The sequence below is a fragment of the Rhipicephalus sanguineus genome, chromosome 1 (genome assembly GCF_013339695.2).
Source record: "Rhipicephalus sanguineus isolate Rsan-2018 chromosome 1, BIME_Rsan_1.4, whole genome shotgun sequence".
In the NCBI taxonomy this organism is placed as follows: domain Eukaryota; kingdom Metazoa; phylum Arthropoda; class Arachnida; order Ixodida; family Ixodidae; genus Rhipicephalus; species Rhipicephalus sanguineus.
In genome coordinates, this window is record NC_051176.1 from 132,687,200 (window position 1) to 132,831,378 (window position 144,179).

A 144,179-nucleotide genomic window follows, 5' to 3' on the forward strand; every position below is an offset into this window, starting at 1 on the left:
CATGCCTTTGCATGAAAAGAGGGCGCCGTAGAAAATAGAGTCTTTTAGCAAGTTACGGAAATACGGTACGCAAATACGGCAAGGCAGCACGGTACCGCTCCTCCTTTCCCGGTCGTTGAGCGGCCAAAGCACAACCAGCGGGAAAGGAGGAACGCTACCGTACTGCCTTACCGTATTTGCGTACCGTATTTCCGTAACTTGCTAAAACTCTCTAATGGCAACTTCGCGCTCTGCTTCGAAACTTTCGTTGCCGCACATGTGTGGCGGTTTGGGCGTGTTGGTATGACATGACCAATAAATTCTAATCGCACAAACAGGCGAGGACAGAGAACATGTATGACACACAGGTGCTACTGTGTGTCATACATGTTCTTTGTCCTCGTCTGTTTGTGCGCTTAGAACTTATTGGCCGCACAGGAGTGCTAGATTTGACTGGACTGTTCATAGAAATGTCTGCTTTCCGCAGGATGTGTTTTTAGATGCGAAGTATCTTATGGCGGAGCTCAATCCGGTGGTGGTGGTGGTGTGCGGCGTGACGACCCTTACTGCGCATGCGCATACCCTCCCCACTCACCCTCTCCCCCTCTCCACTTCCTCTCTCCACTTTTCCCCTCTACCATTCCCCTCTCCACTTCCCCTCTCGCCTCCCCCTTTCCACTCTTCCTCTGAAACGCGGGCTAGACATGCCGAAATTCTCTCCTGCGCAACGCCGCTATGAGCACCAGCGCATGCGCGTCCCCTCCCCCTCTCTCTCCTCTCCTACGCTGCCCCTCTCTCGCACGCCTGCCGATCGCGTTCCCCGCTCGTCTGTGAGAATTAACAGCCAGGCTAGAGGGAAGACAAGACTCGCGTAGCGTTCCTCTTCGCGTTCCACGACGCGAGGTCGGTAGCATGCCCAAAGAACGCCAACGGAACGCGATCGTGCAAGTGCTCCGGCTTCGCATCGCCTCATGGTCCCCTTTAGCGGGAAATGGTGTAATTTTTTTCACCAAGCCCGACGGGTGTTCATGACCCTTTTAAATGTCGTACCGTCGGGTCTATTGTTTGACCAGGACATAAGGCAGCACGACCTTGTAAAGTAAGCTGTGTTTGTATGTGTTCGAGTGTGTGTGTTTATGTGCACAAACATGGACAAGTTGTACGCAGCCTTACGGATGGCTTATGCTGAACGAAGTGATCGTGTCTGTAGTGGCCAGGCGGGTTGGCCTTGTTCTCGTTGGCTAAAGGATTGGATTTATCTTCGAACTATTTAAAATACTATATAAGATACTCTGAAATATATTTGATTTGCAGCAAGAATACTCCCCTTTCGGAATATTTTCAAAATACCAAGATACTCTGAAATGTAAATGTGAAATACCAGAGACTCTGAAATGTATAACACAGAAGCACAATAATGTGTTTGGGTGTTGAAATAACCTAACTATGGTATTTAAGATATACACAAGTCTATCCCCAACTGTATTAACCGAGCTAAGAACGCTGACGGATGCTATGAGCATTTACCTGCAAATCCTTATACAGTGAAACCTCGGTGATACGAATCTCACGGGACCACCAAAAATATTCGTATCATCCGAAATTCGTATCACCAGAAATCATGGAAAATTAGCATGCTACAAAAGAAAGCTGGCGTACATTTTCATTTATTGTTTTTCAGGGCCGCAGCAACGTCAGGAAGAACCCTGAATGATTGTCAGTTAAGTTTTTAGATGTCGGCAGTCATATCAGCACTCGTAAATATACGGCCCGTAAGCGCGTATTTAATTAATGAACCAGGTCCGTTGTGACCCGCGACAGCAGTAGCCTCTTCCAAATTTTAGTATGCTTTTTTGCATGACACCGGAGTACTGCAGCGAAAGTAACAAAAGAAGCGCCTTGACGCAATAGATCAAGGCCACAAAATTACAGAACCACGGTCCTGTGTTATGATTTTGTTATTGCGGAGGTGTTGGAGATGTTTTTTGGGAGTTTTACGGCCGTGCCCGCACAAGTGCGACCTCAACCGTCGCGCATGTTGACGTTGTGAGACCTGACTCCTTCGCCAGACCGTCCTCGCCTTCTTTCGGTCCTCGTCCACCTTTCATAGGATATCTGACGCGCGAGGCAGGCACGTGCAAACACAATACAACGACAGCAGTCCGTGTCGACGCGTTAGAAAAAAACAAACAAACAAAACGCATGGCGCTAATGTCCGGTGTAATCTAAACGCGAAGGCACATAAGAGCCTCAAAGATTCGCGCACACCATCTCGGAGGCCGTGACGCGTCTCTGAAGGTTCATTGTGATCGTAAGAAAAGTATTTTTTCTTACACCGTAATTCTGACGACTTGGCGGTGCGGCGCGCATGCCCACGCTTGCGTTCCCGCGCTCGCGCGTGCTTGGCGCGTCTTCCGCGACAGCGTGGCCAGCACCTGTTCGTACCTGGGCGGTAGTGTACGTTCGTATCAAACGCCGCTGGGTGAAAATCGATTCGCAACAACCGTACTCCATTACATTGCAGGCCAGTGGGCCTTGGCCGAGACCAACGAAAAATTCGTATCACCCCGAAATTCGTATGAGCTGTGATCGTATCACCGAGGTTTCACTGTAATTACATAGTAATTTAATTTAGTATCGGACTTCTTTGTACAATTGTATAGGTTGCATTTCCTGTCATAAATCATCAGCATAAAGGACACTTCCAAGCTAAATATTCGTTGTAGCCATTACATGAACGACAAAATATGTTATTTCGCCTGCACTGGCACGTTGACACGTTGAACATCCCGTGTGTATACTGTTGTACTCGGCAAAATAATTGAAATGTGCAGACAGATTGTGAGGAACTCGACGAAAGCTTGTTTGGGCAGGTCACATTCTGCAAATGAAAATTACGGTCACTGCCGAAGTTGATTGTCTTAGTTAATGTTTCGGAGACGATACGATTTCCTTGTTCAAAATGCATCAGACGTAGTGTCATTGTTCAGTTAAGTACACAGTGCGTGACGCAAATGAGCAGGTGTAAACATGATCACTGCTTCCGTCTGCTCTATTAGGGTAAGGCGGGGCAAAATGAGACGCGGGGCAAAACGCGACATTTTGACTTTGCCGCCCTCTACAGCTAATACAAAAAGTACCTTTTATTTGTTTCTCTATTTCCGCGATAGGGGCCGGTAGTTTTCGTCGTTTTTTGTGTAAAAGTTGATGATTGCTCACAGCGTTCGCGCGGGAAAGATTGCGGGGCTGATGTCAGTGTGTTTGTGACCCGCCGAAAAGAGCAAAAATCTGCTCGGCCAAATTTTCGGATCCGTGCATGAAGCTACTCCGGCGTCAGTACAGCAACGTAAGTATTTGTATTGTTACTTTATACTACTAGCTACATTCCGCCAAAAGTTTAGTTCATTTGGTGCCGTAGGCCAAAGGGCAAACTTTTTTGAATTCGGGCATGTGAGAGGGGGAAAATGCGACAAAAAGGCATTGAATTGCCTTAGAGAGTGTCTTATTAGGTGAACCATTTATTTACGCTCATTATATATAATATTTTTTGTTTAGGATGGTACGGACGTACAAGAGAATATCATCTAGAGTTTCCTGGGAGGAAAACGCCATGAAAAATGCGCTGAATGCTTTTCAGGAGTTTCGGAGCAACACAACGTCGGGTTCTGTTTGAATTCAATGCGTGGAGTGCAAAGACTGGGCTCATGAAGACTGCGTGGGGCCCGCGGAGTGAATTTGGAGAGCTTCTACTGCAAGAACTCACAGGATAAAATTTTTTTACACTGTCTCGTTTTGCCTCACGCAGAGTCTCGTTTTGCCCCGCGGGTTGGGGCAAAGTGAGACATCTGGTGCATTTTTTGTTTCTTTTTAAAATAAACTTTTGAACAGGGTGATTCCACGAGAGATCGAACATGCCTGTCCGGTCGCAATTTTTGTTTTGCCTGGGTTTTTTATATGTTATGTGGGCACATTAAAAGTGCACGGAACTGAAAATTTTATTTCCAAGAAACGCTCCCAGCGCGCCAAAAAAATATTTGAAGGTGGCGGCGCGGGCCTCCTGTTTTTGCTCACTGCAATGTTTTCGGATTTCACAGCCGAATTTAGCGCGAACTATAAATGATGTGTCGAAATTTTTTTTTGCTAGTTTTAATACGCATTACTGTAAATTACATCCATACTTTTTTATGCCGTCCTCAAAAAGAAGAAAATGTCAAAAAATGGCAAACACGGCCGAAATCAAAAAAGGGTCCTTGGTTTGAGGCGCCTTGGCGCCTTTGCTACTTCAAACAGAAACTTGAAAACAATGTCAACTATAGAAAAGGGCCTTTGCAACATTTTTACGGAAGATCATTTTCCTACGGGCAGCGCAAAAAAAGAAAAAAAAATAGTTAAAGAAGGAAGTTTTTTCAAAAAAGTACATTTTCAAAAAATAAAATAAAAAAAAACTCCGGTCTCAATTTTGACGACAATTTTTTATCGAAGAGCGCTTATGTTAGTGAACACACGGTTTTAATATCACATGTCCTCGTTTGCATTGTTTACGAGATATAACTGGCCAAAATGACCCTCGCTGTGTGTGCTCACTTCAGTGCGACTGATGGTTGTTATTAGCTTGCATTGTGCGTAAATCGCAGTTTTAATTATTCTGCTGCAGCAAAACCTTGCCCTGGTGGCTTTTCGTCGAGAAAAATGTGTTCTCAGATTTTATTTGTGTCTAGCGTGTGCTAAAGTGGGCTTCTGCCGCCCTCTAAATGGCTAACGTGTAAACAGTTTGCAGCCTATAACCTCGCCTACAATCATCAGAGTAAAGATGGGCGCGCCTGTTCAAGATATCAATCGTTTCTTCTTCCTGAAGGAATGCCTGATCTACCTCATCGCGGTTAGATGTAGACAGGTTTTCCTTGAGGAGCGTAAAGCAATGCAAGCAGACTTCGCAGGTGTCGCGAAGATCCTCAGCCTATGACAGTAGCTTCTGGAGGTAGGCAACAACAAAAAGAGCAAAGAAAAAAAATTGCGTCACGAAAACGTTTTCTTCAGCAATCTTCTTTTTGTGAACGCGTAAATAATCGGCACAGAACAATCGGACGTAGCCATGGGCCGCGCGCATCGCGTGTAGTGAACAGCTAGACCTAGAGCAAGTCGAAACGTTTATACGAAACGGCGCCGCACAAATTATCTCACATCTGCGCAGCTGTCATGAATGCCTTTCCAGAACTTCTCACGGTTTAACATTTTATGACTAAGGGTGCCTAACCGCTTTGGGCTGTAATAATTAATTTGTAGGCCACACTCATTGTCAAAACTAAGGGTAATGTCCGTCTGCATGGCGCCACCAATGACCCCTGCTGTCCTCGACATGCGAAAGCACTTTAGTAAAGTGGCAACAAAACATCATAAATTGGGCAGCTTCGGCCACTCATGGCTTAATCATGCCGCACCGCACGTTTTCTGGCTGTTGAAACGCTGAGGTAAAGGCCGAGATGATACAGGAAGACGTTATCTGCGACGCCGAAAACATGTGATAGCGGGAAGTGAAATAAACGGCTCGGAAATCATTGAGCTAACTTTTTATAAATGCTGTTTAGGCACAGTGTGCGTCGAATGGGGAAGATGGTTAGAGCGTACAATGCACGTAATGGAAGGGAAGCAAGCAGGCACTGAGAAAACAACTGCATAACAGCGCGCCTGCTGATTGTGGCATTTAGTTACAGATTAAGTTGGCCTTCGCTGCATACAGATGCTTTATTCTGTGTGCAAGGCGATTTTTTACATAGTGACCTAAACCATGTGTTCGCGGTGTCTCGCGTGCGAATAGCGAATACTGGCGGGGTAAGTTGAGGTTGTAAGCTGCAAACTGCGTTGGCGTTAGGCCTTTAGAGAGCGGCAGCAGCCCACCCCCACACACGCTAGACACATTTAAAGTTTGAGAATACATTTTTCTAGACGACAAGACACCAGAGCAAAGTTTTACTGCAGGAAAATAACTAAAACTAGATTTACGTGCAGTGCAAGCTGATGACAACTATCAATCGCACTGAAGTGAGCACACACAGCAAGGGTCATTTTGGCCAGTTATATCACGGAAACAAAGCAAATGAGGACATATGATATCAAAACCGTGTGTTCACTGATATAAGCGCTCTTCGATAAAAAATTGTCGTCAAAATTGAGACCGGAGTTTTTTTATTTTATTTTTTGAAAATGTACTTTATTGAAAAAACTCGCTTCTTTAACTATTTTTTTCTTTTTTTTGCACTGCCCGTAGGAAAATGATCTTCCGTATAAATGTTGCAAAGGCCCTTTTCTATAGTTGACGTTGTTTTCAAGTTTCTCTTTGAAATAGCAAAGGCGCCAAGGCGCCTCAAATTTAGGACCCTTTTTTGATTTCGGCCGTGTTTGCCATTTTTTCACATTTTCTTCTTTTTGAGGACGACATAAAAAAAGCATGGATGTAATTCACAGTAATGCGTATTAAAACCAGCAAAACAAATTTTCCACACATCATTTATAGTTCGCGTTAAATTCGGCCGTGAAATCCGAAAATATTACAGCGAGCAAAAACAGGAGGCCCGCGCCGCCACCTTCAAATATTTTTTTGGCGCGCTGGGAGCGTTTCTTGGAAATAAAATTTTCAGTTCCGTGCACTTTGAATGTGCCCACATTACATATAAAAAACCCAGGCAAAACAAAAATTGCGACCGGACAGGCATGTTCCATCTCTCGTGGAATCACCCAACAGTCGCAACATCGCCATGTTTATGTAGCACATACCTTGTACCCAAAAGAAAGTTCCTGCAATGATGTTTTATGGTAACGAGTGAAATAAAATAAAATATGCGCTATTTTCAAATGTTTGTCGCATTTTGCCCCGCCCTACCCTAATAGCATCTGCTGCCGTCTGTGTCAGTAATGATTTTAGCAGCGGTCTCGTTCTGACATTTCTTTCCGCAGCTGTGATCGCAGCATCATCCCAGCTGATGAAGGGATGACTATTGTACGCATGCGCCGCGAATGCATTGGATACGTTGAGATCTCTTTGCTCATCGCGTTTGTGTTGCGCCCGTCCTGTGTGTACCACTCTTCTCTGTTCACGACTTCTGGCGCTGCCTAGCTGAGTGTTCTTTGAGTCGTCGTGCGAAGTTTCTCGTTTCGCTAACGTAGCAGAAGTTGCAGACTTTGCACGGGATCTTATGGACGACCTCCTGTGAACTTATCTCTTTCTAGGCGATCCTTTACGTGTCGCTGACATCTTGTTGCAGATTTTATTGGATGGCACGTATGCAACGCCTAGGGCATAGTTCGAGGAAATTTGTGACAAATCTTCATTGGTACCGGGCACGTAAGGAATGATGGCTCGATTCCAATAAGCGCGTTTCCCTGCTATTTGAGGATTCAGCACCCGCTTTTCGATTCTGCGCACAAAAACAGCAGAATAGCACTTGTTTAACAGCTCTTGATGTACCGTGAGAACCTGTCCTTGGAAGTTTGTTTTCACTAGAGCATAAGCAAGTAACACAATGAATTAATCACGAAACGACACAAAAATTGTGCCCGATCGGGTTGCAGGACGCAAAGTCGAGGTAATGGCCGGTGTCGGTCATTTCCCGGTGAATGAAGGACAGGCCGCCGTTCTAACGACAAGCAGGTACGTGCGTCGAAGAAAGACAGCTTACTGTTTCATCTTAGTTCCATGGTGAATTCTATCACAAGCTCTATAGCTTTAAGGCTTGTAGCAACTGATCGACGTCGTCCTTGTGCAGCATGCAAAAACAGTCGTCCACATAAAGCATGCAAACTTTTGTTGTGGGTTCGAACTCTGCCAGAACTTTTTGCTTCGGCGCTCTAGTCGCAATGTATCTGGTGGTCGCTGATATCGATGTCTTCATGGCAGTCCCCCGTTATTGCCTGTATATTTGAGAATTGCAAGTAAAGTACCATTGGCCTAGCCAGAGGGAGGGTCGGGGTAGGGGGTTCAAACCCCGTCAAACCTTTTCTGTTTATGTGTGTACATATACAGACGCACATACAAACACACGCGTACATACATGTAAAGGAGTCGGACACACTCCCCCCTCCCTCCCCCCGTTCCACTTCCGGAAATAAACTACTGGCTACACCTCCGTAAAGTACGTATTACCAGAGTGCTTCAGGACTCCGGTATCAACGAAAAAGAACCGAGGCAGCGGACGTGGCTCAGAAGTGTCCAGCGGCGTCCGGTAGCCGAACGTGACGTCCTTGACAAGGGCTGGTTCCTGGTTATTTGGCGATGGACTAATACCCAGGAACGGTCATAAAATAACGAGGTTACATCAAATGATACCATCACATTCTCATCATTCAGACTCATCATTAAGATCGCTTGATAACGTGGGCAGGCCGCCACTTTGACCACTGGCCAATCGCGAAAAACGCAGTAGTGCGTTGACATCGGAAAGGCATCGAAATACTGGCCAATATTTTTAGTTTAACTGAAGTGTTGTGTATGTATTTTTAAGATTTATTTCCTTGCCATAAATGGACGGAAATGACAAGAACAAGTCCCATACACAAGTGTCGTCACCGTGGCTGAAGATAACCACTTTGTGTCACAAACGAGCACGTCAGTAAGGCGTGCGCGCGGCCGCTTTCAGACGACAGCGGGAAAGCACGGTGCCAGCCGTTCGTTCAACGAACGCGCGCAATGAAAACAAGTATCAAAAATGCCGATGCTCTTCCTCACCCACACGAAACAGCCGCACACAGCCAGATCAAAAGCCGGCAAAGTCTAGAAACATCTAAAAGGAACAGATGATGCAACGTCGAGCGACGCCACCGCGGTTGGAACCGGCGAGACGAATCTCGCTCCTTCAGCTTTGGCTGTGCTGCACGCCGAAGAACACTCCCGACGCTTCTGGAACCCGGGGGAGAGGAGATATAAGCGTTCACCGACGCCCAGCGAGCAGCCAGTCGGTCCGGAGATGGGGAAGTTATGTTGAGTGTGGTTCCGTCGGCCAAAGAAGACATGTTTATGATGTTGTGCGGTCCTTCGATCGTCGATCTGGAAGAATCGAATGATGACCCCGTGTGATCAGTAAAAAGTTACGGGAGTGTTTCCTGGAAGAGAAACATTCGGGACCGACGACGGAAGGGAACAATGACGATCAGCACTGGAGTTTGCGTGAGCGTTTCCTGGAAGAGAAGCATTCAAGTTACGTCCAAGAATTGTGGACTGGATACGTTGTTGAATATTCAGGACTGTAATTGTTCTTGAATAGGTTGTAATGCATGAGATTGCATTTGTAGCGCGTGATCTGTTTGCTTTGTTCCCGTGTGTTAACAGGATCTGTGTTATACAGGGAGCTGTAATTGATACCAGCCGAGTGTGCATGCTTGTTTAATGCTTGTACTGCCTTAACTGAGAATATATTTTGTTTGTGTTATCAACTCTTGGCTCTGACTCGGTCTTTGGACCACAACCGGCGCTCGCTGGCACACTAAAAGGACTAACTCTAAATTGTCCGGGCTTTCGTGGTGCGTTTCGGGGGGCCGATACGTCAGCCCTTGGAATCTGCCCGGCGATTGCCACCCGATTGACGGGACAAGTGACACTTTGACTCACCAGGCATTTTATTCATGGAGATGTCATAGGCTGTAAATGTCCATAAGAGAATATTCCAGTGAATGCTGATGCTGGAAATGTCATAAGTGAAGCCGGCCTGCCAATGGCAAAAACACCCAAGAAAGTGGAGCTTTTTTGATTCGGCCCGAGAAAACATTTGTTGCCATGTTAAACTATAAGGCGTGTATGTTGGAGCTGCAGCGTCATTTCGAAGCTTTCAGTTATACAGGCAGCCATACGAGCCTTTGTTCTTGCGTCCAGGTATATTTATTTGATCAGCCGAACAAACATTACGACGGCGTTTTTTTTTCTTTGTTCGTTTCTAAAACTTTGCGTACCTTTGACACAGTCTCACAAACTCTGCCTAGGTCAATTAGGCGCGTGTACAAGTCAATGATGTGTTTCTCTAGATACCTTCTTATGTCCGAGGATCGCATTTGTAATGGACATCTCAGGGGCAGATTGAAACTTCTGGAGGGTCCGGCACTTATTTCTCGTCCCCTCTTTTTGTTTGGCATCTATTCGAATGTCTTCATGGCGGACGATACAGACATCTTGCTGTCCTCGTGGCCCTGAATGTTGTTAAGTGGAGACAAGTATGTTTTCTCGAATCAGAAGTGTCAGTTATGGGAAAGGGGGGGGGGGAGGGGAGGCGTACTCCCTACAGCCCCCCCCCCCCTTTTCACACGGGCCCATACTTAATTTTGTCCAAGACAAAATATAGTATAATGCTGAAATGAACGTCGCGCAAACAAACGCGACAATTTCGATCACAACAGTGAAAGGCTTGTTTTGTCAGTTCGCCCTCTGCGTTTTTTCATCATCTCCACTGTGCCTACAAACGCCCTTACTGCATGTCGTGTAAGCCCTTCATTAGGCAATCCATTTCCTCCAAGTATGTATAACCCACTTACGCCCTCCTTACTGGCGCCAGCCTGATAGCTAAGCTCATCTGAGTCTCCTTTAGCGATGTTGTCGACGTATAGCTGCCTTGTCTCTTGTGCTTGTTGTTCTAGAAACCTCTTTTTCAGCCTGGGGCTATAGCTCCGCCTTTCGAGGCGTACACACAGTTAAAATGCATGACATGGCCCATATGCCAGCGTTACTGCCTTAATTCTTTCGTTATTTTGGTCAACTTCAACGACTTTCTGTTGAAACGCCAATGCAGATCAACCTGTATCCGTTCCTCATGCTGTCGCTAACAATTATACGCCGTTTAACTTGAGTCATTCTCCTAGTTGCCTTGCATTGTGTGCTTTAAATCTGGCTTCTTAAGAGGCTATGTGGTAGGGTAGATCGACTAAAAAATCGATTTTTTAATTTCATTACTAAAAAAAATACACACTGAGGAGCACAACCGCGCATTGGCGAGCGCGTAAGATTGATCCAAGCCATTTAAAAATGGTACCGAAAACCGCGACTTCTGATGGATGCGACTGTTCTTTTCCATCGTGATTTCCGCGTGTATGTATTTTTTATAAGAAATATGGCTAGATCGGTTAAATATATTCATTTCCTGCCATGTTAGTTTTGATTGCGAATTTTCCCACCAGGAATGCATTTGTAGCGTAGTCATTGGTGTATGTTGTGAGCGCTTTCCGCGCATGATTTTAAACATAAAAGCGCGTTTTTCTCACGATCGGTTTTTAAAAAATTTTCCAAACTTGACGTACCTTTCCTGGAAAGCTATCGGACAGGTAGCGCTGAAACGTTTTCAGGTAATACTTAAATCCCTTCATAATAGTCGGAACCTAAAACGCTGAAAAACTGTTTAAGTTATGATTAAGAAAAAAAAAAGACTAATGAGAATGTCTTTCTCATGGCACGTGACAGGTGAAGGCAATATATATATTTTAAATTTTGAGATAAATGCAGGAATCTGTTATTATAGCTAGAGGTTAATGCCATTATCATGCGGAATAATCGTGCCAAATTTCACTGTCATACTGTTTTTAATTTCTGAGAAAAGGTACACAGCGCTCAGCAACTGAAACGCTGCAGTCAGCCTGCTTGACGGCTGGTGCTTCTTTGAGCCATCGGTGAATGCTGGGTTTTTGCCCGGAAGTCAAATATTGTCAGAATGCGGGAGCAAGGGCTTTTCTTTCATTAGATACCATAATGAGTTGTATTGGTGTCCTCAGCGCACAAGGGTGGCGCAAGAAAGCGCCAGGTGCCATGCGGGCCGACTGTCGCGTTCCAATTACTGAGCACACTGTACATTTAATGCTACGCACCAGTCTAAAATTTGCTACTCATCTTCGAAAAAGTGTGGAAAGCTACAGGGTCAACATTACGCACAGTGAAGGTCAAAAACTTTTTTATTGAACACGCAAAATTTCACAGTAAAATACGGAACAGTTTCTGAAATATACAGCTGAAACCAAGACAACCCGTTTACCCTAACATACACCCTTAAACGCAAGGAACATGGATCCCGTTTCTTTTCACCATGTTGGCACTGCAGTACTTTTTTTCCTCGTTGACAAGGTTCAAAGATCGAGTAATCCTCAAAGCAACAACGAGCACTTTTGTCACATCTACTTCTTGCACAACATCTCTAGCACAAGTTTCGTAGCCTTCGCAGCCATGAATAGCAACTGGGGGAAAAAAAGTCTTTTAGAAAACCTTCTCGAATACTTGCTGCCCAGAAAGAAGAGAACGATAAGAAGCATGTCGCCGAGAAGGATTTTGCCAAAGGCTCCACTAACTTGAAACTCGTTGCCCCTTTTGAAGATCTCCCCTTTTCTCTACCGGGCCAATCTTACGCTCAGTAGCTTACACTCGGGGTGGAGGTCTGGTGAAGTTTTAAAATAGGTATGCGAGCTCATTACTCGTTTCATATACTGTAAGCGTCGTGAAATGTGCATATAACAGCAGCAGCAACAGCAGCAAAAAAAAAAAGTCACAGTTTCGCCGCAAGGGCGAAGCAATGAATGCGATAGCAAGGAACTAATGCTATACGAAGTGAGGCTCGCCAATGGATACTCTCAGTTTGAACAGCGCTTCTGTTGCAAAGGTGGCCGAAGCAGCGAAGGAAACTAGCGTGCTTCAAGTGTCGAGCTGTGACACTTGATAGTTCGCGCTCATCTTCTGTTTGTTCGTTTGGCGGCGTCCCTGAGCTCGAGTGACATTCGTACGCGCCGTAACATGAGCGCGGACATCACGGTGAAAGCGTGAAACATTCCTCTAACCCTCGCCACGAGAAAACCACGCGAGCAGACCGCGGAAGGGCAAGCTTCTCCCATGCGCAAATATAAGAAGAAGCGAGCGAGCTCGCCGACGACTTTTAAATGCGCCCGTCGGGCTCCTAACGCCATCTCGCTGGTAATGAAGAAACGCTTATTATCGCCTGCCGTCTCTAAGTCCGTCCAGCGCTAAATGGTGTGTATATAACGCTCGCCGTTAGCTACGTGGAGGATCTGCGTTTCGTGGCGTAGTGGATAGCGCCGCTCGCTGCGGAACAAGAGGTCCCTGGTTCGATTCCGCGCTTCGGAAGCATTTTTCTGAGTTATTTTTCTTTGGGGCCTTTATATATATATACATTCTTATACATATACGGTGCATGACGGCGGCGACGGCGACGGCAAAATCCAGCCGAGACTGTCCATATATAATTGCTATCGCAATAATTCCCCTTTTGTTCTGTTTGCAAGACTATGCGTACGCCGTCGTGGTTCGTTTCGAAAAGGAACGCGTATATATCCTCTCGTGCTCTCATTATGCAATCCATTGTTGCAACGCGCGCGCTTCTCGCGTACTTCCCCGGCGTGGCCACTTCTTCCACGTTTGATTTTCGTAGTATACCTTCTACAATCTATAGCAGGGGTCTCAGACTCACTTCAGCTAGCGGGTCGCAGTCACGAAATTTAGCCTCCCGCAAGGGCCGGGACAGTGAAGAAGGTTTGAGCGGGGAGGAGGAGGGGGGGGGGTTGTAGTTTGAACAAAATGTCACCTAACGTTACGCCTTTCCCATAAGTCATATATGGGTCATTTCTGAAGGGAATTTGGCTTCAGTACTCTAGAAACATATCGATGACGATCTCCAGAATGACTAACATCTGCACTCCGACTGTGAAATATAGAGTTTTCCATGGTTATGTTTCAACACATGGTGACCGCATGGGGTGCCCCACGAAAAAAGATGCTTGAGACCAATCCCACCACAGTAGCTTACCCGAACAAAGCGTCATTAATCGGAACAAGCGAGAAAATAATGCGAGTACCATTTAGAAAAGTTATAAAACTTTTTCCTTGTGAAGCCACGGGCCGCTGGCGAAAGGCCCACGTGCCGCGTGTTTGAGATCCCTGACATATAGGTACATGCTTCATGTGGTGCGCGCCCAAGAACATTGAGGCTTGTTCAGTTTAAAAACTACGCATTAACTTTGGCCGCAGTAAGCTATTTAGCGTGCACCGAAAATGTGGCTGCCGTGGCCGGGAATTGAACTCACGTCCTCATGCACATAGCCGATAAGCCACCACGGCGGTTCGTGCTCAGTTTTACGATGCGGTCACTATCAACGAGGCACTTCGTCGCGAGAAATTTATGGCACACGGAGGCGGGGTAAAAAAAAGCGGACCTATCTTTTGTCCTTCGTTATAGTGCTGAGCGGCGCCGGCTAGATTCGCTATTTCTCTAGCGCGTTTTTCAGGTGTGACATATTCTCGCCCAATTTTTATCAAAACAAGGCCTTCTGGCCCTTAGCCCAATTCTTCGCCACCCGAAGTGAGATGACCTTTTTTGGTGTGGTCAGTGTAACAGTGGTGGTATGATTACACTGCATAGGCTCACATATACACTGTGTCCCGCATACCACGTATGACACTGCGAGCCTACCGCAAGACTGTCCGCACTTGCTTACACCTAAACGCAGGCACGGTTTTGGGGCGTAAAACCCCAGCAGTTACTATAATTACTAAACGCAGGCAATCAACTTCGGATAGCCGCGCGAGACTCAAATTTGTCACAAGTTTATACTCGGAGATAGTTGTTAGTGTGGTGGCTCAAGATTTGACCTGCGTGATGTGGTTGGCCAGATCGAGACCGTTTTGTGCTTGGTACCTGCTGTGACAGTTTCTAAAGTGATAACATTATGGGCACACTTCATACATTTTCGTGGTATCTGACAGACAATACGAGCTGACATCGAACAATACTTGCCGATGGCAATGGCAGTGCCTCAAACAACGTCACAGGACGCCAGCTGCCACGAAGCAAAAATAAGTGTGATCGTAGCCTAATGATTACGGCATTGGGCTACTTCATGGAGCACACGTGCGATTCCAACATAAGTCACGTATTTTTTTATAGTATAGCATTATGGGTGGACTACATTGTTTCGGAGGTATTCATCAAATAAAACTCGAGGCGTGTTGAGTGTGCACGCCAGCAGGTCATAGTGTACACGTTAGTAAAAAATATGAGCAATAAAAACGCTACTGCGGTATTTTTACTGCTTTTATAACCTATGTGAAAGCTTAAAATAACAGAGAGCTGAGCTGGTTGGTAAGTATCCATGTTAAAGAGACATTGCATTACACTAAAGTGGAGTTGGGCGAAAGAAATGAAATTTAAATTAAAAAAAAATATCTATGTCCTGCCTACACCACGTAAGTATCGCAGGCCGAAATCGGTAAATTAGATAAAAGAACAAAATGTACTAAAATTTTGATTAAAAAGGGAAAATAAAAAAAATAACAAATTTGATCCCACCTAGAAAAACCACCTCCAAGGGAAATATTCTCTAGATTACATACTACGGTGCCTCTTCATCTTGACTTACAATTCTTTTTATACAATGGATCCCCGATGAGCTCGTCTTGACTAACAAGTCTTCCATTTTTTTCTTTTCCTCTTGACCCTCTTGTGTAGGCTTTCCATTTCTCTCTTTGTTGGGTCCCACTGTTGGAGAGACGGGTCCGTGTTGGGCTTGTCCTCCAGTCTGTCCTTTTGAGGCTTACTGTAAAACTCGTCAAATTGATTAGTGACTGAACAGGATATGATTGAATACAGGCTGGTTGTTATCGTTTTTTTTTTTCTTTTTGATGACTTTTATTTACTACCCCGGCTCCTCCCTGACTCCACCGGCTCTTACAAAGGTGTTGAGGGAAATATATTATCATAACGCAATAAAGGTGCACTGTATCGGCTTCAAATCACATCAATACAAGTACATGTAGTATAATTACACAAAGTCAATCATATATTAATATCATAACGCAATAAAGATGCACTATATCGATATTAAAGAGACAGGGCGTGCAAACACACCCGTTGTGCGACTGCTGGCAGCTGTCGAGATGGCTACAGAACGACCACTGCGCCTATAGGAAAAAGTGGGCCAGTCGCGGAAACAGGGTGATAATAAAATGAACCACGGTCATACTGTGCTGGGATAAGTCGTCGTCATGCTACGAAATGTGTTGGATGTGGCGAACAGTTATATAGCGTTTAAATATAACGGTATCAAGAAAGCATTTCACACCTGCAATGAGGGCTAGGATATCTGGAAACGATCTCATATTTTCTCTCCGTCAAAATTAAGCTCAGCGATTTCAATGTGCTTATCGATGCTGTTAGACTGCGCTCTAATCGACGCATAAATAGCGCAAGCTGGTGTGGTTGCTCACGCAAGCTTCAACCGACGGGCGCCTACGACTTACACGGCCAAGGCCGCTATTTCGTAACGATGCCTATACGGCTCGATTTTATGCTGCTCTTGTCATCCACTGTTTTACGGCGGGCTGACCACGTTAATAACGATTGGCTCACCGCCGCTCTAAGCACTAACGAAGTGCGATAAAGCTTTAGTGTCGGAAAAGGCATCGCTACGACATAGCGGACCACAGTTCACGTCTAGCTTTCGCATTATATATATAGAATGAAGGAAAGAAGATTACTTTTAAGGGCACGTTTTTCTTTGTTCGACACAATATTAATGAGAACTAACAGACAATAATGCCAAGGAAAGTATAGGGGATGTTATTTGTAATAATTGGGATATAAAGTGAAGAAAGTAAGGGACCGAACCGAAGAAGTAGGGACCGAACCTGCGACCTTCGAATAACGCGTCCGATCGGACGCATCGGACGCGTTATTCGAAGGTCGCAGGTTGGGTCCCCACCGGCGGCAAGTTATCTTTTCGTCCACTTTACTTTCTTCACATTTATATCCCAATTATTACAAATAACATCTCCTACACTTTCCTTGGCATTATTGTCTGTTAGTTCTCATTAATATACAGAGAAGCGATATAGCATAGGTATATTGTAAAGATGAAGGACACAGAGCAGCGCAAGGAATCGGGAACACGCCCAATATTTGGCCGATCTCTTACGGTGGGCGGAGGATAGAAGTAAAGCAGGTGACTGGAGGGACGGCCTCTTGTCTCTTCTTTGCAATGGCGCAGTCAACAAAAGCCCAGCATTATAGGACGTCACAGCATTAAGCTCAATCCTTGTCAGTCGTCGCCGTTCCCGGTCTCTCCTGTCAGGGAACACCGTTCACGCTTCCAATGTCATGGATAGCTTTCTTCGGACAACGTCAGCATCCGATTTGCCAAGAGAGGAGATGCCGTTCACGCCTTCTTGGTCATGAATGCCGCAGCGGTGAGGACCGCGACGGCCGCATTGTTTGCGGACGCCGCCCAATCTAGCTACCTCGGCAGCTTGACGGACATGATGCGAACAACCTCGCTGTTGCCACAGCACTGTAAGACTACATCGCCTCAGTGCCGCCCGACTTCCTACCCCCGGCACTATTATTACCGCACGTTTCGGAAGTGTCACACTCGCATGGTTTTGAAGAAGGTGCCTCTGTTTGGGTACAGAAAGTTACCACGCGTTGGGTGATCATCGTGCCTGGTTTTACTGGCATAGAGGCGACTTCGTGGAGCCGTCAAAGCTTGGGACCTATCCAACGAGAACCCAGCGAAGCTCGGGAGCATTACCGTCTCACCACTGCAGCTGTTCCTGACATGAACTCGGCAGATGGGCTCGCAGTCATGCGCCACTGTAGATCTCGGAATGAATCTGCATTTTCTACAGCGGGTCGCGCACTCGGCGTCAGTGCACCATCTTCGTTGCTGGGGTCCGAAATCCCCGCTCCACCACAACAGTCATTAACGCGGCCCTCGCGCTCGTCGTGTACATAAGGTCGTCGGCTCTTGTACTTTACGCGCTACCATTGCGGACTAGATCGCAGGAACGAAGTAGCTTTGAAGTATTCTGAGCCGCACTTACGGAGCTCACTGCAGTAATGTGCCGAGTGATTGGCTTTTCGCTCCACCCTGAGTGAGGTATGGCTGAAGGAAGCCAAGGCGACCAACACGGCTGAGGTCGTCATTGTCAAAAAGCTGCCCGCGCAGTCCAAGTCTTGCTATCAGACGCTCAAGAGACGGCATGCTTTGGCGCAGGCACAGCTATCCGCTGTATCAAGCCTGCAAAGCTCGCATCTCCACCTTACCAACCATGTGCGTAGGCAGAAATTTTTTTCGGTGGGGGGGAGGGGGGCACCTCCTTGATCTGAAGTGGCGGCCAGGCAAGCAGATGTGGTCGAGTGTCATTTTGGCCTCTGTGAGCGGTGTAAAAAAAAGTTTCCGGGGGGGAGGGGGGGGGGGGGAGGGGAGGCACGGGCCCGGTGTGCTACCCCCTGGCTACGCCACTGTTACCAATTGTTTCATAGCGGGCACTTCGTCTCAGTCTAGTGTCCCGGTTCCTGACCGGGTTTCGCCCTTTACTGCAGGTCCGGACGTCGACTACTCGGCTTTGGGCGGCATCTTGTCGAGCTCGGGTGATTGAATCGTATTGACCTGCATTGTTCTGTCAGGGGCAACGTTGCAAAGACGCGCCAGATAGCTGATTAAGAGGTTTCTTAAGTTACACGGTGTGTCATTCCTCTCAGGCGCTGTTCAGCGTCCAGGACCTCCTGCTACGACTTTCCTTTAGCGACGGGATAATTCTTTTCAAGACTTGCGACCCTCGCGAAACAACTCATTCTCCCCGTCAGAGCCACCTTCGGCGACTATGACTGGTCATAAGGTCGCGCCGAAAACTTGCAGCGTAGCCGAGTGTAAAAGTGAAAGCGCGGAATGGGAAAGAAAGAGCGCGAATGAATAAGGGTAAAATGTACACCGGGCTCTGGGAGGGATTAAAGTCCCTAGATTTTTCCCTCTCCTTTCTTAAGTACCGCCAACCATCGAAGCGCCGCCGACGAAGCTCATTCGTTCGTTTTCGGTAGCCATGTTCTTCCTAACTCTTTTCCAGCACCTGGTGAAACGCGTCCTTCGCTCACTAATGACGGGGGGTTGGCAGGAGGAGAAAGGCGCGTCGCGTTAGCTTATTGTCCTCTGAAAGATGCGTGGCTAATGTACTTATACGTACGTGGCTTTGTAGATCTTCCAAGTTAGGAAGAAAATGGCGGCAGACGCCGGCTGCGCGTGAGAAAGGGCCGGGAGAGGAGGCAGTTGTCGATACTTAGGTAAAAGGGAAAAATCTAGGGACTTTAGGAGGGATGACTCCCGTTTGTCTCTCCAACACAGCTCTCCCCCCCCCCTCCCCTCTCCCCCACCTCCATATGTACGTATTCTCAATATTTCTCCTCACTAAGGGAATGTTAAAGAAAGAAACGAAGCTAAAACAAAAGCAGCAAGCAGAATAAACGGCAAGAAAAGGTAAGCAGGAGTACTAACAGATCTAAACCAAGGGATTCATCTGGAGTAGCGAGCGGGGCCCTTTTTCGGGCGCTGACTGCCGTCCATCCTCACTTTCTCCGCCTTTACGTCAAAACGTACGCATTAGGCGACCCTTTCCTCTTGGCCTCCTCACGGGCAAACCGCGTGCGATGCGCTGACCCGCCCTCTCCCCTCTCCTCGCCCGCGCACTGCTGCCGCGTTTTGGAGAAAGCGCCGCGCGGCTGCTGCCGGCGCCGTATATACGGAAGGGACCGACCCCATTTCGACGGCAGGCCCAGTCGAATCTCAAGCCGTTCCACTATGCGAACGTCTCCGGCGGCGCTGCTCCGGCCTGCTCTGCCGCTGTTACTGCTTCTTCTGCTCGTCCCACCGCTGGTGCTGGTACCGGCGAGCGGGACGAAGCAGGATGCATCCTCGACGCCCGCCGCATCCGGCGCATCCGCTAACGACGCGCCCGTGACAGACCCACAGAAGCAGGTGAGCACCACGCTTGTCGGCCGTCGTCGTCTTCGTGTAGCGTCAGTGTGCACCGTCTGCCTGCTTTCGAGCGCTATTATTTTTTTGCCACGCTAGAGGAAGTGGGGCAAGAATGAACGCTGGAAAGTCGAGTCTTTTTTTTTATTTTGGTGAATTCGAGTGGCGGCCTGTTCTAAAGCTTTTAGAATCCAAGTTTAGCCCACCTCGCACGCTGGGCGGTGAAAGAAGGGCTGCACCACGTCCTTTCACTTGTCACCCATCGTGACCAGTAGGAAGCGAGTACAAAGGGTGGCCTTCTTTTTATCGTCTAACGTTTGGTTGTGAATTGCAGGCAACGGCATCTGTCGCTGCTTCATTTGCGAATATTTTCCAACACACTCGCTCTAGAGAAATGAAAAGTTATTTCTCAGTGACAGTGCTGCGGGTTGTTGCTCAGCGCGAAGCAGCGAGTGCCAACGTGTAAAGTTGCCAAGAGGTAGACTCCTGGGGCCAACAACTCCTTAGAACGCTTTCGTGACTGTCTCTTCCTCGTCTTTTCTTTCCGTGTCCTATTTGATGCTTTCTGTACTTATAAGAGAGAGCAAGTTCACGTGAACGGGGGCAGGCAGCACCTCTCACGAACGCGTCGAACTCTGCTCCAATATTTTTCTACTATTACGCGACTCTCACGCGGTTAGAAAGTCGCTACAGTTTTCGTGTACTCTTGTTTTCATTTTCCTTTCTTTTTTTTTTTTTTGCAATTTCAATCGACGCGTATCTAGATTGCCGGGTGGATATCTTGCGCGAGCTAGGGATTGCTGACATCCTGTGCTCGCGCTAGAGATCTCACTTTCCGGGAAAAGATCTGTGTCTCAATGACCTCATCTGGAAAAGAAGCGAATAAGCGAAGCCACGCATTTTGGGAATTTGCCAACACGCCGACTTCGGTTTTCATTCGCATCGAAAGCGCCAACTTGCTCACCCATCTGACATGAGGGTGACAGGATGGCGCGCCGCATTGGAAGCGATTCAGGGTTGTCTGCGAGTTTGCTGTCAAAAGCTTTCTTTCTGTGGTAGATTTCTCACATTTAGCGGAATTAGGCGCACTTCAACTGAAAAAGCTTTCGAAATATCTCTCTTGGTCAGTTTCTGAATGGGAGCTCGTGCTCAATGATAAAAAGAGAGGGGTTCCTCGCGTGCAGGCAAAAGGAATAGCACGAAAGCTGCCGTAATCTCATTGAGCAGTACGTGCAGTATTCCTCTTTCTTCTCCTGTTTCTATTTGCGTGTGCGTGTATTTCTTCAATTGCAGCGCTATGGCTGTTGCATACCCCAAAGGCCACCTAATAGCAAATTAAAGGTAGTGCCTTATATAACCCGCTTGTAGGTGTCAACAACGCGCAGTTGAATCTCAGTCGCTTGTTAGCTTCGTAAGAATTGGATACATTTCCATTGGTCTGGCTCTTTTGAATGAACCATCGTCGCTACGTTCCGACACACATGTTTGTTCTCCTGAATCCTCTCTCGGTTTTGCTCACGATGGCTGATAGCGATGGGGTAGGCAGAGAAAGCGCCCACGAAATTTCCGCGACCGCCTTTTGACTTTTGTGCGATTCTGAGGAAACCTGACCAGCCCTCGGCAATGCGGTGGTCGCAGAGACGACCCGCGCCTCGCTGCTGAACGCGGTAGTCGTCTGTGGAACTTTCCGGGCGCACTCTCTTCCGGCTCGTCGATCCGTGGCACGAATGCACTACAGCAATTAGCACTGCGCACCTTCAGAGTGCGCGTACGCTATGCGTTTTTTTTTTTTTTTATATACGCTGTGGATCTTTCGTACGGCGGGCTCGTATGACGTTATAACCTTGCCGTGTAGTGGGGCCAGACATCGACAGGCGGAAGTTTGCTGGTCGGCGCTGACCGATTACTGCAGGGGCGGAAGTATTGCGCCGTGAGACGCGCCGCAAAAGTAGAACAGATCGCGGCCGGAAAGCGATGTTTCCTCAAGCAAATGTGCACAGCCAAATGCGACAGCGCTGTTTCGCGCGACGCGAAGCGCGTTGCGTCGTTGTTGCGATGATTCATTGCACAACGCGGGCGCATACACGTGTGGCGATGAACCGACTATGCCAGCGCTTCGGAGTAAAGGAAGCTGAAGGAGCTGCACATTTGCAGCGCTAATCTTTTTTTTTCTGTTTAAGTAAATATGTACTTTGCTGACTCGAGTGAAGCACTAGTAAGAAGCTTAAGCGCGAGGGAAGCATCGCACGTAAAACGGATATTTTCAAGCTATATTACAGTCACAACCCGTAATTTCACGCTTTCGCTTATGGCGCTTTCACATTGACAAGTGCCCTGCAGACCTCCGCCGCGTTGTCGGAATGCCGAGGGACTTCGGAACGCCTTTATTCCGGTGCATATAACATATATGAAAAGCTTCCTACCGCGGGCGACCAGTAGAAAATTCCGGAGAAAATAAAGGGAAAAGATAGGTGCTCGATAAAAGGAAAAAAAAAAAACGGGAACGCTGCCGCGTCGTCACCATTGTAACAGGTTGTCCGGTTGTGTTCTGCTTGAAGCATTTGAGGAGCGCGCTAAACGTTACTGTATGTACTCTTATTCGCGACTAGCGTGACGTGACTTCACGTATCGGACAGAACGGTGTTTCTTGTGAAAGCTTACGTATTTAGGCTGTCGAGGCTTTCTTGAAGTCATATTTAGCACTTTTAAGCTCGCTTGTACAGGCGTACGTGTTACGGTGCCTGCCGCAGTATGGAACATCTTACGCATGGATGAGATATTCCTTGCAAAAACCCGCTTGCTTTGTAGAGATTTGTAGATCTTTTTCCTGGCACACTGCAGTAGTCACTTCAGTCTGATCGTGTGCCATTCTAATGTAAAAAAATTGCAACAGTGTCTGGGGGCGCGTCTCCACAAAACAATTCGTATGCTCTGAGCAGTTTGTAGGAATACGAGTCAACAATGATATGTGGGGTTTAACGTCCCAAAACCACGATATGATTATGAGAGACGCCGTAGTGGAGGGCTCCGTAAATTTCGACCAAAAGGGGTTCTTTACCGTGCACCTAAATCTAAGTACACGGGCCTCAAACATTTTCACCTCCATCGAAAATGCAGCCACCGCTGCCGGGATTCGACACCGCGCCCTTCAGGTCAGCAGTAAGGAAGAAAAGTAACGAGACCTTTATGTCAACGAGAGGCCTTGCTGAATTCCTCGGACAGCCTGACAGCCAAAATGTGGTCGGTGTCATCGGACCGAAGCTAATGTCTTCTGCAGCAATTACGTTGAATTTGTCTGCCAAAACATGCAATGAAACGCTACCTATGTCGTCTTAATTAAGTCTATGGCATCGTTGGGGCCTGTACGACCTCGAATGAACGATTACATCGGCACGGTCAAACACAGTGAGGTCTCATTTACATGAAGAAGACGGGAATTCAGACATTGGAAAAGCCGAATTGAACAATCTTTAAGGTTAGCTAATCATTCGATCACATAGGAGGATGCGTCAACTACGGCTGTGAACGCCGCCTTAGACATTACATAGTTGTCGGGCATGACATAGAGTGTGCCTCAGAAAGACTTTTTATAATGTGCTGTTCGTACGAGTGGCCACTTTCTTTGCGTGCTGTTTTCTTTTTTCTTTCTACAGCTCGACTTTGTAGAATGGTTGCACTTTCATGATAACGTTTCATATCTGTAGAAAGATTGCCTGATAGATTTGGACGTTTGCGCTCCTGAGCTGTGGCTTGTGCAAAGCCATGAGCCATTATAAGACAAGCGATCGACAGAAGCTCTTTTCTCAGCTCCGCAGATCAGCTTGGAAGCTTCCCTGTTTTTGTTTTTTTTGCTTTAGTTTCCTTTTACGCTGATCGGTCTGCTCCTTAAACGGGTGGCCTATACACTGGTGCGCGTCCGCTGGCCTTATACTGAGTTCTCTCTTATGGGTGCATGCGGTGCCGTACTCCGGTCCGTTTCACGTGTCGAGGAGCGTGCATACTGTATCGCTGCATACTGTATCAGTGCAGCGGTAGCGAAGCGCGCGAGTCTCCCACGCTTATGTTTCGCACTCGCATCGCACATGACATGTATGTATGTATACGTACGCATACGTGCATCTCGCCGTCCTGCTAGACCGCGCAACTCACACGTCGCACGAGGCCAGACCGAGTTACGAAGCCATTCGCGTGGTTACACTTTCGTCGGCTTCACCGAATTGCGCATGAAAATGCATGCAGGCCCTGTAGGAAATGGGTGCATGCAGATTCAAGGTTTTATTCAGGGACTCTGACCTCTGCTTCCTTTCTGAGAGAGGCAATCGATTCGAAAACCTGGCTGACGAGAACTCCATGTATGGACTCGGCGCACTGAGCGCGTCGTGTCGTCGCTAGAAAATCCCTGTCTTGTTCTAACACTCCGGGGCGCGCAGACAAACATGCACGAGTGCGAGGAACTCGCGCGATGGCCGTGAGACGCGTGAGTGTGTGTACAGATGGACGGCTCATCTGTAGCCAGCGTGTCAAGGTTGCGGGTCTCTTCTTGGAGCCCTAAACGACATATCGCGTTCCTCTTGTTGTCTTTCTTTTTTTTTATCTCTTGTGCCGCCCGTTTGAACGGAGGCACGCCGCTCTGCGGAAGCTGCCCCCCAAAGACCTGTGGAGCGTATCTTCGTGGACCGTCGTAGCCGCAATGAAAATCTCGCCGAGCGAAAACGATGTCCCGCTTCGCTGGTATACGCAAGGCTTGTAACCGTTACGACAGTGGCGGATGATGGATGAATGGCGCCGCTGGACGCGGGAGGCAGAACACCGCCAATGTGTCAGGTCGCGGCCTTGATTTTCTGGACGGATACGCCACTATTGCAGCAATTCCTCGCAAGCGTCTGCATTTCCAGTGAGCCGATCTTTTCATTCGCATATGACAAGGTTGCTCTCTTAACTGTGACCCACCCACTGCGCATCTCATCAATAACGCAATTGTTTACTTTGATTAACAGTCAATATTTAGCATGATTACATAGCTGCATTACGTCACTCACACTGTTGTGAACAAGATGGCATTCCTGTAAATATTTTATTGCATATATTTGTTCTGTTCACCTGTCTTATTCAGGGGTATTTATTTCCATGCTTCTCCGTACCATACACTCCTAAAAATGTGGTGGCATTTACTAACATTGAGGTAGTATACCCTTGTCGCAACATTCATTACCTATGTAGTAGCTGCAGGTACCGCAAACTTAGTCACTGTACTACCATGAAATTTACTACTTACAATGCAAAGTTAGCAGCCGTGCTACCATCACAGTCAGAACCTTGTTAGTTGACTCTATTACACAAGCATTAGGTAAAAAAAAAAGTGAAACGGTATGAAACTTTCTTGTTACACTAATTAATAATCGCTAATTATTTCATGCGATTACCCTGGTAAATACGCACCGCAATGACAACTTTAGATAGCAATCTGTATAAAGACGCATGAAAGAAGCGTAAACGAGAACACACACACACGCCCACAGACACGTAGAGAATATCGAGGCTTTTACGCGACATACGCTTTCAGCAAATGTAAGGCTACATATAGCCCTACTTTGGGCAGCACACGCTTCACCGATGATCAGCCATTAACTTAGAAGAAACTCCCAGTTTCGCCGCCAGAGTGAAGCAATGAATGCGGCAGCAACAAATTGCAATGTTCTACGAAGTAAGGCTATAGCAGCTAACTCTTTTAGGATCCCATCTCGCGTAGCTCTACAAAGCGCTGGCGTAAGGGAATGCGGCTGCTCCAGTAAGCGACGTAGTTTTCGTGCTGTCTGTCGCTCAAGCGCGAAGCGGTGAGAGCACGGCGTACGAAGGTATGAGCCGTCTATTGATCCTCTATAGAGATATACGGCGCGCACGGCCGCGGGCGACCACGCCCTATAAGTCAAAGTATGCATTTCATCGGATTGGACATTATACGGAATATGACGGCGACGGCAAAAACCTGCCGAGAGTGTCCATATGATTGAATAATATATAACCTTTGTTTTGTACCTAGATTCGTATACCTTACTATTTGCATATGAGCGCGTAATAATGAAGCAGAAAGCTCTTATTCCAACATAGGCAATCAAATTATATTTTTCTTAAAATTTTCATAACACTGTCACAATTGCAGCATAACATTGCACTGCCAGTAGAGCCGGTAACGTTGACGAACCCGTCACGTACACAAGTAGTAATCCTTACCAACCCTGATACGTTGAGTGGTAATTTACTACCTCTCATATTTTTGTACCTCTTACTACCTCTCATACATTTCTGTAGGAACAAATCGTTAACGACACGTAGTAAATTTGACATGTAGGCAGTAAATACTGCAGCTACAAACTCTTTACTGTTTTTTTTTAAAGAATGTAGATTAGCATGCAGGCGAATATACGTCGGGTTCAATAAAAAGCTTTCTCTTTTTATAGAGGACCCGAGATTAAGAACAAAGTTGTAAACCTCACAGCTCTATATCATTCCCCATTATTGATTGAGGCGACTGATGCGACACGGGAGGAATCACAGACTGCTGTTGCCACAGCAAATGGTTCAACCTTTTCCTTAAAGATGTCTTATCCTTCAGAGTCAGGTAGTTTGCGTTTTTTTCTGCAAGGAATTGAACGCTTCTGCCGATTGTATCCACGTATATGGAAAAGACTCGGTGATACGCAAAGCACTGGCTAACGTTGTAGTTGCTTGGCCTTATTTGAAGGTACTGGAAAAGCGTACGAATCCGTGAAAAGCACTCTTAGGTCTTTTAAAAGCTCTGCATCACGGTGTTCAGCTAAGCAGTAAGCACCGTTCTTAAAGCGCGGTCAGCGTTTGCCTTTTGAAATCTAGGGGTCAGGGCTGTCGAGTTCATCTCAGCCTTTCAGGAAGCATTTTTAAAGCTTTAAGTAGTGAAAGAGGAGCACAGGCGGATATTGCTTATTCTTACCTCAATTTCAAACACTGCTTTTTATCTCGGTTTCGAACGACAAGATTTTCGAGTGAGCGTCTCGACCTCATCGTCCGGCCGTACACCCCGACCGTACGCCAACAGCCGCACGCACGGGCTCCCATTCTCAAGGTCGACGTATGGATCAAGCACTCGCCCGGAATTTAAGCTGTCCTGAGCAGCACGAACGCGTCAGCACGCTTCCGTATAAATAGTCAGTCACTCATACTCGCCTGTCATCACTGGCAGTCAGTCTTCTCTGCCACATATTTGCTACATAGAATTGTGCACTCGGGCCAACTATTCTCAAGGGCGACCCAAACAGCGTGCAAAGAAGGACACTATGAATCCGCCGTCGTTGAGGCTGTAGCGAAAGAGATGGATACAGTAGCACTTACGCTCCCCTTTCGACCTTCGGTGAACAAAATCCTCGCTTCGGTTGGCTATATTGTATACGCTTGGTGGAAGAAAGCAGGAGACACAAGTTTTTGCTTAAATTGTAGCAGCGACCAAATAATATAGAACAGACTTCACCGTTACAAATACGCTTCAAGCTGTTGCAGACACCTGCGAAGCGTTAATTTTCCATGTTCTCGTTTTGCAGTAATTGGATGTTTTCGTATGGTATGGTATGGAAAAACTTTATTTAGGTCCGTCGGGGCGTGAACTAGCACGTAGCGGGCCGCTCCCACGTCGGGACAGATAGGCCTAACCTGTCCGCCACGTCGTGGGCCCGTTGGACTGCCCAGTTCGCAGGAAAATACTGCCCTTTCGGCTTGTGCATCCACATTCTGTATTGTATTCGCGAGGGAATTTCGTAAGTGAAGGCTCCATCCAATCGTGAAAGTGAGCATGCGAGCTATGATAGCAAAAACGACAGGTCACTGAGCAGCAGGAACATAGTAATCCTAAGAAGCTTTGCGAGAGCAATATTTTTGTGGTTCCTGCACCGGGCTTTGAAGAGTCCAGTAACTTCACTTTGTTTTATTCATTCTCTTTCACCCGTCTCCGTGCACACACTAATGAAGAGTAAACGCAGTTCTACGAGGCCTATGACAGCAACAACCTCCTTGCACAGTTCTCGTTATTTATCTGTTAGCTCGTGTCATTCCTGCAGCTCCTCGACACGATAGCTCTTTGTTTAGCGAAAACTTGTAGGGAATGGTTTGGGTGGCGCCTGTCGCGCACACACACTGTCGCGCGCACACACACACACACACACACACACACACACACACACACACACACACACACACACACACACACACACACACACACACACACACACACACACACACACACACACACATATATATATATATATATATATATATATATATATATATATATATATACATAAGCGCTGGCGCACGGATACACTCATAGCCAGAACGGTAGGGGACGTAAACAAAGCGGAGAAAGATTGTCGCTGCGGGGAGTGTGTCAACGATGCGACAGGCGTCTCTGGGTTAAACAAACCTCATAGTGTGATCGGCAATCTCACTTCCTTGTGCTTAGCTGTGTAAATATGCAGCAACCTTTCCTAGATAATGCGCCACGTTGAAAAAAAAAAAAAACGCTGATTGAAAAATAGTACGAGACGGGTCCGTGCACGTTTCGAGACAAAAGAAATTCTCGAACGTTTAGAACACGCAAGTACTGCTTACTACGTGCTATTTTGATCGCCCTGAATTTCCTGTGAGCAAAGAGCAAACGGGCAAATCTGCCAGCTCGCTTTCGAAATTACTGAACCTCATCTGTGGGAAAGATCGTCACGTTGATTGCCAGGTCGGGCGAGACGTATTACGAGCTGGACGAGGACGGCGGCGACTCGCCGCGCATGTTGATTCATATGGGTCTTGGGGCTGTCATAGAGCGCGTTGCCGTCCCTGGATAGAGCAGTGGACTAAGCTACCAGCTCGGCTTTCAAGCTAATGACCGTCAAGCTAATGACCGAATGTGGGAAAGCTCATCACTTCGATTACCAGTCGGGGCGACGCACGTTCCGAGGTCAGACGAAGCTTTAGCACGTGGCAGCGCCGGCTTATTCTTGGGGTCACCTTGTGTGGCCTCACTGAGGCGGACGGAGCGTTTCAGGCTCCAGAGATGGCACCTGCGCATACCACTGCAAGTTGGGAGGGAATCAACCGCCATCACGCCACCTGACGCTCGAGACGAGAAAGGCCATCATCGCTCCGATTGGGCGCAACACCGCCACCACCCATTCCCCGGGATGGTCCGACCAGAGAATACCAACAGGAAAGTGACATGGAAGATGCCCCTCTTTTCGTCTGTGTCAAGAACGCGCGCCGAATTCACAAAGATTCCACTTCGTAAGTGCGCTCTGCCATTGCGCTGCCGGTGTTATTAATGATATGCCGAGCATCACGATTGGCTGAAAGTTTATCTTACGAACAATTATAGCGTAAGACGCATTTGTGAATATGGTCCCACGACTTTACTTTAGGACCGCGAAGGTCCGAATGTCGGATCATATTCTCTCGGTACTCCAACAGCCTCACTGCCTGTAGATATACTGTATTCTTTCTGCGATGAAGCCCACCTGACCTCCACGTGGTCGCATCTTTTCTATACTATGTTCCAGGGGCCGGATTCACAAAACTTCTCTTTCGTAAGTGCGTTTTCCCATTGGTCAGTTGGCTTCACTAATGATATGTCCTGCATCATGATTGGCTGAAATATTCTCTTACAAAAATTTTTCGCGTAAGACGTTTTCGTGAATGCAGGCCTACAACTGTAGAGCAATCTTTCTTTCCGTCGCACGTATTTCATGCCATAAATGGTTTACCTATAATGTATACAACGCAACGATGACGCTGAGGCCGGAGTTTATAAGGCATGCTGCCCGTAGACAGCTATTGCGTGACGTGCTGCTACAATTCATGGTGCATTTGAATGCACGACGGCGCCTACGTGTCGGCGTCTCCTTTACTTCCTAGATGCATTCATTTAGCGCCGCTGGCAACGGCACGAGAACACGAGCACTTTTATCTCGCAATATAGAATGCGTTATTATTCCTGTTCATTTGAGGATTAATTTAATTGCAGCGAGCGTTGATATACCGGGCACCCGCAGGCTGATACCGGACAATGGTCAATGAATACGGAAGGCCTCAGTGCATCGCGCTGTCAACAACTCACCGGTGCCAATTTGAGTGCCGGCATTATACATTCTCACCGCTGCAGGTGTACAGTGAAAATGGCAAAAGAAGACGTGTGAAAGAAGTAAAGAGCGTAAGTGCCATTTTCGGTTAAGTTGTATTGTCATGCGTGTTTTTCCAACGCCGCCACTACCGACACCATCTACGATGACCGTATAGAGCCCTACTCGGCCCATCGCAAGGCGGCGCTTCAATCGTTTGTGCCTTCGCCGCTAAAACCATCGAGTATAATCACGTTTCCCCTCCTCTGCCATACTGGACTAGCTCGAAGTGTCATCCTTAATTAAGCGTTAACTCACCCACTCATTGCAACGCAGGCGGTTATATAGGTAGAGAACTATTGCTAAATCTAGAAGAGCGTAAATAAGAAGTAACATATAAAAGGGAGTAAAAAAAAAGGAAGATACAGTAGTTAACAACAACATATTATGAACATAATGACTGCTTGCCTTGCAGTAAAACTTAACGAAAAGCATAACGCTTGTGTGCGGTCCTTCTTTCAGTTCTCTTGTTTCACTACGCGCTGCGCCCAGCTATGCATTCGTACCAACTATCCCCCTCGCACTGCTCGCTAACACACGTTCCCACAGCGGGCCAAGTAGAGGCGCAATGCCCATCACTGTCGGCAAGCTCGAAAGGAAACAGGAACAGAAAGCGCGCTGACCGCGAGCACAGCTAACGAGCCGGCCGGGTTGTGGGATGCAGGTCACTGGGTCCTCCGCTGCTGCCGCCGCAGCAGTGGAGCCGGGGAAAGGACGAACGTCACTATAGTTTTCTTTTATTTTCCTTTCATCTCCATCCTCGCCGTTTTCCCAAGCGGTTCGAGTTTTGTGCCGTTCTCGTCTCGCGGAGAGGACGGATAGCCGCAGCTGAGCGCACGTGCCTCGTGCCTGCAGTTCGCGCCGCTACCGCGCCGGCTGAACGCCGGTCGAAAGAGATGCTGTCCCGTATAGGAGTCGTGGCGGTGGTCCGTGCGCTATACTTGTAGTCCAACAACAAGAGGCGACGTGGGAGAGCGTATATACGGGCTCGTCACGTTCCTGCATGCATGCATTGTCGCGTGAAATGCACCGCCTCCCTCCAACAATCTCTTCCACCCGCTAAAGTGATTTAGCCTACACGACTCGCACTGCAAAATGACAAAGTGTTCACTGCCTAAATCCTTGTTTTTTTTTTCTTCATCATTTCACCTTGGCAACAGTCGGAACCATACGGGAGGTTTATGCGAGTCGTGGACCTTTTCACGGTCGACGACAGTGGCGCACAACACGAGGAGACAGGGACGATGTTGAGTTGACGTAAACCTATGGGTTGAGTTTCCTTTTTTTTGACACGGAACGTGAGACTACAAAAATAAAATAAAAGTAAAAATAAATAAATAAACGAAACAAAGAAGCGTCGGTGGAAATTTTTTTTACCTTGTATACCAGGATACTCTTGAGGCATCGTCACTCGTAATTAACATAAGCCGGAAATTGTTCTGACGACGAAGAGGCGCGGACGCGTGTCATTCCGATCCTGTATATGTAATGTTTTGAAAGTTCGCTTCCGTTTCCTTTGCGTGGGACAAGCGCATATATAACAAAGGGCCACGTAAAGGAGCAATATAACAACTCTTTTTTTTTTTTTCATGATGGCAAATTATAGCACCTCTCATCGTTTTCGCAACAGATACGCTTTAGTCCCTCTTACAATTCCACAATTCCGTGTATATTTCTGCAGGTTTATGTATCACCGTCAGCGTTGTTTGGCTCCTCTCATGAATGACGCATTAGATAACTACATTGGCCAACTTCTTGTATTCATCTGTGCTGTTGGTCCATTTTATTTAAAGGAGAGTCAGCGAGCCTGCGAGGAGCAGAAACAACGTTCAGCGCGTTCAGAGCGACATGAAAAGCAAGAGCTCAATGAACTTAAAAAGAAGCACCCAACAATCAAAAGCATATAAGGGTCACATCACCACGATCACGCAGAAGGGCGAAAGGGAGCGCGAGCGCACGTAATCGAACGCGGCCGTGCTGTCACGAAAACCGTGCACTGAAGCAGTTGGCAGGGCGTTGAAGTGGCTCTTGACGCCCATTGCTACCACTCAACAAAATTAACATATAACACCCTTAAAGGAGTACTGAAATGACATTATACGTACTTATTTATCCTTTTCTTACGGGATGTAAACGTAAAAAAAAAGCCCTGTAAATTTACCTAGTAAAAAAATGAAACGAACTAATGGCAGGGCACCATCGAAGAATTACTGTTATGCCTCTTTTAAAAACCTGGGCCCGTACTCACGACAACGTCTTACGCTATAGAATTGTTCTTAAGAGGAACCACTGGTCAGCTGGCTTCGTAAATGTATGTCTAGCATAATGATTGGATGAAATTTCCTCTTAAGAACAATTCTATAGCATAAGACGTTTTTGTGAGCACGGGCCCAAGGGCCGATTTCACAATGCTCCTCGCTCGGAACTGTTGTCTGCCATTGGGCGGATACCAGCGCTGACAATATGTCCGGTGACACTATTGACATCGCTTGCGAATATTTCGAGCGTAAAAAGCTTTCTTGTGGATCCCCGCCTCGAAGCAGATCTTGCGCTATTATTTCCCTGAATATCAAACTCCAGCGAATTCTGATGCTGGACGAAAATCGATCGGCGAACAGGAAACAACGTATACATGTGCCCCTAGTTTGCCTCAGACAAAAAAGTGTTCATTCACTTTCCCTTTTATAGGATGTACATATGTATGTACGTATCCTTTCCATCATCATACGTATATCTAGCCCTATTATTGCACGACGTCAGCAAATGTTGCTTTGTGTAATGGTGCGTTTTCAATGTTAAAGTAACAGTAATTTAGTAAAAGCGCGATATTCATTACGCGAAATCTGCTTGCAAAGGTAGTTTATGCGCTCTGCCATACAGAATTTTCGCGAACGCATAGTAATCAAAGTGAAGTTGTTTTTAAACAAACCATTGTCTTCAAGTGTATGATGTAAAAATGCCAGAAAAGCCATCGAAATAAAGTTAATTGGGAAGGATTTGTTAATTATCTGTTGAGTGGCTTTAATAATTTGTCTCGAAAAGTATGTCCGCCAAAGGGCATAAACCGCCAGTGTATTCAGATCTTGCGAAACTAGTTTGCTTTTATTATTAAAATTGCTGTTAATTTAACATTGAAAACCCTGTATGCACTTGTGCCACAACACTTCGGTAAGCACTTCATCGCTGTTTTCGTCCAGTGAGCTCTAGGCTCACTGGGCGCTCCTGTTCCGCTGATGCACCACGTGTTTTCATGCTTTCCTGCTTGCTGGCGCTGTGTAGAAGTTAAATTAGCGTAATATACGTACATCTAACCCTGATGGTGGACGTATTAGTGAACGCGACCAGGCTGCGATCAGGCAGTGCCAAAGAGCATTTACAAACGAAAATCTTCGCGAATTCGGCTCCGGCATCTTGACCGCGTCGACCGAACAAGTTGAGCGCGAAAATGGCCGATTCACAAAGTTGAAAATGCGTAGAATCCGACGCTCCAACCAAAAAGTAACAATAAAAGAAGACTCTTTCACCCGCCTATCGGCTGGGTCTTCACTCCGTTCACATCCGGTCTGCGCTTGAAATGGCAACATATCTGCCCAGCGTACACAAAGATGCCGGCCCCGGGACCCCACGAAGCCACGTGCCGAATGCGTCAGCACCGGAAATCTCAGCGCCAGACGCCCCGGAACTTGAGTCTGTGGACTTTTAATGCGCTTCCGCAGTCGACGCGCCGCTACAGCTGGTATTCCTATCTTCCTTCCTTCCTTATTGTTCATCGCGTGACTTCTTTAAACCGCACAGGCCGACGAACCCGTGCTTTATTACGGCCGTCATAACATCCCGTTCCCAGTGCGTTTATGTTTTCCCCGTACATGCTTCTGCACTCCGCACGAAATCGCAACACTAAGTAAGGGAGAGGCTGGGAGTTCTTAGCGCGCGCGCTGTCTTTGGAATAGTGATGCCTCGCGTATATATCTATTATAAGTATACTATATATGTGGTCTGCGGCGCGCACACACGTGTAAGCGAAGTGGGCTTGTTGCGCAATTTCCATCACTGAGGAGGCAACGAATGTGCCCGAATCTGGTCGCGCGGGGCCGGGTTTGTTGCCCTATGTTTCGCGCTTCCGGCCGTCCACTTCCGACAGCGACCCTGCTTGCTGGAAATGACGACCACCCGGAAGTGTCAGAACGGAAGCGCCGCGCGCGCGAACCCGTAAGTTCGCTCTGACGCCCGGTTCGAATCGATTTCGAAGGTGGCGGTCGGGCGGAAAGAAAACGAGCGCGTACCTATAGAGGGCCGACGGTGCGGGTGGCGCACTCACCGGGACCTGGATGATTGTCGTGGAACGCTTAAGTCGCGCAGTGACGGCGTGCCACTTTCTCGTTTGGAGTTGTAATGCGGCATGCACGCGATGTACTCTACGAGAGCACGCAGATTGTTTCAATTGCGTTTGCCCGGAGGAGGACGGCTGAAGCAGAGAAAGCGGAAAGACGCCCGTTCCGGGTATCTCTATGGATGGCTGCTCGGCGACGCAATGCCGAGTAATGGGACGGTAAATTGGGTTGACCCTCGGCTTTTTCTGAGCGGGACAGCTGACGCTTAATGTTATAGGACGGCGGAGCGTGCGTGTTTGACGATGTATTGATAAGCATGCGGCGAGAACATTCCGCTGCGTGCTTCCTTGCACGATTTCTATTTTCGATGCTTCGTTTACCTCTCCCCCCCTCCCCCCTATAATTGCGTTAAAGCGTTTAGATTGAGCAAAAGAAAAATGCCACTAAGAGTACTGTGAGCTCACCAAAAGTCGTTTTAGTTGATTGTCGCCTTTAAAACTTAATAAACCTAGGTCGAACCTATACCCGCGTGTGATAACAGTCTGATCATTAAACATTTCCAAGCATTACAAAATATTTGATCCAAAGTGACACTTATCGCATCACATTGTCATTCGTAGACGCCGATGAGCCCGGTACTCGCTACGCGAAATTTCGCGAAAGTATCGCCAGGAGTGATCATGTTAGGGTACGGACTGTGCAGTAATTGCTGGGTAACGTCACTTTGCTATGCGGGATGGCTTCAACTTTATCAAGTTATTTGACCGCACACTCACGACGCAACGTGATACCACTATACCTTCACAATTTACCGAAGGAAACAAGAAAAATAGGATGAAATTTCCTTGTTTGATCACTTGGGTGAGTCTTGAGATGCTAATAGTTTTGTCCCGAAAGTGGTGGTTTTGATGAGAAAATATTGAGAATGGTCGTGCTCGTTCGCTCTTTCCTCGTTATCACTAGGAAGTCTGATCATTGGTATGATGCCCCTGCAGTCGCACTTCATTTTGCAGGGAACGCATCAATGCTCGGTACCATACGCGTAGCTGTGCCTGCTGGCCATTTACTCATCTTTTATTTATAGAAGTTGTTGTACATGCTACAGACGAGTAATTCTGGAAGAAAGAAAGTAACAGCATCCCCCCCCCCCAAAAAAAAAAGGATGTCAAAGAAAGAAAGAAGCTTAATTAAGGGTCAGCCTGTCGTGAATACGCGAAAGCTCAACGGCTAATGTTTCTCTTAGTGCCGTTTTTAAATGCGAAGCATTTCTTAGCGAACTTCGGCGAGTTTGAGCTATCTATCTATCTATCTATCTATCTATCTATCTATCTATCTATCTATCTATCTATCTATCTATCTATCTATCTATCTATCTATCTATCTATCTATCTATCTATCTATCTATCTATCTATCTATCTATCTATCTATCTATCTATCTATCTATCTAGCCGCCTACGACTTTGTGCTCTCCTGGCCGTTTCGTTAATCGGACGTATACCAAAATTGGTATGGAATAACATGACTATATTACGAACATAAATGACAGGTCATAACATGAAAATCATGACATGCATGTCATGAACAGCATGATTTACATTCCACGGCCTTGGGGCTCTTGCGACCACTCCGTTAATTTCATATATACCAAAACTGGTATGACGTGACAAGAGTTCATGGCGAACATAATGACAGGTCCTAACGTGCAAATCATGACACGCATGTCATGTGCGGCATGATTTACATTACATGGTCTCGGGGCACTCGCGGCCCTTTAAATGAATGGATATATACGAACACTGGTATGACGAGACATTTCGACATGACGAACATAACTGACACGTGGTAACATGAAAATCATGACACGCGTGTCATGCACGCCATGAATTACATGCTACGCTCATGACGCACTCGCGGCCGTTTCGCTAGGTTGATATACACCAAAATTGGTATTGCGTGATCTGACTGTATGAAGAACATGAATAACAGGTGGTAACATGAAAACCATGACATGCATGTCATGTATGTCATGATTTACATGCCACGCTCATGGTGCATTCGCAGCCGTTTCGCGGGCTTAATATACACCAAAATTGGTATTGCACGACGAGACTGTATGACGAACGTAAATTAGAGGTGGTAACATGAAAATCATGACATTCGTGTCACGTACGACATGATTTACATGGCGCGCTCATGGTGCGCTCGCGGCCGTTTCGCTAGATTGATATGCACCAAAATTGGTATTGCGCGATGGGACTGTATCAAGAACATCAATAACAGGTGGTAACATGAAAACCGTGACATGCATGTCATGATTTACATGCCACGCTCATGGTGCATTCGCGGACGTTTCACTAGCTTGATATACGCCAAAATTGGCATTGCGCGACGCGCCTGTATGACGAACGTAAATGAGAAGTGGTAACATGAAAATCGTGACAGGCAAGTCATGTGCGACATGATTTACATGCCACGCTCATGATGCGCTCGCGGCCGTTTCGCTCGCTTGATATACACCAAAATTTGTATTGCGCAACGTGACTGCATGACAAACATATATGACAGGTGGTAACTTGAAAATTATGATATGCATATCATTTACGGCATGATTTACATGCCACGCTCATTGTCCGATCGCGGCCGTTTCGCTAGCTTGATATACACCAAAATTGGCATTGCGTGACGCGAATGCATGACGAACGTAAATGACAGGTGGTAACGTGAAAACCATGACATGCATGTCATGTATGGCATGATTTACATGCCACACTCATGGTGGACTCGCGGCCATTTCGCTCGTTTGATATACACCAAAATTGGTATTCTGCGATGTGACTGTATGACGAACGTAAATGACATGTCCTAACATGCGAATTATGTTATGTATGTCATGTACGGTATGATTTGCATGACACTGTTATGGTGTGCTTCCGGCCGTTTAGATAACTGGATATATACCAAAATTGATATTGCATGACAGGAGTGCGTGATGAACATAAATGACCGGTCATGCAGTGTATATACCAGAATATACGTTTCATTGGCATGGTATATACTACATTGTGCATGCACGTGTGCATGACAAACATGCGATATATGGTGAACTAGATGCCATGGCATGAATGATTTCATTTGGCTCGAAAATAAGCAAAGCGATGTATGCAGCTCTTTGCTGGCTGCTTCGCATTACATCGATTCCCACAGTGCGTGGGATCTGCCGGATTTTTTGTTTTATTAATGCAGATCTTTGCCCCCCTTAATTTTGTAGCCAGACGATCAGCTGTATGGAGTTACCTCCACTCTATTACATCCTTGCACTAATGCAGCAATTTAAACCTGTTGAGAAGTTGCTAGCATCTTTGTTGCCAATAGTTCCGATGTCATAGAATAACGTAACCACAGGGTAAGCCACACGGGATGAGAATGCAGGAAAAAAAAAAGGAAAACCACGGATACAGTAAGATGACACAGGGGGCACAACAGATATAGACCACTAGCATCCGTCGCCTCCAAGAATCTCGTGCGTTGAGTCTTTTAGTCCTCACTTGGGTAGTGGTTTTTTTTTTTTTTTTTGGCGGTGCCGCATACAGAGTGAGAAACGTCTGGTCGCTGAATGCATCTACAGATGCAATAGACAAGTGGCTAAACTGGCTTTCGGGACATTTCTGCAGGTCAGAGCGATTTGACGCTGCGCCAAACGGAACGTCCCTTTGCCAACAAGCCCCCTTGTCTCTGTCTCTTCTCTGCAGATGAGAATATTGACCTCTGGGGCATAGTGACACGAAGTACGATTAATTCCTCGGAGCTAGTACTTTGCCTACACACTTCCCTACAACGCGAGTATTCCTTTTCCTGAAGTGATTAGTATCGTTTTGCGCGTGTGTGCAGGACTCCGAGTCAATAACCCGGGAATGGTCTTTGATGGAGGATGCCCTGCGCACGACGGCTGAACAGGTGGTGCAGAACGTGTTCCCGGCGCTGGTGAGAGTCAGCGGTGAGGCCGAGATCTCCGGGGACTGCCAGGCAGCGCTCCTCAAGGTCATTCTTGGAATCAGGCGCCTACGGGACTGGGCCATACGCCGTGAGTGTCATCATATACCATCCAATCGCTACACCGTCGTGAAGACGAATGTTTCAGTGTCATACTATTCTGCGAATCTATCCACAAACTTCTGCTTAGCAGGGGCAAGCAGCAATCTTTAGTAAATGCCGCTTCCCTCTTTTCTGTGAATGACTTTTACGGACGTTAACGTATCAGATGAAAGGTATTTAGCGCGGAGCTGGCGCATGTCGCCTTGAAGGCATGGACTGGAAGCCTAAAGGCCTAAACCATTAGTGTATGAGCATGTCAACGTATTGATACGACGCAAGCACGTTGTGCTACGATGTTTGTTAAGTTTACACCCACAATGCATCTAACCATAAGAGAACTTCGTTTCCCAACGTCAGAGGCCACTAGGAAACTTGGAACGCCGACACACAAAATCGCAAGTACTCCGTTTCGCATCGTTCAGCAGCAGTACGATGCACAGAAAGTTGCCGAATAAAACAAATATGTGCGCTACTTCTATTGTGAGTGCGCAGCTGCTGCCGTCTGGCTATAGCGCACGAAAGAAAGAAGACTGACGCACAGCCACAATTCGCGAAGGGGACTAGAACTGCCGTTCCCATCTGTTACCGCTAATTCCGAGTGCTGCTGTCGAGGTGAACACCCAGTAATTAATTCCACTCAAAGCCGTCAGTTTTTGTCGAGGCTAATCAGCTTATGACTGCGTCCATGCAGCAAGCAAGACTAAAGTCCTCCGAGTTAATCTTCCTGATGAACGTTTCAACCACCACTCACTCGTGAAGGCGAGGGCGTTCCACATAGGTGCACCACCATCAGACTCCGCAAATGTCATGGTGCACCGCGTCCACCCTGTGGGAGCCTCTGACGGGGACTCCTCTAGACCACTTGCTCTCGGCCAAGTAGCGGCTGCGTGCTCCCGAAAGCGTGCCGTTTGTCCTTTGGCAGCTTGAAGGTCGTATACGTGCACCCGCTCTGTGCGTCTTACGTAAGGAGAGAAGGACGCAAATACAGCTAAAAACGTTGAGCCGGACGGCGGCCGCGACCGTTGACCGGGAGCGTGGGGCTCCTGCGAAGGGTTTGCACTGGCAGGACTCCGGGAGGAGGAGTCCGTTCCTGTAGCGTTGGTCAGTCTGGGACTGGCTTACGTGACCGAGCCGGTGTATGCTGCCACGGTTGCCCCCTCGTGGCGCTGGCCGTCGTCCCCATGGCTCACCGAAACGACGTGTCGGCTCATGCGGACGTGCCCTATCAGGTGCATCGTCGCGCCGCCAGGGGGCTGCGCGGAATGTTGCGTGGTGGGCGCGCGCGCGTGCTCCCAAGATTGCGGAAGGCGGGGATCGTGCGCGTAGTACGATGGGTGGAGAAGGAGGCTCCTCGCTACCTGGCTTGTGTCACGAGAGGGCGGCGGTGTGGCGAAAGCAATCGCGTTTACGCTCGCCGTTTATAGTACGTCCACAATCGTACGCCTAGATCCACTCCACTCTCTCACTCCTTTTAATTTAAAACACTCCCGAGGCGCTCTCCCTCTTCTCACTTTTAGTGCTGCGAGCTATTTCGCATTGCTGCGACCTCTGATCAAGACTGTAAAGAGACATGTTCCGAAACTGCTGAATAATAGCAGCCGCAGGCAAGTGGAAAGAAAGCTTGAGAGAGGCAGTCTTCGTGAGACTATAGTGCGCTAAGCGGGCTCGTCAGTTACTACACGTACTCGAGGTCACCTTGGCTTGCTTCAGCCGCACCTTCTTCAGTCCTGCGTACAGAGGTATAGAACATGGCACAGGGAGTGAGCGTATGATGCGGGGTCACTGCACTAAACCGCCGAGGGCGTCCTTCTGAGCTGTTGTCCAATAAGTTAGTTCAATGCAAGCCACGAAAAGAAGAAAAAGAAAGCGCTTGTAATCGTAGATGCAATTCACTGAGGCGCGTTGTCTGGATATACGTCGTAGGTTTGAGCTGGTTGGTGGTGCATTATATTATAAGGAGTGCTAACCAGACAGGGAGAGAACTAAATAAAACAACAGGGCGTACTTCGTCGAGTCAGGGCTTGAATTGGTCACCTTCTTTATTTCCTGCTTCTATCATTCTGCGAAATGCGTTTCTTCAATCTAGCCCCTTATTCATATGCTGGACGCGGATGAGAAAGTAGCAGAAGTCGATTCCTAACTGCCCTCCATTGATTCAGATGTCCAAGTAAAATGGCGTACGTTTCCTAGGGGCGTAACCTTTGAGAAATAGACCACCGTATAGTGCGATCGGTCGAACGCTTGCTCGTTGTCTAAGCGAAGCGCTTTCGCCGTGATGTGTGCTCAGCGAATATAGAAATATGCTTAAGGCGCCCAGAAACACTGATGATCGAAAAACGATTTAGGGGCTGCTGTTCTAGAATTGATTTAATAGCCTATTGTTATTTGAGCAGTTCAGTCACTCGAAATAATGTTCAGGCATCATGATATGTGCATACGTACATTGACTTTCGTTTTTGTTCTATAGCTGTGGCATTTCAGGGTTCGGCACCGCGAGAAAGAACCGCTCATTTCCTTCCTACGTTGTCAGACCTGTGAGGTGGTTGAAGTTCGCATCGCGGCCGTGCTGAAAGCTGAGTAACTGATGGAATAATAGGGGCGAGAAGGTCGAGTTCCCTTTGAATAAGAACCCGTTATCAGAGCAACGATGTCGCACAACGCATGTGAGCAGTGTGGAATGCTCCGTGATGACCGCTTCAAAATTCAGTGATTTTGCGTAGAAAGCTGCTTCAAACCTGAAGCCATGCTGTGTTTGAGGCGGGTGTTGAACATGGGCTCATAAAAAAGATAACATAATTGTTGATTTGGAGCTCGCTCGAGAAACTTTGGGCCACATTTCACCGTATAGGAAAGTCGGCATTTAGGTACCTTAAAAAATAAGCTAAATGAAAGAAAATGAAGGTAAATTGAAGAAATTCTGTGTATTTTTTTCTTGAGTTTCGCAACGAGGTTGCACCGTATTCCCTCACGTCGCTCGACATAATGAATTTCTTGATTCCTGTTCTGGTCCATTTCTTCGCCACAACTTGCTTCTGATCACCAACTGTGCATATACCGGCGATTTGTTTTTCTTTTCCTGGGCAAATCAGGCGAATTAAGAAAATATTTCAGCTATATGCACCAATAGATTCAGTCTTGCTTCAAAGTTGAAGCGAATGATGCGAAACAGCGCTAAGCCCAATATCCTATTTCAGAATTGCTAGAGTTAAAACACCGGCAATACGCATGTAAGCGACAATCATGCCGCTACGAATGACTACCTAAATCAGAAGCGCTTGCTCGTGCTGAAAATGTTTCTTACGCATTCATTCAATATATTAGACGGAGAAGTTCTTGGCGCCTTCAGAACTGTGTTATTTAGCGGGGAAATCGATAAGTTGTAAAGGGACGGGGGAGGACTGGAGAACGTATACTGAAGAGGGGGCCTACCCGGAGAGGGGCGGCAATTCTTCATCCAGCCACTTACTAAAGGATGGCCGACAATATGAGGTACAGTTGCGCACGGTATATTTATATGGTGAAACCTTGGTATGTCCTCGTTGCGAAAGGCATTTAAGCGTTTAATTTAACGATTATACGAGTGCTTGTTGTCATACTTGCGGTAATGGCTCTTTACTGTCTGAATGCCACGTCTGAATGCCACGCGTGTGAGGGCAGGAGGCCTCTAGGGGACGGAACCGTTGATAGTATACAGAAAACAAAGCAGTGGCCGATAAAAGCATCAACAGTAACAAGGAGGCTATGACACAGTACCAGTGATATTAAGATTGATTTATTTATTATTTTTGCAGTAGCTAAAATGTATTCATTGCATGCGTTTCTCGTGCTATTTATTTTGGGATGATAATTGCTTACCGACCACCCTCTTAAAGGGGTCATGAAGCACCCCTTGGGCTGATTGAAAAAACACATCCTGCGGAAAGCTGACACGGCTATGAACTGCTCTGCCAAATATTACAGTCCTGCGCGCCGCGTAATGGCCACAAGCGGAGCGCGAAGTTGCCGTTTCCCCAGGCACCCTCTTTTCAAACAGAGGCCGGTTCTCACTCTCGTCGGTGGGCGGGGCGTCTGTCCGCTGTACGTCGCAAGAGACATAGCATGCTTATTGGCCGATAGCCGACGTAAATCGAGAGCGGCGTTCGGATCAGATGCGCTTCTTGCCGCGGGGTGCCGCCACTTGCCGGCGCCGCACTCCTCAGTACACGGTAGCCGCACTCGCGCAAGCGAATCACAGCGGGAGAGCGATCGCGTTTCATGACGCGCGCTGGCGTAACTTCTTTCCCCCATGCCATCCCTCCCTGTCTAGCTTCCAGTGCGCTCGTCGGCACGAGAAAAGAGAGAAAGCGCTGGGAGCGTGCGCCAAACCCCCGTAACTCCGCTGATTCTTGACGGATTCGAGAAATTTTTGCGGCAATCGATTCGGGAGGCAGTACACTCCGATACTGAGGCCATTAGATCATTACTTGGAAAAGTGGTTCATGACCCCTTTAAGAATTTTAAGTTAGGTTTTTCGTACGCGCCCCCACCAATACACCGCGGTCCGGAAGAAGCAAACATTTATATGCGCATTTATATTGATCCTCTGCCATCTTCTACCTTTTGCCGTATTTGGAATTCTATTGTTCTATACCTACTACGTCCCGGTCACTGCGGTAGTGTTACGGGGGTTGGACGGTAAAGCTCGTCTTCTCAAGGTGAGTCTTATGCATTGTCCTTGCCCCCGATGCGCACTCAGTTCCCAAACAGCCCGAATGTAGCCGCTCCGTAGGTTGCACAAAAAGGCTTCACGCATGGTAGGCCTACATGTTCGCCGAGAGGACGCCGTTGCATCAATTGGTGCTGCGTCGGACTGCCCTCGCGCATCTGAAGCCGCGAGCTCGCAATTGCCATTGTGGTCCCCTGACGGACGTTCTTGGGGCGAGTCCTTGAGGTTTGGACCTGCCTGGGTCCCTGGTATTAAGATGTGAATATTTCTGTTCTGACATTCCGCTCAAGGTTGGAAAACGTGGGCACAAACCGCGAATCAAGCACATGCTTGTTGGGTGTTGTAGAAAAAAGGCCCCTCTCCGTGATGTATACTATACAAATGGCAAATACAGACACCGGCCTTCTGTGGATCCTTTTCTCCCAATACTCCACAAGTGCTTATATAGAATGCTTGTAAAGGTTGTAATATGTAAAAAAAAGAAACAGTGATTAATCATGTAATGAATATTGCATAGATGGTGCACGAGGGTGGGCGGGTTCGATTCCCGATGACTCCCGCATTCCCATGGGACAAAATACGAAAACGCCCGGTACTTATATTTAGGCGCACGTTAGAGAACAGCATTATGTCTAAAGTTTTCCGGAGTCCCCGACTACGACCTTCCTCATAATCATATCACATGGTTTTGGCACATAAAATGTTACACTTATTGTTATCACCAGGAGGGGCCAGTCACACAACCGAAAGCAACGAGTAGTAAACGTATCACTGAATAGAGTTTTGTTCGCAATTACTGGTCATCCGAGGATCCCATCTGGAAGGGGCCCGAATCTTATTTGCTCTTGAAGGAATTTTCATGTCGTAATTAACGCATGGCTGAATTCTGGGTGTCCCATTTAAAAATAATGCCACAGCCAACGAGTGACACAGCTTCGGAAGTCATGGAGCTTCGTATTTAACGTCGCCTAGAGCATCGAAAATTGTTTTGGCGGAGCCTGCACCGACGTATTCCGAACTCTGGTCACTGCTGTCCTCGCTCAGGCGTGCTACGGAGTCATGTACATAGATATTGTGAAGGCACAGTTGCGCAAATTAGAAACCTTCCAGTGGGACGAGCAGAGTGGCGCGGCGCACGAAGATAGACGATGTGCATCGCCACGTTCAATTCGCCTTTTTCGAGGCCTCTTTCTCACTAAGAAGACACAGAGAACAATGCAAAGAGGCCAAGCGCCACCAACTCTGGGAGACGCATCACGTGAGTGATGGCTCTTGCTAGGACCGTAGAGTTTCCTAAAATTAACTAGAGGGGACTCTGGCGCTGCGATCGTTCAGCTACCATGGGAATCATGGGTAGTACACAAATTTGCCTAGTCTTCGTGCTTGCGGCTTCAAACGTACTTGTGGCTTTGTTTATTGCTGTGTTTTGGCGTTCGTTTCGGATAAAAGAATGGATCGTTGTGAACTTCGTGACCAGGTTTGATTTGGTGAGCCTAAAAAAGTTAAAGTGGTGAAGTGGAACTGCTGACTTTTGCTGAACTTCGTTTGGCGACAAAGCGGATGCAGGCGACTCGCAGCCAAACGGAGCCGAAAGAACGAAGTTTAGACAAATATTTGTGTGCTACCCGTCATTCCCATGCTGGCTGAAGCGTCATGCATTGCAGCTCCCATAGACACTAGCGCCAGAGTTCCCTCTAGTAAGTATTGTAGGAAACTCTATGGCTAGGACTACTCCCATTACTGGCCGAGAAGACAGCGTGCTGATCAGCCGTCCTAAGTATTCACCCAGGCGGCGCACCAAGGACTGACACGCGAATGAAGTGAGAGTTTGAAATACTTTTTGCTGCTTGTACGCATAGTTCTCAGTATATATATATATATTGTAACGAAGAGGAAGTACTCTGGCGCAGAGGCAGCATCATCGATCATAGAGTGTGCAGCAGAGGCTCGAGCAAGCGAACTGCTCTCGGTGCATTGCGCGACCAGCGACCAGCTACACACTCAATAAATCGCCTTTATAATATATATATATATATATATATATATATATATATATATATATATATATATATATATAGGCGGGTCAAATCTTAACTGAAAATTTATTTTATTTCAGCCTTATTCTGAAGGAAAAAAATTGCGAGCATGAATGCCACTTTGTAAAAGTATGAGCACAAAAACAGCAAGAACAGACAGAAAGGAATTCACAGGACACTGCCCCCCCCCCCCCCCCCCCCCCCCCACTGTCCAGCGTCTGTCCTGTCAATTCCTTTCTTTTACTGCTGTTTTTCCGCTCATACGTTTACAAATGTTGAATCAACTGACCCAGAAGACCACCATCTTCAAATAAATGTTATTGTTTGGAAGCAGCTCGTATACCTGTTCTTCCGCCTCACCGAAATAGACAGGCAAATGTACTATCACTAAGTTATCCAGTGTTTTGGTTTCGTTATTACGCTGATAGCGCGTTGCAGCTCGTATGAGAAAAAAAAAAACAACGTGGAAGGAAAGGGGCAACTATTCATAGGGTGTTTCCGCATCGCATTCAGGCTCGTCGTTACTTCTCGCACCTCTTGAACTTTCAACGGAGCGTCGCCTTATCGCAGCATCGGTGTACAGTACTGTATACCAGACGCCCACTCCTTTTTTTTTTCTTTTTTTTGCGATGCCCATATCGTGGAATCCTGACTTCCCGTAGACGATCCGCGACGCGTGACTTTTTATACTGAACGCGTTCAGCGCACGCAGCTCTCACGCAGGCGACGAAACCTCATCGCCTCGATGTAACATTTGATTGTTCGAGCGCCCCCAAGGCGGTGTGCAGGGCCGACGAAAGGAGTTGCTCGCAAAAAGCATCCACGCTGGCGCTCTCGCGCGCGGTCGTCGGGCCGGGCCGGGTCGTTTCTTTTCTGCAGATCGTTGTCTTTAGATGCCACCAGCGGTCATTTCTCCCTGGCGGACGTGCGAGTCCTGCCGGACAACCGTGGTACGAGTCCCGCATCTCGAGTTCCGGAGTGGCGCGTGCGGAAGTTGGTAATGCGGCGCGTGGAGGGCCCTTTCTCGTCGTCGCCCATATTCGAGGTCGCGCCGTCCCGACGCGCCTACGGGCGCCAGCTGCGAGCAGAGGGCTGGCTGTGTTCCACTGACACCGCGTACCGGCTCCTTCCTGTTCCGCGAGCCACCAAGAGCGATACGATGACGCCGCTGCCGCTGACCTTCCGTCCTTGTTACAGTGGGCAGCAGGGGTTTATTCCATGCATACCCCATTCTCTAATCCTCAGTGATGCTCAATAAAGAAAAAAAAAAAAGAAAAACAACACCGCGTTCCCGCAGGAGCTAAAGGAGTCCGCGCTTTCGCAGAGTAGGGCGGATCGTATAGTCTGAAATTTTTAAGTGCTAAGAGATGTTCAGTGTCAATTAGAATGAAGGGTTATTTTTTTTTAAATGAATTCCAGCGCCAGTCTATGCCGTTTGTGTGTCTTCTCTTGTCTTCGTACCATTGCGCTGCACATACTCAGTATATTTCAAGACATGTACCAACTCGCCCATCAGCGGATCCTTCCAGTTTCAGATTAGACCGTGTTGCATAACCTCCCAATGTTCACCTTCAACTGTGGCTCTGTGATGCAGGTTCTTTTTCTCTTCACAACAGCTCTCCGACGCTCAAGTCTTAGAGAGCTGTTGTGAAGAGCAAAAGAACCTGCATTATTGAGGACAAAGCCGTTGGTTTCAACACACACAAAGACATTTAATAAACCATTAGCGCGAAAAACAATCTAAAGCCAAACATTCAACAAAAGGTTCACTGCACACGGAAAAATATTCTTAACAACCAACAAAAGGCGAGTTCAAAGACCTAAACTAGAGAGTCTAGTTCTGACGCGGCTGAGCAGCGGAGCGGTGAAGAATACGAGTTCATTCTCACCAAATGGCTTCGGGCGGGGTGACTCACACGCGACGGGAACGCGCTGGCTCCGGCATGGAGAGTTGACGCGGGCTAACTGGCTGCTGGCCGGTACGATGAGACGCCAGGGGCAACCTGGCCCGGCAATGGATGCGCAGCTCGGGCCCGTAGCCCAACTGCTGCTGCTAGGTTGCCTGCCGGCACCGGAGTCCGCAGGCCTTGGGCAGGAGTTCGCGTACCATGGCTGTGGTGCCTCGCTCGGGAACGCGACGGCAGGAGGCTCCGGCCGGTTGAAGTCCTGGAGGCTCGGGTCCGAAACCCGACGGCCTGTCTTCAGCGCCCGGTCCGGTTCCAACCTTCCGCTTGTCTGGTTCCCTTCGAACTCCCCCGGAACCCTCTGAGGCCAGGCTTTTTCTGCCCTCGGGCACACTTGTCCACTCCTCATTGGAGATTGCTGGATCTCGGTGTTGGCAAGTGATTGGCCCCTGAAATGATCCGTGTTGTTTTCTCATTGGGCCACTTGCACGTCAAACGTTTGCGCCACGTGCTCTCGTGCTGGAAGTTGTTTCGACGTCGTCGTCTTCGTTGGTCACCGTTTGCGCGCGGTAGTCTTCTTTTCATTTTGCGCATTTTTCAAAGGCGCACAATTCGAACGCGCACTTCACTCATCACAGGCTCACACCCACTCCTGTTTCTTCTTCTTCTTCTATTATTATTATTATTATTATTATTATTATTATTATTATTATTATTATTATTATTATTATTATTATTATTATTATTATTATTATTATCGCTCTGAATTGAAAATTTCTTTCTGGTAATAGAAAAAGGACGGTTCTCATATTTTCCGGTTCCTGCGCGCTATTACATTAGCTAACGGATGTCTCCGGTATACATCATGTAACATACGTGACGTTGCATGGTTAAGCTATAGATATGTGGCCACACTGCACAGGCCAAAGGACGATACGACTCTATCATTTATGACACCAATGTCGTTAACGCCAGCCGCTTGGGCTGCGAAGACAATGAAACCGTTGAGACAACCTTCCAAACGTCATGAAGCGCTTGTTAGAGTATTAAGCGTTGCTCAAAATCTACACGCTTGGAAATCATCGTGCTGCCGCGTTCGAGCACGTCCATTGTCTCGGGAATTGTATTACTCGTTTTCGAAACGCCAACAGCAAGCTAAATTGCGTCCCTCCCATTTTTGCTTGCACCGTTCGCTTGGTTGCGTGTTTTGCTCTGGGAAGCTTCAGCGCAGTTTCCGAAGAGCAGAAAGGCGACGACCACTGAAAGCTAACTCTCGCAAATCGTGCAAGGAAATAGCGTCGAAAAGTCTCACAGAGGAACCCGGAAGTGCCTCTTCTCTTCCGCAAAGAATTCCCGGCCATTTGTAGGCTGTAGCGCTCCATTGAACGCGGGACCATGAATTGTGTGGTTCTTTTGAAAGTGCAGAGCAAGAAGTATCCATCAAATTGCAATAACATTGCGCTTTTTAATCGAACAAACAAGCAAACGAACAAAACAAACCAACAAACAAAGCGCGATAGATCAGTAATGTGGAATTTTGAGCAACGTTTTTTTCTTCTTCCGCGATCGCTGCCAACGAGAGCAGGTACAAACAATCGGCAGGGAACGCTAAAGAACGTGAGTTAGGTCGTTCGCGAAGAGAACGTGAGTTAGCAGTTCGTAATATGCAGCTGCCAACTTGATTTGATTTCCATCTAGTTGCTCCTATTATTTGCTTTTTTTTTGTTCGTTCACCAAGTTGTCCTTTCACGACCACCTTGTGCATCACGGCGTGACACAATCACTAGAGGCATCCTGAAACACTTTTCCAAGTAATCATCGAATGACCTCAGTGTCGGCGTTTATTGCCTTTGGAATCGATCGCTGCAATATTTTTTCCAATCCTTCAAATAAAAATCACAGTTTCAATGGCCATGGCAAAGCAATGTATGCGAACTCTTTTGGACCAGATCTCGCGTTACTCTACAAAACGCTGGTGTAAGAGAATACGGCCGCTCCAGGTAGAGAAGCGGTTCTCGTGCAGTCTCTTCGCGTTGAGAGCACAGCGCGTAGAAGGGTATACGAGCCGTTTGCTGATGCTTGCCGAGATAACGCGCGCGCCAGAGATCGCAGTATTGGTTTGCCTATGTTCTTAAATACATGAGACCGTGACAACTGAGTAAAGGGAATTACGTGGTGTGCATGTGGTTTTACGCGGTAGCACACTCTTTCAGATCATTCGTTTGCTTATCGCACTTACATAATCTATATGATTAACAGCACACAAGCTGGAAATCGTGCGCAGCCACTCGTTACCGGGCGCTGTGTCAAGACGCTTTCTCATCGGTTATGTATGTATTGTCAAGGGATCGTGACGTCCACGAAGAGAGCAGTCGGCGCGTTCAAGATGAAACTGTTTATTTGGCCGAACTTGTGGCCGGGAAATGAAAACTCAAACTACAGCAATACACGCTGTACACTGATAGCGGCGAACTGGGCATCGGCTGATCTGCTCATGGCTGGGACGCGCCGTCTTTTATACATCACGCACCGAACTATCCAGTCTTTTCACTGGTGGTAGCGCAAGCTCTGGAATAATATAGACTTTTGGCGTCCTGCGCGCAATCTTAACAAAGTGATCTACTACAATCGCGAAGCTCCTCGAACACTGCGGCGCGGTCAGCGTCGAGTGTTGCTAACCGTCCTTGCTGGTCAAACCCGAATACGTCAAAATAAAACAAGAAGCGGGCGTGGCAGTATAGTCGTGCGCGTAGTGTCAGCTGCGGTCGCGCGATTGTGGCAGGGATGATTGCATAAAATCACAGTATCACCGCAAGGGCGAGGCAATGAATGCGATAGCAACAAATTGTAATGGTATGCGAAGTAGGGCTGGAAGGTAACTTTTGGATCTGGTCTCGAATAACTCTACAAAACGCGGGTGTAATAGAATACCGCCGCTCCAGAGAGAGAAGCGGTTTTCGCACAGTCTCTTCGCGTTGAGAGCTCAGCGCGTAGAAGAGTATACGATCCGTCTGCTGATGCCTGCCGAGATAGCGCGCGCGCCAGCGATAGCAACCGCGCCCTCATAATCAAAGTTCACAGCGAACGACAAATTCCGCCCCCCTCCCCCTCGCGTCCATTCATGCTCCTTCAAGACGGGCGGGGCGTTTCCTCCTTGGTTGAGCAGCAATCGACCGCAGGCCTCGCATGCGGATGACGTTATTGCACGCGCCCTCCATGCGGCGGACATGGGCCGGCTCGTTTCATCCCTGCTTCAGCCGCGTTCGTCGCCCCCGCTCGCGCGCTTTCACCCGCGGGTAGAACATACGATGCGCGGGAGCATGTTATCGATTGGGAATTTATACAGAACATGACGGCGACGGCAAACACCCGCCGAGAGTGTCCATATAATTGCTATCGCCATAGAACGAGCGGAGTTGCAGGGATATGTCGCACGCTTTAAGCGCTTTCTCTCTGCTTTGGTCCCCACGAGCGCGCTAAAAGCTACACAAGGCGGGTGAGGGGGGGGGGGGGGAAGAAGTACGTCAGCGCGCTTTATGAAATGTGAGCGCTCTCTCCCCGTGTGATTTAGATGTTCGGCAGTGTTGCTACTGTGCAGTTTTTGCACACTATAGAGCGCGGCACCGGCACGTGTCGGCACCACGTGGCAAGAAGCGCATCTGATCTCAAATTTTCTCTTGGTTTATGTCAGCTATCGGCCTATAGCAGCAATCCGCTGTATGACGCCATAAAGCAGCGGTCGGCAGCTCCGAAGAGAGAGAGCGGACGGGCCTCTATACGAAGACAGGGCGCTTGAAAAAGTGGCAACCCTTACAAAAAAACTTATAGCCAATCTACAGAAATTCTACAGATCACGAGTCACCCCTGATTCGGAATGCGGAAAGAAAAGTGACAGACTTTCTGTCACCCCTTGTCACCTCCCAGTAGGCAATTGGAACACCCTTCCTGCAGAAAGTCTGCAGAGCATTTGTAGCCGCCAGGATGCAGCATGCCGGCAGAATGTCTGCAGATCGCCTGCAGAATTTCAGCAGCATTTATGCAGAAAATATGCGGAGCTTTGTCGCGGATGAAAAAAATAGTAAGAGCTACCCTTTGCGTTAGAACCACAAGTCAGGTAACATGCAGCATCCAGGGGTAGAATACCGTACATACACCCACCAACACACGACCACAGCGTACACGCAACAACAGCAAAGTAAATACCGCACACTCGCGCTTCACAACCTAACACCGACCACCCGGTATATATAGCCGTGGTATCTTCACCTGCCATTCAGTACCGGTGGGAAAATTCCTACGCTTCAAAATTTTAAATTTACACGTTCACAGAATGCATGTAAATTTATGCTGGATGTTGGGTAGCCATAAAACACACAGATCTGTTAATCTACACCCGCCAAATGCGCAACGCTATTTTAATTAGCGAATTCCAATTGCCAGCTGGCAGGCTGTCGCATGGTGCTCCAGAAAAGCTGCAGCCTTTCTGCAGAAGTTCTACAGACCATGAACAACCCAGGTGCAGAGCACGTGAAGACAAGTGACAGACTTTCTGTCACCCCCTATCAGTGTGTGACTGAAAGGTGAAATCCATTTAATCATTATTATCAAATGTGTCATGGTCCAGAATATATAGATACATACATATATATTATATACATCCACACGCACACACTCTGGGCGCACATTATCAGAAAAGTCTGCTCGGGGTCTGCAGAAAGGTCAAGTCTACAGGGAGGTGACTGGGGTGACTGGGTGGTGACTCATAGGTGACAGACAGGTGAAACCAATTTTTGTAAGGGAACTTCGCGCTTCGCTTGTAAACTCTCCTTGCCGCGCACGGCTGCATATTTGGCTGAGCTGTTCACATCAGCGTCTGCTTTCCGCTGTATGCGTTTTTTCACCATCACGAAGGATGGCACAGGACTCATTTAAAGGAGGCTGTACTAGCATTTTATTTTACATTCAGTAGACAAAGTGCTGACCTACTGAACCACGATTAGAACACGCTTCTTTTTCTCGCCTTCTAGCCATTGTTTGCATTACATCGTTACACAAGCAATGCTTCGAGTCGTTCTTGTGCATCGTAGCGCGAACCGGGAGGGACTGCTGCGTTTAGCGCTCGCTGTTTATTGAGTTGAAATACTCCTGTGATGGATGAGCCACTTCCAACCGGAGTGATGAGAAACCGTCGAAAAGGAATAGTCACTAGAGCCAACGTTTCGATAGGGGTAACCTGTCGTTGCTGCCCTGACGGCAGTTGCTGCCCTTAAAAAGAGCAATTCCCCTCGTCGAAACATTGGCTCCAGCGACGTTGCCTGTTCGACGATTTTTCATCACTTTAAGACTCCGTCTTTCCCTGAACTTCGGTCTTGTTTTGATTCCCACCGTATGGTTGTCGACGCGAATATCGCTGTTCTGCGTATAGAGATCGCAGAAAAACAATACTACGATGCGTGGGGGGGTGTCATCGATTTGAACTTTATACGGAACATGATGGCGACGGCAAAAACCCGTCGAGAGTGTCGATATAATCGCTATCGCAACAAAAAAAAAAAATAGAAGTATGTGCTTCACGTAATCTCTGAGCGCGGTTCACGATAAGTTCTGCAGTTTTCGTCGATGTTATCTATCCTTGATACGACTGTACACTTTGTTCTTCAAGGTATGGTGAAGTCACTGTACTTGAAGCGCGTTGTTTGGTTGAGATTGATCGCTGCATGCGCCCGGTTCACTTTCTCCAGCGCGTTGGATCGATCTTTTTCAAAATTATCCTGTTGTCATCCATCACCCGTCAGAGTTGGACAGTGCGTGACGACCGCGCACGTAATCGACGCCTCAACTTGTAGATATCGGATATAGGTATAACACCAGGTTAAAGGAGGGGCGGATTGGACTGTAGTTGGTAGGTCATAAGTGGTGGTGAGAGTTGCAGCGCTGAGCGAAGGACGACGAATGCATTGGGCAAAGACGTCCTCGTCTGTCACTTTGCCCGTCATCCGTAGCTTAGCGCTCTAGCTCTCGCCGCAAATTGCAACGCTGGGGCTCTAGTAATCTGTATCTGTTCTCACAGCCATAGGGGCTACACGGGAACCATAGGCCGTGCTGCAGTTTTATATAGGGCCCCGGCGGGCTTACATAATTACGGAGCCTTGCGATCGCATTTCTAGCCCGCACACGCAAGGCTAGTCATTAGGGACAAAGCGCTGAGCGCTGAGAATTTTGTTCTGCCATTATATATCTATTCATTGTCGAGGGCCTGGATGCGAAAGCGCTGGCTTGCTTGCATATTACATCGCGCACCGTTCGTTCTGGAGTGGGGAGAAAAAAAAATAATGCGTACGGCCACGTGTCTTTATAGCAAGGTTGCGTGTGTGTCTGTGGCTTCGAAAAACGCGCAGCAGTGCTCTAGTTGCAGCTGTGGGAAACGCCGGAGTCGGTCGGAATGAGATTCACGGAACCCTCCTCCTCTTCTACCGCCCCCTTTGACCAGGAAGTTGCTTCCTTCCAAACCAGTTGGATTATAGTACAGTTGTGAGGCACGTTGCTGGCGGCTTGCGGAAGAAATAAAACAATGGAGAAATCACTTTGTAACCCAATCATCGTCGAACCCGCGGACGACGGCAATCTGTGCCCCGCCGCGTGGTTTTTATACGATTATCAATTGGTAACGCAGTATAACGCGCGGATGGCCATCTATGCAAAAGCGGCATCAAACTAGCCAGCCCGTTTTCGCAGTACGTGCTTCCGGAACTGTGGATTATATGCGAGAGCGTTCCGTAAGAAAAAGGGGCACTGAACTCCGTAACCTCGATGGATGGTTGCACTGTGCGGTGCCAAGTGTAGCGTTGTTGGTTGCGGAAGTATATATACATAGCTACCCACGTCCTCGGGCGCGCAAGACTGCTCGCAGTTATATGCTGAACGACGGTAATTTTAAAGGGGTCAAGATACACCACACTGAGAGAGAGATAGAGAGGGAGAAAGTTGCGAATTTGCGATAACTGCAACATAGCAGATGGGTTTGTCTAATAATAGCCACAGCCGGCCCCGCAAACGAAAGGTTAACAGATCATAGATCACACTTTCTTCTTTGCTCACAACGCTTCTTGCCTCGGAGTGTGGTCACACGAGCGCTGCGGGCCGCGAAATGCATGACCTAATGTGGTTTGTTGCCTGGCTAACTCAATGCATGTGATCTCTAGAAAGATGACAATATATACCATTCGAAGCTTTTCCAACAGAGAGAGCGTAGAAGAAGAAGAAAACGAAACAAAAAGTGGCATTCCCTGTCATTGAGCACATGAAACATGTCGATTCTATCGCCAGAATTGTTCTTGGCCGCTTCAAATTACAATGCCAAATGTTTCGTTGGTCCTAAGCTTAAGTCGATCGCTTTGCACACGACATCTTTGCCATAGAGCTATGCGTTTTGGCATGGTGCGTGTTCAGTACGCAGAACGGAGTTAGAACAAGGTGATCGAACATGCCTGCCCGGTAGATATTTTTTTTTTGCCTGGGTTTTTTATATGTTATGTGGGCACATTCAAAGTGCACGGAACCGAAAATTTTATTTCCGAGAAACGCTCCCAGCGCGCCAAAAAAATATTTGAATGTGGCGGCGCGGGCCTCCTGTTTTTGCTCGCTGTAATATTTTCGGATTTCACGGCCGAATTTAACGCGAACTATAAATGATGTGTGGAAAATTTGTTTTGCTGGTTTTAATACGCATTACTGAATTACATCCATGCTTTTTTTATGCCGTCCTCAAAAAGAAGAAAATGTGAAAAAATGGCAAACACGGCCGAAATCAAAAAAGGGTCCTAAGTTTGAGGCGCCTTGGCGCCTTTACTATTTCAAAGAGAAACTTGAAAACAACGTCAACTATAGAAAAGGGCCTTTGCAACATTTATAAGGAAGGTTATTTTCCTACGGACAGTGCAAAAAAAGAAACAAATAGTTAAAGAAGCGAGTTTTTTCAAAAAATTACATTTTCAAAAAATAAAATAAAAAAAACTCCGGTCTCAATTTTTACGATAATTTTTTATCGAAGAGCGCTTATGTCATTGAACACACGGTTTTAATATCATATGTCCTCATTTGCTTTGTTTACGAGACAGAACTGGCCAAAATGATCCTTGCTGTCTGTGCACACTTTAGTGCGACTGATGGTTGTTATCAGCTTGCATTGTGCGTAAATCTCAGTTTTAATTATTCTGCTGCAGCAAAACCTTGCTCTAGTGGCTTTTCGTCAAGAAGAATGTGTTCTCAGATTTTATTTGTGTCTAGCGTGTGCAAAAGTGGGCTGCTGCCGCCCTCGAAATAGCTAACGTGTAAACAGTTTGCAGCCTACAATCTCGCCTACAATCGTCAGAGGAAAGATGGGTGCGCCTGTTAAAGATATCAATTGCTTCTTCTTCCTGAAGAAATGCCTGGTCTACCTCATCGCGGTTAGATGTAGACAGGTTTTCCTTGAGGAGCGTAAAGCAATGCAAGCAGACTTCGTAGGTGTCGCGAAGATCCTCAGCCTATGACAGTAGCTTCTGGAGGTAGGCAACGACAAAAAGAGCAAAGAAAATTTGCGCAACGAAAATGTTTTCCTCAGCAATCTTTTTGTGAACGCGTAAATAATCGGCACAGAATAATAGGACGTAGCCATGGGCCGCGGGCATCGCGTGTAGTGAACAGCTACCCCTAGAGCAAGTCGAAACGTTTATACTGAACGACGCCGCACAAATTATCTCACATCTGCGCAGCTGTCATGAATGCGTTTCCAGAACTGCTCACGGCTAAACATTTTATGACTAAGGGTGTCTAAGCGCTTTGGGCTGTAATAATTAATTTGTAGGCCACACTCATTGTGAAAACTAAGGGTAATGTCTGTCTGGCGCCACCAATGACCTCTGCTGTCCTCGACTTGGGAAAGCAGTTTAGTAAAGTGGCAACAAAACATCATCAATTGAGCAGCTTCAGCCACTCATGGCTTAAACATGCTGCACCGCACGTTTTATGGCTCTTGAAACGCTGAAGTAAAGGTCGAGATGATACAGGAAGACGTTATCTGCGACGCCGAAAACATGTGATAGCGGGAAGTCAAATAAACGGCTCGGAAATGATTGAGCTAACTTTTTACAAATGTTGTTTAGGCACAGTGTGCGTCGAATGCGGAAGATGGTTAGAGCGTACAATGCACGTAATGGAAGGGAAGCAAGCAGGCAGTGAGAAAAGAACTGCATAACAGCGCGCCTGCTGATTGTGGCGTTTAGTTACAGATTAAATTGGCCTTCGCTGCATATAGATGCTTTATTCTGTGTACAAGGAGCGTTTTGACAAAGTGACTTAAACCATATGTTCGCGGTGTCTCGCGTGCCTCTGATTAGCGAGTACTGGCGGGGTAAGTTAAGGTTATAAGCTGCAAACTGCGTACGCGTTAGGCCTTTAGAGAGCGGCAGCAGCCCACCCCCGCACACGCTAGACACAATTAAAGTTTGAGAATACATTTTTCTTGACGACAAGACACCAGAGCAAAGATTTACTACAGGAAAATAATTTAAACTAGATTTACGTGCAATGCAAGCTGATGACAACTATCAATCGCACTGAAGTGAGCACACACAGCAAGGGTAATTCTGGCCCGTTAAATCTCGGGAACAAAGCAAACGAGGACGTACATACATATTAACATGGTGTTTTCACTGACATAAGTGCTCTTCGATTAAAAAAAATTCAAAATTGAGGCCCAAAGTTTTTTTCTTTTTGAAATGTACTTTTTTGAAAAAAACTCGCTTCTTTAACTATTTTCTTCTTATTTTGCGCTGCCTGTAGGAAAACGATCTTCTGCATAAATGTTGCAAAGGCTCTTTGCCATACTTGAGACTGTTTTGAAGTGTCTGTTTGAAATAGGAAAGGCGCCAAGGGGCGCATCAAACTTAGCAAACTTTGTTGATTTGGACCGGATTTGCCTTTTTTTTTCACAGTTTTTTTTTCCTTTTGTGGACGGCATAAAAAAGCATGGACACAGTAATGCGTATTAAAACCAACAAAAAAAATTCTCGACACATCATTTACGGTTCGCGTTAAATTCGGCCGTGAAATCCGAAAACATTGTAGTGAACAAAAACAGGAGGTCCGCGCCGCCACGTTCAAATATTTTTTTGGCACGCTGGGGGCGTTTCTTGGAAATAAAATTTTTGGTTCCGTGCACTTTGAATGTGCCCGCATAACATATAAAAAAACCCAGGCAAAACAAAAATATCGACCGGACAGGCATGTTCGATCTCTCGTGGAATCACCCTTTAGAGGGCGGCAGCAGCCCACTTTCGCACACGCTAGAATCAAATAAAATCTGAGAACACATTTTCCTTGACTAAAAGCCACCAGAGCAAGGTTTTGCTGCGGCAGAGTAATTAAAACTGAGATTTACGCACAATGCAAGCTAATAACAACCATCAGTCGCACTGAAGTGAGCACACACAGCAAGGGTCATTTTGGCCAGTTATATCTCGTAAATAAAGCAAATGAGGACGTATAATATTAACACCACGCGTTCACTGACATAAGCGCTCTTCGATAAAAAATTGTCGTCAAAACTGAGACCGGTGTTTTTTTATTTTATTTTTTGAAAATGTACTTTTTCGAAAAAACTCGCTTTTTTAACTATTTTTTTCTTTTTTTGCGCTACCTGTAGGAAAATGATCTTCCGTATAAATGTTGCAAACGCTTTTTTCTATATTTGATATTGTTTTCGAGTTTCTATTTGTAATAGCAAAGGCGCCAAGGCGCCTCAAACTTAGGACCCTTTTTTGATTTCGGCCGTGTTTGCCATTTTTTCACATTTTCTTCTGTTTGAGGACGGCATAAAAAAGCATGGATGCAATTCACAGTAATGCGTGTTATAACCAGCAAAAATATTTTCGACACATCATTTATAATAATAATAATATCTGGGGTTTAACGTCCCAAAACCACGATATGATTATGAGAGACGCCGTAGTGGAGTGCTCCGGAAATTTTGACTACCTGGGGTTCTTTAACGTGCACCTAAATCTAAGTACACGGGCCTCAGACATTTTCGCCTCCATCGAAAATGCAGCCGCCACGGCCGGGATTCGATCCCGCGACCTTCGGGTCAGCAGTCGAGCGCCATAACCACTAGACCACCGTGGCGGGGGGGACACATCATTTATAGTTCGCGCTAAATTCGGCCGTGAAATCCGAAAACATTGCAGCGAGCAAAAACAGGAGGCCCGTGCCGCCACTTTTGAATATATTTTTGGCGCGCTGGGAGCGTTTTTTGGAAATAAAATTTTCAGTTCCTTGCACTTTGAATGTGCCCGCATAACATATAAATAAAAAACCCAGGCAAAACAAAAATTGCGACCGGACAGGCATGTTCGATCTCTCGTGGAATCACCCAACAAACAATGACATGGTTGTGAAACTGACAGTGCTTTTCAAAGGTAGCGATATATATATATATATATATATATATATATATATATATATATATATATATATATATATATATATATATATATATATATATATATATATATAATGCTAAGATGAAAGGGTTATCTGCTGCCGAATGCCTGCATAAATTTCTCCTGTTTTACGCGGTATATATAGGATCATGATTCGCGCTTAGTCACTTACTGAATGTGAAGCATGTCACACACGCGCATGCGTACCGCTTGCAGTGGCCGACTCGAGCGGCAAGATGCCAATGGGTGTCATGACGGGCTCGCTGGCAACCCTGGGCTCGTTCGACCAGTGCCTTTCGGTGCGCCACGAGGAAGAAGACGGTGACACAATTGTGGGCAAATACTGTACGCTCAACATTCAATTTCCGGGACTGCCCAGGCCATTCAAGAACTCCTCGGAACTCATCAAGGACCCCGATTCGGTGAGCGTGCTTCTGTTTGCACTGCACGTAACAAGCGCTAACTTCACACTAAGGAGAGATGAAATGCGATAAACAGTTATTTTGACGTCATACTATTCATAACTGCGTAACTGGAAGGTAACAAAAAGAAAATGGCTGGCATGCACTATTCTCAGTCACGGTTTAATATTTTGGTCTCATGTCTTCTCCTTCACAGCAACGCCAAGTTTTAAAATATATTTTCATGTTATTCGAAGACGTTAACTTAATTGATAAATTGTAAACGTGTCTACATCGGAACCGTTATGTTTAATATCTCACCTAAATATACCACACCCATTTCCTTCTTTTTTCCTTTATCTGTCCTTTGTTACCGTCCTCTTCATACGGCCTTTCTGTCCTCAGTCCCCCTCCCTATACAGAGTAGCATGTAGGTGCCTATATACAGGGTGTCCCAGCTATCATGCAGCACGATTTAAAAAAAGAGGAACGGCGTTACGCGAAGCAAACCTACTGAATATTGTTCCTAGTACACTGGAGTAGCCACTGCTATTTTTTCGTTAATGAGGTTTAATTAATTAGTCAAAATTATATTTGTAACTCGACAAGTACTCACCTAATTGTCAAAATGTCAATGAGGCGTATGTAGGCATGATGAAATGGCATCTAACTGCGCTACTTTCAATAACGTGCTAATCGCGCGCTCATTTTTTCCGCTTAATTAAGAAAGCCCGCGAAATATGAAAAATGACACGTGACTAGACTGTTGCGCACGTCGGGAACCAGCGCCCTCAAACAGGCTCCCTATGAGGTAGACAGTATCAAGAAAAAAATGCAGAAAGAAAAAAAAAACGCATCGCCCTATCTGCCACTCCCCGGCCTAAGAAACGCACCGCTTGGTTTTACAGAGTCAGGCCGTAATCAGAACATCAGCCGCGTTATCAATGAGAACAGTCGGCCGTGAGATATGGATTGCGGCGTACTATTGAACGGAATGAATCCCAGCGCAATTGCACGCATATCGTTGGCGCCCGACCTGTACCCTTACCAAAATGCGGAACGCTGTCTCTCGCAACGGACAACAGGCAAAGCGGTTGTTTGCTGTAAGCTTATTTGAGGGCGCTGGTTTCCTTTGGGGGTGAGAGCGTAGTCACGTGTTATTTTTCATATTTCGCGGGCTTTCTTTATCAGCCGGAAAAAAATGAGCACGTAATTAGTACGCCGTTAAATATTGCGCAGTTAGATGTCCTTTGAACATGCCTACATACGCCTCATTGACATTTTGACAATTAGGTGAGTACCTGTCGAGCTACAAATATAGTTATGACTAATTAATTAAACCTCATTAACGAAAAAAATAGCAGTGGCTACTCCACTGTACTAGGAGCAATATGCTGTAGGTTTGCTTCGCGTAACGCCGTTCCTCTTTTTTTTAAATCGTGCTGCGTGATAGCTGGGACACCCTGTATATATGCCGGCAGAATTCCAGAATTCTCAGTACTTCAATAATGAGCTTGCTCTCCTTCTCACTCTCTTTTTGTGGTCGATACAAGTAAAATCAAAATTGATGTAGATAATTATAAAGAAAACAAAATAATAAAAATAATAATAATTTCACTCCACAAGTCCGACAATGAGCTAATATCAAGAAAGTGCTCCGATCATTACGCTTTTAGCGTACTCATTGCGCACTAAGGCAGTTTTTTTTTTTTTAGTCAGGAATCGAGGTTTCCTTACAATTTGGCGCCGATTAAGCCAAAATTAGTGGCGCGTGACTGTACTTCTCCCTCGTTAGGGTGAGGAGCTCAAGGCTCCCGCAAGCTGTCGGCTACGTGCCACGCGCCCCAAACCGGCTGTGCTACATTACGCGCGTATACTGAACCGCTGTAGCCTCGCACCGCACTCTACCAGCGTCGTCGGCTCATGCAAACACTTCCGCACTCTGGTGGTGCAAACGGCCCACTGCGCTTTAGTCTAATGAGCTCACGGGTTGCAGGGCAAAGAAAGGCTGCTTCGGTACACATGCTGCGCCTTCTAACTGGGGTCACGGTAATATGCCGGACGCGCGCAGACAGAGGACCGTTTCTTTTATAACTATTCACTCACTGTTCGTCACTGACTCCGACAAAGCTGCGCCGCTTTTATGGCCGGCATTGGGCACTCGGCACCAAGAATGACAAGAATGCTAATGTGTAATGTATTGTTTAAATTACAAAGAGTTCAAGCCTCCGATTCAGTGCAGTGGCCATCATTGGACGCGAGCGTACACGAATCAGTGTTTCGCTTGCACGAGCACTGTATATGTTGTCAGGGGCTGCATATAAGACCTCTTACTCCAAGTTTCGTTGCGCCGCTTCTCGAACGCTGGAGACAGCGAAAATTGATTAGTGCCGACACCTGCATTAGACAGATCACTCATCCCACTTGGCAAAGGCGGGGCAGATCCTTCGCTGCCTTTCGGCGCTTTGCAATGTGCGTTTGCGAAGGCTTACCCAGAAGGCACTATAAGGAACACACCTCCTCGGCCCTTTCCTGTAGAGGCCATTGTCGGCCGCGGGAACGGATGATTACTGTAACGAAGTTACGAATGCAACCATCTATAAAACAGCAGCGCGAAATTAGAACACAAAGACACGTAGTGGGTGTTTCGCTATTCCGCAGAATGGTAAATAATGGCGCAGAGCATACTTCGCAACAGCTCTCACGCTAGGTGCCCTTGGAGAGTTTACAACTTTCAGTGTCACGCGCAAGTGGGAGACACGCACTATACAAACTGCGCCTCTAGCATTCATGAATCGGAGCGCGACACAGCTTAATAATAATAATAATTCCTGGCATTTTACTCGCTAAAACCAGGATATGATTATGGGGCCCGCCGTAATGGGGGACCCCGGATTGCACGCAGCCTGGAATTTACAATTCTCAAAGTCATCTAGAAATCGCTCCCTCTTCTTTCGACAAATGATGCCGCAAACCAAAATGACAGCGCCATAAACACAAAGTCCACGGCCATTGGCTGATTTGAGCACCGTGAGCTGCATAGTTACTGCGGCCGCCGCGTGCTGCCGCCACGTGCCAATCACGCACTCGCGATCACACAAAAAGTAAGCCGCGCTTTCGAAAAAAAAAAGAAGTGTTCAAGGTCATGACGCTCGCTGACGAACGACTGCTGACCAGCAGATCACGGGATCGAATCCCGACCGTGGCGGCCGCATTTTCTATGGAGGCGAAAATGCTTGAAGCCCGTGTACATAGATTTAGGTGCCCGTTAAAGAACCTCAGGTGGTCGAAATTTCCGGAACCCTCCACTGCGGCGTCTCTCAGAATCATATCGTGGATTTGGGACGTTAAACCCAAACAATTATTATTATTATTATTATTATTATTATTATTATTATTATTATTATTATTATTATTATTATTATTATTATTATTATTATTATTATTATTACATCGCTGACGAACGGGCGTAGCTTCTTGCCCCCTTGTCATCCTCACCCCCACCCCCTGCGTATCTTTCAGCGCGCTCGCTGATACGAAAGGAGAGAGAAAGCGCTTAAAGCGTGCGACAAAGCCCTGTAACTCCGCTCGTACTTGACGGATTCTAATAACTTTTGCGGCAGTCGATCTGTGAGGCAATAAACTCCTTTAATGAATCCATTCGATGATTACTTGGAAAAGTGTTACAGGGCCCCTTTTAACGTGCACCTAAATCTAAGCGTTCTTTGCATTTCACCCCCATCGAAATGCGGTGGCCGTGGCCGGAAATCGAACCCGCTCAGTCGAACAACTTATTGGGCTACGAAAGACACTGCGGAATCGAATCAAAACGCTAAGCGGAGATGTGGCAGTAGGTGTTAACATGGATGCAATCGTGCAGAAGGCTGTCATGTTGACCCAGTAGCGATATACACTGCGTGTTTCTTAACGTCCAGCACAGCCGCAACTACTTCTACGGACGCACGTTTCATTTTCGTGTTGTGAACGATTCCTACAAAAGAGGAATCAGCAATCATTTTTTAATAAATGCCGGTGTACTTTGGCTTTTTCTCTGCGATTCCAGTTCATGCACTGGGTCTACAACTACGGCAAGTGGATCAAGTACTTCCCGATCCGCATAGGCGTCTGCTTGCCATCACTTTGCGAAAAGGAGGACCTTGAGAAGCTCGGGAGACACGGTACAGTATGCCACGTGACAAATATTATATGAAGTGAGGGTGGTGGGAGGGCGGCAGTCTTTCAGCGTACCAATGGAGCCTTATGTGGCTACCAACAGGGCTTAAAGTCTCTCATCATTGGAGGGGGGGGGGGCTCAATGGGCGGCGACCAACACAGGATACAAAGCAGAGATACACACAGGACAAGCTCTTGTCCTGTGTGTATCTCTGCTTTGTCCTCGCGTTTCTCGCGCTTCATAAGCATCACCCGATTACAACTAGGTCAGATTGGTGTGCTACTACAAGGTCAGTTTGGTCACGACTCTTACAGGCAGGTACAGAAGCTGTTTGGTATGATCACAGTGTGTACTAACGCCAAATGTCATTCAACAAATATGCTTACGAGTGTTTTACACATGGATATATTATTCCGAGTGTATTTAGGGCATTTATTTATAGTACCCATCCAATCAAGCACTAACAAAGCTGGCATTTCCGCAACGATTTTTCAGAAATACCTCGTTATTGAAAGCAGAGTGTCGGAACGGAACGAAAACCGAAAACGAAAAACGAAAAAAACGATATTTTTGACCGGAACGAAAACGTAACCGAAACTTTATCTATTATTTCGTTCCGGAGCGGAACCGAAATTTTTTTCAATCGTTTTTCGGTTCACGAGAAAATTTCGTAATTCGGAACTGAGCTCATGCAATGTCAGCATATCTCAGGGTGTAGTATTAGCGCGTACCTCAGACAGGAATTCCAGGGCAAAGATATGTTGAAATTGTGCGAAAAACAAAAACAGTGACAACCAGAGATGTTTATATTAACGCAAGTGGACTTTTGCGCGCCTGTAAGCAGGCCAAAGTGGAGAGGGCATTGTCAGCGCTGAAGTTTGTTACAGCGAAAGATATTATGAGATCACAACAGCCGATTTTGGCGCCATAGTTGTCCGCCGCCGCCGGTGTACGTGATCGCTATAGCTTGATATAAGAAAAAATTAAATGAGACACAAAATTCTAGGATCGGATGGGATTTTAATCCGCGCCCTCTGCGTGGCAGTCGGATCTTCCACCACAGCGCCACGCTGCCGCTTGTAACTCCATCGCGAAAATACTCCATACAGGCGTCATGTCGGGCAAGGAATCGCGTTAACATATGTAATATAGCGTGGCAGAAGAGTAAAATAACAACCATTCATCAGACAATGCTAATAGCGCAAAGAATGTGTGGTTTAATGCTTCCCACCAGTGTGGCGGAGTTGCCACTCCTGAATTGTAATGACTCCGGAATCATTCCACATTTTCGCCACCCAGGAATGGAATGGGGACACGCTCGGAGGTATGAAATGGGAATGGAATTAAGCGTCTTTTGCACCAAATGGAATGGGAATGGAATTACGGCTTTTTCCGAAAATAGAGCACGTTTTCGTGTATGTGCTGTTTTCAAACTTCAAACGTTAGTAAGTCAGAGCCTCGCAAATTAACAATAAAGCAGTATTTTTAAAATGGCTTGGCTGATTACAAGCGCGGTACATTTATAAGCAACGCGCCTTACAAACCGAGGTATAAGTGTACAAACAAATGCATTATCCAAGCAGATACCGAAGGGAAAAACAAATTACCCCTGCGCGTTGGTTTCCATTGATACCCCCACACGAAAGTGCTGAATACTCTATGCACACCCTGATCTTTATCTCACGAGCAGGTTAGTACCCGACACACATAAATACCCTTTGCGACAAGGAAGACATTGCATACCTGCGCACAGGCGAACACAGAAAGTTCTCCTCACCCCATCCATGTTTGCGAGGCGCGCTTGACAAGCGTGAGTGCTGACGAGCAGTGCGGCCCAGTGTTCCGTATTCGATGCAAAGGCACTTTTGTCAGCATAAAAATACGCTATGTCGTCATTTTAGCATTAACATATTTAAGCATAAACAATATTGAAACACCACCATTCGTTCAAACATGTTGACCATGCAAATACTATAGGTAGCGGGAGAACTCCCCTATGGGAATTAGTAGGGTGGTTGTACTGCACCAGATATGTCACCAAGCTACTATCCCTCGACCTTGGTAATGCGTTTTGCGTACTTTTGCAGTTCTTAATGCATCTGATGACATCAGCTTTATAGGGCGTTCATTCGTAACTCGATAAAACTATCAAGATGCCTTTCCTACGTTGAGGAATTACAGGAATGGAATCGAACTGCCAGGTGATTCCCAGAGTGTGAATGGGCTAAGTTTTTTCATTCCGAGGAATTAAAAGGAATGGAAATGCGGCAAGTTCTGATTCCCCGGAATAGAATTGGAATGGAATGGAGGCGCCCATTCCGCAACACTCCTTCCCACCCACTGCAAAGTGTTCAGCCATAATTCTTCATCATCATCAGCCACAGCACAAAGTGCAGATAATGCCTTACAGATGTGTAGCGGCTACCGCGATTCTCCGAAGAATGACGAAAAATGGCATATTGGGAACTTCGCTACTTCAGAAAAATTGCGATGATTTATGACGTAGTGGGTACCTTGCATGTCTACTTGTATTAGTTGCCCCAAGAGACAACAACGGGCTCTACAAAGTGCGCTCTTCCAGCTTTTGATGTGACAGTTCCGCGTGTTCCACGCAGACCTGGCGATCTTTTTATCAGAACATCGGTCTCGCACAACACAGGGTACACTCAATGACGTGCTGCTTCTGAGATCGTGTTCACTCCCTTGACACAAAGCACTGAGCCCACTAAAAAAATTCGTATTTTTTTTTTTGTGAGAAAATAAATACTATGACTTTGAAATGCATACTGGTTTGTGCTAGTTGGTAGGAATACGTGGTACAGTTACTTCCGCTCCTCTGAAGAACGTGTTTTACCCTTGTCTCTCTTTCTTAAGAGGAGGGCAAGTAACTACATCACAAATCCAATGTTTTTTTAGGATTGTCTTAACTTCAATTTTTTTTTTCATACAAAAGAAAAAAAAACCGTTACGAACCGTTACGGAACGTTTTTTTTTCGTTCCGGAACAGAAACGGAACGGAACTTTTTGCGCTGGAACGAAACTAAAACCGAAACGAAAAACATTTCGTTCCGACACCCTGATTGAAAGGGTTCAAGATATAAGAGCTCAGAGCAAATAACTCTAGTTGCTACGCAGATCGTTTGCTCATGGCTTTGAAAACCTCAGTCTGTATTTTATTTTCATGTCTACTTACCTAAAAAGCAAGCAACATGCATGTGTCTTTGGTTTTACACCAGCCACTTAATGCACAATTAAACGAATGAAGATTGAGTGGCAACATTAAGAGGCCAAGGTGAACCTCCACCAATCCACGAGCGGGTAGCTTCATGCTCAGGTACTCCGTGAAATAGCAACTGCGCCAAAAAGCTCAGACGAACACGGTGGTAGCCCGTCGTGTGAAGGGTCTCTATGAAATGCGTGCAGTAGTATGACAATATCGGTTTCGTGTTTTGCTCGAACCAGTACAAGCGAATAAACGCGATTAAATCATTATTGAGAAAATTGGAGCGTAAGAATTTTTTTGCACAAGGCACTACTGCCAAAAGAGTCAACTCCAGCGCTTGTCAAATGACTGCTGCAGTGCTACAGGTCACCTGCCGAGGGGCCACCGAGCCGTCCTTAAAAAATGGGGGGGGTCCGGGCCCCCTGGACACCCCCTGACTTTAAGCCCTGGCTACCAGTAACTGAGTTGCAATCTAAGCGTAACTAAGAAATTAATCTTAGGCGTTTATGATTTAGCGGCTTAAAAGGATATATGCCCAAACCTTCCAAGGAGTTCTGCACGGATTCGAGCGTTGATTTGGTTTTACTTACAGAATCTTGTTCGCGGCAAGAATACTGTAAAATGCAGAGCATGTACCGTCGCTAAGCTTAAAGGATAACTGAGGAAAAGTCAGCCAATGGGCGCTCGCTTGTGTCCGCGTTAAAATTCGAGATGGAAGCGAAGGAAAGCTTTCCTATTTCTTCGAAAACGAGGAGGGGTCGCTTGCGCGACTGGAAAAGAGTGCCTGCTCTAAATATTAGGTTCTTGGAGACGACGCGCAAGACCATACGTAGAATATATTAAGTTTGATGCTATGTAAGCTCTGTTTTCCTCGAAGCGTATAAACAAAAGCAGCATAAGAACGTCGTGACACTCCGAGTGTTTTGCACATTCTGTATGACCTCCTCCTTGCACGCATGCAGTCGTGAAGAGGGCAAAGATGAAGTCTTGGGTTGGAACCTGCGAAGTGGATGGCCCCAGGCAGACCAACACCATACAGCTAGTCGTTATGTGAGTACAAATGTGCGTGTACAAGACACTCGCGTCAACTTGCACCGTATCAGGCACTACTGAAAGTAAGTCAACTTTTATACCTGCTCTTCTGAACCGCTGTGTTCTTTTTCTTCAAGACATCGAATGCTGGGCGGTGCAGTAGAGAGCACTTTAGTCGCAATATTCGGGCGACGTAGTGGCTTGCGCCCGCAACTCTGATATCACGTGCGAGTGTACCAAGACATTTTTCCAAGGTCATAATTTCGTGCGCGTTTATGTTAGAAAAGTTGGTGCAGTTCCTTTTTTTTTTTGTTGCTCAAGAGCGAAGCAAGAGATACCAACGCGACAGTTAAATGGATTCAGTTTTCGATGAAATGTAAATATTCGTTCACACGTGCGACTAGCACCGGTCGCGAGATTATTTGCGACTGGCGGCTAAAAAGCGACTCAAGGCGATCTATGTCTGCTGGCGTATGGAATGCGTTACCAGAGCCTCGTAAAGGTAGCTGACGTCATGTTCCTGCGTACCTGGTTGGTTCAGACGTTTGCGACTGCAGCCACGCGACTGGAAATCGAGCAGCGAGCGACTGAGCCACTGCAGTCGCTTTGCGATCGAAGCGACCACATGCGACCAGTCGCTTTACGACCAACTTGTTCGCGTCACCGGTGCTAATCGGAGGTGTGAACGAGCCTTAAGGTCGGTAGTATTTTAGCAGAAATGACAGGTGCTCTAGTAGAGGACTCCGTAATTAATTATGACAATGTGGGATTCCTTAGCGCGCGCGTAAATTCGAAGGAATGCAGCACAAATCTGAGTCGCATTTCATCCACATAGCATAATGAGCGGGTGCAGGGCGAAAGCTAGATTTTAGAAACTAAATGCGTCACGTTGTTATAATTACGTCATTGCCTAAAGTTTTCTCACGGAGTTGCATTGCGAGGCGCGGAGCACGTATCTCACGAATAGTGTAACATGCCCATCGTAGGAGCGTCCTGGGAGTGCTGGTAATTTGCGTGTCGGTGGGGACGATCGTGGATCGCATTTGGGGACCCCATGACACCACCAAGAAGCCGCGCGGTGACGAAACGCCGTTAGGTGAGTGGCATCGCGGTAGCGGAGTGAACTTGTCAAAGCGCACTAACAAGTTGTCTTCCGCGCAGAGTTCGCACGGGACCTGGCTCTGTCGTTTTCGTTCTTGGCCAACACACGCAAACTGCTCGAGCCGGCGCGGCGCAGCTCCAGCCTCGGCGTTTTGCACGGAATCCGCGTGGTGTCCTGTCTCTGGATCATCCTGGGCCACACGTACTTCCTTGGCGACATCACCACTTTCGTGCGCTTCAGTGAGTAGATCCGTCTTGATGGAATATTTTAGGACACTATGATAGATTTCCAATCGGAAGTCGCGTGACTATTTCAATTTTTAAGCTCGCGTATTTAATTATTTATGATTACTACACAAGAAGCATCCTGGAAGCGCATGGAGGACTGATGACGGCAAAACCGCAGGTTTCATAACCGTACGTCGCGCCAGTATTTCGACAGCTCGGGTAACGTTACGTGAGACGGCCTGTGTGTGTAACCCTGAATCTTAATATTTGTAGGAACACACGAAGACCTAAAAAGGAAGATTGCCATAGTCAAGAATGTTCTACATTGCCTATTTCAGTGACGATGTTGGACGCGAAAAAAAAAAGGGGGGGGGGGAGGATGAGAGGGAGAGAGTGCGAGGCAGTCTAAAAGGCGAATGATTAACCAAGGGCTGCCACTAAAGTGCGATCGCATACGAACTAGCAGTACAACAAGTATAAAAATGCTTGAAAGCTCGATACCAGCTGAAATCATTATCAGTTTCGTACGGGGAGGATTACTTTCTTTTTGCGACCGCAAAATTCAGGGTGGGCTGATGCACAAGTGCCCAACGCGCACACTACATATGTGGTCAAAATCTATCAGTGAATTGGGATCAGGCTAGCCAACGCATCGCCTTAAAAATGGATTTGAAATGTTGGAATTACTTAAGCGTTTCATAAAAACATCTATACGTGTCAACTTCTGTGAACAAACAGCGGTAATGCGCACAGAACAATGGCGTTCTTCTCGAGTCGCCTGTAGAGGTGTATGCTTACATATTTTTAATAAGTTCACTCTAAATTGGTAAGAGTTTTTAAAATATTCGGCTTTATTCGAGAAAAGGAAGGGTTTATCTTGTTTTTGTGTGACTTTCGTTGCACTGTGAGCGACCAAAGTTTTGCAAGTTGAATTGTGGCTGCGGTGTCCACGTTTGTGGACGCCAGGCATACCATACCGAGTTAGTGTAAGAAGCTGATAAAACGCCGCATGGTAGTAGGACCTGCTTTGTTGCCGTGCGGCTCTGCACAAAACATTATCTGTAATATAGCTCAATACGCCTTTCGGAAGGTACGCTTCGAATTTATTGGCTTTTTTCGGGACGTGTATTAAGTGATGAAGACTTACACGACATTATTTTTGAGCTGACTAGCGGAAGCAAATGTTCCGATTTGGAGAGCACCGATAAATAGCGCGTTGAAGCAGAGCCATCAACAAGCAAAGCCCTCTTGCTTGTTGATAAACGACGATAAAGATGATGACGAACACGTTGAAATAGAGATGGGCAAGCAAACGGGCCTTGAATGGTGATAATGATGGTGATGATGAAAGCGTTCAAAATTAGGATTAACGCGTTGATGATAGCGACAATGAACGATGCTGATGAAAGTGTTGAATCAGAGCCATTAGCAAGCAGCCACGTCGACGTTTATGGTGATGATCATGATATTAATGATGAACGCGTTGAACTGATGATGAAGACGGTGATTATCGTAAGTAGTGATGATGATAATGATTAATACGCTGAAACAGAGCCGTCGGCAAGCAGCGTTCCCATGTACGATGAACAAGGATGTTAACCAATGATACTAGTGCATCACACATGACTGTACCAATTCTCTTTTTTGTTTTTCAGTTTGATTCTTAGAATGTTGACCTGCACAGGCATATGTATCACGTATAGTGACTATAAATATCTTAGCAGCGAGCCAGTGGTGTGTACATGCGTCGTTGTGTGTCGTCCTTGTGTGCGCTGTAGGTAGACTCCTTAACTGTTGTTGCTGAAATTTAACAGAGGGACAATAACTCCACTGTTGCGTTCTGAAGCAATAGTTGCAGAAGTGAACACTCTGTCAACAACCTTGGGAAGGAAACTCGTGATGAACAGAATCGTCAAATCGCACCATGAGGAGCTTGCCTGCGGCATCTGAATGCACGACCTTATATCTGATGCCAATGCACAACGCTCTCCTCTTTCGCGGACTGTATATCGTCGATTCGGTCCACTTTTATCAGATTACATAAACTGCGCACAAGTCTGATTGTGTGTGTTTGTGTGTGTGTGTGTGTGTGTGTGTGTGTCCAGATATTGAAGTGGGATTGTTAAGAAATACGCGTACACCTTTTTGTTCCAATAGGTTGTGGTAACGCTGGCGGTATTGAAATTGTTTTCCAGAGAGGCTGAAAACACTTGAAGAACTCAATACTGACGTTCCATTCACGGCCATCGAAAATTTTCTTCCAGTAGACACATTCTTCTATATCAGGTATGCTTATAGTTATATCGGAGGCAAATTTTTAAGTGCAGAGAAAAGAAAACGAAATGACCATTTTCTTTCGTTGGTATATTGGAGTGATTTCTTTTTTACTTGTAGTGGCCTCCTAATCGTGTACTCCAACTGGCCGAGAATGGAGAAAAAGAAAGGAAAATTGAACGTGTTTTCATCTCTGTTTCAACGTTTCTGGAGGTAAGCGTTTGTCACGTGTATCCTTTTCTGTCGCGCATATCCTTTATTCACAGAGCAGAAAACAAAAGACAGAGAAGACGACTATCGAGGATCCGTCGAAGATAGACTGGAAAGTGTTGTCAGTGCAGCATATAGACGCCTAGCGGCGAAATATGACGTGTCCTTGCGGAAGCGTCTGATATCTCAAAGCGGTCTCGTGCGTGGCTATCATGATGGCTGTTTGTGTATGGTGTTTCGACGTGTGCTTCATTGCAGAATGACACCCTCGTACCTCCTGGTGATGGGTGTCTTTTCGTTGCTACCGCTGCTGGGCTCGGGGCCACTCTGGCACGAAATTATGAACCCCTTGATGAGGAACTGCGCGAACTCTTGGTGGACAAACTTGCTCTACGTCAGCAACTATCTTCCCTACGATAGGATGGTAAGCCAGCGCCTTTGCCATGTTATCACACTGATCTGCCGGTGGTGTAATGTATAAATAAACTGCATTCAAGAAACTACGCCCGCCCTAACCAACATCAATCCTCAACAACAAGCTCCATCCCACCCACCTCCAATAGAAACTTCATTTATATTGCTCGCAGAATTTTCTTAGCAAGCTACGAGGGAGGCTTAATGCAAGGTTGCGGATCATTTTTGAACACGTAAACTCATTTTACTCAGAGCATCGCGTACGAGCGTTTTTACATTCCGCCATGGTTGGAATTGCAGACGCCGCGGTCGGGAATCAAGCTAGAGTTGTGAGACCTAGTTCTAAGCAGCGAAACGTCGTAGAGGGTCGAAGCATTCACCCTGACGGTGTGGTTTATGTCACGGTAAATCAGACGGCAAACATTTAAGGCGGAAAGTTGGGCTAGTTGGTAACGTGAATAATAGGACATGTTTACTAGCGAAAAAGACGAGGACGAGAAGAAGGAATACAGGACAACGCTAGCGTTGTCCTGTATTCCTTCTTCTCGTCCTCGTCTTTTTCGCTAGTAAACATGTCCTATTACAGACGGCAAAGTTCAACTCAATAGGAGAAGGAAGTGAGGATTTTAGGGAAAAAACATGGCTGATCCATAGGAATCAGTATAACGCGAAAGTGAAACGTGTCTCCACAGACGTAGTTGAGCGTTTGTTGGGCATTCTTTCGCCCCAAGGGCGAAGGAATGAATGCTGTAGCAACAAATTGTAATGTCACGTGAAGAACGACAAGCAGCTCGAAACTTGCAACGCGCTGCTCAAGCAGAAAGGACGCATAGAACGAACATACACAGGATGAGCGGGAACTGTCACAGTTGTAACTTATTTTTGTGTGAGCAGCGCGCTCCTTTCGCAAAAGCTGCCGCTGCAGTGAGCGAAGCGAGCTTCGTGCTCTCAATGCAAACTTGCGGTGAGAGCACAAGACGTACAAACCACCGCCATCACGATGTAAGCGCGCGCACGAGCGACCACTCCCTGTAGAGGCGCGCACTCATCGCGACGCGTGGGGCGGTGATCTTTAAAGGGACCGACAACTGATTTTTCTCGACCAATTTTTTTACGGCGCGACAAAAAGCTCACCCTTCGCAGTGTTTGTAGCTGCAGTAGTTAAGCCCAAAAGCACGTAGGTATTTTACAAGCAGTATTTTTCGATCTGAAGGGCTCTAAACACGGACGCACCTTTCCTCCAGCAACGCTGAGAATTGATAGCGATGCCTCCAGCCCTTCTCGCGATTTGTGAAAGCTATCGTAGTTCTGATTTCGCAGGAATTCCTGTAACTATGCTTAACCACCTTTATTTGGAGCTTTTCAACAATTTTTGGAAAGAACAAGCTGTTACAATGAGGTGATGTGGCATTATACACGTTCCCTGTATTTGTACCGCGCTGTGTGCGCATGCGTCCATGCTTGCCTGCGCCTGTGTCATGGGTGGCTTGTCCCGGCGTCGTTACTCTCTCGATGCACGAGCCAAGCCAGGTCATCGAAAACGTTACTACGCATATGGGCAGCCGCGCTGAGTAGCAGTGCGCGTCATTCCTGAGACGAAGTGTAGGTAGCAAAACTATATCGCTCCAAAATCTTAGCGGCCTGGAAACCGCGTGCACGGTTGCATGAACACGCTGAAAAGTTGCTCAAGACGCGCTGAAGAGCATGGGATCATTACGTCACGCGAAGGCAGCGCCACTTTAATGCATACTATTAACGCAGGCCTATATGTACATTTTTATGAAGTAATACTTTTAATATAAAGAAACGAACAATATTTCAATACTAACAAAAAAATCGTCAATCGCGTACAGCAATCAACGGTCACGTGGCCGGGTTCGTCGGATCGCTCATGCTTTTGCCGCCAGAGGCGCCACAGGTCATTTTTCGCGACTTTCAATTAAGGAATAAAAATATAAATCCATCTCTCACGAAAAAAACAGGGTTGGTTTGAGTCAATGCGGCGGACAACCTTTCCATCAGTGGAGTCATCTCATTTCATGTTCTGGGCAGTTGTCGGTCCCTTTAAAGCGCGCTCTTCGATAGAGGGACTTTACGCTCTTGGAGCCCTTCGCGCCATCTCGCTAGTGATAATGAAAACGCGATGATCTACCACCGATCTCTGAGTACCGCCACCGGCAAATGGTATACAGTGAAACGTCGGTGATACAAAGCTCACGGGACCACCAAAAATATTCGTATCATCCGAAATTCGTATCACCAGAAAGTATGGAAAATTAGCATGCGACAAAAGAAAGCTGGCGTACATTTTCATTTATTGTTTTTCAGGGCCGCAGCAACGTCAAGAAGAACCCTGAATGATTGTCAGTTAAGTTTTTAGATGTCGGCAATGATACCATAATATACGGCCCGTACGCCTATATACGCAGGCAACGCGCCTGGTAGTGAACCAGGGGCGTTGTGACCCGCGACAGCAGTAGCCCCTTCTAAATTTTAGTATGCTTTTATCGCGATAGCAATTATATGGACAGTCTCGGCTGGATTTTGCCGTCGCCGCCGTCATGCACCGTATATGTATAAGTATGTGTGTATATATATATATATAAGCCCCAAAGAAAAGTAATTCAGAAAAATGCTTCCGAAGCGCGAAATCGAACCAGGGACCTCTTCCTCCGCAGCGAGTGACGCTAGCCACTACGCCACGAAACGCAGATCCTCCACCTAGGTAACGGCGAGCGTTATATACACACCCTTTACCGCTGGACGGACTCAGAGATGGCTTCGCTTGTAAGCGTTTCTTCATTACCAGCGAGATGGCGTTAGGAGCGCGACAGGCGCATTTAAAAGTCGTCGGCGAGCTCGCTCGCTTCTTCTTATACTTGCGCAGGGAGAACCTTGCCCTTCCGCTGTCCGCTCGCGCGGTTTTCTTGTGCTGAGGGGAAAAGGGATGTTTCGCGCTTTCACCGTGATGTCCGCGCTCGTGTTACGGAGCGTACGAAAGCCACTCGAGCTCAAGGGACGCCGCCTAAACGAAGAAGATGAGCGCGAACTATCAAGTGTCACATTTTTTGCATGACACCGGAGTACTGCAGCAATAGTAACAAAAGAAGCGCTTTGACGCGATGGATCAAGGCCACAAAATTACAGAACCACGGTCCTTTGTTATGATTTTGTTATCGCGGAGGTGTTGGGGATGTTTTTTGGGATATTTACGGCCGTGCCCGCACAAGTGCGACCTCAACGGTCGCGCATGTTAACGTTGTGAGGCCTGACTCCTTCGCCAAGACCGTCCTCGCCTTCTTTCGGTCCTCGTTCACCTTTCATGGGATGTCTGATGCACGAGGCAGGCATGTGTGAACACAGTACAACGACAGCAGCCCGCATCGACGCGTTAGAAAAAAAAGCATGGTGCTAATGTCCTCTGTAATCTAAACGCGAAGGCACACGGAGGCAAATAAGAGCCTCAAATATTCACGCGCCAATCTCGGAGGCCGTGACGCGTTCATGAAGGTTTAATCTGACCGTAAGAAAAGTGTTTTTTTTTTTTACACCGTGATTCTGACGATTTGGAGTTGCGGCGCGCATGCCCACGCTTACGTTCCCGCGCTCGCACGTGCTTGGCGCGTCTTCCGCGACAGCGCGGACAGGACCTCTTCGTACCTGGGCGGTAGCGTACGTTCGTATCAAACGTCGTAGGGTGAAAATCGGTTCGCAACAACCGTACTTCATTACATTGCAGGCCAATGGGCCTTGGCCGGGACCAAAAAAAAAAAAATCGTATCACCCCGAAATTCGTGAGCTGTGATCGTATCACCGAGGTTTCACTGTACATAAATAGGTCGCCGTTAGCATGGCGTAGAAGGTGCCGTCTGTGGCCTAATCTTTTCGCGCCGCGCGCTGCGGAGCGAGGGGTCGTAAGTTCGATTCCCGGGGACGGAACTACTTCTAGTGTTTTTCTTTGCCCTCTGGTAGTCTTTATACTTTACAACGTCATATCCTTGACGGAAATACGTCAGTGGAGCCGTGGTGTACACAGGCATAAAACACTTTCGTGTTAAAATGATTAAGGTTATCATCATATGTGGACATGGTATTTGCGGGATATTTAAGTGACACCAATATACGAAGATTGATTAGAACTAACGGACAAGAAAGCCAAGGAAAGTACAGGGGATGTTAGTTTGTAGTAATTGGGATGTAAATGTTAGGAAGGTAAAGTGGACGAAAAGATAACTTGCCGCTGGCAGGGACCCGACCTGCGGCCTTCGAATAACACGTCCGATGCTCTACCAACTGAGCTACACCGGCGGTCATCCCCCGTCCACTTTATGGGGTATATATGTGCATTTTTAGACTTGGGAGTGTTAGTCAGTGCCGCACCATGACGGGGAGTGTGGAACACTCTTTTTCTGCCTGCTGGCGTCACAAAGCACGTGATCTTCTTTTACGAGCTGGCTGCTGACCAATATTCTCTGGTATATTACCCTAAGGCATTCAGTCCTGCCAGAACGAGACCCTCGCTATGAATGAACGAAGGAAGGGTAACTTTAAGGGTCCACTTTACTTTCTTCACACTTACATCACAGTTACTACAAAATAACATCCCCTATACTTTCCTTGGCTCTCTTGTCTGTTAGTTCTAATTAATGTTGTGTGTAGCAAAGAAAAACGAGCCCTTAAAATGGCCCGTCCTTCATTCAATACACGGAGTCATTGTCAGGTCCACCGCTTTACGCAAGAAGAGTGCATTTCATGTGTTGTGAAATGCTTTTGCAATGGCAATTAGCTGCACACGGCTACGACATAAGACGCAATGTTCGTGACTACATAACATTTTTTAAATCGTATAAATCGCATAAGGCTTAGAAGTTGTATTGAAACACCTTACAGCAAAATTGGATAATCTGATTATGCAGTAGAACTTCTGTACGCAAAGAAAAGAGAGGAAAATGCGCTATACCCCTCTATTTCGCATGAAAGAAAAATAAAGAAAGGAAACAAGGAACTGTCACTGAAGAGACAGAATAAAATTGTTTGCCAGACATTCAACAATGAATGAAACTCACAGTTCGCAGATCGTTGTAGAAAAAAGAAAGCATTTGAAAAATCACTTTTTAACCTGACCTTGCAAAGGTATCCAGAAAATTTGAACCGTTCGTCGGAGCACCTAGTGCATGCATAAAGTGTCTTGCTAGGAAGTCAAATGCTACAGGTTGTAGTGCTAAGCTAAGGACTATATAAAGTGACAAAAAAGCCTCTGCCGTCCTTAGCTCTGGGCTACAGTTTTGGCCAATAGTCATGATACACCAACTAGCCAATTCTGCCACTCTTTCAAACGACGCAATCAACTGCGACTACAGAGTAGATTGCCGTGAGTTTGACTATGTTTTACTGTGAAAAACGAGCGGGTGCACTGGCTGTATTCAAGTGCATAAAAACGCCAGGCATTTTTGATAATGTCCGTGACTTTCCGTCTTTTGCGAGAGTTACTATACCACACTGTGTGTATTTAAGGCATCATTTATTTTAGTGTGGCTTAACTGCCTGTAGACGAAGACAGTAACCTCCAACGATGAACCGAAGTCAAGCTTAACATGACAAAACTCTTTCAGATCACTGCACCGACTTCGACTGCGATAGGCTTGCAATGCCTTCGTGGTAATTTTCACGCAAATATACGTGGCTGTCAAGTTCTTGCGTGTACCATGGCGACGGATTTGTTGCCGACGGAAGTGATATCTTTTGTGTCTGATTAAAATGTATTCTGAAGAAAAAAAAAAAGAAGATGAATACAGAGTGGTGGTAAGGAGTAACAAAAACCTACAGGTTCAGCAGTGTCATCACTGCCGTGATTTACTCGAAAACACAGTAGCTGGCGCGATTTTCCTTCTCTAACGATATAGCGATTTAGCGATTTTAATGTTTTTAGATGCCGAACAAAATTGCGGTAGGTACAATATATAAAGAACGCTACTTGTACGGTGCCCCCACCCCCCTCTTGCCAGTGCCTAGATTGAACTGCATTATGCTGTGAATCAATCAATCAATCAATCAATCAATCAATCAATCAATCAATCAATCAATCAATCAATCAATCAATCAATCAATCAATCAATCAATCAATCAATCAATCAATCTGAAATAAGGTAGGCCTGCCCAATACCTCTACTCCCTCCAACCACACACACACCCACACACCTGCTTCAGCAGCACTATTAGCAACATCACTAGTTGCCCATTCGCGTTCAACAATAGCCCAGTGGCTATGGCGTCGTGCCGCTGAATTTGTTGTCGTGGGTTCAAAAAACGCTTCTTTATAGGTGCACCTTAAAAAAAACCTTCGATGCCCAAATTAATTGAGAGTTTCCAATTACAGTGTGACAGATAACCATGATCGCAGTTCTGGTGCGTAAAACCCCAGAAATTCATTTCTAACCCTGACTAAATTCCTGCAGTATTACGCAGAAAGAAAGAATAAGAAAGCAAAAAGATAATCAAGTGAAAGAAAGAGTGGAAGCATCTCTTGATCTCTTGAGATCTGCGCAAACATTAAGACAATCTCAAATTCTCAACGACCAAACCCTGGCCGTCAAGAGTACCCGCGATCGGGCCGTCAAACTTGGCTTTGCGGTCCCTACAGTGGGACTAGCCGGGTGGCGCGGGGCCTCCCCTGCGTGTTCTCTGGACCAAAATAAAGTTTACTCATCATCGTTACATATCGCGAATAGCATCTCACCTTCCACCTCGTTCGTTCAATTCACGGTCCTTTAACTTCAAGAAAACAGCGTTAAAATTTCGATGGCGGCGAAGACAGCTAAGTGAAGTTTAAATTTACTTCCACTCGGAACCATGTGATGGGAGCAACCGTAGTGGCTCAGTGACTAAAGTGTTGTGCTACTAAGCACGCAGGCGTGGTTTCGATTCTCGATCACGGCGGCCGCATTTCGACAGGGGCGAAATGCAAAAACACCCGTGTACTTAGATTTAAGTGCCCATTAAAAAAAAAGTTACAGCTGGCCAAATTTAATCCGGAATCCTCCACTACTGCGATCTTCATAATCATACCGATGGTTCTGGCGTTTGAAAACACAGAAAAACAAACATGTGACGTGTAATTCCGGCAGCATATTGCAAGCTCCACTTCACTTATCAGCTAAGTGCAGATATGCGCTTCCAAGATCTGCGGTATAGAGGAACATGCTGCCCCAGAGCTATCATAATTGATCTGTTAGCTAGCTGTACTAATTTTAAATTTCGGAGTCGTCTGCGACACACGCACGCACGCACGCACGCACGCACGCACGCACGCACGCACGCACGCACGCACGCACGCACGCACGCACGCACACACACACACACACACACACACACACACACACACACACACACACACACACACACACACACACACACACACACACACACACACACACACACACACACACACACACACACACACACGTAGCTTTCTATTCATAGTGATATTGCACGAATAATTGTGTCATTGTCATCGTTGAGGGCACATTATTATGACCATTACCTTGCACTCGTAAGTTAAATACGTAGAACCCCGCTGATACGTTTTTGAAGGAAACATAATAAATAAACGTTAGAGCCGGGAAACGCAAGAGCCGACAAACAGGAAGAACGAACAAATGTTTAGTGGTACAGGATTTTATTTTATTTCAATGCTTACGCTTGAAAAACCCGTGCAATGTTGCCTGATGCGTTTGATCAGGCCCGAGCCGCGCGAGAGGTTTTTCGAGCACCTTCCGTGTAATGTTCTTTCAATAAATATAGTGCCACCACTGCCGACACCTTGCAAGCGATCACTTTTGGCGGTACCTTCGAAAGATTGTCGCCGGATGCGTTGGCGTCTCCGAGCGATAATAAAGCGCTGTTGGCATAGTGTCAGACCGCCGTGGCTCTTCGTAGGCAGTCGAACGGCTCGCGAAAGTGGAAGTATCCCTGAAAGCGATCGTTGAAGAAAAGTATGCCTGCTCCGCCAACTCCTAAACTTCGTCACTTGTGCACGCACTGGCGCACTCAGTCACGATCTAGTTGACGGATAGCACCGGGAAGTTGGGGGTGGCGTCATCCACAGAAATGTAATCAACTTATGCTATTATTTTGGCACCACCAGTTGTAGGTGTGAAAGAACTGAGCAAACACAACTAAAGCACGCATCACGCTCAGTGAGACATTGCGAGTCCTAGCGCGAACCGCGCAAACTCCTCCGAGAAATAACGATGATGATGAATCCACGCCAACGCGATGGTGGAAACAAATGCCAACCTCAAAGCCCTTACTTTCGCGAGAGCTGAAAACAAGTTTAAGACCAACTACGTCATAGACGCCATGTTTGCAATTTGAATCTCTAAGGCTGTGCTTTTGTTCGCGGCAACCGAAAGTACGTTATGCGTGTCGCTTGCGCCACTCATGCGGCTAATCTTACGGTCAAGCCAAGCCAAGCTGCGTGAAAAGTCAACATGGCCGCTCCTTTTTCCGTGGTCGCTCGGCTGGCTCGGAGCGCACTTGGCAATGTATCATACGGGAACGGTCTCACAGTTGCAACGTATCAGTGGGGTTCTCAATAGATCTGATTCTATAGGGAGGCTATGCCGAGACCGGCGGAAAACGACGTAACAGCCAGGAAAACGCAGCAGTGAGGAACGTAACAGCGGGGTTCTATGGTGTACTGTATCAGTGCTGTTCGTGAAAAAAAAAAACGCGTTAGCATAGTATTGTGTTATCTGTATCAACAGCCCATTACGTTACCTTCAGATCTCCGAAGCAGTCAAAGTGTGCGCGTCAGTGTATCAATCTACTTTTTATTTTCTTTCATAATAGCTTGGAACTGTGCTTATGCCTTCTTCCAAAATGAAATGCTCCGTGGATGGGAACTTGCGCCCAAAATTCGCGTCGAAATTCGCATGAAGTTTCGACGCGAAAATGCTGAGAACGTGTCGAGCAGACGACGAACGTGCTGATTATGGCATATAATTGTTGTAAGCTTTAAACAGTGGGTTTGAGGCTGATTATAAGCAGTAATCCTAGTTACGGCCGTTCTTCTGTATTGGGCGCAGGCTCGCCGTAATGTAATCCTGTCTAATTTGATATGCCGATCTGAAAAACAGGCGCGGTATCGCAGGTTTAGGTTTTACGGAGAGTGAGGACGCCACACATTTATTTGATCGGTATCATTGATTTGCCCACGAGACCATAACGTATTGACGGTCGATGTTACTTTGTCGAAAACGACAATGGGACATCCTGAAGGGAGCGGATTTGAACCAGGTTTTCTTTCGCAGTGTCTTCTGCATACCTGGTTCCAAGCGGTGAACATGCAGTTCTTCGTCTTGGCTCTGCCTCTGATGCTTTTCATCTACAAGTAAGTGCGGAACCAACAACCGCGGGCTACGACTTGGCACACTGGCTTGACTCTGTTTGTAAACGCAGATACGGGTAAATCTAAACATTGCGCTTTCCTTTCTTTACCGTGAACTTCATTTAGCGGCAATGTCGCAGCTGCTGTACTGTTCATCCGAAAGAGTGCGTCTTGCTAGGCTCTGCTAATGGAAGCTTGCTTTGCTCCTGCAACTTTTGTCATTTCCCTCCTTGTTTTTCTATCCTGGCTTCTGCTAGTTTACGAGATACATTAACGAGAATGAGAGTGCTCATTATTTTGACAGCAAGTAATTCACGAGAAGAGACGTAAAAAATAACAATTTTTGAGAAAAGCAAACGTATCCGGCAGATCTGCTGCAAATCCAAATAATTGATTCGGACCTTGGCTTTTGGTTTTATTCAATCAGTATTTTCTGCAAGCGTACTGTCACGCTTTCTGAGCTACAATTTTTGAAGCGGAGGCGTATTTCTCCAGAGTGGCGATGTGGTACAGGGCTGCTGTAAAGTAGATGTATTCCATTGTGATTCTGTTCCTACCTATACCTGGTTTTAGATTTATGCAACCACCTATACTTAGGCATGGGCAGCAACCCGCAACTTTTCTGAACACCTTAGATAAACGCTCGTCTCGTTTACAGGAGGTCCTTTATTAAAAAAAGAATAGCATCGCTTGTTCTGAACGATTTCTTTATCTCACAGGCTGACATGGACAGGGTACTAGTTGAGCCGAGCTTGCGGAGTGAAAGTGGAATACCAGGTGAAGAGGGACGCGTCTGCGCCTACACTTGGTCTGCTTCCGCTTGCTTATCATGCGGTAACTCGTTAACTATTGCGGTCTCTTGCAACGGGTAACTAACGTGCCCTCATTGAAGAATAGTTGGCAGGGGGCGATGTCGTATACGTACTGAAAAAGTTCAACGACATTTTTATGCCATACAAAACATCGATTATGCGCAAATAAATCCATTCTCGCCGGCAGCTCAGAGCATCCACCGACAGAATGACTGTCGGGCAGTCATCTTCTATTCATTTCGGAATGGGTCATTTTGAACTATTAAAACAATCCACTTGGTCTGTTTGCAGTGGTGAGTTTTCACGTTTTTATGACGCCCCGTGTCAGGCAGGCCGATGTTGGCGGGACTCGAAAATTTAGGACCCATAGCGAAGGGCTAATGGACACAAGGACACAGAATCGTAAACAGTTTATTCACTTATTTTATGCAAAATAGAGCATACGCACTCTTCCCATGTCATTTTCAAATTGTCGGTCTGGCGGTTCTCGTTACATCGTGTGGCAGACAAGCGAAATGGGCGTGCCCCGAAAAATTTGGGACAATCACGGAGCGCTAACTTGGAAAAGTAAATAGTTACAATTATTTTTGCGCTATAGCAGCTCATTATTGCACTACAAAATGCACTCTCGTAAGAACAGTAGCCCAGTGGTTTCGACACCAGAATGTATTTTATAGCTTTCAGGGGCCGAATTAAGAAACCTTCTCTTTCGTAAGTGCGTTTTTTTATTGGTCAGCTGACTTCGCTATTGATCTGTCCCGCGTCGTGATTGGCTGAAATGTTCTGCTACGAAGATTTTTAGCGTAAGACATTTTTGTGAATACGGGCCCTTATTACTATAGTTTGTGAGGTGTAGCTGTTTCGGCACCCTGGATTTCTTTTCTTCTTTTTGTCGCCTTGAATAATCGGTTTAGGTGAGAAATGTTGAGATTTATTATGTAACTGCATCGTTTCCGTAATTCCAAACATTGTAGCTTAAGGAATTATGCTGAAATGGTGCTGTTAAGTTACAGGGGCCCGTATTCACAAAAAACGTCTTACGCTAAAAGTTTTCGTGGGAGAATATTTCAGCCAATCACGATGCGGGGCATATCATTAGCGAAGCCAGTTGGCCAATGGGAAAACGCACCTACGAAAGAGAAGTTTTGTTAATTCGGCCCGGTATGACAGGGCGGGTAAACCAACCTAAAGTGTCCAGATTTTCTGCATATGAGACAGTAAGGAACCCCTTATCGAAATGGACGCGCTGATATCGAGACATTGTGTAACGTTTCAGTATTGAAACTGCCGCCACTGCCATGGCTGGGACGCTGCCACATCATCATAAAAGAATGCTAAAGAAAAAAAAAAGTAACCTTGGCTAAATGCGCAACATAGTGCACAGAATAGCAGGCGTGCTCACTGTTGCGGCTTGAACATGACACTAGCTGACGGGTACGCCTGACATCCCACAAAAAAAGTCGCAACCTGCTAAAAGAAAAATGTACAGGATACACACAGAAAGAAAGAAGCAAAATTGAAAACAAAATAAATAAACATGAAAACAAGAACATAATACACATTATACATCGATAGATATAAGTTAATGACCATTGCGCCTCGTAGCTATAATTTCACTAAATTGTATCGTGGTTATAGTGAGAAATGCCGAACACACATATTTCGCGCACATGGTCACTATTGGTATACTGAATTGAAGGAGCGATGATGCTTGGTAGGAGGAGAAGCCACGCCTCTAGGCTTGACGTTTGAGTACGAAGTACAACGGCTTCAGATATGGTGTTTTCAATCGATTGTGAGTTTGAATGGTCGAGTGATACGCATGCAAGTAAACTTGATACTGGTGTGCTGTTGTAGCGCCGCTGCGTTGCATGCTTTTCTGTTTTGGCGTGGAGTGCTGCGGCACGAATGCACGGCCGCGTGTGACGCCTTTCGTGGGCGCAGGTGCTCATCTCTGGGCCTGGCGCTGCTGGTCACGCTCTGCCTGAGTTCTTGCGTGGCGGTGGGCCTCATCACCTACTTCTTCGACCTGCCGCCAGCTCTGCTACTCATGACTTCTGAGTGGAGGTACGCTTTCTGTATATAATCTGCTACACGTCTTTCGCCCGGCAGTGGCTTTGCTGCGTGCTCCAAAGAAAGCTTCAGGTCAGCTTATAGGGCACTGTTACTCTGAAAATTCTGATCTGTTAACGGGAACACGACCCATCGGTTGTGTGCCGACGGCGCGTTTTGAATCGCCTTCTTGCATTATGGTAATTTTTTCCGCGGAGGTGATCATGTGCATGGGTTGTATTATCAGTCAAATAAATACAGTAAAACCTCGGTGATACGATCACGGCTCGTACAAATTTCGGGGTGATACGAATTTTTCTGTGGTCCCGGCCAAGGCCCATTAGCCTGCAATGTATTAGAGTACGGTTGTTGCGAACCGATTTGCACCCCGCGATGTTTGATACGAACGTACGCTAGCGTACAGGTACGAACAGGTGCGTCCACGCTGTCGCGGAAGAGGACGCGGCAGTCATGCGCGGGCGCGGGCATGCGCGCTGCGCGACCATCGACGGTGCGTCGCTGCCTCCGATATAGCGCGCGCGAATATTGGAGGCATTTAGGCGCCTTCGCGTTTAGGTTACAGATGACGTTGACGTCGCGCTTTCTTTTTCGACGCGTCGAGGAAGCAGCGTCTTTGTACTGTGTTAACACGTGCCTCCCACGTCGATGCAAGCCATGTCCCCGCAATCAGACGTTCTATGAAACAAGACTGAAACTTGGGCTGCGGGTCCGCCATGAAGTCCGATTAAAGGTGGACGAAGACCCCAAGATGCCCAAGAGACGAAGCGGACGGTCTTGGCGAAGGAGCTTGGGCTCCAGCTATCGTGCGCAAGCGCTTCTTAAGTCACTTTCACCGCAGTACTTTAATGTCATACAGTAAAGCGTAGTAAGCTTAGGAAGGGGCTACTAGCGGTCACATGGCACAACACATCTGGTTCATTAATTACACAAGCGCGCATGCACCTTACATACGATTACAAGTATGATCGTTGTCGTTTAAAAACTTTACTGCCAATCATTCAGAGCTGTTCATGACGCCGCTGCGGCCCTGAGAAACACTGAATCAAAACGTATGCCAACTTTATTTTGTCGCATACTAATTTTTCATGTTTTCTGGTGATACGAATTTCGGATCATACGAATAGTTTTGGTAACCCCGCGAGATTCGTATCACCGAGGTTTCACTGTATATTTTTTTGTCTGTTGGCCCAAGCGTTCTTTTCTTTTTCAGTGCTGAAACAAAATGAAAGGTCATCTGTAGGACCGCTGTGATTGCTGTAGACTGGACGTGCACATCGTGTTTTGTTTCTACGTTTTATAACATAAGGGTGATGGATCGACAGCCCCAGTAAGTGCCGGCAACCCGATGGTTTTCATCGTGTTCTAGCTATCGGTCCTGTATCTTCTGCTATCGTAAAGATTTGGTTTAGGAAATTTTCATCCAGAGGGGGAGAGGGAGAGAAATGGTAGTTGTGGTTTTTTTTTTCGTTACATTCAGTTTGTTGTTCTCTTTGTACGATAGTTATTCACACGTTCTTGCTGTTAATGTAATCGCCTTTCATTCATTATTTTCCACTTCCCTCGTTGTTCATTATTACGCCAAGAATCGATGCTTATCTTTCTGTACTTTCTCACCAAGTCGAGCATACAGTGTCTGCTCTGGTGTTATTCGTGGTAGAAGCACGTGGCATGGAGCGACAGGCATCTCTTTTTTCTGATATCCTTGCATTGGCGACATATTCCCGATTTGTGCATGAAGCCCACATAAAGAAGGCTCTGGGTTTTATTTTTTTCCAACCACAGCAAAGCAGTCCAGCAGCTGAACCTGCTGTATTTCCAACCGTTCACGCACTTCGGTCCCTTCTGTGTGGGCCTGCTGTGCGGCTATTACCTCGTCAAGAACAAGACCATCACACTGAGCAAGGTAAGGGAATGCGCTCTATTATGAACGCCACGAGGTGTTTCGTGCCAGAATTCGTGTTACTATATCTACGACTGGCGACTAAACGCGCTGGGCTGCTTGAGAAGCTCGTATGCCAAATCTGTTGCTTCAGTCCATTTACACTGCTTAAGTCTCTCGTAGTTGAGTGTCAGCACGACGCGTATCGATTGCCATTGCGCTGACTCATCAATGAGAGAGAGGGCGAAATAAACGTCGCTATTTAAGCAGATAGCTTAGCAGAGGCGCCCTGAGTCGATGTCTTGGACCCTCACGAACAGCCTTAGGTGATCGTCGAGGTTGGAGCTGCCCAAGGCTCTCTGCCAAAGCTCGTTGGTGCGGTAAGGGTCGGAGGCGTTTAGCGTGGATCATCCTCAGCCATATTGGTAAAGAACAGATACACAAGCGATTGCAACACAAAACAGCAAATTCTTGTTCACAAGGGCGGTAATTCGGCTAGTTGGTTGTTCATGACGTAAAAAAAAACGGGCAAAAAAAAAAACAACGGGCGAATATAAAAAGACATATGAGCACTCGTCTGTCTCTTTGTGTTCGCCCGTTGTTTTTACGTTGTTTTTTTTTCGCGATAATAAATTATTGTTATTTAGTATGTATACGCAAACATACACGTACACCTGCCTACTCTTTCGGGAGGAGAGAATAAATAGAGGAAATGAAGATAGCATGAAAAAGAGAGGGAAGAAAATCGGAAATGTGTTGGTGCTCGGACGCTCGTATAAGCAAGAGCGTGTGGACAGTCCGTCGTGCATGCACGCATTGTGGCTCCTGCGAGACACTTCAACGCCTTATATTACGTGCATTGCTATTTCAGGAATATAGACTGATCGGACTAAAGTGTTCGACCTTTGGCGATTCCCGGCCGCGGAGGGCGCATTTTCGATGGAGGCGAAAATGCTGGAGACCGGTGTACTTTGATTTAATTGCACGTTAAAGAACCCCAGGTGGTCGAAATTTTTGGAGCCCTCCACTACGGCGTCCCTCATAATCATATCGTGGTTTTGGGACGTTAAACCTCTGCAATTATGTATTATATTACCTTTGACGATTGCCTGTTTCTGAGAGGCTGTGCTGCTCGACCGTGACCAGGCCCATCGACGACAGCTAACTTCCCTGAGTAAAACTGAACTTACCTAAAACTCAAGGAATGCATGACTAGCTGCGCAACAAAAACAAGTAAAAAATTACACCACCTACCACTAAAGGGAACCATGTGTGGATGCGAAGCAGCGGAGAGATGGTTCGCTTCAGCGGGAGATGGTGTAATTTTTTTTTAGGAGCTGGCTCGCCAGGTTCTTAAGCTGGGGCGAAGTCCCGCGCCGTAAGCTGCATCCATCCATCCATTTAAAGCACCGTGGAACGCTACGCGCGTCGTGTCTTCCCTCTAGCCTGGCCGTTAATTCTCACAGGGCGAGCGGGGAACGTGGTCGACAGGCGCTAGAGGGGGGATTGTAGGAGAGGAGAGAGAGGGGAGGGGACGCGCATGCGCTGGCGCTCATCGCGGCGTTGCGCAGGAGAGAATGAGGCGCGCGAGAGGGGGCGAGCGTAGGAGAGGAGAGGAGGGGGAGGAGGACGCGCATGAGCAGCAAGGGTGGTCACGCCGCACACCACCACCACCGGATTGAACTCCGCCATAAGCTGCCTCGCATCTAATAACAAGCAAGCCTCGCATAATTTTGGTTCACCGTACTATATGCGAGCATATATATATATATATATATATATATATATATATATATATATATATATATATATATATATAAATATATATATATATATATATATATATATATATATACACACACACACACACACACACACACATATATATATATATATATATATATATATATATATATATATATATAACGATATCAAGAATAGAGAACGAACACAAAAAGACGAGCGCTCGTCCTGTTGTGTTCGTTCTTTATACTTGCCCCCTTTGTTTTCGCAATGCTTCAAGTTAGACCGAACTTGTGAATTAGGCCTATTTGGGCGTCGTATGTGTTCTCCTGTCTTTTGTGTCGGTGTTTCCTGCGCTACAGATCGTTTCCGATGTACGACTTATGAGGCGTCCATGCGCAGGTCACCCTGTGGGTAGGCTGGGCGTGTGCGCTCCTGTGCGGCCTGGTGTCCCTGTGGGGCGTGTACCCGTTCCGAGCGGGCTTCGACGTGCACCCAGCCCTGGTGGCCAGCTACGCCGCCTTGCACCGGACCATCTGGTGCGCCGCCATCGCCTGGCTCACCGTCGCCTGCCACGTGGGACACGGTGGTGCGTGATACCTCGCCCTCGATGCGCCTACAGCGAATATGCACGAGACATCGACTAGAAATTGAGAGGCTACGTTTTTCTATAGCCATCGCAGCCCCGTTTTTCTGTTCCCGCACCGATCAGATTAATGAAGAAAATGACGTTCACTGCCACTTTAGGAATGTATGGAGTGTGAGAATATTACTGCTAGTGTTCAAACTCTAGTGGATTTGCTACGTAATTCTTACGCTCCCTTATTTAAGTGCTTGAGAGACGAGAGCAAGATACTTTTTTGAGAGTCGAGTTTCGGAACACAAGGTCAACGCTATCAAACTCTGCTGCATAGTGGACTTGCCGTGAAATGGTAAACTGAATTGGTGCCCAAGAAGTAGCGAGTCCAATTATTGTTAAAGATTGGGTGATTTGGTATAGTATCCTTCAAACTTGTCACAGCGCTGTAAAGAATACGAATGAGCAGCCTAAAGGACCAAATAAATGAGGGAAGAGAAGTTCTCTCGCCTCCTTTTCTTTTGGAAGACGATTCTGAGAGCTAACCCTTTAAAGGAGTACTGACACAAATTTTAACTATTTTCGGTTTGTTGCTCTGAATAGAAACACTGGTGTCGAGAACCCTAAGAAACAGTCTCGTGGTGCCTGGGTATGAAATGAATATGTTTTACAGCGAAAGCTGTTATGAGATCACAACAACGGCCGTTTTTGGTGCCGTAGTTGTCCGCCGCCGCCGGTGTCCATAACCGCTATCGCACGAAATAAGAAAAAAATATCTGGGATAGAACGGAGTTCGCACTTGGGCCCTTTGCGCGGCGGCCCAGTGTTGTGCCACAGAGCAATGCCGGTGCTTGAAACTCCTTGGCAAAAAGGTCCTATACAGGCTTCACTTCGGGAAGGAACCATGTTAACATATGTAATATAGCGTCGTAGAAGAGTAAAATAACAACCAGGCGTCACACAATGCGAATTGCGCAACGAGTGGGTTGTTAAATGCTTTCAACCCATTACAAAAGGTTCTGCCATAATTCTTCATCGTCATCAGGCACCGCATCAACACAGTGCACATAATGCCTTACAGACGTTTAGCGGGTGCCACGGCTATCCACAGAATGACGAAAAATGGCATAGTGTCTGCTTCCCTACTTCAAAAAATTATGATTTATGGCATAGTGGGTACTTTGCAAGTGTACTTGTGTTAGTAGCCCCAATAGATTTCACAACGGGCTCTAAAAATGCCGCTCTTCCAGCTTCCTCTGTGACTGTGCTGCGCTTTCCGCGCAGCCCTGGCGTTTTTAGATGCGAAGTATCTTATGGCGGAGTTCAATCCGGTGGTGGTGGTGGTGTGCGGCGTGACCACCCTTACTGCGCATGCGCTTACTCTCTCCACTTCCCTTCTCTCCTCCCCCTCTCCCCTTCTCCTTCACCACCTGTCCTCTCCCTTTCTCCTCTACACTTTACCTCTCTTCCTCTCCACTTCCCCTCTCCCCTCCTCCTTTCCACTCTACCTCTGAAGCGCGGGCTAGACATCCCGAAATTCTCTCCTGCGCAACGCCGCGTGAGCACCAACGCATGCGCGTCCCCTCCCCCTCTCTCTCCTCTCCTACGCTGCCCCCCTCTCGCATGCCTGCCGACTGCATTCCCCGCTCGCCCTGCGCGAATTAACGGCCAGGCTAGAGGGAAGACAAGACGCGCATAGCGTTCCTCTTCGCGTTCCACGACGCGAGGTCGGTAGCATGCCCAAAGAACGCCAACGGAACGCGATCGTGCAGGTGCACCGGCTTCGCATCGCCTCATGGTCCCCTTTAGCGGGAAATGGTGTAATTTTTTAATACCACTGCCTTAAAAAACACTTTCGGTTTTTATATCGAGGAGGCGGCATCGCAGTGACGTGTAAACACATTCTGAAGTCACGGGTAGACAGCTACCCGCGATGTACTAGCAGCAGCTCTGTCAGTCGCGCGTGGTGCACGTAAACAACGATGAATGAATTGTCGTCTGGCGACTCCGACAGCGATTTCTGCGATTTGGGCTGCATGCGAGACGCGGAGTTCGCAAACCCAGTGAACTGTGTTGACTCGTGATAATGTATATTGCGGTGGGGCTGGCTTGCAGATGCTGGGCGAAGTAAAAAAATCAAGTAAAATATTTTATACGTGTCGCTGGACTCCAGTGTGGGGAGAGCGTTAACACTGCGTACTAAGGGAAAAAAAAAGTCCATTTTGCGATGCCTCAAAATCGTATCAGTACTCCTTTAAGGGTCCTGTCCGAGGGTGCTCGTCTCACGGAAGATGCATAGTGTTTGGAAATTCAGGAACTTCTTATGAACATTGTTTCAGAAGACAATCGATCGCGATGTGTCTACGAGGGACAGTGACAACGACAAGAAAGTCATACTGCCTAAGGAATACTATTTATCCTATTCAGTGTAATGATTAGCAGGTCTATTTTGCCTGACTTCTTCTTCAATAAATATTTCTAAAAAATGTTCAACAACTGATCGCCGAAACAAAAATAATTGAATATGAAACCTGCTATCGTGTTACTTAGACAGAAACTGAATTTCTTTCTCTCCGGAAACACGCCCGGCATCCAAACGCCTAAATAACTGCGTCCAGGCGTACTTCGAAGTGGTGTGATATTATCTACATTTAGCCGTTTGTTTCTCGCATGAAATGAGCGTGCAGGAATCGAAAGGAAGGCATGGAAACAGGAGGAAGAAAGATGTTCTCTCTCGCCAAACTGATGATGTTAATCATTACTGTTGCGTGCACGTTGAAACAGGCTGGCGACGAGCAGAGACCCAACCCAATGCTTTTATTGTATCTTTTGAAGCCTAACTTTCTGCTTTTTATGCCTATTTCGTAAATTTGCCTTTAAGACGTTTCCACAACTAGGGAGCGCCACTGGCTGAACAGAACACGACTCGGGTTAGAGGCATAGGATCACTGACGCTTCTTTTTTTCGCGGAAAGAAATCGCCCCCGCCCATGCCTAGCCGATACACGATAAAACAGTGTAGGAGTTACAGTGCGTAACATTGCACCAGCTGCCGCGTCAATGATAAGCGAAAGTGGAAGATGTTTTGGTTCGTACGTTCATGTGTGGGCGTAAGTTTTTTGATGAAATTGTATTCTTCATTCCTTAAAGCCGGCGCTTTCAGACGTGTGCTGGGCTAGCGGAGATGGCACTTTCCAGTTGATTATGGTAAACTACCGCTTCTGCACACTGCTTCAAGCAGGTAGTGGCGTTTGCCTCCCGGAGGTGGGAAGGTGTTTTAATATTTAGTGTTTGACCACCGTTCGCCGTTCGCCATTTTGTTGCTTTGCATTTGTCATTTTACTGAGTTCTTTAGACCACATCCCACGTGGATATTTGGGTTATTCACTGTTTGTCTTCGGGACACGCCTTTCGTGCAAACTTTCGAGAGGAAAGTAGATACTGTGCACATATATACCCCACTTTATGGGGTATATATGTGCATTCAAACCTAGGAGTGTTAGGGGGCGGGGTGATGACCGCCGCCGTAGCTCAGTGGTAGAGCATCGGACGCGTTCTTCGAAGGTCGCAGGTTCGGTCCCTGCCGGCGGCAAGTCATCTTTTCGTCCACTTTACTTTCTTCACACTTTATCCTAATCACAACGAATAACATCCCCTATACTTTTTTTCGCATTATTGTCTGTTAGTTCTCATTAATATTGTGTCTGACTTAGAAACGAGCCCTTAAAATCATATTCTCTCCTTCATTCATAGCGAGGGTCTCGTTTGGCAGACTTGATGCCTTCAGGTAGTATGCGAGGGATTATTGGTCAGCTGCCACCTCGTAAAAAGATCACGAGCTACGTGACGCCAACAGGCAGAAAAAGAGTGTTCCACACTCACCGCCATGGCTGCGACTTGTGCTGACTAACACTCCTACGTTTAAATGCACATATATACACCATAAAGTGGACGGTGACCGCCGCCGTAGCTCAGTGGTAGAGCATCGGACGCGTTATTAGAAGGTCGCAGGTTCGGTCCCTGCCGGCGGCAAGTCATCTTTTCGTCCACTTTACTTTCTTCACACTTTATCCTAATTACATCGAATAACATCCCCTATACTTTCTTTGGTATTATTGTCTGTTAGTTCTCATTAATATTGTAATAATGTGTCTAAGAAACGAGCCCTTAAAAGTCATATTCCTTCCTTTATATATATATATATATATATATATATATATATATATATATATATATATATATATATATATAATATATATATATATATATATATATATATATATATATATATATATATATATATAAACGCGCACGATTTTAGAGGAGCCCATATTTCCATATACCTCTACGGGGAGAAGTAGCTCACTGACAGTTGTATCGAGCTTCGTACTCGTCCTTTGTGCACAATCTGTAAACAAGCTTTGATCACAGTGTGTTAACCAAGCTTTCGATATGTTGCTTTGTCTTGACTATGGTCCACGATCTGCTCCTTTTCTAAGAATAACTTTCTAAGACAGAACTGGTTCCGCAGAAATTCCAGCGTCGGCGTCGTTGGTTGTGAGCGAGAAATCATCTTGTATAAAATGAGTAATAATAAAAAATCTGAGGTTCGAGTAAGAATCGAACCCAGGCCGTCTGCGTGTCAAGCAGGTGTTCTACCACAGAGCCACTCTATTGCTTGGAACTGCACTGAAAATAACTTTAATGCTTCACAAACATACGCGTCCTGCGTACAGGTGTCACAGTACGAGATGTAATGTCGCAGTAAAACGGGGTACAAGCGCAGTTCTGCAGTTATGCAGTTCACACCAAGTGAACTACATAACGAGTTGGTGGTTTGAAGGCGGCCACGCATTACAAAAGGCACACGCATTACTGCGCGTATTCCCTTACGAACACGTACTGGGTGCATCGCAACTTCGAAAAAGTATCACGCGCGTAATTGCTGCTGGTTTAAAGCATGCCGCCCATTACAAAGGGCATGCACATTAGTGTGCACATTCTCTTGCACACGCATAGTGGGTACACTGTTGTCATAAAAGTGCTGTTGAAGAGGGCGGGAACCTTTACCTTTATATAGATATGTCGAGTGTGTGTGTGTGTGTGTGTGTGTGTGTGTGTGTGTGTGTGTGTGTGTGTGTGTGCGCGCGTGCGTGTGTGTGAGACCGGGCGACTGAACATAATGACAAGCGAAACAGAGCACGATGAGGATGGGGCTGGATATCACTATTGCGTTCAACTCTTAAAGGCAGAGCGTCTCCCAATTTTAGGGGCGAAGCTCCTTAAGGCGGCACCCGTTCGTCCCTCGTAGTCGTAGTAGTGCGTAACCAGTCGTAACGCTAGTACCAGATCTTGACCTCCAAGGTGGTGCCGGTGGGAGATTTTTCCTGTGCGTTGTTGAACAATAAAAAATTCGCAGCGTGCGCGTTAACTAAAAGCCGAATTCTTCTGTCTCTCATTCCCATTAGCAGCCATTGTTTACCTCCAAGGTAGCGCCTGGTGAGATTTCTCCTGTGCGTGATTAAACAATAAAAATTTTGTTCAAAACGCCGTTGATTGATGAAATAAACCAACGAAAGACGCCAGATGTTTTCTAAAAGCAAAACGAAAGAACGCCAGATGTTTCTAAAGCAAAACGAAAAGACGCCAGCTTCTTAACGAAAGACGCCAGATGTTTTCTAAAGCAATGGTTTTCTAAACAATGAAAATTCACAGCGTCCATGTAAAATTAAAGTGAGCTGCAAGTCGTCATAACTCATCGAACCTTTAGTATAAACGCGCCCGATCTCACGTCGGTGATGATGTACTGTGCAGAATTCACGGAAGATTCACGGTTTACCGATGAACCTCCGCAGCTTCGCCCACTCATCATCATTCACTCCGTGGATATGCTGTGATTTTCTAGCTGACGAGACGGTAGTCAGTCTAACTTCGGACTACAATGCTAGATATTTTGCCTTCATGTATACTGACCCCCAACATGTGATAACCGATGAGCAAAAGTATAAATAAATAAATAGATAAAAATATAAATAAATAAATAAATAAATAAATAAATAAATAAATAAATAAATAAATAAATAAATAAATAAATAAATAAATAAACTCACAGGGTCCCTTATGCATTTGGTTAAGACGACTCGAAGGCGAAAGGCATCCGGTGGGGTCGTTTTACCATGCACTTTTTATCACGCCTACGCCACTTTGCTTTTTTTATATAGTTTTTTACTCACGCGAACGACGATGTGAACGCGCAGCTCGTGCTTCAATGTCGTGTTGACGCGGGCTTTTCGTTCAAGGTTATGTTCGCATAAGACATATGAGGCCTTCGCCTTAATAACTAACTCGCCGCAACATGACAGACTATGCGGCCAGTAATGCGAATTAGTTGCTTGTGCCACTGCCTTGTGAACTGACCATTCTACTCGCACAATTTTACAGGACTTCTCAACACGACGCTGGCGTGGAGCGGCCTGGTGCCGCTCAGCACCCTCTCCTATCTCATCTACCTGATCCACCCGCTGGTCATCTACATGCACGTCGCAACGGCCAGAGAAATAGTCAACCTGGATCAGTTCAGCATGGTAAGTTGAATGACTATCTCGACGTCGAAGAGGTGAGCTTGTTCGCTTTCGCGGAGCGCCGAACACAGTCGCTGAGTCTTTCAGTTGACTGCCGAAGGCGGGCGAAGGTAGTGAGATATCTAAAAGAGGGGCTTTTAAGAAATCTGTCGTTTACTACACGTTCTTTAGCTACATATACATGTCACTTTTGGATTGAGTTTGTCACATTTGTGTCAGATGATTTTAAGCTCGAGTTTTTTGTATGAATTTTTCCTTCCCCTGCTTTATGTAAGAAACCGACTAGAGTTCCATCGTGGCTAGAGCGACAGATTGCCGACAAGCCTACTATCAAGAGAGCATCAGTTGTTGTAAAATGGCTCATACAAATACGCATGCATTTGTATTCGAGACAGCAGACACAACGCATACAAATACGCATGTATTTGTCCTTCGAGACAGCAGACACAACGCCTGTCCTGTGTTTTCTTATACTTCGTCGTCGCTTCGTGTGCGCTGTGTCAACCAAGATGAACGCACACCAACTCGCTCAAGCTTCCATTCTTATGCACCTTCGAGAGCATATATTTGTGTACAGCCGTATTTCTGTACATTCGACGGCGCCGGATTTTTTGCGAATTAAACATCTGCCGCCGCCGCCACCGAAATCTGTAACTCATAGAAGCTTCACCTCAAAGAAAAATTGCCCTGTTAACATGGTGAATAGAACACAAAGCCGACCACCTAGGCAAAGCTTTAGGCAAGGTTCCGTTTGGACGAGGTCCTTTCTTTGTGAGCGACGATGCCTTCTTGTTATTTTGTTGTTTTTAATATTCTATCAAGATGTACTTTTGGGCTAGTTGGTTCATAATCGCAGTAGAACAGCGCCGGCAAAAACAACAGACCAGACGAGGAGAAGGACACGTAACACAAGGCGCACTAACAACTGGAAGTTTATTCGGTATCTGCACAGAATAAATACTGTCTTCTATCATAATCATAATGATATCCTATCATAATCAAATCGATTTATGTGTTCTTTTATTTTTCCTTTTAGTTTAAGATAGTTTTTTTTTGCGTGCTTCTGCGGGTTCTGTGCTATTTCTCTTCTGTTCCAACGGTCGCACTCAACTTGTGATTGATTTGTTTCTTTTTTTTTGCCTGACGTTTTTATATGTACCTGCGTTTCCCTTCTTGCTGTCTACAGTTTCTATGTTTCTATGACATTCTTCTTCAAAGATTTGCTGTCGTTGCATCCACCACATGTGGCAGTTGCCAGTCTGCTCCCTCCATTTCCCCCTCTTTTTTCTTTGTATATGCGTTTTATATAGAATGATAGCAATAACAATTGATTCTCGCAGTCTCCCATTGGATGTAATTTTACGGAGAAAAGGTTGGCACCCCTTAAGGCCACTATATCTTCTAGATGAAAAAATCCGTAAACTGGAGGTGGGTGCTCGAGCCGACGTTTCGACAAGTGGACTTGTTTTTTTCAAGGCTGGAACATGTTGGCTCGAGCATCGAATTTTTACGGTGCTCGATTTTTACGGATTTTTTCATCGCAAGCTGCCATCTTCCCCTTCCTGGCGTTTTTTAGGGGCGAAGCACTTAAGGCCGAGTCTTGTCCGTCCGCCGTATGTCCGTCCGTCACGGCACAGCACCGTGTACAAGCAAAACCGAAAACATCTGTGAAAAAGGTTGTGTACAATCGAAAACCGAAACAACTGTGAAAAAGTTTAACAAAAGGTGAACAAGCACAAAATAAAATCGCAAGAACGCCATAAAAACACCGACAGGGGGACGTGCATAGACCTTGTCTTTGCCATCTTCAGGCTACATCCGATCGAAGAACCATTGGCTCTACATTTCACGGACCGTAAATCAGTAATAATGAAGGGAAAACGGAATCCACAACTCAACACGAAATACCATTTATGACCAATAAACATCGTATATAACTGTACACCGCTTTGTCACTCATTTACATGCGCGAGTAGGCAATGTCACGGGTGATTTACGGTTACACCGAACGATCCCAGTGCTTCCTCCACTCATCATTCATTCACTTCGTAGAGATGCGGTGATTTTTTTTATATCTTCTAGATGTCTAATTGTGTTTAAAATAAAATAAAAGGTAGAATTCTGTTTATGGGCAGTACGACCACTGCCATTGTTGGCGATAGAACTATACAGACGTTTCTGTCGCCAATATCGGCACACGAGTTATCGAATCTTATGCCAACTAAGCTGTCCAACTGCTCGCAAGAAGTGACAGAAATGATGGAAACGTCTCCTAAAGAAATGATAAGAGATGTCGGCATTTTAACGAAGCCGCTTACTCGCTTAGCCCAGCAAACGCAAAGAATGTTGAGCTACAATTACGCGCAACAGCCGAAGGAATAGCATTGCCCACGTACGGAGATGGCTTCCGAGACGCAAAATTCTTAACCGCGCCCTTTTCACTTCCTATCCAAGCAAATAAAACGCGCTATGTAAGGCGATAACCTCGTATAGACTCTAACACACGATTTACTCTACGGAAAATATACAGTGCATCTTTCCCAATGTTATACATAAACTGATGTGGGCGTTACGCGTTACACGGGCTGTTAGCTGTGCCACGTGTATGGGTCTCTCTGGTAGAACGGAGAAGGGTGTCAGATGTCGATTATATTGCCCGCTTGGACAGATTCTGAGGATGTTATATAGGGTCCTTGCTTTGTACTTAAATATAGTTTCCATGCCATTCAGACCTTGCCTTCTTAAAACGTAGGCTTAGAGGAGACTCGCCTGTTGTGCGGACTGCATTCTCCTACTGTCGTCGAGCACCATCCATAATGCTATACCCCCCTTTACCCAGGTCACTCTTGCAGTGCAGAGTACACTCTGCACTGCAAGAGTGTACTTCAGGCCTGCCTCTCTGCTTTTCTCATAATTAATGTTCTGTCTCACGCGCTGTCCTTCTTACCACATTAACGCATCATCTCAAAGATTTTTCTTTCAATGTGACCGGCAATGTACGCAATAAAAATAGTGTAACGAATTTTTAATATTTCCCTTTTTTCTAAATAAGCACCTCCAGCTAAACCATGGATGTGCACTATCTCCTACCAAGTTTAATTCAGAAGTTTTGCTTGCATTTTGTGCCTACTTGTTTCATTGTTAGCGATCGTGTGGGTGCTTTCTCGTTTTTTTTTTTGGCGTGCAGTGCTACAGCTTCCTAGGGCACACGACAGTATCCGTGCTGCTAGCGTACGTGGCGCACGTGACGGTGGAGCTTCCGTTCGCCAACCTCAAGCAGCTGTTGATGCAGCGTCGGCGAGCTTCGCTGGCGCTGGCCGCCAAAGGACGCCAGACGCCACTGCAGTCGGTCGTGTGCGGACCCGCCAACGGACACCGAACGACCGCGGGGTCTCAGCCCGTGGTCGGGCACGCCAATGGCACCGCGTAGGCTTACCTGCACAGCTGCATGGATGCAGTCGTTTTCATCGTCGCCGTAGCCGAGGCAGCGCTCGTGTACCTCGAAGAACGCCGAGCCGAAACGTCACGAAAGAATGTGTTCTATGTAGAGGGAAAAGAAAAGCGGTGTGCATGGAGCCGTTTGAGAGTTGGATGAGTGTGTGCGTCTTCACAACGAAACATCACTATCAATAACTCGTCTCGTTTTGAACGTACCTGTCGCACAGCCACTGTATAAAAAAAAAATGTCATAGATACTGCCCAAGACGGTACGTGGATTTGATGGAGATCCTAAAAACGAATGAGCATGTCTTTTGTTTTCCGTATATTAACCTCCTTTCAATCGTGTACTGATGCCCAAAATATGAGCAACTTCCGCGCCTTCAGAATAATACTGCCGTCTGAGATTCACTGCTGTCTCGAGTCTACTGCTCTCCATAACGCCAACTCCTTTTTCGGCCTACATTGTGATATTTATGCGAGCTTGTGGTCAGAGATGTCTCCGCCTTCTTCTACATTGCCATGTAATGTACCTCTGAGCCTAGAGAAATGATAACCAGGTTATAACTCAAAAGGTTGCATTTTAGCGGCACGGGCAGCGCTAAAAAAGCAAGTCGAAACTATCGCCTACTTGATGACAAGGAATTGCAATATTTTCTGCACCAGGTTGTGACATTGTTCACCTGCAAGTGCGGGGCTTTTCGTACCGGTCTTTAACACGCTGTTTAATCAGAGTAAGATCTTTTAATTACTCCGTTCCAACTCAGCAAGTGACACAGTATGCCCCTCACGCAACGACTCTGCCGTATTTGGTCGGTGTTCGTGGTACAGCATGATCCCGTTCTGACATAAAGGTAATGACTGGGCTTGTTTGACTGCATTATACCAGCAAGACTTGCGTGCGACATAGAAGTAAAGAGGATCATCAGGGATGGTTAGCCAGCTGCGAGTATCCGGTATGCTATATCGGAACCGGAAGAGCGTACAATGAGAGCTAAAAAAGAAGGTCGTATTGCATTTGGCGAGTATAATGTCCTAGGCAATATTTCCTTACTATGGCCACACTGTTTTGGTCTTGTAGTCAGCTGCAGTGCAAAGGAAGACACCATGCACAGAATGCAGTGTTTCGGGCGAAGCATCGGATTTTCGTTCATGACCGATGCAAATGCGTGCACAATGCGGTTACGTAGCATACGGGAGACCATCAAGTGGACATCCTCATCTTATGTTCTCTCGGGAAATATCTTAGAGTTTCTTTATTATCATCATATTTTTTTTTCGGTGAACATCACCTTTAGACTGTGTTATCACTGACACCTCTGATGAAGCAGATGTGTTTCGTTTAATTCTCCTGGGGTATGCAGGTGAATGTGGACGTGATTTCGATGGTTCTCATCTGTTTGTTGTTATTAAGCAAATAAATGTTTTTCCCTGGCACTGCGAATGGCATCAGAATGGTCTTGTATATGGCGGAACACAAACGCCTTAGAATATGCGAAAACAACCAACGTCTTGCGAGTTCATCAACGATGTGCTGTTGGCTAAGGTAAGAAGGGATAAACATTCGCTTTTTGCGTGTATGTTCATGATATTTAACGCCGTGTGTGGAATGTTTCTCTGAATGAAAAAAAAAAGAAAAAGAACACTTTTTTGTTGGCTGTAACTGCTGAGCCAGTTTCCCGAAATACTGAGGACGGGAAATGACAAAAGGTGTACAGCATGTCTCGAATAATTTCCTAAGATTAAGCAATTAAGCTTTTCAAATTTCAGGAATCGTGCTCGTTATCTCAGCCTTAACGAGAAACTCGAAAAAGAGATACGGTGCTTTGTTGTGTCTACGTATCGAGCTTTGCGTGCATTGAGTTATTTGAACCGCGTTTTTTCCTTGTGCTTACGGTCAAGAACCTCATACTTGCCGCGGTCGTATTATGTTGAAAAATAAAGCGACTCATATGATGCCTCTTTCCTTCCCACATCTGTCTTATTATTCCATAAGAGGCGACAACGAGTCCTTATTTCATCTGTTGACGCCACATTCTCGACCAGGGAAACAGCGCCTTGGTTTTTTGCGAGGGTGGCAATGCAGTCACAGCGGTACTGTTGTATGCCCTTCTGGCAGGCCCATAGCCAGAGGGGGGGGGGGGGGGGGGGGGAGGAGAGCCTAGCCCCCCCCCCCGTAATTTTGCTGAACTAGGTGTTTTTACCAAAAAATAAATAATGAAAATAGGTGTTTCTTTCAAATAGTGAAGGTTTTCAGCAAGTGCCCCCCCCCCCCACCCACCCACCCCCAGGAAAAAATTTCTGGCGGCTACGGGCCTGCCTTCTGGGGTACCGTATATGTACGCAATGTGACAGAGCGCAGTGGGAATCCGGTATGAAGGATGCACGAAAGGCGCCTACGCCACTAATCCGCGAAAGTACAGTGAAGTTCGAGAACTATCTGAGAAAGGAAAGTTTGGCCGTCACTCGAGATATTGGATGACGATCGGCCCTTTGTGCGGGGCTCAGAGGTTTCTAAACGACGAGCCAACCGGCCTAGCATGACTTTATTTTGGCCGTCAGTGTTCCTTCATGGAGTGCCGACATCGCGCGCGTAACAAGACATAAAGGATCGAAAGAAGGAAAGCTCTTCCTGCCTCCTGTCTTTGCGAACCTGTGTGCACTTTCGCAGTTTTTCCCGTGCCTATCTGTCTTCGATCTGTGCCGGCCTGCATGCACTATATTAGTCGCTTTCCTTTTGGTGCAATGTACACCGAATTGTTTCCTCGTATTGCTTATTTTTAATGCCGCATACGGTAGCACGCTTAACATTCGTCCGCACAGGCATTTGAGTGGCTTATCTACCGTTCGTCTACTTCCTCCGACGAAAAAGCTGGAACGTTGAACGCTTCGGTTCCACGAAGCCTCCATAGCGTTGCGCAGGAATAAGGTCGTTCCGCCAATTTCGTTGTTTCGAAAGATCCTGATCTTTCGTTATCTCTCGATATTTTCGCCTCCGTTTCTCTTTTTCTGTTATTCTCGTTGTCATAACATTGCTGAATTTATCGCAACGGCTAATTACGTTTCGACACGTTTTTGATATCGTTCGCGGTGGTTCCCGTTATTTTGCAATTGTGCGTTGTTAGGTGGTCATTCCAATGAACTCTGTCGGGGAGACCCGCCACGGTGGTCTAGAGGTTATGGTGCTCGACTGCTGAACCGAAGGTCGCGGGATCGAATACCGGCCGCGGCGGCCGCATTTTCGGTGGAGGCGAAAATGCTTGAAAACCGTGTACTTAGATTTAGGTGCACGTTAAAGAACCCCAGGTGGTCTAAATTTCTGAAGCCCTCCACTACGGCGTCTCTCATAATTATATCGTGGTTTTGGGACGCTAAGCCCCAACAATTATCATGTTAAACTCTGTCGGGGAGCTTTGTAATCAATCTTCTCCCTGCGCACGATACTTCGTTTGCGAATTAATGTCTCTATTCCACAAGCTACATTTACATTTGTGTATACTCTTGCGGTTATTATTGAATGAATATACTTTCGAGGCCAGGTTCATGTCAGTGGTTGGCGTTATGGATCACACTCACATTCTTGAAACATTGGGAGCATCGAATTGTCACGCATGACCACGGCCGCGTGTTAGACCTGGAATAAATGGGAAATACCTCCTCCACCTCCGTGAGCTCATCGGACATCGTGTGAGGATATTCTCGAAAAGCTCAGAAGCGCCGGCCAGAGGGAGTTGTGGACTCGTGCATTTTCTGAGGGCCATCTCGGCAACAATTGCCCCATAGCGCTTGAAAGAGAGGCAGCATGTTTTCCAGAACCGCGGTGACATGATGATAACCACCTCACCATGCATGCTCCGGCGGCGTTCTGTACGCATTCCGGGGAATTATTTAATCTCTGATTTGTCATCAATTTCATTCGGTCTTGAAGCACTGAGCCAGCTGAGTGCGAACTTTTACGCTTGCCAATATTGTAAATGCGTCCGAAGAGGATGGCATACCGAATATTCAGGCAGAAAAGTACGAGCCAAGCAAGCACGAAGACGGAGAAATAATAAAGGGCTTGTATAGGCTCCCCAAGCATCGCTTAGTGGCGCTGCTGCTCTTGACAGGCAGCGCCATCTCTGGCATAAAAATACAAACTGGGTGCAAACAATGCGCGTTTTCCCTTCTCTCCAATGCGCTGCCGCTCGCTTCCGTGCATGTGCAGAGCTCTCGCGGTGCACTTGCGGCGCCTCACAATGTACCACTTGCATAGCGGCTTCAAAAGGATCTTCAAGCTTGACTGGCACTTCCGAAAAGCGAACTTGATAAAAGGAGAAAGGCTCGTCAATCACGTTTACGATGAAGAGCAGACGTTCGACGACAACGACGCCCGACTCAAAGCGAAATGCATTTCCCAAGTCGCGATTACACCGTGTAGGACGTATACCTCGAGGTAAGTCTCATTCTGTCATGTTAAAAATGAATAATGGTCCACATGCCCCCCGAAATGAAGCCGTACATGCTATCGATGTTCTGCGGTGTGGACTGCGAATCATATGATTGTTGTTTTGATATGGCATGCTTACAGTAGCAGCCGTGTACTTTCGTGAACAAACGTTTGCGGCGTGCAAAAAAAAAATTATATGGCCATGGCACTGTATCCTGAGAAGGTTAGAGTCAAGTCCTCCGTGCCGCTGGAGAATCACCCGCCGATTAAGACGCGAGGCAGCTAATTGAGCTTTAACCACTGTGAAGCAAGATGAACTGCTCGCCTCGTTTTTTCGGCTCTCGCGTCATGCTTGCACTCTCTATTTATGAGGATATCGACTTGACAGCCGTATAAAACCTGCTGCGCGAACGCGGCTAGAAAATCGCACAAAGTCGGAAGGTGGTTACTTCAAGGTTGCAATTGCAAAGCATGTATTAAGTGCCAGTTATATTTAGCGGCTTAAATATATATGACCCTAATAAAGTGACAAAAACAAAGCAAACCTGCAGAACGATGTCAAAGCTTGCTGAAAGTGCACAGACGTCCGTTCCGGCGTGATAAAGCAGCCTTCCCGACGCGTGAATTGCAGGCGTCGAACTTCTGACAATGTGCCGAGTTCAGTTAATTCAACCAACCGCGCAACGCTAACGGTATAACGCGAGTGTGAACGTTCAACAACGACGGGTAGGTTAGATGTCCTTTGAACATGCCTACATACGCCTCATTGACATTTTGACAATTAGGTGAGTACTTGTGAGTTACAAATATAGTTATGACTAAATAATTAAACTTCGTTAACGTAAAAAATGGCAGTGGCTACTCCAGTGTACTACGAGCAATATGCAGTACGTTTGCTTCGCGTAACACCGTGCCTCTTTTTTAAAGTCGTGCTGCGTGATAGCTGGCACACCCTGTATATGGTTTATATGAACATTCCAGCAGTCTAGATGCACATTCTTATACCCAGTTATTCAAACGACAACGAAGATGTCACGACGTATGAGTGTAAATTTATATATACTCTCGAAGTAACTTTGGTTAAGCGATACCGTTAACTCCACCGTTAACCGGTACGAATTGTGCGTAATCGTGGCCATGCCATTTCTAGTTTGTGCCTTTTGTTCTTCAACAATTTAACTGCAAGGATATTTTTGTGTCACATGCACTTTGAATAAACATTTCATTTTGCGAGTTAGGAGTGCGTGTATGTGTAATCCTTCCTTTTTGCGTTACCCTTGCGCGTGCTATTCGTAGAAGACGACAACAGACACGATTGGACAGGTGATGTGGACCAGCCGTCTATCTTCTCATTCGGTTCATTTGGGGCTCAATTATTTGCTATAAACATCTATCAACTAATCGGACACTCCATTTTGGTAAAATTCAGCCACTGTCTCTGCTCAGCGCATCAGCGCACAAGTGCCAGATACAGAATAGAGTGCGCATATATGGATCTTAGAGCCAGACATGGTCTATCACAAATTTCGTCAGTGTTAAAGCAGCAGTCACAACTCAACTAGGATGGCAGACTGGGCGAGTGAGTTCAAATGCAAGGTGCTTACTTGAAAAGAGCAGGATACGGGAGCAAGAAAGAGAAGACACATACAGCGTTGTGCGTGTGTCTTCTCTTTCTTGGTCCCGTATCTTGCGCTTTTGTTCAAGTACCACGCGTCACAACTGACCTCTTCGATTATTACATCAATTCTTGAAAGTAGCATTCCTAGTTATGAAATTTCGGTGCTTGTTTTACGTAAATAAAACAAAGCCATTACATCTTTCTCTTCGCCGACTTCAGGGAGAATGATATTTGCACTATTGCTGCGGTTCAAGTGATTGTTTTAAAGGGACCGACAACTGGCCAGAACGGGTGATTAGATCCTGGTGGAAATGAAAAGGCCGTGAATTATAGTGACAGATTCCAGAATACTTTTCGTGATCTGAGTAGGATTTATATTTTTAAATCGCGTTTAAAAGTAGCAAAAAACTGGTATGTCGCGCAGCCTAGCGCGAGCGCCATGAACCAGATGTATGCAGTCTTAAGCACTTTGTTGTACGTAGTCTAATGCTTTTTACACGCACTAGAACGAGGGCTGAAAATTTGAATATGTATGTTATTGTGAATTCCCGTTTGTTTCTAAGGTAAAAGAAGTAAAGCATGAGATGTGGCGCTGCTTTCGTGGCTTCCAGTGAAACGGAGGCTGCGGCGCATGCGCGCGGCGTCCGGCGGCGTTTCCCGCGCAGCTCGACTCTCATCTGCTCTCGTCGTATCGAACTTTTGAAGAGTAGCACGCGAGTTTGCGCTGCTGCTCGCAAAATGCCATCGACTTACTGTTCTGTGGAGGATTGCTACCACTTCATGAACAGCACTGCTGGTGCATCCTACCACTTGTTTCGTTTTCGAAGGCTTAGCTTGGCTCGGCTTGACTAAAATGTGATAAAGCGACCTGTGTATGGCCAAAGTACTTCTATAAGAAGCCCCAGAAAAACGCTATAACTATTGTAAATAATTTAATAGGCTAGAACGCAGTAGTCGCGGCACCGCAGGCTTTGCAAACGTAACACTGCCTTTTCATACTTAGGGCATAACTTGTCACCACTGCTGGCGTATAATCGCTATCGCGCTCACCTCTCACTGTTTGCAGCATGTGATATTAAGACTGCATAATCGCTGCAGATCAAAAAACTCTGATACAAGTGTTTTACGGCGTTCTCCGCGTTACCACTCCGTGATTAGAAGCTCCGACCGGCAAGCTTCCCATTGAACTCAAGAAAACGGGTACCACAAAGGTTGGTTGTCGGTCCCTTTAAAGATGCAGTGACGTTGCACTGGAAAGTGCATTCCAGTAGTTCAGTTTCTAGTATATAGACGTTTTTTACTGTCTCAGCTTTACCACATAACTTGTGGCGGTAACATTAGGAATGTGATATTCGAAGTCTTAATTGAAAATGGCATTTTCCTAATAAAAACAACAGAACCAGGAGCTGTTGATAAACTTGAGCAAAAAAAAAAGGACACGAAGTACAGATTTCGAGTATTTCAATTTTATTAGCTTTTTTCTATGCAATTTCTAAACAGAGAAAAAATAAATATATCCAATTCGTACAAATGCCGAGGACGTCGCTCATTTTATAGTCTCTATGTGCAGGCCCATAAATGTTGGCAATAAAATTCCTAAAGGAACATCTGACGCCCGTGTCCATGCGTGCCACCAGTGCAGCACTGAATCCAGCATGGAAACCTTGGACTGTAGTTGAATTTCACTACACAGCAATGATTATCCACGCCTAATCTCTAAACGCTTCCAAAGTGCTGCTTACTGAACACAATGCAATAAATATAACTGCTAGAAACATTATATGCAATCATTCTTGGTGAATGTTAATGCAAAATAAAATATTGAGAAGCGCCGATACTCATTTAGGTACTGAAAATTCTGTCATACAATGAAATAATTCTGAACATAGACAAACTTAACCACTCCTAAATTAACTTTTTTGCAGGTACGATGCAAGAATTTGAGCCATAAGAATCATTAGAAGAGGCCCTCTGAGTGTTTTCCAACAAAATTTTATGCATACTCTCGTGGAGGTGGTCAACTTCGGCATGAGAATTTCTCTCTAGTTATTTTAGTTGCCCTGCTGTCACAAAACAGTCGAACTTAATGGAACCCAATGATTCTTGAGAATGGCTTGACAAGTAATGGACTATATGCCCAACATTTTTACCAGCGTGAGTCCGCGGAATCGAAGCCACTCTGGCCGAATATTATACAATGGCGGCAAAGTCTGCGCTGATTCACTGGCGGAAGAGTAATCATCGACGGCCGCATCTGCCAAGCGCTTCCGATTAAGGCGATTAAGGCTTCCGATACCATTGGCTGAAGGACTATATTTCGTGCGGATGATGCTGCAATAATATTTTTCCTTAGCGCATGTGCGAAATGCATCGAAAAGTATGTAGTGTATGTACAGGCGCCCATTCGGGCACACCTCGGACAGCTAATGCCAGAAAAGCTGCTCCCTTCAAGTTCCTTAGCGGAGCCACTTTGCATACAAACACAAGCGCCCACCTTCCCTTTCTGTCCTTCTTTAAGAAATAGGAATAGGCGTGCGCACAGAGGGGAGGGGGGCAGAGAGGGGGGGTAGCCGCCCCTAATTCTATAAAGAGGGCGCGAAGTCTGCCCCATATCTTTACTCAATCGGACTTTTGCCGTTATTGTTGAAAGTGCAGGGTTATGGCCATGCAGGTTCTTTTTATGCTAACGGCAGCCAAGCACCCCTGATGTTGCATTCCAAGAACTGTTCACTTCCCATTTTACCCCAGGAAAGCCGGGAGCAAAGGCAGGCCGTCGTGAGAAGCACATCATCGCTTCATTTTCATTTTTGTATCTATTGCGAAGCTTGTGTTATTTCAGACTCTACCAAGGAAGGGTGGAGGGCGCGGTAGGTGAAACTTGGCTCCCCCCAGTGCACGTCTACGTAAATAGAGACACCTCTTGCTGTGAACCTGGTCAGCTGAATGAATGGGCACATTGAGTGTCCTGTGGCAAAAAACAAAAAACAAACAACAACAACGCGGTCACAACCGTAGAAATTAGCGAGCACTGCGTGCTTTGGCGATTGCTTGCAACAAATGGGCATTCGGCACGACGCCTATCGCGCCAGATGACGGAAAGTGGCATGTACTATCGGCGTCAAATGAAACGCGAACAGCGGAGCGCGTGCCACAAGCATTAGCGACGGTATAGTGCACGCCGTCCAGTCATCACGATTGAAAGGCGCGCACATCCGGTGTGGCAGCATTGCGCGATCGCCCTTTAGTGAAATACTTTTGCTTCTGTTCAAGTTCTGATATTTGGAAGGAAAAAATAAAAGATATAAACGACCAAAAATGTAAAACGGCCAAAAGTACCAGGCACGCCGACGCCGGCCGCCTTCATCACCATACCAGAACTAGAAGAGAAGCGAAAAATCGCACAATAAGGTGATCGCACAGTGCTGCCAAGCCGGATGTCCGCGCCTGGCAGTGACTGAACGGCGCGCACTAAACCTTTGCTAATGCTTGGGCCACGCGCTCCGCTATTCGCGTTTCATTTGACGCCGATTGTACCTGGTGCTACGAACGTGGTTATCAAAGCTTGTGGGAAGGCAGTGCATTCCTTTGATAGAAAAATAAAAAAAGAAAGAAAATCCACAGAGTCTAGTGAAGTTGTGGTGATTCGCTACTCAGATCAAACACAGCAGGCCACCAGTTCAGGCTCAGTTCCGCGTCATACACCTATTGCGTGCTGTCGTAGCAGAAAGACATCCACTACGCGCGAGCTGCCTCCCTTCTTCTTCATGTTATGCACAATCACAACCAAGTCACATCTACTGCCACGGCGACGCACCGAGCAGTCGTTTCGGTTCGATCACCACTGTAGCGTCTTATCCCGAACGTCTCTCCAAGAAGGACTGTTGGGGCTGTAGAACTGGGCGAACCACTTTCGGAACGCCAAGATCGTTCTGTCTTCCTTTACCAACGCTGGGCTCTTCATGTAGGATTTGTGGTTCCACACAAAGATGTCCCTCGCGAACTGCAAATGTAAGGGAAAACAAATAACCTTGTTACCGCAGCCTGCTTTGCAAAGAGAGAGAGAGATAGATAGAAAACAAACTAAAATATAAGCATTAATCTACATCAATTGCAAACGCCTAATTGAGCGGCGTACTCCACCAGTCGCGGATGTAAACAAATTTCAGACGTGAACTCTGGGGCATATGTAGGCGTGCAAATACGGACACAAGAGAACAGATCAAGACAACACAAAGGCCATGTTGTCGTTAGTGTTGTCTTGACCTCGTCTGTTGTGGGCGTGTTTGTACGCCTACCGTCTTTTATCATGAATCCTTTCCAACTTGCTCAATTTTCTGTCACTCTGGGCCAATGTACTCTGGCGGTAGGGCTATTCACATTCTTTTGCTGGATTCATGGCGCATTTACTAGCTGTGGTATCAACGACACATCGTAAAGTCCGTTGTTTACACTTCGACCACATCATCACATCGCTTCATTTTTTAAAAGCCCCGCAAGGGGGTATTACATGAGGGGTGCGATGACGGTACAGCCAGGTGACGTCAGTCGAAAAGAAAATTTTTTACATCATCCAAGTTGGACGGATTAGTGATAGCTGCAATGTTGGGGGAAAGGCCGTTCCAATCTGATGTTGCGCGGCAGAAAAATGAAGAGGAAAAGGTAACGGTGCGGGCACGTGGGCGTGACACTTGAAGTTCATCACAGTTACATAATATTGACAATACCCCCTCTGTTACTAATGCGGATAATTCTTCGGCGAAGCACCCACCGGAGCTGATATAACGCAAAACGTGTCCATTCACATAGCAAGGAACTGCCTCCAGAAATGCACTAGCTACACACTGTTATTCAGGTAATAAAGAGTTTGAGAATTGGGGACCCAAGACACTGGGTGCCAAAGCTGCGTTGGGCAGGCTGCTCTTGCGTTCGGAGGAGCAGCAGAGTTTGAGAATTGGGTCAAACGCAAGCTGCGGTTGGTCAAGCGCACGGGGCGCAACACGAGGCGAACTTAAAATCACGCGAGGCGCGGGCCGTACTGCGTCGTGGCCCGCGCTGAGTCTGCGTCGTCTCGCTGGCGACCCAAGACGCCTTGGCGACCCACGCTAGTTCCCAATTTTTCGGTCTTGGGACGCAAGAGTCCAAGAGTGGCTTGGGTTCTGCGCATGCGCCCTGGCGGCTCGCAAACTTCTTGGGTCCCCAAGCTCCTTGGGGCCCCAATTCTCAAACTCTCTAATAAACGTTACCTGAATAACTTTACGCCGAAAATATACATCCGTTAAGAACACTATCCCTTTTCTAAAGAATGTCCCTCTTTTCCGCGGTGTCTGGGTCGGTGCGTCTGCTTGCTTTAGGAACGTACCGAGTGATTCTGTCGGACATGTTTCGACATCCGGTGGTTTCGTAACAAAATATCGCATGTGAGTTTCATGCACTTACGAACTGGCGGTAGTAAGCCCTACCCAAACTTAAAGTTTCTGGAAGCCAAACTTCCAGAACTGTTAAGCCACAGCTGAATGCTGAAATGAGCATAAGCGTGCGCAGGGTTCCCCTTCAGGGGGGGCGAAGGTTCGTCGCAGCGCCCCCCTCCCTATTATGTCAATGTATGCGACTGCCTTTGCGCCCCTCTTCTCGCCCCCCCTACAATGTATAGGGCTGACTTTGCGCCCCCCCCCTTCTCGCCCCCTTGGCCCCCCCCTGCGCACGCCTATGGAAAAGAGTCTACACGAGGTGTTTTTTTTAAAGAAAATAAAGATAAAATATCTACGACAGTAAGGCACTTGTCTTCGCACACAAACTGTACGTCGAGGCGGACATACCTTGCTGCTAAAGTTACTTTGAAAAGCTTTTCGCTGGAAAGACTTGGGGAATGTCGCCCAGTGCTATGTTACAGCTGTACAGGGTGCTGTTTCTCGGTTTCCTGCGATACAGTAAGGCACTTGTCTTCGCACACAAACTGTACGTCGAGGCGGACATACCTTGCTGCTAAAGTTACTTTGAAAAGTTTTTCGCTGGAAAGACTTGGGGAATGTCGCCCAGTGCTATGTTACAGCTGTACAGGGTGCTGTTTCTCGGTTTCCTGCGATACAGTTTGCCTGCATTAACTAACGCAAACAAGACAAGTCGACGCATGCTACAGAGTGTTCAGGCCCAGACCCTCCGGATTTGTTTAGGCCTGCCTCAAAGTGCTTCAACAGCGGCGACCATAGCCATCGCCAAGGACCACCTCATAAAGACTCATATTGAGGTTGAAGCACTGAGGACCCACATAAGGCATCTTGCCCGGACACCACACCACCACCTAGCCTCTCTACCAGCGGACAGACCACGCACCTCCTTTTGCCGAACAGTAACCGCACACGGCGACTCTCTACCGACTGGCTTCACACCGGCGGCGAGACCTTCGGTTCCTCCATGGTGCCTGAAACAACCAGTCATCAACCTGACAATACCAGGCGTCCAGAAAAAACAAGATCTGTCAGCACCAGCTCTTAAACAGCTCGCTTTACTTCTATTGTACGAGAAGTATCACGACTCGATTCACGTCTACACTGACGGCTCCGTCCTACCGAGCAGTTCAACAGCGGCGGTCGTGATTCCAACGATCGCCACAACTATCAAGTTCAGGACGGCTCACCCAACAACATCGACGGCAGCAGAGCTCACAGCGCTTCGCGCCGCGCTGCTTTTCATTAACGACCAAATGAGAAAAAGGTGGACGATTTTCTGCGACTCCAAGGCGGCACTGCAGTCTCTACTGTCGACTTTACGCCGCGGTCCGCACGAACAATTGGTATTTGAGACTGCCGAGATGTTTCACCACCTCACCGAGAAAGGACACTGCATTACATTTCAATGGCTACCAAGTCACTGTGGGATTATCGGCAATGAACGGGCCGATCAAGCTGCCCGTTCAGCCCATACAGAGGACCGCGACCTGTCGATACCTCTTTCTAGGACAGACGCTGCTCGGAAGCTCCGCATGCTCGCTCGCCAATGCACCATGTCAAATTGGAATGAGCCACATTTCATGCATGCACGACTACACACCTTTGATCCAACGTTAAGCCTTCGATTGCCATCAAGACTTCGCCGAGGTGACGCTACCGTTCTCTGTAGATTATGGCTGGGCGTCGCGTTTACCCATGCGTATGCATTTCGCATAGGGATGGCCGACACCACCGCCTGTGAACACTGCGGCGACGAAGAAACGATTCGGCATGTTCTGTGTGACTGTCCGAAGTATAGAACACAGAGACAATCTCTTTGCCATGCTCTCAACAAGATAGACGACCAGCCTCTATCAGAAGAAAGACTTTTACGCCATCGTCCGGACATAACGTCGCAGAAGAAGGCTCTCGCTTTCAACCCCCTATTCCCCAACCCCAGTGCAGGGTAGCATACCGGATGCCAACTTCTGGTTAACCTCCCTGCCTTCCTCTGCTCTTTCTCTTCTCTTCTTGAAAAAAAAAAAATCTGGCAGATACCACACATTGTGGGAATCAATTTCATGCGAAGCAGTCAGCGAGGAACAACCTGTGGAGGGCATTTTTGCTTTGAGCCAAGCGTTACGAGGTGTATCGGCGTCTTTGCTTAAATTGAGTAGTTGTGCGCATATCGTGGGCTCACCAGGCACGCGGTGTATACACTGGCGTCAGTTTCATTGACAGTAAGTGCACGCTATACGGTGCGATGATGCGTATATGAGAAATAGCTGTCGTAGGAGTATTTGCGCAACGCTTGGCTACAGCTTGCGGGTACAGGTGGGCGTATGCAATGTTATTGCGTTAATAACAAAGCGGCGAGCACACTGCAACCACAGTTCGCGTTGTCCTGACATGACGCTTGTAGTACATGGTCTCTTTCCGAAGGAGTTGAAGCACAAGCGTGGCTCTGTGGTAGAATGCTTGACTGTCATGCAGAAGGCCTGGGTTCGATTCTGGCTCGATCAGTGATTTTTATTCGCTTCCATCGGCATATTTCACCCATCGACAACGCCGCCGACGCCGCATTTTCTGAGACACGGCTCCTTCACTTTATAGCTTTAATATTTCCAAAGTCTGAGTCGAGATAGACTGTGAATCACCTGTGGTGCATACATGGGCCGCGGTATGCAGGCTTGTGCCGCAGGTGACTGGTGGGGAAAATTTCATGACGTACGCGACAGGGAAGTCATTTTATTAATGTCATGACCTCCAAATTGTGTATGTCATACACTCGCGTCCTCCTACGCCAATTTTGGATATACGAAGTTAAAGGAGCACTGACACAAAAATTTTGCACCTTGTTGTTTTTGTTGCAATAGATAGCTTATGATCCACTTATCACGGCTGCAAACCTCGTTTGCGCGAGTGCGCGACGGTTATTTATGTAGAGACGTTTTTAAAGCGCCCAGTCGCAGTTTCGGTTTCAAAGAGCACCGAGCTAGGCAGCTACTTCCGGGGGACGGGTAGCCACAGCTGGCCACGTGAGCACGCAAAATTGTGACGTGGGCGGCGCGCGAGCGTGAGTGCGGTGGGCCCCGAACCAGGTCAAGTGGCGCCAGCTATGGAGGATTAGACACAACTAACAAACGCGTAATCTATGTCCTCCGAGCATTCGGAAGCGCCCATCTCGACTCGCTAAGCTTACAGCATCGATTATTTGACTATGGCTCTCAAAAACGGCGCCGAATCGGGACGAATACATTGCTGTCGAAGCTTAAGGACATGAATCTAAAGCAAATGGAAGCATCAGTTCGGAACTTACACGTTACAGAGCGCACGGCGGCCACTTGATAGATTCGAAGTGGACGACAACCGCTTTTGGCAGTGCTGCCATGTTTTTCGGAGGCGCGAATGCCTCGCCGGCGAAGCTTGCCGTGCAAGTTGGACAGCACTCGCGCGTGCGGCGACGGCCGACGTTCTGCGGCACCGTGCCGTTGCGGCAGGCTTGCCGCTAGTGTGAGCGGGCCATAACATCTGCCGACGGGCACGACGAGCGAACAGCGGAAGAGAACACAACTAGCACACGCAAAGCTGCAGGCACGGAGGAAGAAATGGCAGGTAGCACGGCACAAGCGCAAGGGCACAACCAGCCACCAGCCAACACAAACTCGTGACGTAGGTTTGTTTACACATACCCCGCGTTGATGTCGGCGTCGCGAAGCGCTCGCATCTCGCTCAGTCGCGCGGCATGCACTTTAAAATTGATTTTAAATATGTTCTAGGCTATATTGACCCTTGATATTTCGTAGACGTTGTGTACGGCTCCACATACGTCTATTTGACTCATTATCTCGCCTTCGAAGTTTTGTGTCAGTGCTCCTTTAAAGGCGATTTTTGAGGTCAATAGATCTATATGAAGTTCGCTCGGTACATTCCTTTGCACGTTTCCGTCATTTATATTAAATTACAGGCTTGAGAAATATGCAGATTGTTTGCAAATGAGTTTTAATGATTCCCTTGAATCGTTCACCTGGCTTTACACAATTATTGGCAACATGGTGTGTGTGTGACGTTTTTTAGTGCAAAGTGACGGAAGTGACGAAACCGAGGTGCCACTACCGCGTGTGCTCGTCTGCTGCTGATCGCGTGTGTTTGGCCAGCACATCGTTCGTTGGGTGTGCGATTTTCAGTTCCATGTGGGCGGCTGAGCGATGAGTGGCAAATGACGTTGCGTTGTTGGCTGCACACAATCCCCCGTATATTTACTATAACAGACACTAACACTAGCAGCTAACGATTACCATTCGTCTCGATAGTAGAGTGTTTTAGCTAGCAGTGCCACCTTACCGCGTGGAAAGTACGGTAATACCATGCCGGTTGAAGAGTGCACATGCGTGAACTTTACCGTACTGAAACACCGTGAGGATCTATCCGTATACGGTAAGCTGCGCTACGTGAGAAAGGTGGCTCGTGCTTGGCCTATATTAAATTTAATCGATCTCATCGATGTCATGTCAAACGCCGCTCTCTAAAACTTACACACTCTTCCCATAACAATAGCAAAAAGTTTTAGTTTGTTCGCAAACTTCATAGCGTTAGCCAACTTGGCGGCTTCGACAGGTGGTGCCATCTGGCGGATGCGCAACCAGGCAAACACACAATGTAAATAAGCGTGTTCTACGTCATCGAATAAGAACGACGACTCTAGTTGGCCTCCAAATGCGTTCGAACTGCGCCTGTCATTGTCTACTCCGAGGAGCTTGTGCACGTGGCACGATCATTCACAGACATGGTACGGCTGGTGCGGCGAGGTCACATATGCGCTAAGCGTGTGCCCTTCGCTGCTTTAGCAGCTTTCATACTCCGCGCTGGCGGGACCGGCAGCATAGAGTCAGTACGGTTAATGTACTGATCTAGAGGAAAGACTGGGCCGGTAAAGCGATAACCACAAGAGCGCCGACATCTTGGTACGTTGTCATTGTTGCCATTGAAACTCTAAAGAAGCGCTAAAATCGAAGCATCGCGCGACCACGGCTTACGCGCTGTTTACTTCGAGCTGCGGATCCGTCGAACAACCCTTGTGCCAGCAAACGGTGAAGCTCTATTAGTTATGCATTATTGGTAGAAAACCATGCATAAACAGCTGGAAATTTTAACTGCTAACATTCGGGCCAGCTGCACGGAGAACACTACACGAACACACGGCTTCACGCATGAAAAAACAGCGCGCACAGGTAGCTGGCTTAGGTTGGCAGATTAAAACTGAATACTAACGTCAAATCTAGCAAGCGCCTTAGGAGCTGGCAACGTTCTTATCGTTCAATCATGGCGGCACCAAGGTGGTTATGGGTTTCAGTGCATGGGCCCTATGAGGAGATTTTCCTCTAGAGTCAGTATATTAACTCTATGACCGGCAGTCCTTGCATGATTTTCGGTTTTTACCAGCTTAGACCTATACGTCATGCGAAGGCAGTACTGCTCGGCTGGGTTTCGATTTCAGAGTGGCCCTTCCTTGCTTATTTAAAATTATTTTCCAATTGGCTAAGTATTTCTCCTACAGGGCCCGTGACAGGAGTGTCTGAAAAACATAGAAACACCATTACTTTAGTATGGTGATAAAATCGACGAAGTTACTCTTTAAAAGGCCCCTGCAACACTTCTCCAAGTAATCATCAAATGGTTTCATTAAAAGAGCTTATTGCCTCACGAATTGACTGCCTCAAAAATGTTTAGGATCTCTCAAGTGTGAGCGGAGTTACAGGGATGTGTCGCACGCTTCAAGCACTTTCTCTCTCCTCTCGTACCAGTGCGCGTGCTAAAAGCTCCGCAGTGAGCGGGGGTGGAGGGGGTGTGGGATCGAATTGTTTCATTCAATCCCCCCGCCCGTTCGTCAGCGCGCATGACCTTCAGCACTTACCCTTTTTTCTTCGATCGCGCAGCTTACTGCCAGAGTGATCGCGGGCACGTGGCGGCACCCTGCGGCAGCGACGGTGACTATGCAGCTCAATATGCTCAAATCAACCAATGGCCGCGGACTTTGGGTTTATGGCGGGGTCATTTGAATTTTGTGGCATCATTTGTCGAGAGAAGAGCGAACGATTTCTAGCTGACTTTGAAAATTAATTTTAAGTTCAAGGCCTCGTGCTGCGCTATAATGTTTCGCCCAGGAGCCTCGACTACCGAATGGCAGTGTTTTCTGACCATGCCGAAAACGTGTTGCAGGGTCCCTTTAAGGAGACGACCAGAAGAGCGCCAAGAGGTAGGCTGTTAGATAGATATAAGCGATCAAAGTGTTTAGGTTCGCTAAGAAATGCTTCGCGTTTAATAATGACGAAAAATGTCTTAACTTTGTAATTATCAGTTTAAGGGTAGTTGTTAAAATGATACAGTTGTCGGCACGAGCGCCGGTAGGATTTTCTTTAAAGGGGGGGGGTGATAGGCAAGTGCCCCTTTTTGCGCCCCCCTGCCGACGCTAACAGTTGTAGGGGGTCACAATTTATGGCACGCTCATCTTTAGAAATCACGAAGATTACACGTTATTTGTGGTATTCATTATCGAATTTCAATGGTGGTATCGAAACCAAGCGCACCGGGCGCGCAGAAAAGGCGGCTGTTCTCTTACGACATACCGGAACTTTTCGTGACGAGGAAGCGACGAAATTTAAATAGAGGCACGTCGTAGCAGAATCTGGGAAGGAAAAACGGCAAGTCGTATGAAATACACAAGTGGGTCACTTATTATATGCGTGCGATGTGTTGTGCTTATCTGTTTCTTTCTTAAACCACAAATAAGCGCAAAACACTCATTCGCCTGTCGCACTCAGCAGGAAGAAGTACCGCAGTGGCTGCTTCCCAGTTTTTTCTGGATACAGTGAAGGAAACGGCGAAAATTGCGGTTTTCTTGCACACATCGCCAAAGAAACAAATAACCACCGAACACCACACGCAGAGGTAAGGCGATCCGCTAATGTAAGTGAAAAGATGTAATAACAATTGCTGTGGTTTTACTTGCCAAAACAACGATCTAATTATGAATCCCGCCGCAGTGGGAGACTGCAGATTAATTTCGACCACCTGGGGTTCTTTAGCATGCAGTTCAATCTAAGTACCCGGTATTCTTGCATTTCGGCCCCATCGAAATGCGGCCGCCGTGGCCCGGAAGCGAACCCGCGCCTTCTAGCTCAGCAGCGCGACTGCTAAGCTACCAGGGCAGGTAAGTGAGATCACTTGCCGCTTCCTTCATAAGGTACTGCCGTGGCGCGCCTTCATTCAATGCTGACTTCGTCACGGTAAGTTCTGGTCTGACGTGAATCAAGGGCGTTGCGTGCAACTTTTGTGATTGCTAAAAAATGGATATGCCACAAATTGTCGTGCACTACAACTTTCATATATGAACTGCCCCCAAGTAAATTATTGAAAAATTAATGAACGCCTTTTTGTTAATTAGACGCAACAGTATAAGTTCATTTGCGGCAAAGTATTTCTGCCTCGACTTAGAGTCTGAGTGCGACAACGGCAGGAGCCTTCCTCTCAGAGGATTCTTATAAAAAAATTGGCCGCGTATCTGCGTGCTACGCTGCAAATCCCGCCGAAAGACGATAGCCGAGCGCTGCTTGAGATATAGGCGCCATCTGGCATACGTCGGGAAACATGAGCTTGTGCAGAGGGTTTCCTTCTTCCGTGGCAGAGGGCGTTCGTCGCCGTCATAGCGTTGCATTGTCAACGCAGCCGCGTTTTCAGCGCAGCTTAAGAAACTAGGGTCTTTAGAATTACGTATCTATGTATTTTCTGGTAAAGGAACACACTACCTAATACCTACGTAGTGATGTTGCGCCTCAGATATGCGCAATGTTTGCTTTTTGATCGACAATGTACACAAGTATGAACCTACACACCAGTTCAAGATGGCTGGCCCTTGGGCAAGTGGTTCAGCTTTGGCCGGGTGGCTGAATCGGGTGACAGACAGACAAACAGACAGACCAAAATTTCTGTGTTTAAGTTCCCCAAGAAAGACTATCGTCTTTAAAATTGTAGTGTGAAAAAAAAAAGTCACCCTATATAGAGATATGGACAGCATGAAAACGCGCACGGCTTATGAAGATTGCATATTTTCGGCGCGGCGACAACCCAGCAGATGGACCAGTACTTTCTGAGGACGAAATACCACCAGGTCAGTTTGCTGTGCACTCACCATGCCTTTGGATGCCCATATGATGACCCAGAAGACAATTCGTGGCATTCTGGAATTGGGGAAGTACCGGTGCACGGCGCGCACGTGGAAGGGCTTCATGGGTGTCAATGAGAGGACGTAGCTGATGTTGCCGAAGGCGGTGCGCATAGTGGTCACGACGAGCGCTGGCCCGATCTGGGTGACAGTAAAGCTATACTCGTTGACTCGGGAAATCCAGCGAAGCGGTGACGACGTGCGGCACACCACGTTCACCTGCGCCGTGTGATCCCGCGGCTCCCAGTTGGTCTGCCAGTTGTGGCGCAAAAGGCTGCCGCACACGGTTTTCTCGGCCTGCTCAAAGAAGTGCTCACCCGTGGCGAGGAACGAAGGACCGTGCAGGAAATCGAAGTGCGCCACGTCGGCCGCATTCTCGGCAAGCTCCTGGATGTGACACGAGATGTGGTTCTCACCACGCCACCGCAGGGATCCGCTGCAGTCGATAGAGGCTACCTCAGGCACGTCACCAATGTACCAAGAAGGTGGCTGTGACTCAGCGTGGTACCATATGAAAAGCAGGCCCAGTATCTCATCTGTAGTCCACTTCTTGATCTTGACAAAATCGGGCACTGGAAGCAGAAAATGAGTGCCACAGTTCAGTTATGAAACACGCACACTTGGCGGCTGTGGCTCTGCCATCATCGAAGAGGCAGAAACTTGCCTATTGGCCCACCTGATTGGTTTCCAGAGAATACAATTGTACAAGCTTAATTAAGTGAACACTGCTTCACTCATAAGCTCACTGCTTCAATTAAGGAAAAAGTGAAAACACCACTATACTTTTTATACATACTTCGACAGGTACTTTGCTAGATTCCGTGCGCACCTTTGGATGCGTACGGTACGTGTGTGCAGACTCCGGTATCACCCTGGAACTTCCACCCATGGAAGGGGCACTCGATGCAGTCATCCACCACACGGCCCATCACTCCAAGGTGAGCGCCCAGGTGAGGGCAGTAGGCGTCCAGCACGTGAGCAACCCCGTCCTTCGGTACGAAAGGCGACAAGGTCTTCCCCTGTGCACAAAAGAATGAGAGAGAGAGAGAGAGAGAGAGAGAGAGATAGAACATGGGTGATTAGTGAGGGAGGGAAATTGTGGTAAAGGTGCAGTAATTTTTCAGGCTCAGTGGAACCAAATTTTTGAGGCTATACAATGAATAAACTGACAGATTTATCCTGAAAAACCTATATTGAAGACGGTGCTCTTTTATGGAATGTTCAGTAATTCAGTATAGCGACACGATTTCAAGAAAAGGTCAGAGTACGACTTATTTCAGAGTGTCTATTGGTGCTGATACTGCCACTGCACCTTACATGCGAATTCCGACCCTCGGGTTAAGTTCCTTGAAGAACACCATGACTTGGGCTACCACAAACATGTCTCCACAATTACGAATTCCGGCGATCAGCTGAGGCAAAAAAAAAAATTGGGGAGGGGCGAAATATGTAGGGAAGGGTGTTTCAGCTCCACTAACGTGAAACCTGTGGAGGGGCGAAGCATGCGATGTGCGCTAGAGTTTCCCACAGCAAAATCACTCCTAATGAGCAATGAGAGACAGAAGAAAGATTAGACACAGGGACCCGCAGTCTGCTTTTAGTTAACGTGCACGCTGCGAATATTTATTGTTCAACTACACACAAGAGAAATCTCTCAGCGGCACTACATTGCAGGTCAAGATCCAGTGCCTATATCTACGGGGTGGCTGGTGAACGGTTGTGCAGCGCGAGCAGTCGATTTTTTCAAGAAACGTGCTAGCAGATGCTGCCTGCGTCGTCGTCGTCTCTCGCGGGCCAGATCGCATTCTCGTTCCTCTTCCTACAATACTTACTAGAGGGAACTCTGGCGCTAGTGTCTACGGGAGCTGCAACGCATGGCGCTTCAGCCAGCATGGGAATGACGGGTAGTACACGGATTTGTCTAAACTTCGTACTTTCGGCTCCGTTTGGCTGGGCGTCGCCTGCATCCGCTTTGTCGCAAGATGAAGTTCAGCAAACATTCAACAGTTCCACTTCACCACTTAACTTTTTTAGGCTCACCAATTCAAATCTGGTCACGAAGTTCACAACGATCCATTCTTTTATCTGAAAGAAAACCAAAACACAGCAATAAACAAAGCCACAAGTGCGTTCGAAGCCCGCAAGTAGCAAAGACTAGGCAAATCCGTGTACTACCCCATCATTCCCATGGTGGCTGAACGATCGCAGCGCCAGAGTTCCCTCTAGTTAATTTTAGGAAACTCTATGCTCGCAAGCACGTAGTTTAGCGTTCATCGCAGAAAGAGCGTAGAAAGATTGTCGCAGAAAGATCGCAGAAAGAGCGAAAGGCGCACGTTCGCTCTCTCTCGCCGCACGGCGAGCGCTGAGGCGGTGGCGCCCTCTCTTGCGCTCGAGCAAATGGACAGGACACGACGATGCAAGCAAGCAAATGGGTCATGACGATGCACGCGGCGACAGCAGACTGCGATGCACCGCCGACAAGCTGAGAGCCTAAGGTGCTTCGCACATAAAAAAAGGCTTGCAGGAATTTGGCCGTAACAATACTGAACATTTTATGGGGGATGAACGAAAAGAGGCCCTATGTATACATCAGAAACAATTTGTGGCGCAGAAAACACATGACACAAAAGAAGACAGGAGAGGACATACGAGCGCTAACTACCAACAAAGGTTTATTGAACACCACACGTGTTTATACTGTGCTCATCACCAAGTCTTTCGGTACGTTGATGACTGCATTGTTTTCCTCGATAAGCGTACGGATACGGTGTAGGAAAATGCTTTTGATGTTCTCAAGAGGTTTAAGGACTGTTTTAAATACCGTATTTACTCGAATCTAAGCCGATGTTTTTTTTCTCGAAAAAACGATGATCGAAAGTGGGGGGGGGGGGGGGGGGTCGGCTTAGATTCGAGTAGAATGAATAGGTTTTTTTCTTTTCTGGCCTTGCTAATTTCGGGGGTCGGCTTAGAACAGGGGCCGGCCTAGATTCGAGTAAATAAGGTACCTTGAATTGACGTATGAGTTGCTCACGAACAGTACTCTTAAGCTTCTTGATACTAAGATTGTTTCTAGACCTGAGAAAACCTACTGGTCCAATGAACCTCGAAGCAATACGCCGATTTTGTCGTATACGCTTCGGCGCATTCTAAACTGTTTAAAAGGGGAATTGCCAATCCATGTTTTCTGAATGCAGTAAAAAAATCATGTCCACACCAGATGCAATTAGGTCTTCGCTTCCAGCCTGAGCGTTTGTTGCAGGCTGGATACCCCTTGCATGTACAATGTTCTGTTGCGGAATCCTTGCTCCGAAGAATGTGCATACCGAATAAACATTCACATGGTACATTACCCGATGCACATGCAGACATGGCTGTCATTACATATGTTCATAAGATTTCCCATAATATCAAAAAGATTTCAGGTCACTAGAAAGTGCAAATCGTGTTTTCAGTACGACAAAAGCTTATTAAACTGTGCAATCAGAGGAGCTCTCGTGTGCAACGAGGCTGCAAAAAGTTGCGTTCACTTAATAGAACTTTTTGTTGGGCTAGTTGGTACATGCTTACTGAAAACCGAAAAGACGCGTACCATCAAGGAAAAAGTCCTGTCCTTACTTTTGCCTTGATGGTACGCGTCTTTTTGATTTTCAGTATGCGTTCACTTGTTGCCTGTATACAACTAATGTAGTTAAGGTATTCCGCTGTGTGGTAAACAATACGTAGGGCATACGGGGCGATCTTTGAATGAACGATTCGAAGAACATACGCAGAACATAAGGAAAGTGGCACATGATGGCTGGTTGGCAGTGCACTGCAGTTCTTTTCACAGTGAACCTCTCTTTTTGCACAGTGTACTGTTGCAGCATAAGTGGTGACAGGCTCACCCGCGAGATTATAGAGGCAGAAAAGATATTACAGCAGAGGTGTTATGATCGACGCTTGCCGTGTGTCGTAGATATAAAATTATTATCATCATCATGAACTTGCACGCTCTCAAGGACCGCCCAAGCGTTCTGTACAGATGGTTAACAAGGGAAGCTGAAAACGTGCCCAGCAGTTCTGCTGTGACGCAGCCTCTTTATTAGGTTCAGCCTCTGCCAGCACCCCTTCTGTACATCTGTCAGATAAAGAGTTGTCCTTTATTAGAAAGTAGTGCGCGCATGTGCGATGCGGAGCAGCACAGTACAAAGGCGCGTGATGTTGAATAAAACCTTTGTTGGCGGTTAGCGCTCGTATGTTGTCTCCTGTCTTTTTTTTTTTTTTTTTCGTGTGAGTGTTTCCTGCGCTACAAATCGTTTCTGATGTATACAACCAACAGGCCCCGCTCGCCACAATTCTTTGTATACACGTGGCGCGCTAACTCATTTCTAGTCGTACTGCGCCTTTTGTTTGCACTGTGTGACGTGCAGTTTCGTCAGTATGTATGGTATATGAATTGGTTGTTTACCCGCGGTGGCAGCTTAACAGGTAAGGCGTCTCTATGGCAATTGATCGTGGACGCTGGTTCGTTTTCCGGCCAGGGCGGCCGCACTTCGAGGGGGACCAAATGCAATAACACCCGTGTATTTAGGTTTAGGCGCACGCTAACGAACAACAGGCATTCAAAATTAATGTGGAGCTCCCCAACACGGCGTGCCTCAAGACCATATGGCGGTTTTCGAACGTAAAAACACAAGAAGTTAGTTGGCTGTTGGTGAGCTCTCCACCTGGGGGTGATAAAGCAAATGGAAATGTGCGACAGCATTTCACCGGCAATCCTTGTGGACAACGATAGTATCTATCTTGCGGTTCTGAGTGGGTGCAATCGACGCCAGGCACATATCGCTTGTTCGCGCAAGCCACACTGGATGTAATGCGGGCTAGCCATGACAGCGCTATGTAAAGTTTGAGCCAAATAACTACCATGAAAATGCATGTAAGCACAGCCACCTTTGTCCGGAACACTGAGGCCTATCTGTAACCAGCCAAAGTACATTTGCGTTATCCTCCGAGCACGTACACGGTTTTCCATTTCTTAACGCCTGGACATTTTTTTTCTGAGCGTCCTATGCGCCTGTGTAAACGACAAGCAGGAAGGGAATGACGTCACGATAGAACGTCTTTTGAAGGCTGACGTCATTACATTGTCTTGTCCGTTCCACTGTTTTATGATTCTGCCTGTATTGTAAGGCTTCCGCCATGCCCAACATCCTCTGGGACATCAGCACATCTAACTTTCCGCAATGGGTATGCCGTGATTACCACTTCACGACTATAAAAACATGTCGCGTAAATGGAATTGTTTCTCAGAGCACCGGGCGTGAGGTCGGCCGTCATCGTCTACTACACGGAAGGACAATTTGACTAACAAAGTATCGAGCCCAAGTAGGCGAAAGCTCTCGGGCCGTTGCAAGCAGCTAGCGGGGTAACATGCGGTGGCAGCGCTATGAGATACCTCTGCGTAGTCGCCGGTGCGCGTGCGTACATAGCACGCGTCCTTCGTCATGTTCTTCGTACTCACGGGGAAGGAAGGGTTGTAACTCGCACGTAAGAAGGGCAGAGGAGGGGGTGTATGGCAGGAAAGTTGCTTACCAAAGACGTCGAGGCGTTTGACCTGTCCTACGGCGAGCTCGGTCGAGTCCATCACAGGAATCCAGCCGTTAGGAAAGGGTGGCGGCGTCGGCTTTGGATAACGCCGTCTCCGAAGCCGCTCGTCAACTTCCTGCAAAGCATAATGAGGTACGGCCACAAAGCACCTGAGAAAATGGCTGCGAAGCTCAGAAAGACGCGGAATGTCCAGCTATCGGTTGCGGAAGCTCTCACGCTTTGAAATATCTTGTTCTCGTTTCATTTGTGCATGACTGTACGTCTTAAATAGCTAGACCACGTCGAGCGACGAACGTGTCCCGTAACTCAATCAGCCGCCGACCACAATAACGGGTGAAGGAGTTAAAAAAATTTATTCGTTTTATATGGGTGCATTATGCATGCTTGTAGCATGTTAACACAATGTTGCTACGCGCCAAACGTCCTCATGACAACAGATACGATCACAGAACACTTACGCGTACAACGTGTACACAACGCACAAGAACTTCTGAAGGTACTTCTTCCTCCCACCCCTGCATGCACTGAACAGGATAAACGTGTCTCGCACTCCAAGCTATTCCCACAGCCGTAAATGCCCATCCATCCCAGCAGAATTGTCGAGCGTTATATTAGCATTAATCGAAGATGTACCACTAATATGTGAGTATGAATTTCGCACAACCCCCGTAAACATGGGATGAAGAAATAATGGATTGACGGACCATACTTTTGTTAGAAACAACCCTACAATGCCAACAGATAACGATGCCAAGGAAATCACAGGGAGCGTTACCTTTAGTATTTAATTGAAGTTCAGTAATTATGCGGTAAAGCGAAAAGGAACTAAAATGGGCGAAAACAAATAATAACTCGCCGCCGGCCGCAAAAGAACCGACAACCTTCGCATTACGCATGGTAAGAAAGTCACCAAGGCCGAAAATTCACGTCGTGTTTGTGCCCACTTTGGAGCTCTAAGCGACGCATTTTACAGAACTGCGGTATCTGTTCTTGTTACAGAGCTACGGTATTGAAAACTGCATGCTTCGACTTTTTAAGCTTTACAAACTTAAAGAAATTCTCCTGAAACGTTACAAGTCCTAAGCAAAATTTTTGCATCAGGTACTTCATAGAATTCATCTTTCTTTCTGACATGCAACAAATTTCATTCGAATCGATCTGTAGGTGGTCTCGTAAAAGCATTCCTGGTGTTTAACGTATCTGTGAAAAGGCTAAGTCAAAGCAAGCCCTGAACTTCCTCTTTAATATAGCCACAGCATTCTTGTCATTCACGCGTGTTGTTTTCACCTAGCTAGTGTTTGGTACGCAAGACTGAGCACTCGGCGCATCATCCTTCCGTATATGGTTGGCAAGGTCATATCGCACCTCTCTTGATTGAATGCGCGATCTGCACGTCGGCAACCCGCCGTTGTCTGTGTGGTGTGCGAAGAACCGAATCACCACGTATAAATACGAATCCCGCCGGTGCTATGTGTGCTGTGCGTGCGGCGAACAGAAATTATACGGCGAGTCACGATAGGGCTGAAATGTTGCTTCTGTCCACTCCTCCTTCTTCAGGAGAGCGCGTCATTCAACCTTGATATGTAAGAGGAGTGCGCTGCTCGTTTGTTTGTTTGTGCACGATTAGCAATGCAGAGTTGTATAGGAAACCAGCAACAATTCCCAAAATACGAACCAAGCGAAAGTTATGCATCTCTGTGATGAAATTGAATTCAAACGATAGATAGATAGATAGATAGATAGATAGATAGATAGATAGATAGATAGATAGATAGATAGATAGATAGATAGATAGATAGATAGATAGATAGATAGATAGATAGATAGATAGATAGATAGATAGATAGATAGATAGATAGATAGATAGATAGATAGGAGTGTGTAATCGAAGGAGAAATGCAGGGACGAAAACTGAAAGGAAAATTCATTTCCTGTGCTCAAGGGCAAGGAGGCAGAAAGATGACAAAGAAATACAGTAACGAGGTGCAAGGCGTCGAATTTATACAGACACATTAGCCGAAGAAGAACACGTCATTCGATTTACGTCGAAGACTCACCTGCTTTGAGCACTACGTTGTACATCTCCGAAACAGAGTGAAATGGAGATCTGGCTTTCAATTCACACTGGCACGCAACTGAACGACAACTGTGGCAATCGTAGTCTGGCTTTGTGAATTATGGACTGCGTGCAGACTGCTCCAAGTGAATCGTGCCCAGATTGATATTGCGTTACAGTATGTTTAGCTTATTGCGGTAGCTTATCACGTAAGTTGTCGTACTGCTAGGCTCGAGGGCGCGGGTTCGATTCTATGTCACGGCAGCCACGTTTCAAATGGGGCGAAGCGCGAAGAACACCCTTGGACTTAGATTTAGGGGCATGCCATAGAACCCCAGGTTGTCGAACTTAGTCTGGAGTTCCCACCTACGGCTGCCTCAGAATGTGTGTGTGTGCGTGTGTGTGTGTGTGTGTGTGTGTGTGTGTGTGTGTGTGTGTGTGTGTGTGTGTGTGTGTGTGTGTGTGTGTGTGTGTGTGTGTGTGTGTGTGTCAGTGGGCACCAGCAGCTAAGCAGGGCTAATCAGTAAAGGCTTTTGCGAAATAATTCTGTCTGAATAATGTACTTTTCTTTTCTTCGCATGAAAACTGCGACACGGCTGCCTTTTCACATTCTCGAATTAAAATAGTATCTGTTACCTCGGCATTTGGGTAATTTTTTTATCGCTCACAGGAACGGAGAAATTGGCCTTATCCTGCATTTATGAGCTGTTAACGTTTTAACTCTCGGGCTATGCACCCGGACAAGCTTAGGCATCCCATCCGACATGAGGCTGGAACACCGAAGCTTGGTTGAGCCCACTGCTTCCATTCGCCTGCCACGATTTGCCCTTGTGGCTATACAGTATCTGAAGTGCTGCCGGCATAAGTCAGGGGTGCATGGCAATAACTCTTGCATATTCACCAGTGGAGAAAGCCCGAAAGCGCAGCGGTATTACATAGGCTAAGATGAACTGTATTTAAACACCGCGTCCTGCTTTGTGGCGAACACGACTCGCAAAGCGAGCGACTGGTCATTAATGCCCATCTCGGAGAACGGCGGTCATCATTTGGGATCGTTTAGCATGGCTCAGAGTACCTGAAGGAGTGAGAAAAAAATGCGTTTTTCCGATGGTTACTCGGAATGCCACAAGCAGTGCCACAGAAGTCGGTCTATTTGCTCCATTCGGGGAGTACACTTGCAGTGACACTAACAATAATGACGCAGTTGTGCCAATAGACCATTGTGAAACAGCTCTAGCACGTGTTAATAGCGCACATGCCTTCGATAAAGGCACGCCGGCTACCTATCGCTTTCTCAGAATTAGTTGTTTAACACGAAAGTGTTTTATTCCGGGGTCCGCCAAGACGTATTTCCGTGACGGAAATACGTGAACGAAATGCACGCCATCAGATGGCAAATAAAAACTATAAGAAAAAGTTCTGTTAATAGGAGTCGAACCCATGACCTCTCGGTCCGCGAGCGATGGCTAACATAAGACATAACTGAGGTTACATAACGGAGGTTACATGAACGGAGGTTACAACGGAGGTGACAACACCTAACGGAGGTAATATGAACGCGCCTTTTATCTTTCACACTTTCCTCTCACAGTGCCCTTGGATGGGTGGATGGATGCTATGAGCGGAGCAGTGAGTGACATGTGTGCACAAGGCTCGAAAAAAAAAAAAAACGTGCATTTGCTACGACCACCCCATTCGGCGCGTTTCCAATACAAGTGCAATTTTGTCAACGCTTTAAGACACTGCGAGGTGGCGGCTCTAGCCCAAGCATCCATCCATATCGAACAATAGCTCTCCGACGCTCGCCTGGCCGTCGCACCGCGTTCCCCGCTGGCCCTGTAAGAATTAACGGCCAGGCTAGAGGGAAGACAAGACGCGCATAGCGTTTTTCTTCGCGTTTCACGACGCTTTGAAGGAGTGCATATCGAGTATCAGTGTTTATTATGTGCTTGTTGATGCCATCTTTGCGCAGGATTCACCATATGCGGTGCCCACGTATACGTTAAGAACTTCAGCTACCGCAAGGGTTAACTCATGATCATGGGCGTTAGTCGTCGGTGCGGAGACGTGCCACTATAGGCGTCAACGTTAGTGCGCCCACATCAAGCGGTGCTGCATCTGCCAAACAACAGTATACATTGTACAAGCTCTCATATACCAATGCTCTCATACACCAAGCTTGGAAACATCGGGCCCCGACACGCACATGCGCACGAAAGGCATATTCGGCTAGTCATTGACCCGAGCTAAATGGCTTGGATATTCGGCTCTAAGTAACGCCCAGTAACTGATTTTGGGAACCATTTCCACAAGGCTTGTGCTACCTCAGGGCAGCGCCATACCTCATACCACTCCTCATTTCAGCATTTCTGACGCCTTGACCTGTGCTTCCCGTACGCTGGGGTCATCCGCTAACAGGGTGGGCACTTAAAGAACATTCAAGCTATCACATGAGTCTTAACATGAAAAGAAGGCCTGCAGAATAATGTGTCTTGAATAATGTCATGAATTGCATTTTGTGTTAAGCGTCCCATAAGCCTGTTCCATCTCCTCTATCCCTACGGAAAGTAAGATAAGCGTGGAAGGTCTACAGAACTCAACCATAGTGACACGTTTTTCCCATGTCAGGTTTAGTCTCGCAGTTTTCATCGCAACTTTTTAGGTCATGGTTAGCTGGGGTAATCATACCAACAACTGCTGAAGTTTTACGTGCCAAAACCGCGATACGATTATATGAAGCACGCCGTAGTGAAAGGCTCCGGAGATTTCGGCCACCTGTTTTTTTTTTTTTTTAACGTGCGCTTACATCACACAGTACACGAGACTTTAGCACTTCGTCTCCAACGAAATGTGACCGCCGCCGCCGCCGCCGGGATAGAACCTGCGACTTCAGAGTCAGCAGCTGAGCACCGCAAACATTGCACAACCGCGGCGGACGGCTAGCTGGGGTGCACTGCAAAAAACAAATAATCAAATGTATAGATGTATGGTGAGTAACGATGAAAGAAGCACGCATGCCAACTGAACCTTCAGGTAATTCCTCCAATACAAAACAGAGCACACACACGAATACAAAAAAAAAACGAAGAAAGAACCGACGACACGAACGTGTCGTCGGGTCTTCCTTTTTCTTTTGTATTCATGTGCGCGCGCTGTTTTGTGATGAAGTTCGACCAACTCGCCCACATAGCTACCTTGCTCAGGTGATTCCTCTTGAACAAAGAAATTGCCTACTCCCTCGCCCAGCCGTACTTTTAAAAGTTGGTCTGCACACAAAATACACGTAATTATTAAAGCGAAGCTTTCTTTCCCTACACTTCCGGCCGTTCCGGACCGTGATTCCGTCTTGCCGAATAGTCAAACGGAGGACAACACTGGAATCGCCTGTGTTGCTCTAGCTAAGCTACTTGCACAAGTGTGCTGTTTGCCGACTGTGTTCTATAGAGCGTTGGATAACTAAAGGACAAACCGTACCTGCATATCCTCACTGGAGTAAATATACGCCATCAAGAGTTCAATTCATTTACTAAAGCAAACCTCTATATACGCCCACTTTGCCACGGGCGTAGAGACGTTTGGCGGGTATGGTCGATCTGTCACCATAAAAGGGCAGCTTAGTCTAGCACTGTCACACAAATCAGTCCACTCTACTCGGCGGGTCTACCACAGCAAAGTGGGCCGATGTCGGGTACAGTATAATGCGCGGTCACGTGGATGCCGTTTTTTGCCGTGTACAGCCTGGTAGGTACATCAGTGCAATGGTGCAAAGACGCTAGGCAAAATATCGCTTACACGGCATTACATTAACAGCTTAAGGAAAGCGAGGCTTCTCAGTTTGCGACACGTTGTTTGCATGTGCCGCAATTTTTGTATAGTTGTTTACTTTTGTCGATTATTCCTTCTTTCGGCACATTTACCGAATCGGCTGGCACAAAGGGACAGACGCAAGACGATGCAACTTTCGCCCAAAGAACACGTACGCGCATAGGCGTGCGCAGGGTTCTCCGTCAGGGGGGGGGGGGCAAGTCTCACCGCAGCGCCGCCCCCTTTGTAGACTCTCCTCCCCCCCCCCCCCCCAAAAAAAAAATAACAAAAAAAAAAACAAGCACCACCATGAATGCAAAAATGAAAATGAAGTGATGACGTGCTTCTCACAACGGCCCGCCTTTTCGGGGTTAAAGGTAGTAAGCAAACTGTTCTTTGAATGCACCATCAAGGGTCCTCGGTCGCTGGTACTGTCAGAAAGCATGCGTAGACATCAGCCCCTTCAGATGATTAAGGGGGGCGACCCTCCCCCCCTGCCCTCCTCGTGCGCACGCCTATGCGTACGCGTATTTGGTACACCTTTAGCGCGTAAAAGCACACGCGTTTTTGCGTATGCTCTTATTACGTTACTTACTTATTTCTTTTTTTTTAGTCTTTGTTTGCATGATTTATTTAGTTGTTTGTTTGTTTGTTTGCAAGAGGTCTCCTGGCTTCCAAATAAAATCGGAGGCAGGAGAAAGTGGCACTTCAGGGGAGTTGGTCATGCATTGCGAAACGTTTCACGTTAGACCGACGACGCCGACGAAGGAAGAGGGTGCAAGAAAAAAGAAGCCTTTCGTCTGTCCTTCGGGTCACTCAGACTCGAGCAGAACCGCGAGGCTGAGGGGGCTCAAGTGAGGGCTACCAAGTTAGATGATTGAGCGCGATGGAGTCCAGGTGGTTGTGTGTATAGAGCGAACAGTGTTAAGAGCGTGGCAGTCTTTGGAGTTCTGAAGCATTGGAGCTCGAATCAGACTGGGTTGATGAGTGTAAGATTGAGTCAAATAAGTTTCCGTGTCTTTTTGAGACAGCATGGGCCATACAAATGATGTCGAAGGGCTGCGCACTTACACATGCTGTCAACCTAACCTAGTAAGCTTGGGCGCGTGCTGATGAATGCAGCTATCAAAGACCATCAGGTCATTGCATGCAGACGTGAACAACAAGATTATTTGGTAAGTTAAGCGGCCGTAATTATTTTTCACCTGAAATCCTTAGGTGCCTCGTCAGACGCTGGCCTGGAAAAACGGGCGTGCAGTACGAAAACTCCCGTGAGCTTAATAAAGATCAGATAAATAAGATTAAGGTCCGAGCCGGAATCAAATCCAGGAGCAGAAGTGCATGTTGTGGGTTGCAGGCTGATCTAGTCTTTCGAGACATGCAGTCGATTGCCGCGCGTGGTTACCTCCTTTCAGGTTATATTGAAAACATGATCATTCCTCTTTCAAAGCGAAGCTACCAAGAAGGCGCGCGCAGCGTGACGCAGCAATGCACACGTCATTCTGTGCGCATGCTACCACAGAGCCACGGCAGTGCCTTTACTTTCTTTAATGCATGAAAATAATCCGAGTAATCCTTGTCAACTATTCAGTGCTTGATAGCACTTTGGAAAAGCAAAAAAGAAAAACCTTTTAGGACGCTTGAGCTTCGCCTTCAAGAGTACAACCCGATAACATAATCGGGCTCCATGCGCGTCGCCTTCTCAACTGCGAGCCTGCCTTCGGTTCTCGGCGCATGCCTCAACCGTGCCGCAAGTAAACGAGCGTCTGTGCACGTAACACTCACCGTTTCAAACTATCCTAGAATGCCTATTGCAAGTACAGTTGCGAAGTGCCCACTACACTATAATTATTCCTTTTGCAAATGGGTGAAGTACCCATCACGCGTCCGTAAGGTGCCACGCGCACCTGCGCACTTTGTAATTTGGTGCGCAGCTTTAAACCGCCTATTCGTTGCGGATTTCAGATGTTTTGAGGCCTCGTGCTATTCTACTATTCTGCGACGCAATATTACATGCTTTAAGGAGACTCCTCCCACTACACTCTAAGAAAAAAAAGAGTCCTCTGACTTCTTTCGGGTAGTCCTGACTTGCCACGTATATGACTCTCTTTAAAGAGGCACGCTAACTCTCATTGGGGATCATTATAATCCCTTCGGGGAGTCGTGTGACCCACAAGGGATTAACGTGCCTCCTTAAAGAGAGTCATATACGTGGCAAGTAATGACCACCCGAAAGGAGTCACACATACTTTTTTTTTCTTAGAGTGTACATGATATTCTTATAACATTTTTTTTCTTTCTTTTTTTTTTTTACGGAAGGAGTTTCAAGCTTTGTCGTGGCTTCGTGGAAAAACACCTGCTTGCCACGCAGAAGGCCTGGGTTCAGTTCTCACTCGGACCGAATATTTTTTTACTCTTTATTTATTTTCATCCATCTCGAATTTTCGCTCATATCCAACAACGTCTCCGACACCGACGCCGGAATTTCTACGAAACGAGGTTTCTGACGCTATCGCCATAGGCGTGCGCAGGGTTCCCCACTAGGGGGGGGGGGGGGGGCAAAGGTTCATCGCAGCGCCCCCCCCCCCCCACACTACTAAGTCAATGTATGGGGCAGATTTTGCGCCCCCCCCCCCCTCTCTTAGGTGACTAGAAGGGTCAATGTACGGGGAAGATTTTGCGCCCCCCCCTCTTATGTGATTAGGGGGGGGGGCGGCCGCCCCCCTGCCCCCCCCCCCCCCTATGCGCACGCCTATGGCTATCGCATTAACGTTTTAAGATCGCGTTAATGATCGCGTCAATACAACAGTGTATTACGATTGCCTATAATGTATTCCCTGTGTGTACGCTTCTTTTGTGTGGTGATGTGGCCCTGCAGGCCCTACAACAGCAGAAATGCTGAAGCAGCTACTGGCAGGGCAAAATAAACTAGCTGAGGAAACGACTGCTCTGAGCGATCAGCAAAACAATATGGAAAAATTGATGTCTGATCTTACAGTGCGCTTTCTTGAAATAGAAAAACGAACTGCCCACGTCGAATCACTCGAAAAATCAATTAACGCCTCGAAATCGAAATTAACCGAGCTAGAAGACCGCAGTAGACGGTCGAATTTAGTTATTTTTGGAATTCAGGAAGACCCTTCTGAGAAACACTCGGACCTAAAGCAAAAAGTTCTGCACTTATTGTCTCGATAATTACATACCAAACAAAGCTAAGAAAACGAAAAAAATCGAATCCCTGGATAACGAGAGACGTCTTGCACTTAAAAAGAAAGCTTAAGCGCCCTAAAAGAAAGAAGAGCGCCTACAAACGTTGCTGATACTGCTCGAATTGCCTTTAGTCAAACATTAAAACGTTCTAAATGGCATTATTTTCAACATAGCTTACCAAATTTTCTAAATGAATCCCCTCAAAAGTTCTGGGGTTTCTTAAATCGAAAAAAAAGTCTGTTAACGAGATTCAAATCAATGGTGTTCCAATTAATGACAAGGATGCTATTGCGGAACATGTTAATATCTATTTTCACAGTCTTTTGCGTTTCTTCAGAAACAGTTAGTCTCATCCCTGTATCTTGCTGAGACTACGAAGATATTACAGCGAAAGCTGTTATGAGATCATTTCACCGGCCGTTTTTGGCGCCGTAGTTGTCCGCCGCCGCCGCCGCCGCCGGTGTCCGTAACCAGTATCGCTCGAAATAAGAAAAAAAAACGAAATAAGAAAAAATTTCCAGGATGGAACGAGGTTCGAACCTGGGCCCTCTGCGTGGGAGCCCAGTATTCAACCTCTGAGCCATGCCGGTGCTTGAAACTGCTTTGCAAAAAGATCCTATACAGGCTTCATGTCGGGAACGAACCACATTAGCATATGGAATATAGCCTGGTAGAAGAGTAAAATAAGCACCAAGCGTCGCACAACGCGAATTCTGTAACCAGGCGTCACACAATGCGAATTGCGCAACGAGTAGGTTGTTGAATGCTTCCAACCCATTACAAAGGACTCTGCCATAATTCTTCATCGTCATCAGGCACAGCATCAAGAAAGTGCACATAATGCCTTACATGCGTATAGCAGGTACCAACACTCTCCGTAGAATGACGAAAAATGGCACAGTGCCTGCTGCCCTTCTTCTCAAAAATTACAATGATTTATAGCGCAGTGGGTTCCTCTCAAGTGCACTTGTATTGGTTGCCAAGGAAGCCCATAAGCGCATGAACCATTTCATCGGGGTCTCAGTAAAGTTCTTCGCCCCCCCCCCCTTCTCTCTCCCACGTCAACGTATGTTATACAGCATGGCGGGAGAGGGAAATAGCGACCGGGCGTCATCCAATGCAAATTACATAACTGGTGGGCCGTTTAGATTCCAACCCATTACAAAGGGCTGAGCCATAATTCTTCATCGTCATCAGTCGTTGCGTCAACAAAGTGCACATAATGCCTTACAGACGTGTAGCTGGTGCCTCGCTTCTCCACAGAATGACGAATAATGGCTTAGTAGGTGCTTCCCAACTTCACAAAAAATTATGATTTATGGTGTAGTGGGTACCTTGCTAGTGTACTTGTATTAGTAGCCCCAAGAGAGCTTACAACGGGCCCTAGAAACGCCGCTCTTCCAGCTTTCGCTGTGACTGTGCTGTGGTTTCAGCGCAGGCCTGGCGTTTTTTTTACGCTGTTTTCCATAGGCACCGAATCTTCTATGGTCTTACCTTAAATGCCTTATTGTCATAGCTATTAGGGGTCACTCGCCACGGTCGTCTAGTGGTTATGGTGCTTGGCTGCTGTCTCGAAGGTCGTGGCGGCTGCATTTTGATGCAGGGAAAATGCTGGAGGCCCGTGCGCTTGTACTGAGCTTTTAGAACCCCAGGTGGTCGAAAATTCTGCAACCCTCCATTGCAGCGTCTCTCATATTCATATCGTGGTTTTGCGACGCAAAACGCAACAATTATTCTTAGTCATATTATTAGCTCTTAAATATATCACTAGTTCTTGGGGTGGCCGTCTGTATTGTGTTTCTATACTTATTCGCTGTGTTTGATACGGAACCGCTTTTCTATTTTATTTAGATATATTTGTTTTCCTTGTTTAAGCTTTCCTAAATTCTTTTGTATACTGTTACTAATCACCAGGTAATCGGTGCTATAAGTGCCAATAGTGTGAATAGCGGCGGCGTCCTGCGGCGCTTTGTACAACTGTACAATACGTCTGAATGGTTTCTGGGCTGCACATGTTCTTGGTGCCGTACACCTGTCCGATGTTCCGCTATGCTGAAAACCGTAATACGTTTACGGGCAAGGTAGAACTCCACAGCGGTATTTGCACCATCGTGCAGAGGCTTTTTATTGACGTTTTTGTAAGTAGATGGCAACCCGCTAGCTGGTCGGCAAGCAGAGCAGTGACTTCCATGAATTACAAAAGCGACAAGCAAAAACCGCTATCAGCGAAGTGTATAAAGAGCTGCTAAAGTATATAAAAAGCAGCTAAGGAAATGCCATAAGTTGTTTCGGAATGAAACTGACATAGCTTGAACTAGAAGTACAAAACTTATGAGATAACAACAGACATTTCATTCAAATGAAAAAAAAATTCCTCGCAGTTAATAAATTTTCGAGCGGAAATTCTTGTGTATAGGCCTTTAGTGCTACGTTATATGGATATATAGTAACAAATTTGCGAATGTATCGAAGTATCATAAGATACGATTGGAATGTATCGTATCGGATACAATCAATGTTGTAATATCTTGTATCTGTATCTCAAAAACTTCTTGCCTGAGTATCTTGTATCGTATCGCGATACAATTTCAAAGTATCTTTGCCCAGCCCTGGTGCCATTGAATGTGACAACCTTTGTCAGACGTGAGACCGAAATGCATTGTCGGGGAAAACGCTACGACTGAAATATTGCCGGCTTGCCGACGTGCCTAACTTCGTCATTCATTCTGCCGTAAATAACATTCGCCAAACTGGTGGTGGAACCTTTAGATACCGGTTAAAGATGAAAGAAAACAGCAGTGACGTCTCACTAAGCTACAACGCCATACTACATGTGTGAAGACCTTACAATGTTTTCAAGAATGTTGCAGCCTGTTGCATCGGGGTTGTTCTCGGCTGTAGCTCTTGAACAGGTCCTTTAGCTGCTGTGAAAACACCGCGTTGCAGCCAAACGATAGGTCGGTATCACACATGATTTCGATATCCATTAATTTTTTGACACTAAGATATAACCGTGTACATTACAGTTGGCATCGCGTTACTCTAGCGCAGAAGCTGATGATGAAGCCGCGATACCATCATTCTTGTATTAAAAGGAATCATTCAAGCTTTAAAAAAATAATCAGTCCCTCAACCACACACAAAAAAAAGTGAGAAAGCATGAATCAAAAGATATAGCGGTCACTGACAACCACTGGCATCATCTCACCTTGAACATCCGCGATCAAAGCTATTGCACAGATGCATTTTCGCGATATCTAGCATGCCCCCAGCAAACGCAACGCGGCTGTATCTCCTCCGAATGAGGGCAGCCTCTCGTGGAGTGCGATAGGACATGTACTAGTATACACATATACATGCCAGCCGGTAGCCTGTGCCCGGCGCTCTAACGATCAGTGAACAAGCAAAAGTAAAGCACTACGCCCATGATCATGCCTCAATCAGATCCTTATCTCTATAGTGAGGTGACGCGTATCATTTATTATGTAAGTAAATTCAGCTGAAAAAAAAATGACTTTCTTACTGCGTGAATATACAGTACAGCCCTTCTACCAAATAAGATGGCATTTCCGTGAGAATGCATATATATATAATGCCTTGCGGTTTGTAAAGACCGTTTTTTTTTCAGGGAACGTAGCTTCAAGCTAGCGCGCCGCGCCGCCGTCTTCTTCGCACTGATATATGTACGGATTGCCGTGCATGCCAGCTGCAGTATTGCGCGGTAGTGATAAATATGCAATTTCGAGTAATTCTAACATGTGTATAGTGCGTTACAAGTCCTTCACCAACAGTACATATGCGGTGCGCAGCCTCGTGCACAATCGCACACACTAGCGAAATGGGCCAGATGATAGACGGCGCTGAGATCGCATTACAGCAGCAGCGCCCTCAGGAAAATGGTCTATAAAGAGGCAGAAAAACTGATTTAAAAATTAAATTGAACCATTAGGCACATTGATGTGTGAGGCCACACACTTCATACAATATTTGGCCTTACGCGCATCAATGTGGGTACTGCATGTGCAAAACATTTCACCAAGCTGATGTAATTACGTATTTAAATCCAATATATATATAAATTATTTTCTCGACAGTGACAGCACAGCTTAGTATTCGTGATGCCGTAGAAGGCCGCCTGCACCTTAGTATGCCTGCTGTGACCTCGGAAATACGTGCACAGACTACATTACTCGTACGCGTGGTGCGCCAAAGACCCCACAAATTCCATATTCGAAAGGAACGTGATAGAGTAATGGCTGGTGCTTCGAACTCCCAGCTTCGTGTGGCATCACGTACCCCAGTTCAATGTCCAGTGGTGGTGTGCAAAATCTTAGTTTTAATGCGACAGCTTTACTCCGCTTATTGTGCGATGCCGCTGTCATCAGAAAGCCGTGGCAGAAAAGCGGCACATGAAATACGTCATCTTCAAGACCGCGTGCTTGGGTTGTTCGCAAACCGAACGTTCAGAAAACGAACGCTTGTAAACCTAACGTTCGGAGAGTGAACGTTGGCGGGTGAGTCTCTATATGGTGCCCGAGCCCTCGACAACGAGAAAGCGAGAGCGAGCTGCAGCGAGGCAGTGTTTTGGGAGATGCAAGAAAGCCGTATAGTCACCTCGCTCACGCCGCCCGCAGCCACTGACAGGGAGAAAGAGAGCGGAAAAAAAGGCAAAGTAAAGACAGGGTGGTTAACCAGAGGAGATATGCAGTTGGCTAGCATGTAGCGCTTGGGCCGGAATACAAAATTGAGCGACATAACTCAACGACACACTCAGTGACAACTAATGCGGCCGAATTGACACATCATAAGAATTGCTTATGAGCCTCCATCGTTTTTTCATCCCCCTCACGGCAAAGGCGAAGCCGAGGGTGAGTATAGATGGTCAAACGATAAAGTACAGACGGCTTTGCGGATGGGACGTGCGGAGAAAGAAAAGCCAGTTCGAGCTTTCACAAACAGCACCAATGAAGAACGCTCGCTGCGTGCGTCATCTCCGGCATAACCTACGCTTTACCATGTTCAGGGATGTGCAAAGACAAAATAGGACAGCACATGTCCTGTGTTTTCTTTGCTCCCTGTTGAGTTTGCATCACACAAGTCTTATACAGGTGTTATAACAATATTGATTAATATCTACGGTTTATGATGTGATTGATATAAATTATTGCCCTAAAGCTGCAACAGGGCTCTATGGAACTGTCACAGAAGGCTATCCTTTCTTACCTTTGCGACTTTTTGTGTGGCGTTTTTGCATTCGTTTCTGTATATAATGTGGCCTTTGTGACAGGAAGTTGAACGCAGGACATCGTGTTCAGTAGAAAACGGGCTGTCCAGTCAGCCATACCTGCGATACATTAGTGGTGAAGGTGGGCCCCCACGCCCTTCTCACATTCTGTCCAGTCAGCCACTGTGGTTAAGGAGCTGGTTAGGCCGTTCTACTTCTTACACAAGCCTTCTTAGAACGGTGGTGCGCAAAAGAACGATAACACAAGAGGAAGGAACACGGACGCGGAGCAATATACAGTATACTGTAAACCCCTGTGTTCCCTTCGTAGCATTTCAGTGTGCTGATAGTTCGCGTCACAAACACAAGCCATGATAACCTTGATGCTTACGAGGTGCGACTCTAGAAGACAGACCGAGGGGCGCGCGACATTAGCCCGTCATTGTCCCTGTTCATTGGTGGCCTTTGTACTCAGAACAAAATGACGTAACATCTTTTTCCGGCTAACGAAAAGAAGACGGTAGTAGATAACCCTAGATAAGTTCGATTGAAATTTGTGGTGGCTGGTTTTTTAATTCGCGGATAATGCCACAATTTTGAAGCTTTGAATTTTTTTTTTGTTCGCCGCCAGAAGGCAAAATAGTGCTACGTAAGGAAAAATGCACACATTTTGCAGGGTGTTTAGCATGTAGCGAAGATAAGCACAGAAAAAAAAGTGAAAATAAATAAGTAAAAGAAACAAAAGGAATAAAATTACCAGAGTATGGCTACTTCTTCGCCTCTTGTCGAAAAGCCAACTTTGTCACTTTTTGTTTCAGGAATAGGCTTGCACAAACCACTGAATTTATTTTGTTTTTATTATTGAAGATGCTTAACGCAAATGTAAAAAATTAAGAAAGCGTAAAAATAATTCATTTTTTAGTCTCCCACAAAATCGGGGCATCTTGTTAGTCCGTAAGCCGTATTTGCTGCGCACCTTGTCTGAGTCAACACTTCTCGGCGCTGAAACAAAGGCGTGCACTGAAAAAAAAATAAATAAGCTCGGTTCCGATGTGTAGAGGGATTTTACTATGCCACCTCAAAAATATTCTTGAAACTAAAGAATCGCCCCCCCCCCCCTCCCTACCTCCCCGCATTTTACCCTTCTAGTCTTTAGTTAGGTTGGAGAACATCGCGACACACAAAAAGAGGCGACGTAAACATGTGGTTACTTTTGTAGCCATGCCTCTGCTGCAGTCGTCACGGCCGTTCGCTGCAACTCAAGCGGCTTCAGACCACACTCACGGGAGTTCGCACGCGTGATGCTCGCGTATTGATTGTTTCCGTGCTATCGTGTACGTTCGGTGACTCGCCACCGAGAGCCAAAAATATGAGCGGCCACCAAGGGAGCCTGGTTACCCGCAGTCGTACAAAACAACGCCGATTATTACCTCTGCGGGGCTGCGGCGCGGCCTTCGGTTGAAAAGGAGCGCAGACACGATGATTGTCAAGAGTGCGCAGACGATCGCCAGTGCCACGAGACTGCCGTTCGTGGAAAGGATGCCAGCATAGGCCCAAGGAGCTAGCACGGAAGAACGGTAGTCATCCATGATTCGTGAGACGCGCTCTCCGACGACCGTTCGACGCTCCGGGCTCCAGAAAACAAAATGAAAGTACGAGGCTCAGTAACACCGCGCCGTCAAAGACGTCCCTCGCAAACTGAACCTTCCTTCTCTCCTCCGTGCGCTCTTCTTTATAGCATCGCGTCCCTTCTCCTCCTGAACCTCTTTCCCTTCCCCGCCCAAACGTTTGGTTGTGTATTGAAGCCCGCGGACACCGTCCCGTGTCGTATAGGGGACAACGTCAACTTCAAGGTACCTCTCTGCTCTCATTTTATTTCTCTCTCGCTCAGCAGCGTCTCTGGATTGCGAGAAACAGGGAAAGAAAAGACAGAAAAAACCGTGCCGGACACATCGTGACCTCGGTGCATGCATGACCCCCACATCACGTACACCCAAACGGAGTGAATGAGTTCTTATTTGTGTCGATCATTTTTAGTGAACTCTCAAATTCATTGCAAAAAAAAAAGTACGGTGCGATAGATTTATGCCAACGGCTAACGGTGCCTGATGGGCTTGATCGGCGGCCAACTGGGCCTGCGTCCAACAGGCCGGGCCCCAAGAAAGTAAACATGCATGTAGAGTCGACGTCAAGAGTTTAGAGAGCACGAGGTGTGACAAAAATTCGAATTTTCCAGCAATTTGTGCCTGTATTCGGTTACAAGTTGTTAGCGCGCTTCAGAACAGGCCGGAAATGTCAATTCAAGGCTGCTTGCCAAAGCAGCGGCAATATTAAGCTTTTTATGGTGCGTCGTGGTCTATAAACGTTTAACGCTGACTGCAGGTTATGTTAAGAAAAGTATTAGTACTCCGCTATCACATCTCAGCTTGAGAGCATTACGGGGACATCAGAATGTAACACGCGGTTTGGCAAACGAGCAATGCGCTTCAATTTCAGATAATTATTTAAGAGGATAACCTAGTGCAATGCGCAGCTGCGGAGAGCAATATTTGAATGGAATGAAGCCACGTTACGATTATCAATCGGGTGACGACCCTTACAGAACTTCCGTCTCCTTAAGAGGGACCGGTACCGCACTCACCATGAGCTTTGTTGCTTTCGCCAAGTCATCAGTTAGTGTCCACGTACTCGCCGCAGTTTTCAGCGGCTGGACAGCACGAATTTTGAAGAATGGTGAACTTCGTTAAAATATCACCTTCGAAGTTCCCTTCTCAGATTTAACAAAAATATTCTCAAGCAGCTGTCAAAATATAATTTGTGTATTTCTGTTTACTGATGCGAGGCGGATATTCACAGCGAACCCTTCTGATTAGGTGCTCCGCTTGAATAATAATTTATCTTCGAGGACGCTGATTTACTTATTCCGCATGTGTATTATGTGAGGACCATATACGTTTGTTGGTGCGAACTGACATATCAATGAAGACTGCTTTACTATTTCGCGAAAATACCGGTATACTGTGCTGAAGAGCTGAAGAGTGAGTTAAAGAGTCACATAGACATTTTCGGCCGGCTGGATGTGGGGAGGAACAGTACCGACACATTACGACGACTAGAAGAGTAGAAAGAGGAGAACAACACGGCTTAGAGTCTCTTGAGTTGAGAACCCGCTAGCTTAGATTCGCAAAGCGTCAAAACCATCGTCGCCAATGGCGAGGGAACGTACAGTGGCATGGAAAGAAACGCGAACATGCGGCATCAATATTCTCCGCTGTTTCGCATTTATTTACAAGCGGTTGTAGCCTCAATGGTGATAAAATGCCACTAGATTCATCCATGATAGAGTAAGAACCATCTAGCATTCTTTTATTGCCGTCAAGATGAGATTGGGATGTAACCAGCGTGCCGCGCTGTTCGCGTTTCTTTCCATCCCCCCTGTACGTCTACACTTTTATCAGCGAACGTCAACTGTTGCAGATGCCTGGAGAGGCCCGTCCATGATTCGTTTGTTCGTTTTTTCCTCATTCACTTGGCGCAAGCCACCCCGGGAAATCGGCCGTGAATCGGACGGCGCTTCTTAGGGCTGATGCTATGTGCGAAGTGAAATATGGGACTCCCCGAGCAAGGAAACCGTCCTCAGCAATGTTTCTCAATCAAACTCTTCTCCCCTGCCCCTCTATCGTGGGTCGCAGGCTCCCCAGGGATGTTTGTGGATATCGTGACAACAGCGATGACGAGGACGACGACGTCGACAACAACAACAAATAATAATAATATTGATAATAATAAAATAGAATATGAAATAAGAATAGAAAGAATAAAAATAAATTAATCAGAGTTGGCGTGAGCACGCGAGCGCCTACAATCTTGCGTTATTCTTATGTCTTTTGCCACAATATGCAATGTTCAACGCGCTTTCCCAACCTGCCACGGTGGTCTAGGGGTTATATGCTCGACTGATGGCCCGAAGCTCGCGGGATCGAATCACGGCCGCGGCGGCAGCATTTTCGGTGGAGGGGGATATGCTTCCGACCCGTGTACTTAGATTTAGGTGCACGTTAAAGAACCCCAGGTGGTCTAAATTCCCGAAGCCCTCCTGTACGGCGTCCCTCATAATCACATCGTGGTTTTGGGACGTTAAAACACAACAATTACTATATTAACTTGCTTTCACGTCACGCAACCTAACGTTCTCTTTATCACGCGCTTTATTGCACTAGCTAGCCATGCTTTGCTTTTCGAACGCAGCCTTTTGACAAGCTGCGACAAGATTTTGTCTGTTCGTGCTGAGGAATCTAACGTTAAGGTTGTCATCATGAGAACGGGTGCGCTCTACCTAATCCATTTTTACTTGTTTTCACTTCCCTGATCCAGCGACGGTCTGTTATCATTTCCCTCTAACCACCCTATTTGAATAATTGGAGGTATTTTTTTCTTCTACTTCAGCGTCTTATTGCATCGTTTAGGTATGTCTTGCTAACGATAGCTGAAAAGCTGGGCTCGTGATTCCAGTCACATTTCCCGCATCGTTATAGCTACAGTAACGAGAACGCTCAGCTAGTGCCATCGCGCCTCTAGCAATTCTATGCATGTCATGTACGAAATGACCATGATGGCTTCGGAGTTTCGGCGGACCACTGCGCCTCAGTAAACAGAGAGGCGTAATCCGACGCTCGACAACAGTAAGCGGCAGCGGCTGCATATATTTCCTTGCACAGTTTCCCTTCCGTGCCGCCGCGTTTCTAAAAAGAAAGAGCCAAGTCGCGGCACGTATGCCACCTTGCACCCGTTTTTTTCTTCCCTCTTTTTGCTTGTCTTGTGCTCGTCGCGTCTACGTCCGCACTGATGCTCCGTGTTTTCGCAGTTACGCAGGAAGGCGTTCAGCTGCATAAGGTAAGGATTGCGTTGCTGTATGAAGGCCAAAAGGCAACAACGACCTTCTCAACGTTCGAGGAGCTTATTTGTATTGCGTCACTCCTGTGTGCCACACAATAAATAAATATAGAGATAAATAAATAATAAATAAATAAATAAATAAATAAATAAATAAATAAATAAATACAGACCTCTCTGCAGGGCCTACAAAAGAAAGGTGCGTGAAATCGGCTTGCAGAAAAAGTAAGGCCTTGGCGAGCTTACAACTGCATGTGTTTGTGCACCGGCAACTTCGGCGCTATCTAAACGAGCGTGAGAGACAGTTCTGTGCAGAAATGCTCTTCCTAATTAATTAGAAGAAGGCCGAAATAGTGCTCACGAAAAACGACAAAAAAAAAGAAGCACATGTGACCTTATAGGCAGCGGCCGAGCTTGGTAAGTAAAGTGAGACTCGCTGCCCTGACCTGCTAGTAATATATGAAACGACTCGCATGCACATACGATATGCGTTTAAAAGAAAAAAAAATATGAGTAATAGAAAAAAAATGCATTGTAGTATTCGGATATCCTGTTGGCTATTTCGGCTGACTATTGAACCGAGCCGCATTAGGTGCAACGCATAATGACAGTGCTCACGATTCGCGGTTTCATGCCGAGGGCCTTGGTTGATATCCTTGAATGAATAATATTGCATCACTAATGAAATAGTTAAAATAATGTGTTTACGTTCATATCTATGCGCAAAACAAATTAAGGTAAGGTCTATAACGTCTGGCCATTGATATAGTTGTTAGGTTGTCGCTTGAATTAGGCAACCACCGCATATAAATGTGCATAGGCTTTTCACTGCACGAATGTTAAAAAGATAAAAACAAAACAAGAAAATGCACCACTGCACAGAGAAGCATGTATGTAGACATTCTGGGAAGAAGGTCTGCCACGATCTCTCCCAGTTATATTTGAACACGAAAGCCATCTATCGACGACAGAGCCCATAGGAGTTAAGATTTAGCCTATTGAGTCTTTCGGCTAACCGACTAATAAAAAAAAAATTCTTTATCCTACTGATGAAACGGGAAATTAGCCGACTGATCCAGCAGGCCTAGCCGCACTTCAATATGCCCACGAACATACACACACGCGTGCGCACGCGCACAGGCATGTGCGAAAAAGCGCAGCGCGTATGTTCCCAACCTCCTTGGGCCTCCTTAATTGATAGCACGAAAGGGCTAAGCTCCAGGTTTGCCCTCTCGCAAGTGCTTTTCGTACGCTGTCTGCGTCAGCGGAGTTACGCTGGACAAAAAGGTTCCCTTGTATAAGCCTGCCTTCTCTTTCTTAGCCACTTCCTTTCGACGGGGCAATTTTCCGTCGTGAGTGCAACACACTGACATATCGGTGCGACTCAAATATTTTGTTTTACACGTCGCGTTTGTTAGTGTTGCTTCTCAGGTTGCTCTTGCCGCCGTTGTAAGGCTAAAACCGCAAGAAACTCTGAAACGCATAGCTCCCCGCAGAGAAACGAAAGAGCGAGGTAATGTCACAAAATTAGGGCATGTATACACAGATATACGCGATAATGTCCTCTGCGGTCATAGCATTTGGTGGGTAAATTGGAGACAATTGGAGAGCCCTTCGTCCTGCAGTGCACACAATATAATCTGATGATGATGATGATTACACTTTTATGCCAAAAGTTAGGCG

The 144,179-nt window shown here is 46.7% G+C and overlaps 2 protein-coding genes across 2 annotated transcripts; one reads left to right on the forward strand and one right to left on the reverse strand.

The window, feature by feature from the left end:
• Positions 1-19,524: 19,524 nt before the first annotated feature.
• Positions 19,525-99,989, forward strand: LOC119398442 (nose resistant to fluoxetine protein 6-like). The gene is made up of 16 exons (XM_037665352.2): positions 19,525-19,746; positions 38,154-38,346; positions 58,699-58,904; positions 62,947-63,061; positions 67,243-67,330; positions 68,299-68,408; positions 68,474-68,653; positions 70,837-70,927; positions 71,036-71,128; positions 71,384-71,549; positions 80,851-80,930; positions 83,684-83,806; positions 85,595-85,715; positions 87,837-88,023; positions 94,452-94,594; positions 97,779-99,989. The coding sequence occupies exons 1-16, from the start codon at positions 19,570-19,572 to the stop codon at positions 98,019-98,021; spliced, it is 2,316 nt and encodes a 771-aa protein (XP_037521280.1). The 5' UTR covers positions 19,525-19,569; the 3' UTR covers positions 98,022-99,989.
• A 7,896-nt stretch (positions 99,990-107,885) lies between these two features.
• LOC119398458 (cholesterol 7-desaturase nvd-like) lies at positions 107,886-139,192 on the reverse strand. The gene is made up of 5 exons (XM_049412093.1): positions 139,034-139,192; positions 123,224-123,424; positions 118,553-118,742; positions 117,691-118,295; positions 107,886-108,076 (listed from the first exon to the last, which is right to left on the reverse strand). Exons 1-5 carry the CDS (start codon positions 139,190-139,192, stop codon positions 107,912-107,914), a joined length of 1,320 nt encoding a protein of 439 aa, XP_049268050.1. The 3' UTR covers positions 107,886-107,911.
• Between the last annotated feature and the right edge of the window lie 4,987 nt (positions 139,193-144,179).

Excerpts from the sequence above, each read along its gene's own strand:
- LOC119398442 (XM_037665352.2), top strand. The coding sequence starts at position 19,570 with ATGCGAACGTCTCCGGCGGCGCTGCTCCGGCCTGCTCTGCCGCTGTTA. Across the intron at positions 71,129-71,383 it reads CTGTTTCAACGTTTCTGGAG|AATGACACCCTCGTACCTCC; the intron begins GTAAGCGTTTGT and ends GCTTCATTGCAG. Across the intron at positions 83,807-85,594 it reads CTCATGACTTCTGAGTGGAG|CAAAGCAGTCCAGCAGCTGA; the intron begins GTACGCTTTCTG and ends TTCCAACCACAG.
- LOC119398458 (XM_049412093.1), bottom strand. The coding sequence starts at position 139,192 with ATGGATGACTACCGTTCTTCCGTGCTAGCTCCTTGGGCCTATGCTGGC. Across the intron at positions 123,425-139,033 it reads CGCGCCGCAGCCCCGCAGAG|GAAGTTGACGAGCGGCTTCG; the intron begins GTAATAATCGGC and ends TATGCTTTGCAG. Across the intron at positions 118,743-123,223 it reads GTTACAACCCTTCCTTCCCC|GGGAAGACCTTGTCGCCTTT; the intron begins GTGAGTACGAAG and ends TTTTGTGCACAG.